At 40.9% G+C, this 144179-nt stretch overlaps 12 protein-coding genes across 16 annotated transcripts in view; 5 read left to right on the top strand and 7 right to left on the bottom strand.

Annotated features, from left to right (window-relative positions):
- Positions 1-8644: 8644 nt before the first annotated feature.
- Positions 8645-23335, bottom strand: LOC145445094 (EH domain-containing protein 3-like). Of its 2 annotated transcripts, XM_080323222.1 has the most exons (12): positions 23181-23335; positions 17923-18217; positions 17330-17517; positions 17065-17271; positions 15876-16064; positions 15220-15355; positions 14340-14431; positions 13767-13872; positions 12822-13000; positions 12095-12281; positions 11041-11103; positions 8645-9641 (listed from the first exon to the last, which is right to left on the bottom strand). In XM_080323222.1, the coding sequence occupies exons 1-11, from the start codon at positions 23232-23234 to the stop codon at positions 11084-11086; spliced, it is 1653 nt and encodes a 550-aa protein (XP_080179348.1). In that variant the 5' UTR covers positions 23235-23335; the 3' UTR covers positions 8645-9641; positions 11041-11083. The 2 variants fall into 2 exon arrangements, with proteins under 2 accessions (XP_080179348.1, XP_080179350.1); XM_080323224.1 differs by lacking the exon at positions 11041-11103.
- A 19958-nt stretch (positions 23336-43293) lies between these two features.
- LOC145444978 (dynein regulatory complex subunit 5-like) lies at positions 43294-49298 on the top strand. The gene is made up of 6 exons (XM_080323057.1): positions 43294-43574; positions 43639-43774; positions 44622-45215; positions 47159-47281; positions 47339-47516; positions 49026-49298. The coding sequence occupies exons 1-6, from the start codon at positions 43388-43390 to the stop codon at positions 49218-49220; spliced, it is 1413 nt and encodes a 470-aa protein (XP_080179183.1). The 5' UTR covers positions 43294-43387; the 3' UTR covers positions 49221-49298.
- On the bottom strand, positions 48987-50981 carry LOC145444980 (methionyl-tRNA formyltransferase, mitochondrial-like). The gene is made up of 2 exons (XM_080323060.1): positions 50675-50981; positions 48987-50503 (listed from the first exon to the last, which is right to left on the bottom strand). The coding sequence occupies exon 2, from the start codon at positions 50368-50370 to the stop codon at positions 49342-49344; it is 1029 nt and encodes a 342-aa protein (XP_080179186.1). The 5' UTR covers positions 50371-50503; positions 50675-50981; the 3' UTR covers positions 48987-49341.
- Positions 50982-51086: 105 nt separating this feature from the next.
- LOC145444976 (HEAT repeat-containing protein 4-like) lies at positions 51087-54354 on the top strand. The gene has a single exon (XM_080323055.1). The coding sequence runs from the start codon at positions 51297-51299 to the stop codon at positions 54240-54242; it is 2946 nt and encodes a 981-aa protein (XP_080179181.1). The 5' UTR covers positions 51087-51296; the 3' UTR covers positions 54243-54354.
- Positions 54355-59165: 4811 nt separating this feature from the next.
- LOC145444977 (RNA-binding protein 25-like) lies at positions 59166-71816 on the bottom strand. The gene is made up of 2 exons (XM_080323056.1): positions 70312-71816; positions 59166-62110 (listed from the first exon to the last, which is right to left on the bottom strand). Exon 2 carries the CDS (start codon positions 62052-62054, stop codon positions 59499-59501), a length of 2556 nt encoding a protein of 851 aa, XP_080179182.1. The 5' UTR covers positions 62055-62110; positions 70312-71816; the 3' UTR covers positions 59166-59498.
- Positions 71817-71961: 145 nt separating this feature from the next.
- Positions 71962-92600, bottom strand: LOC145444974 (uncharacterized). 4 transcript variants are annotated; one of them, XM_080323053.1, is made up of 29 exons: positions 92429-92600; positions 92225-92368; positions 89907-90045; positions 89659-89848; positions 89499-89599; positions 89320-89439; positions 87362-87713; positions 87111-87295; positions 87017-87045; positions 84156-84375; positions 83979-84095; positions 83768-83920; positions 82654-82774; positions 82310-82395; positions 82100-82250; positions 81860-82043; positions 79936-80074; positions 79713-79878; positions 78653-78821; positions 78398-78585; positions 78229-78335; positions 77069-77252; positions 76811-76902; positions 76398-76493; positions 76226-76337; positions 74022-74161; positions 73884-73962; positions 73556-73675; positions 71962-72458 (listed from the first exon to the last, which is right to left on the bottom strand). In XM_080323053.1, exons 1-29 carry the CDS (start codon positions 92467-92469, stop codon positions 72292-72294), a joined length of 4092 nt encoding a protein of 1363 aa, XP_080179179.1. In that variant the 5' UTR covers positions 92470-92600; the 3' UTR covers positions 71962-72291. The 4 variants fall into 4 exon arrangements, 3 of the variants coding, with proteins under 3 accessions (XP_080179179.1, XP_080179176.1, XP_080179178.1); XM_080323050.1 differs by having other exon boundaries at positions 71962-72500; positions 92429-92599; XM_080323052.1 differs by having other exon boundaries at positions 71962-72500; positions 82310-82392; positions 92429-92599.
- A 310-nt stretch (positions 92601-92910) lies between these two features.
- Positions 92911-95799, top strand: LOC145444979 (ataxin-10-like). The gene has a single exon (XM_080323058.1). The coding sequence runs from the start codon at positions 93914-93916 to the stop codon at positions 95180-95182; it is 1269 nt and encodes a 422-aa protein (XP_080179184.1). The 5' UTR covers positions 92911-93913; the 3' UTR covers positions 95183-95799.
- Positions 95800-95854: 55 nt separating this feature from the next.
- Positions 95855-98016, top strand: LOC145444982 (5'-AMP-activated protein kinase subunit beta-2-like). Its single transcript, XM_080323062.1, has one exon. It carries the CDS (start codon positions 95860-95862, stop codon positions 96619-96621), a length of 762 nt encoding a protein of 253 aa, XP_080179188.1. The 5' UTR covers positions 95855-95859; the 3' UTR covers positions 96622-98016.
- On the top strand, positions 97859-104806 carry LOC145444975 (conserved oligomeric Golgi complex subunit 1-like). The gene is made up of 4 exons (XM_080323054.1): positions 97859-98334; positions 98447-98555; positions 100344-102694; positions 103883-104806. Exons 1-4 carry the CDS (start codon positions 97859-97861, stop codon positions 104091-104093), a joined length of 3147 nt encoding a protein of 1048 aa, XP_080179180.1. The 3' UTR covers positions 104094-104806.
- A 6945-nt stretch (positions 104807-111751) lies between these two features.
- LOC145444785 (uncharacterized) lies at positions 111752-122807 on the bottom strand. Its single transcript, XM_080322797.1, has 5 exons — positions 122367-122807; positions 119856-120055; positions 118241-118366; positions 113797-114023; positions 111752-112211 (listed from the first exon to the last, which is right to left on the bottom strand). Exons 1-5 carry the CDS (start codon positions 122402-122404, stop codon positions 112026-112028), a joined length of 777 nt encoding a protein of 258 aa, XP_080178923.1. The 5' UTR covers positions 122405-122807; the 3' UTR covers positions 111752-112025.
- A 3206-nt stretch (positions 122808-126013) lies between these two features.
- On the bottom strand, positions 126014-128948 carry LOC145445499 (beta-1,4-glucuronyltransferase 1-like). The gene is made up of 3 exons (XM_080323688.1): positions 127775-128948; positions 126630-126824; positions 126014-126569 (listed from the first exon to the last, which is right to left on the bottom strand). Exons 1-3 carry the CDS (start codon positions 128630-128632, stop codon positions 126369-126371), a joined length of 1254 nt encoding a protein of 417 aa, XP_080179814.1. The 5' UTR covers positions 128633-128948; the 3' UTR covers positions 126014-126368.
- Positions 128949-137769: 8821 nt separating this feature from the next.
- Positions 137770-144179, bottom strand: part of LOC145444649 (uncharacterized) — a 6739-nt gene continuing 329 nt past the window's right edge. The window contains exons 2-9 of the mRNA XM_080322666.1: positions 143951-144051; positions 143331-143478; positions 143075-143265; positions 142741-142860; positions 142405-142663; positions 142207-142334; positions 140414-140519; positions 137770-140023 (exon numbers count right to left, since the gene is read on the bottom strand). Coding sequence (XP_080178792.1) covers positions 138609-140023; positions 140414-140519; positions 142207-142334; positions 142405-142663; positions 142741-142860; positions 143075-143265; positions 143331-143478; positions 143951-144051 — 2468 coding nt within the window. The 3' untranslated portion in view covers positions 137770-138608. The remainder of the gene's footprint in view (positions 140024-140413; positions 140520-142206; positions 142335-142404; positions 142664-142740; positions 142861-143074; positions 143266-143330; positions 143479-143950; positions 144052-144179) is intronic.

The following is a 144179-nucleotide window of genomic DNA, read 5'->3' as shown; positions in this document are numbered from 1 at the left end:
TTTACATTTACAAACACTCCTGCAAAACGCTTTAAAATAGAATTTTTCAATGTTTCCACTAATGCGCGCATGTAATTGACAGTGATAGTGTGCCTAATTGCATGGTTGTAGAGTGAGAGGGAGAGCAGGGTTGGTAGTTGGTACTACCCTGATTGGCATTGGGACGCAACAATGCTGTCTGACGAAACGAGAAAGTAGCTCAAGAGCAAAAGAGCAAGATAGCATCATTGCATCCCAATGCCGATCTCCATAACAATGAAAAATTCGAGGCTGATTGTGGGGGTTCCAGGGCTACTAGCGGAATAACATTTATATTTTCGTAATCAGTGCAGAGTCAGCTTTCGATTGATACCCGTTTTACCAAATTTAATGCTCGCCAAGCCGGTCAAAAATGACCTTCAAATTGCCTGTAGCCAAATCGAAATTGTGACGTGAATCAATTTCTGAGGCGTGAGATTTGGTTGTGTTGACATCATATAGGACACTATATGGTACCATCGTCTGTTGTGTTTGCGGCGGCATATCTGATATCAGACGAGTACAACAAAAGCAGTGGTGACAAATAGCGATGTCGGCAGAATTCGTCAGATGTTTTGAACTAGCCATTACGATTCGCAAATTTATTCATCTTCAAGTCATATAAAATAAGCCGAGTCATTGACTTGGGTCGAGTCATGCGTAATGACTCGAGTACAAGTCGAGTCAATCCAAATATTGACTCGAGTCGAGTCGAGTCATTTTCCCATTTCAAGAAAATGACTCGAGTCAAGTCGAGTCACAAAAAAAACGTGACTCGAGTCTGACTCGAGTCGAGTCATGACTCGAGTCATTACAACCCTGGTTTCTTGATACGCTCGAGTTGAGATTCGTACTGTTTTAATATCGGTATTCGTCAGATGGACCCTGGTTTAAGAGAATTCCGCTGGGTAGTACACTTATATCGAGTGTTAAACTCATCGCGACAAGTAAAGGGAAATGAAACCACGAAAACTGAATTTTCAACTAAGTGTGAAACAATAAATTATTTATCTTGCAGAGATATACATGGAAACACGATGTGTCTTATTTGTCGTAGAACAGTTGTCGCAACGAAACGAGGAAGTTTAAAACGATATCGCTGACAGTTTCACCCGGAGTTCAAAGTACGTATGCACCTCATCTTAAGACAAAACGTTTCTACTTACGTGTCAAATCGAGCAATCCATATTTCAAGGCATTGTTAATATTGCCGACAATGTTGTAGAGGCATAGTTGCTGGGAATATTACTAAAGCCAAGAAGTCAGCTTGAGAAATGGGATTTGAGAAAACTTTACCAGCCTGTGCGAATTCCCTGTTTCCGGAATTTGGCAACAATGACAACATTACCTGACAAATCTTGAAGCTACGTTGTCTGATTCAACCGTGTCCAAATGAGTAACGCTAATGTCAGTCAATCTTTCATCCAGGGTTGCAATGACTCGAATCATGACTTTACTCTAGAGTCACGCGGGGCCTACGATAACTTAAGTTATCGTAGGCCCCGAGTCACGATTTTTTGGTGACTCGACTTGACTCGAGTCATTTTTTCAAATGCGTAAAATGACTCGACTCGAGTCAATTTTTGTATTGACTCGACTTGTGCTCGAATCATTGTGCATGACTCGAACCAAGTAATATGACTCGACACTAGGACGGCCAAGACAGAAATTTCATTGTATAACTTCGAATAATAGTAAAGTCACCGCATTATTGGTATTTCCTCTAGCAGTCCTGATATTAGAAAATAGGCCCAAAAACTGTAAAAACTGAGGAAAATTTCTACATTTTGAATGGGAACCATTCTATATCACTCGAGCTGCGAGTTGAAAAAGTGGTTTGAACCGGATTGAACTGAAAACTGAACTGTGAACATAATGACTTGGACTCGGACTCGAGTCAAAACAATATGACTCGGACTCAGTCCTCTACTAGCTGACTTGGACTCGGACTTGACTCGGTGGTGAATTGAAAATGACTCGACTTGACTCGAGTCAAAACTATGAAAGTTAGAATGACTTGTGACTCGGAACCCTGCCTTATTCGCAGTTCTGAAACAAGCTGCTGCGCAGGCTCCTTTAGCCTAGCATCGGACGAATCCACCGACTCCACGGACATTGCATATAGCTCGTATTATGGATGCATTTTCTTAGAGTGGACATTTTCACAGAGTAAATGCTGGCAGGGCAAACGTCTGGAGGGGACAGTTGTTCAGCAATGACGAGCTTCTATCGAGGATCACCCAAAAATATCAATAGTAGCCTACAATCGCATGGTATAGTAGTGCTCTGCGGCACGCAGCACTTTTTCATGTTAAAATGCGGCCCGTTATACATGGGAAGTTGAGAACCCCTGTTGTGCAATATACAATTGTACAATGTACATGCACAAATTGTTCATGTTCGCCTATGTGACATGCCAGAGCATTCAGTCATACGACTAGGGTTGCATTTAAACAAATGGTGTGGCCCGACAAAGGACCACTCCAAGGAAGGGAATGAAAAGGGTTAGAGAACATAAAAATAAAAATGAAGATCGAAAACTGGCATTAAGCCAGTGGTTCCCAACCTTTTTGTCTTCATTCTCCACTCCAGATTTATTCCTATAGTCTTCATTCCCCACTACCCAAAACTATCGTCGTATTTCCATTTAACTTTTTTCATTACGGAGCAGCTATTTGCTTGTTTAAGTACACAAGACACACACCCACATCAGTACGCAGGACAATCGCCTATAAGGCTATAACTGCAACATAAAACGTATTGTGAACCGATACCGGTAACCTTCAAAAGTTAGCGAAAGCGTTATTTCAAGTCATTCTGGTCGTGTTGGATGCGTTTGTGCGCCATCATTGGTTATCCATAGTTAAAATGAGTTTTGTGAACAACACGCAATACAATTTTCGATACATACATTCCAGAGCAGTTAACTGTTAACGGTAATCGCGCATGTGTCTCCGTAAATATGTAGACCAGGTGTGTCAAACATACGGCCCGCGAAGCAATTTTGAGTAAATTGAAACATGCTGATATCATACAGCACACTTGTTACAAATGTTGAGATTTTTGTAGGAAGTGCTTTCTTACTAATCCCTGAAGACAGCACCACCCGACTGCAGGGTTGTGGCTTCACCGTAATTAGCAAGCCCGTGACATTATGACACTCAATTGCGAGAGCAAAAAAAGTACACACTCATTTTAGAGTTTCTGAACAAATGCATCAAAACAAAGTTATTCACAGAAGCGAAAACGCCACTGCGGAACCATTATATGAGGTTTACTAATACCATATATTAGTCATACACAGAGGTGGTCAGTAACGAAGTACTTCTACTTTTTTGAAATACTTAAATAGTTCTCCTCTACTTCTGGTGCTTACTCAAGTAGAACTTTTTTCACTACTTCTACTTCGTAATATTTTCTGAACTACTTACTTACTTTTCGCTATTTTCATTTTGTCAAGTAGAAGTAGTTTAATCCCCTAATAAGAGAGATAGCCTAAGGAAATTCGGGGCTGGTTTCACGTAGTACCTAGGGCTGGGCCCAATGATTCGAGTACTCGAATCTGAATCGAGTATTAATTTTAATGATTCGAGTCGAGTAGTAAAGGGCGATTTTTTCGAGTACTGAAATTGTACGATTCTCGACACTGAATGTTAATTTATCAACGAGAATTATAGTTTCAATACTCATTTTCACTGTTGAAGCCCTGGAACCTTGATTGGCTGTATCGTAGCATACGAAACACGTGGTACAAAGCTACGAAGGTTACTGGACGTAGCACATTTGCGAAGTCATGATTATCCAACAACATCATCACCAAGTGAAATGAAATCGGTATGGTCGAAAAAAATACCAAAGTCTCATTTATGAGACGGATAACAGGCATTAAATTATTTGTGGTGGCATAAGATTTAGATATTTGAATTTTGACGTATTATATCACGCTATGACGTCATAATGGGTGATACTCGATTACTCCACTCGACTCGAAGCATATTACGTGATTCACAATCGAATCACTCTGGTACTCGATTTTGCCCAGCCCTAGTAGTACCATCATTTTATTCTCATAAAAGTCATGTAATACCCAGAATTTTCGTTGTGTTTCGCGCACAGCAGATATGGAGTGACAAATATGTTTTAACGGAAGTATCACTGAATATAATTTAGACAACGTTGTGTGGTTCCGCTCACATCGCATTGTCGCTTATATCAAATATTTCATCACATTAAGTATGCCCCTCCCCCCTAACGTTTGAAACTACCATATCGCTATCTAGAAATTACCTATTATACCTAGCAGCCCATGACCTATCCATATCTGAAAAAGTGGAATTTGACTTTTTTAACGTTAGACCTGTTTTAGCAGACTGCCGTTGAAACTTTGCGAACAAAAGACAAGAAATATATTTTCCGCTTTTTAGAAGTAGTATTTGTATTTTTCCTTCAATTATACGTTGAGTTCTAATTATAGTTTCAGTTCTTTTGTCTGGAGAACACACATGTTGAAGTATAAAAGCAAGTGTAGTAATGCCATTATTTTTGTAACAAGAATACCGGACGCTCTTTAGCGCCCACTAGCGGATTTCAAAATGAGGTATGGGCACGTTGTCGATCAATATGACGTCACGCCAGCAAAGCTTCGTCTATCGAATAGAGGTGGTCAGTGGTCACGACACGATCCGGTTCAGGAGTATGTGGTTGTGTGTTGAAAGTTGTAATTGTAACCAGGGCCGAAGTCACATTTTTTCAACCCCCTCCCGGCCAAACATCTGGTCGTTAATTGACATGAATGAATTATGTTAATATTATTAGTTCATGCATATGTTACTATGTAATTTGATCCTCTCTCCGCTCACATGATCAGAGTTAGCGGTAGAGCCGGTGGATGATGATGACTTCGAAAATGCAAGGAGCGTAATTGTTTGTTTTTGTTTGTTTGTTTTGTGGTATTCATGGTGTTTGTCGACTACTATGGTCGACTACTATGGCCGATATTGTTCATTATTTTTTCGTAACTGCCGACTTATAGCAAGGCCCACCTCTAGGCTTTTTGTAAGACACCGCTTACGCGGATGAGGTGGCGAGGAGGAACCTAGGTAAACCTCCAAGTCGACCTCGGTCGGACTCGAACCCGCAGCCGCGGATTATACCACTGCGCCATCTCGCCACATTACAAGGAGCGTATTTGTACATCGTTAAGCCATGTTTATGTCACACCGATAAGATTATTCATCAGTCTAATGCCGGTGTGCACTACACCACTGAGCTATATAAAAACCGCATATCCGGTTGTCTCCAAGCTTTTATGGTGGCGACTTCTTTTCCAACTTAAAAATGTTCCGTGGCCCAGCCCAAAATTTGGTAAGCTGATTACTAATTAAAGGGCGGAACATTCTCCAGACTCACCGCCTACTTTGGAAGCTGATTACGTTCAACATCTTCACGAACCCCAGAATAAAGGCAAACTACCCCCAGGTTTAGTACCACTATCTTTGAATAAAGCATCCAAACAGCCTAAACCGACTCAATGAATTTACTGTTATTTTGCGATTACAATTATAATAAGACTAATTTCTGTAAATGAATGTTGTTTTCATTTATTTTTGATCGCAGTTTTTGCGAGGGTGCTAGTCCCCATATTAAAACTAATATATTTGACACTAAATCGCGATCAGCGTGAAGAAAAATTTCATGTAAGATAAACCTGCCCAAAAATAATATTGGTTATGTTGATTTAGGACAGGGGTGTCAAACATACGGCCCGCGGGAAACATCCGGACCGCCAAACGATTTCATCCGGCCCGCGACGCCATTCTGGACAATTTCTGTATCATGTCCAGCACATTTCTGACAGATATTAAGATTACTTTTACTAAATAATTCCTCAAGACTAGGGTTACCATACGTCCTCTTTTAAGAGAATTTGTCTTCTTTTTTGACTTTTTTAAAAGTGTCCTCGGAGGACGCCCAAACGTCCTCTTTTTTGAGATTTTGTACTCTTTTTGAGATTCCTGGTTAAATATAGGGCCAAATTCGACTGAGATACAGTAAATCAGCAGTGAAGCAACGCTCCGGCGGGTATTTCGAGAGCTGAGCTGAAAAGTTGACCTTATTATTAGTCAACCGATCACGAGATGGGTAAAATTTACTATTTTCTCAGGATTTTCCTCCAGTTTTGCAAGTCTAAAAATTTTGAAAAAGTGTCCTCTTTTCAGATTTCCAAAATATGGTAACCCTAAAGACAGAAAATGTTGAGTATGCTGATAGGCTACATTTTAATCATCCGACAGTGGTCGTACGGTTTCAATGTAGCCTAATGACCATCAGCAACAAAGTCGCTGCTATTGATATTCAATTCCGAGAAGTGATAGTGCACACTGAGCCCAGAGTTTTGTGGGAAATGGACCTAAACGTAGGTATTCACAGAAATGAAATCCCCAGTTAGAAATCGGTACATGCAGGCTACATGGAGAAAGTAGGCTTAATCGTTACACAAAAGTATATTTAACACATCTGTGGTTCCACTTCATTTTCGCTATTGACTGAAGAGCTACGCTCGGATTCCACAATAAGACGAATCGCGATATAATAAACCAAATTTCCACGTTTACAGTTAAATCTCTGGTATTCCTCTCAGCGCATACACTGGACTATTTACCAGATTACGACTAAACAAAGCCACCATAGCAATATGCCAGCGTATATAATCGTTTAAGTCACGGTTTTAGCAAATTACATAGCTGTATTCAATCGACCAATCATCATCATTTTGCCAATTCATTTGTTTACGAATAAAGGTGTTGATAGATTAGAACCCGTTGATCATGGATTTATAGAACTTCTAGCGCTAGTACTTGAAATCCCTGCCTTTGAAGCATAGGCTGTATAATTTATTTTGAGTATTCAAGTGAACAACGCAGGCATGGATTTTGAGGTAACATTTTGGAATAATGTGGCTGGTCCAACCAGCGAGCGATTTGGAGGTCTGAATCCGCCCTACGACGCTACTTGAGTTTGACAGAATCGAGGTATCGACTCTAAAAATACCTGGCGGACCGGCAGGATAGTCGCCGCGAACTGGCACCGGTTCGGGGACCGGCGGTTGATAACCACTGCACGAAATGGTATCCGTAACTACGGCCACGAAAATATGGTTACCCGAAATTGCTGGCAATATTATAGGGTTACCATATTTTTGAAATATGAAAAGAAAAGTGAAATATGAAAAGTGGTAAATTTCTCTCGACTTTGTGGTTGGTTGACTAAAAAAGGTCAATTTTTCCGACTCGGCTCCATAAATACACACTTTTGTTGAATTCTTCGTTGAAAAAAATATGTCCAACTTTCTGGCTCGTCTCCCGAAATATAGCCGCCGGAGCGTAACTTCAGTGCTTATTTTATGTATCTCAGTCGAAGTTTACCCTATATTTAACCAATATTCTAAAAAAAGAGGACAAAATATCAAAGAAGAGGACACTTGGGCGTGCTCCGAGGACACTTTAAAAAAAGACGACGTATGGTAACCCTATATTAGCTTTATGGTCGCGAAAAAGGTCCACATTTCATCGGCTCTGACCAAATCTTCTATGCGTATTAAGTCATAAGGAGTGGTCGATAACTCGACTCTGATTCCTCAACTTGGGATCGAATCACGCTGGTAAAACCTACTTGATTTTGCCCACCCTTACACACAAATACGTGGAATATGTCTGAATTCATCAAGACATTGCGTGATTCGCGTTTTGCGCGTAAGCAGAACTGTTAAATTAATAATAGCTAAGATAAAACTTTCATCACCTTGCAGTTACTACTTTTCTAAACTCAATATCATCTCTTTGCCCCGAATATTTCAATGACTTCTTTACCTCGGAATCAAAAGCGCACAAGTAGGCTACAACACACGCGCGTCCACGTCGCCCAAATATCATATGATCGACCGAAAAGATCACCGCTCTATCAAATATTCCGGACGTGATGTGTGGAACAGTATCCCGCCGGCCACATTCAAGTCGAAATACAAGCAATTACTACTAAATGAATACTAGTCCACCTTCAAGATTACCAGACCACGACCTGACCTATCGATCTCGCCTGCCATGAAATATCACTCCATTTCATGTCGCTTGCTTTTTTCTATACTATCTTATTCACTTTTCATTCAGTGTGCAGTGCATGCCTTCTCTTTACATCGCCCAGGCCAAGGTGGGTGCCTGATTCCATAGACTACTCCAAGTCGCTTCGACATCTTCCTATCTTTTAATTGTATCGCATTTTTGTGGTGTATCGAACTGATAAAAATTGCTAATAAACCAATGATGATGATTTTACCGAGAGATATATATTTTTCGCCTGCACCATCGAGATGCTTGAACGACCGTCAGCTCACCTAGCCTGCATCCCCGTTTTTTTTTCTCGATGCTATACGTGGATGCTGAGCGCCTAGCAGCGGATACTAGTTTGAGTCTCTGGTCCGACTCGGCTGGGGATCGAACCCACGAACTACTGCTCAAGAAGTCAGACGCATCACCCTTACACTATCACTAACACGCTAATCATCAGAGGAATCACAGATACTATTCGCAACTTGGTGGAGTACAAATGACCAACAATTCAGCACACCCCGTCTTCAGAACTGTCATGTTAGTTTTCGAAAAATGTTCGCACAAAATAAACCAACAAGGAGGTTTCTCGATGCAAAACCACAGATGCCCATATCACCAAACAGTACAATTCGTCTCAAAACGATGAGTAGTAAGTTTGATATTGCTGATATGTTAAAGGGATTGCAAAAGATTCAAGTACAATACATGTAGGAGCCCAGACTCGCGTAGTTGCTTAGGAATCGAATACATTCCTTCTAAACTGATACAGGACACAAAACAATCATCAAATCTCATAGATCTGTTTCATAGAAACGTCTACTAAGCAGCAAGTGGACTAACTCTAATTCCCTACGTACAGCACACTCTACAACAAAGGCCCACATTACATGCAAGGTGCAGATCTGACTCGGGCATATTAACCTGTTGCTAATAAAGTTAGCAACTGTTATTTGTATAGGTGTACAAATGTGTGATGTTACTGAAAACCGTAGCTAGGAGACATAATGGATACGTAAAATTGCTAAAGCCTTCAACACTAAACAGGTGCTAGCACAGAACGAACCATGGTCAACTCACAATATGGCAACATGCCGTCGACATCATCAAGTTATTAATTCACAACATTTGTCCATCATATATCTTTTAGGGCCACAAATGTTGAGCACATCTCTTGAACTGAGGTTTCAGCGTCAACAGTAATGCGACTGCATGCGACATTAATTTTGCACATAGCAAGATTAACGAATACACTTCCAAAACTGAATCTACTTTACAATGTACGAGCAAAGCTCCTGCATCCAAATTGTTAAAAGACATATAGATATATTACACTTGAAGTTAATGAAATGAAAAATATGCGACGAATAATAATTTAAATCTTCACGTCCGTTTAGCCGCTCCATAGAGTCCGGTTTAGAATTTAGAAAACGACGATGATGAAGACGCAATATTTTTTACATCTTTCACACCAGACGTCGTCTCTTGTCTTGATTGACAATCAGTCAGTTCCGTTTGGCTCTGAAATACATTAAAATACGCATGAATGAGAAATTGCGTACTATAAAGGGTTCGAATTTTGTGGAGAGGACAACGCAGGCAAGCAAGTTACGGATTTTGGACGAAGGGAAACATAAAATGAGCTATAAAAAATATTATAATAATAATAGCACAGGCGTGGATGGGTAGTGACAAAGTTTCCCATCGGTACTCTAGTAGATTTTTCTATACTTCTTCAGTGATTGCCAATCCCGACCACAGACAAATAACGAATGTTCCACGACGTGTCATCCCTAACTTGTTAGTGAAGCACCTTAGGACAGTAAGTTGAAACTGTCCTATTTGATGTAGAATTGGATATCAATATTTTGCCGCGTGTTCAAGTAAAAATTCACAGCGTTACTTCTATTCAAAAGTATACTTGACTACTTTTACGAGCTGCATGTGCCATAAACATATAGGAAGCAGGCAGAATTGTGTGCAGTGCCAGACATTGGCAATGCATATGGGACTGAGAAATCCCAAACTTTCAAATTCGAACATTCCAACTACAGGATGGGTACGTGACATGTCCAGACACGTAATTAACCAGCAAAAAATGAGGGATTATCGAATAAAAATGGAATTTTTGTGACGTTATAATGAAAACACACATTGGGATTTACTAAAGGACAAGATGCACCAAGTGTGAGGCAGAGAAGTTTCATATTAAGTAGACTAAAAAAAAAGCAAAAAAGCAACAGAGTTTTGCTACGGAATAACAAACCAAATATTGATGACAAAATTGCAGAAAAACAAGTGCCCCCATTTCATCAAATGTATACCACATTTAATAGTTTTTGTCTGTTGTTTCATCGGTGTGGGTTTTGTATTTATCCTATTTCATCGGTGTGGGTTTTGTATTTATCCTATATCATTCTTTGCTTTTTTCCGGCCGCCAACTACAACTGAACAGCACTAAACACCTCTTTCAAGGTAATTCACAAGATATTGATTGTAATAATTGGTGGTTGAGGTCCAAAATCGAAACCCCGTTCTTCTAAAATGCCAATTCTATCTCCTATTTTTATAAGCTCATTTGTAATTTAACGCAAATTAACACGATGACACTTCCCAAAGTGAAGCCATGCATTTCTGAACTGGTATGTGAAAGGGAACGCGACTCCTTGACACAGAAAATAAAATAATCGCGTTTGAAAAGGGGGCACCTCACCCCCTGGTTACGAGCTTGGACACATCGTTACCACAATTTTTCTGGCTCGCTCGATACCAGTCACTTTATTCCAGCTAAAAAAATGACTGCAATCGCATCTTCACATCAAAACACACACATCGAAACAGAAGGGTAGAGCAAAAAGAAATAGGCTTCTCAACGAAGCGATTAGTGATTACATTTTCATGCAAGGTACGAGAGACTTACCTCAAGGCAAAATTTCAATGTTCTATCTTTGATACGTAGATGCTCAAAATGGATTTCGAGGCTCTATTAGACAAAGCATGCAATCAGTATGCAGCAGTCCCGCAAGCGATGCACGTTTTCACATGCAGTAATGTGATCAAATGCGCACTGCTAATGAGACGCTGTCTTCCTTAATGAACGGGACCATCATATATCGAGCCTAAGTCACTTAATCACATACTAACGTTGGAGAAGATAATCCAACTATAACTGTTAGTAAGTGACACCAATGAGTTCGAAATGCACCGGTTTACATAAGTAGTAGAAAATTATGCCAAACAGGTGTCGTCAAGAGCATCCTATAGTTGGCAACTGATGGCGCAATATGTCTTTCCAAGTTTCATTTTTGTGTTCAGCGGAAATAATTTCAGGACTGTACTAAACAGTCTTAAATTACATCACAAATTAGTAGAACATGGAAAAAGCATTAGAGCCTATGGCGTTGATACAAAGATAAATCTAAAGACAAAATATACAACGCAATAGTACGTGTTTATATAATGTCTTCAGTAAGATGAAGTGGAAAATTGACATTGTTCGCACAGCGCAAGGCATGTACTGAACATGCATCAACTCTAGCACCAAATTTTGACTTCGTAACATAATGTTATGTTGAGTTCAAGCATTGGTTAGTTGAGTGGGAATGTGCGATATCTGCATCCTGTATCCTAGCCTGTATTTATTAGTTATATGTGAATGCACCGATTAGAATGTTACTGCAGATGGAATAATAACTGCACACTTTCAAAGTTTGAAGTTCTGGTTAGAGATACATGACACGTTAACATGATAGTATACAAATGAAGATAGCGTTACAAGATAGACAAAGAAATTTGAGATTCAATTTTCTGAGATGAGAGATTTCAATTTCAGAATTAATCATATTCGATTCCAACATCATATTGCGACAAGGTCAATCAGGGTGACGGTCATCAAAAATTCAAATCGATTTTGCAACTCAATTACCAAAACAACTCGTATATCGGCGCAGTGACGAAACGTAGGTCACACTCACTTCTCTGGCTCGGCGGTATTAGATGCTCTGGTAGTTTGTCGGGGAGGTCGTGTCCATCACATTTTAATTGTATCAAATGCATGCTCAATGCGAATTCCTCGTCGGTGAGGGCGCCGTCTTTATCCCAATCGGCAAGCTTCCAAATTTTGCTCAGGATGGTGTTGTTCAGCTTTGACTTTTCCATTATCTTGGAAACAAACACGAGCAGGAATAATAACTCTCAGTATTTTCAACAAAATCACCGACTACTTTAAAAATCAATAAACTTGCACTCTGGTATACAGACAACATGTAAAATTTGCAACTCTGGTATTCCAAATAGATTGCATATGTTGACAATAAAAAAACTAAAGATCATTGTCAGGTCTGGATAATATGGGTTGTTTGTAAAGTAAAAGGCAGACTCATCAGAAAGTTGGTTTCAACCTAAAACAAATTTAGTTCTAATCGGAACCGACCAATAATCAAATGACTTTTTAGCAATGTACAAATTTCATTTCAACACTGTGAGCCAGCACATACATACTAATATAGGGTGCTTTAGAAATATCAGCAAGTTATTTCCGAAACAAATCCTAGAACTTTGCAGACGACTGTTCTGAAAATGTAGAGGTGCAAAGTCGAAAAGTGATGGCCATTGCTAGAGATTGCAAAAATGTGGGCTATCCGAAATGGCTTAAAATTTCACTAGCTAGACGAGCTAACATTGCTCAAACATCAATCTTACCGGCTTGGCAGCACTGCCCTTAATCTTCCCGTTGATCGGTTTCAGTGACTGGAATATCTCGTCGTATTTTGGCTTATCTTGTTCCACGACCCAGTCATCCCCACCGTCGACACCCATGTTGATGCCTTCGCCCCACTTTTCGCTGAACGGATTGTCTTTGCTACTGGTGAACGCCCCGCCTGCAACAATGGGTACAAAAATGTTATCTACCTGGATGGACTTCACAACATAATGCAACCATAGTAGGAATAGTCAATCACTCAGTAACACAAATAATAAGACATGAATTTTCTGTTGGCAATAAAGTAAAATAATCCTACACGGCCATCGTACAATCTGCGCACCATAACTTCTCAGCCCCAAAGCGCCCCCAGCTGTGAGACGGAATTGGCTGTTGATAAATATTGAATACAATAAGTTTTACACAAAGGAAAAACCGCTTGTCTATAGAAGGGCAATTATGTACACGCTACAAGAGATTACCAAACAGTGATTCATCCAGAACAAAGACCATTAATTGCAAAGGTTAAAAACCACCATGTTCCAAAAGCATGGGACAACACAACACATCACCTCGACTACGTCTTGAAAATAAAGTGAAGTAAAAATTTATATCCCTCACAGTGAGCCACGATTATGAATCACATGGATGGACAGCACATCGCATCTTGCAAGTATTTGCACACCCCGCAATCTAAAAGGCCTGCATGATTCATACTCTACAATGTCTGCATACATCGGAGAGTCATAGAAAAACACAGCATGGTTCGCTGTGACGCCGACCAAGAAACTAATCAAGGACGCACATCACCGATTGATGTGCGAAAGCATAACGTTACAAGCAATAACGCAATCGACCGAAACTCGCCAAAGTGCGGTTAAAGTATCTAGAAACCGTGTCGTTAACGAACGTGTATTTCCTGGTTTTGAATTTCGTAACCGTACCTTTCACCTGAGGCCCGTCTTCCCTCACTTTCTGAGCGGCGACGGCTTCCTCCCGCTGGATCAGCTTCATCAGTTCCGCGATATCCTTGGCGAGCATTTCATCGACCTGCACAGTAAGGAAAATGTCAGATCCTCCTCACAGAAATACAATCGAGTGCAGAAAAGTGTAAACCACAATGAATCCAATGGAAGGACAGTATTACCAGCAGGATTACATAATCTTGAAGATGCACTTTGTTATAGGCCCTAAGTTATAACTGGAAATATGCGAAGAATGTCTAATATGCAGCAGGCCCACACTTACCATTTATCTTACCAGGGGCCAACAAAAGGCTTATGGAGTTTAAAATACCCTATTTGCATAAATATTATCATCATCTTACATGCTCATACGTAAACATGACATTCACAGGAAGTTTATTAATGTATCTCGGCGAACCCTCCAAGCCTATTATATTCACATATGCGGTATATTTGGTGATGTAAATAATAAAATATTGTAGACAAGCACCTCAAGATCAAGAGGTGCTGCACTAGATGTCCATATAAAGGCATGAAATGCTATAAAAATACCTTTTTAATCATTGATTCATTCAGCGATCTGAACTTTGAGAAATCAGCTTTCTTAAGATTATTACGCATCTCGGTGACATTCGGGAAATCGCCTGAAACACATAGATCACAACAACTCTGGCATATGATAATATAAATGTACAGAATATGCGATGTCACAGATAGTAACATGATACACAATAGAACAACGACGTTTTTCGAAGCAACACCAGCAGACAAAATATATTTCACTAACTGGTAGTTTCTAAATGCTCCATCAAAATGCAACATGCCACAGACACCAAAACATACATCCCATTTAACTCTATAATATTGCTACTAAGACACTAATATAAGAGATATTAACATATGTCTTAACTATATTATAAAATATGCCCGGCAGTAAGACGAAAATAATGGTGGTATATTACATAACACACAGCACAGCCTTTTACTGGCACCCTGACACTAAACCTAATCCCATTCTACCACCACTGAACACCAAAAATTCTCCCAAACGGAAAATATGTTTTCATACATCTGTACTATCCTAAATCGGACAACCAAGATTTATGTTATTCACACTGAACTATTGATAGGAAGAAATCATCTCAGTGCTGCCATGAAGACAAAACAGCTTGTAGGAAAAATATGCATTCGCTAGATAGCTACAGAATGTATCTATCGACGAGAAATGACAAGACAAGATGGAATCCTCCATGTAAAATACATGAGTTGCCCTACTGCCACACCATGCTTTGCAACATGATATCAAAGAATAATGCTTACCACGTCCTGAAATAGAAAGAAAGGAAGAAGTTGAAAAGAAAAGTACATAGAGCAAGACAGATTTTTCTTTTCGCACACCGGTAAACCGCGTCGCACAACAAGACCGTCTCACCAAGAGGAATCTTGTATTTGTCGGCGAGGAGTTGAAATATCTTGTCGAGATCGGCGATCAATTTATTCTTTGCTTTTTCTTTTCCAAACATGCTCGGCATGTTTTCGTGAATGTGACTGATGATATATGCATTCACCTACGATGGAAACACAAATCCCCAAATTTGCATGTATGATAATTTAGTTCCAGCAAAAAATCCAGTAGCCATTGAATCAAGCCCACTGCTACAGCACAGACTTGGACAACTAGATAATTCTAGTTATCTAATTTCACTAAATTAGAGCGAAATGCCATTAATCTAATTCTTACCTAATTTGGAAAAGCTGAAAATTTTCTAGTTGTCTAATTTCACTAAATTTGAGCAAAATGCCAGTGATCTAATTCTAATCTAATTTGGAAAAGATGAAAATTTTCTAGTTGTCCAAGTCTGCTACAGCATTAGTAGTAGTGCTACAATATCTGTCATCTTAGGATCTACAAATCCACCCATCAGCACTAATGACTTTTTGAGACTTATTTAGAAATCTATATAAACCTAACTAGGCAGTGAGAAAAGTGTACGAACACAAATACAAACGATTAATAATGGCACTAATAGGCAATTCAATGTGCGGAATTTTACATGCATTAGTCGGCATTGAGACCAGTGGACTCACTTTGGCAAGTCTCGCCCTTTTAATTAGATCATTCAACTTTCGAAGTGCCGCGTTCCTCGGCAGACTTTGTATGTCCTCGAATAAATCATACTTTTCCTTCTCGAACAGCGCCCGGTTTTCCGCATAGTTCAGAGGCTCGTCCCAAAAGGAACCGATGTAGACTCTCACTACTTCTGGGGTTGTGATCACCTAAAACGAACAAACGAATAACTACAGATTCCCAAAAGAACGTGGGCGATCAAGGAAAATTATATCAAAACAGTTCTAAGATCAACCCTACTGCATTCTAAACATCCATTTCTCCCAGTGAGGCAAGGGCAAAGATCATTATCTTTTTAAAATATGCACTAGTGGAAAACTGCTGCAAAGTCAGCCTGAATGGCCAATGTTGAGCTAGAAAAAACACGCAAGGTAGATCGTCCAGATGGGCGATGACCAGCGACCACAAACATCAAATGTATACTGCTATTTGTATTCTTAACACAGTTAACAAATCCTTTTATATGAGACAATAAAAAAGGCCACCAGTTGAGTGTAGCAATATTGGATTGTGTAGTTCCACGCTCTCCAGTACATAGGTATCTAATTTAATTTATAAGCAATAAGATGGCATAACATATTCAACAGTCAGAAGACAAATAGAAAATTGCGTAATGAGTGCAACACTGATCTGGGTGTCATAATAAAGCACTACGAAAGCGCACTAAACAAAGACAATATACGCTTTGGAGAGGCTATATATATATAGAACCATTACTTACCCGATCACATGATCACATTATGAAAGTTCTGGTATTAGCTACGCCTCACATCAGTTCAGCGTGACTCATACGGCATTCATATTACAAGGATACTTTACCCAATGTTTTCGAAATATGTGGCACTTGTATAATAGATTAGGCTATAAAATGACCAATAAGTTGTCACAGAAGCATCATTGTATGGAAATATGTATCAAATGAGCACCACGAGATGGTCTATGTAGGCCAAACATTATCTGGTGAACATTATCACCAGATTGTGTAAAAGACTTCACACCATAGCGCCAATACAATGGAGTGAAAATCATACTAAAACAACCCAAGCCCTCTTGCTGAAACTACCGCAGAGTGTGATTGTAAGAGCCCGTGGAAAGTAGCCTTGTAATATAGTAAATGCCTAGAGAAATAGGAATAGCCTTAAACCTTACCTTCCCGAGGGACCACATAAGAGCACCATACACCCTCATCAGCTGCTGTGTGTTGACCTGATCAGATTTGTTGAGCACGACTCGGATTTTTGAGTCGTAAGCTTTAACGGCGTTGATCGCTTGGTGAAATTCGTCAGAAATATCCAATTTGTGGGCGTCGAAAAGCAAAATTATCCGGTCAACCCGTTCCGCAAACCATGCTAATACCTAAAAAATCACGACATTAAAAGTGATTATAGCGGCGAGTAGTCTGAAATCTCCATACTTTATCAAATTCGTAGCCTCGATTAACCCGCTGCTTCTCTCCGGAAAGAATACCAGGCGTGTCCACGATGGTAATGCTGTTCAGTACTTCGTTGTTCATTTGCGAGCACTGGAGTCTTGACAGAAACGCATTTCCGAACGAAGATAACGCTCTGAATGGCTTGCTTTTATCGATGACCAAAGCATTCCCTGAAGATAGCACACTTATGTGAGCATGCAAATAAACAGACTAATCACTAGGCAGCTTCACCAACTACGATCAGGCTCGCCTCCTAAACTTATACAGCTATTTTGTAGACATATTGCATTGCTTGCCTTGATAAATATAGCATAATAAGCAAGGGGTGCGTGCTAAGTGTCTTTGTCAGTACTGTTACAGAGCAAAAAAGCTTCACTACAATGAAAATTCAATATAATGGCACCGTGATGCTAGGTGGAACAAATCAAATAAAGGAATTCGGTTAAATCTTGAGAAACGTGGCAGCCTCCTCACAAATTATTACAACAATATAAACCCAATGACAACGATCAGAAGAAGTTTGAAATAATGTTCGGTTACAATAGCTCAACTCAATAACAGTCCCAGACACGTACCTGGAATAACCCCCTCGTTCATGGTGCCGTCTTTATCCGTATCACCTTTCATAATAGCAATGAAACAATCTGTCGTGGGTTCGGGCCCGATCCTCATCCCCGGGAATTCCTGATCCAAGAGATATCTGATGAAAGTAGTTTTTCCCGTCGAGTACTGCCCAACCAGTAACACCATAGGCTTCGAATCAAAGTCCGCATCGTCTAGCGGTGGCGAATGGAAGTCGTGGAACTTGTAGGCCTCTTCCAACTGACGCAGTCTTGTTTTGTACAATTTTTTCAGTCCTAGCGACACATCCTAAAATGACAATGTAGCATTGGCGTTAGGAGAATAAAAGCGTGTTGGATATGAACGAGACATCAAACATAAACACTAGATTCAAGAATTTTCAAGATAATAGAGCTGATAAGGCGATCCTGACCTCCGATCAAAATCAGGATAAAATGATTACCTCAAACACAACAGAATGCCTGACCCTTCACATCAGTCAAGTCACGTATCATTGTATCATCTAAGATGAATTGATTTGATCACAAGCACAGTGAGTGAAAAAAAGAAAAATTTGAATTTCAAAAAGTGCTATTGATATTTCATCCCAAATCTCAAATGAATTACTTCTATCATGATTTCAGGTTTTTGCACCCGCTAGTAGCCATGCAATTTCACCAAACGAGCCAAAATTAGCTAATTTTGTCATACCTAGATAACCGCTTATGCTAGAAAGCCAGTTTTGGGCATAAAATCCGCGGAAGGCATATGTTTTCATCTCAATTCCATAGAACTTCGTCTTGAAAATGTACAGAAAAAAAGTTACAAGCAAATTATTGATTTTTCAAGTAAAATTGAGCCTTGACACAGTGTAATGATCGATCTTGTGATTGTGAATCACACTCATCAGTTACAACTGCTTTTAAAAACTTACTCGACAAAATTAAGTCCCCTTTTTAGTATGAATACAGCTCAGTTTGCAAATACTCAATGTTATAACTGCATGTGAAGGCGATCTCTCGATATCGATTCAACCATCAATAGACTTCTTGCCAGCATGTTGTAGGGTTTGTATTCACACAATATCATACTGAAAACACAAACCTACAATTCCACATTGAAAACATAACCTGCTTTCAGTAATAAACAGACATTGAAATTATGTTTGGTATTGAACGATTTCATCTGCTTTCGTGAGTCAAGTTTTTGTCTGACGAGACCATCTCAGCATTCACATCCAGCCACACAATATCGTAGAAATGGTTAGCAACATCAATAATGGAATTGTGCATTTTTATTTCAAACAACAACAGAAAATATACCTCCTTGCAGAATTGTGAGAGAATTCAGGTTTGTTGATGGATCAGTGATCCATTGGATCACTCTGTCACACATGCAACATTAGTATTCTACATGCGAGAGTTGACCATTATACAGTAGGCTATAGTCTTATAGACAATTTCTGCACATTTGAATAGAGATGCTATTCCTCCGCTCTGAATTTCAAAGCCCTAATAAAACAACCAGGTTCCATAAAACTCTTAGACATGTTCATGTTGTTTAAAAAGTAAATACCAATGCAAATTTTTAAAGATGTGTAAGTAGAAATAGGCCTACCGGTACTCATTTTTTTAGATCTATTTATCGGTCTGGCAAGTGAAATTGCATGGTGCAATGCCGGCCCGCACCCATTACAGCAGATCCTTATTGAAAGTAGTTGGGAAGCCGCTGCAGTAAAATTATTCTAGACCGTTAGTGTATAATATTGTAAATAACATTTTACCGTACCTATTTACGCTATGTCTTGCATTGGCAAATATCAATAAACTTGCAATCAGGCAGGGCAATAAACGGAATGGGCTACAGTTGACTACATCACTTGACAAAGTTACACTCATTATGCCAGTCACACCTGTCATATATATTTCATCAATTGTCAAATCAGGTGTCAGTCATTCAGTTGGTATCGATACACAGCGCCTGTTCACACGCCATCACCTTCACAAAATGAGGGAAGTTTTAAAAAAGTACAAACGCGTAATCTAGCTGACGGGCTTGATCAAATCAAAAGTGAAATTTTCACAAAATTCCTATAATTTCGTAAGAATATGAGGATCAGTCATGCATGAAATATTGCAAGCTCTCTAGCCAAGTGTGTTCCGCACATTATAAAAATATGATTCATCAGCAGCTTTGTTTTTTGTGCTTTGATGACTCAGCAGTATTGACTTGATCAGGCCACTGCTACTTGAAGGATGGACAAATTGGCAAACCAATTGCACTTTATCAATAATAGAGATTCCATTCAAGTATGAAACATGAGAATATCCTAATAGTCTAATACCTAAATATCAATATACTAACTAATGACTTGACTGGAGTATATTCTCTCCGGCTGGTACCTATGTTATGCATATATTAGAGAGTTGATTGAGACTCAACACTTTTTTCTGAATAATATTTTGACACAATACCAGCATGAATCAATAGTAATTTTGTGACCTAATAAAATGTCAAAGCGTAATACTGACAGTTTGGCACTGATTTTCAAAAAACCAATTCAAGATAGATAGTGATCAATTCTTTACCACTGTACGAACAGCAATACCTTACTGTAACATCGCGTGAAATAGGGTACACGGAGTCAGATATCACTAGTTTAACTTTTACTATGTGATATTTCATTGATTGTAAATCATGCACTTTTAGATGATAGCCTACAATAGGTATTTATCACAAATATACTCTTTTCTTTAATATAACAAATGTTTGGGGGCAGAAATAACCCAATTTTAACAAATCACAATACCTTTCCATACCAGTATAGAAATTTATCAAGGATGATGAAATTCCGAGTGTTCAAAAGATTCTGATTTACCGCATTATTTTATAACGATGCCCCTGAACCGTATTATTTCGTTCAAATTTAACCTGTTTAGTTTTTCCAGGGTGGTGGAAGTATTCAATAGTATTCGTGTCAATGATAGGGTGCCACAGGTGAGAAAGGTTAGGAGCCACTCGCCTAGTGTAGCATGGTTGGTAATATTGTGCCGAGAATTATTATTATTATTATTATTATTATTATTATTATTATTATGCCAAATCCTATTAATGAAGGTTTTCTATTCGTTTTTGATGCTTCTATTTCAGGAGTCAACCAGCTTGTAAGAAAAGTATTAAAAAGAAATGGTGAAACTAAGCTGGATATGCTGTAAAACCAAGAGCTAAGGTTTACCAAAAATAGGCCTACTTTGGTCAAATAAGAGTGGTAGCCTGCAAGGGAACAGTAATGTAACAATGACTAACACTGTGTGTTTACTCAGCAAAGTATGTTGTCAGGGTGTGGACTATATGGAATTTCTGTAACTGTGAACCTCCTTATAGATTCTCAATTCGCCCAGACCCAGACAGTTCCAATGGCTATCCACTTTTAAGTCTAAATTATCTTATAATGAAATTTAAAAATTCTCAGGTTTGATTTGAGATAGATTTAGGATATTGGTAATTTCCTCGTCCTTGGGTTATTCTCAACACTTATGCATTCCGGTTTGTGATTTCTCGAAGTTGAAATCCTTCAGCTCAAATCCAAGAATTTCAGTGGATCTGGCCGAATCTTCACACAATATTTGAATGCCTGCGTTGACAGGAAATCAGTCAAGTGACTAATAAATTTTTATCAAGTAGAGGTAAAAGTTGAAATACATGGCTTCAATGTACGTTGCAGGTACAGCCTGTATTCTGCGACCTAGTTGTCATATTTCCACCCTCCATTTCAATCAATCGATACGATGTAGGAATGCCTCCAAAAACCCAAGGGTTACACCTTCACCGATAGTAATATGATTCCATATTTTCTGCTTATCTTGCCTATAATGAAAAACACAATTTCTGAAATTGTAAACTAAATGATGCAATCATTCTATACAAAGGCTAAATGAATATCTCACTGCCATACTTCGAAATACCAAACAATATGCGAAACGAGACTATGAATCCAAGGATGTAATAGACGATGTAACGTATGAACGGAAATGATATAATAGTGATAAATGATCCCTAACTCGGAAATATATATACTGCTTCTAATATTACAGTTTGCAATACAGGAATCACATTTACACTGTCATCTGTACAAACTTGAGCTCTTAATCATGTCTCGGGTCTAACCAAGGAAGGAATTAAACATAGTAAACTTGGTAGAGAGCACATGAACAGGGCGCAACAGGTGTTTTTATTCAACTCAACACACATCTGACAATTGAATTTTCGTAGGAATTAGCTATAAATTTAAACACCAGCTTAAAAACAGTAATCTGTCATACAGTAGGCTAGTGTCATTACTTTCAGAAAGTGTTAACGATCTCCAACATGTGGTTAAGCATTCAAGTCTATTGGCTCATAGCTTCAAAATTCATATTGTTATGCCTGGTGACAAGATGATCCCTCAATCTCCCTCATTACAGCTCAGCTACACCCTATTCCAATTCTTATTTTGGCATATAAACTGGAATCCCAGTATGCTGCATGTGATGACTCAAATTAAACCACATAATAATCTCTGACAAGTTTCAACAATGCACCTTGATGTCGTAGGCTAATTAAGCATCCATCAAACAGCGAACAGTCAGCTTTAAGACATTTTACACACAATGTGCACGAGATATAAATAATATACTTATTAAGGCCTATATCATCAGGTCAATTCTATGCTGTTTTCATAAACTTCAAATTCTGCTGCATCACATCACTCTGAAATTAAACCGAGCAATATAGGTTATAATAATACCAATACATATTACGGTATCCTTCTCTAATACACTTTACATAAGACTATCACTATGTCATGACCCACTGGAATCTCGGTACATTTTCTGCAATCACTCGTGTATGTGATGGTGGCCTCGTCGGCCTGCATTATATGCCTATATAGGCCTGCATATCATATCAGAATAATGGGCAAGATTTTTTCAAGATCTGGCAACTAAACCTTATATATACACAAAATTGGAGATAACACAGCAATTATAGTCGCTAGTGATCCCGAACACATTTTTCAGTCAGCTAGATAAGACCTCTCTTGGCGCGACTCGTGAGCATGACACTGATGCATATGCAATCGGCAGAAATGCAAATTTTATGCTGGATAGCATGCACATTATATGTTCAATAATAATCAGCACTCACAAGTCACAATCATAAATTTGCAAGCAATAAAGTCAATGACATCAATTATTTACAATTTTACAAGAAAAAGCAAAATTCAATGACATACCTGAAAAATTTCCGGCTCTCTTTCCTTACTCTCCTTTCTCAGCCAACTCAGCATTTCGGTCAAATTGAAATCAATCCAGTTGTACCACAACTATAATCAAGGACAATTATTTTGAGAAATTTAACAGATTTACTGAACGTAGTATAAGAAGTCTGTAGATTAGACGAATAGATACAGGCCTACCCTTACCCTACCTATATACCCCAAGTCGTAGGACTATCAATGCAATGCTATCATCACCATCGTCATCGTCAGTTCAAAACAACACAAAATTGCGATACAATGAAAAGATACCCGGTAGGAAAGAGCATACGTTGGTTCAAGTAAGTTGTAACACTAGAAACATAAAGAATACCATCTCGCACGCACAATAAGTATGATAACTGAGAGGAGGAAATGCGAAAGAGGGATTTCCTACGAAGATGCTTCTGCCACTGCGGCAAAACCAAAACACTAAGCAGCCTCGCCCGGTATCTGCCAACGACTGTGGCGAGCTCTCATGACATGACGTAAGATGAAGTTAACTTTTCTGCGGACACGGACCAGAATAACAGTTCAGCTCAGCTCAGCTCAGCTCAGCTCAGTGTTCATTTATCATTTTCAGCATTTCAGTTGGTTATATTTTTAATTTTTGTCAGTTCAGAACACTACAAGGACGCGATATATTGAAAAGACGTTGTAGTTATTTTGTTGTTCGTAATTCTCTGACTGCTATGATTACACTGGTCAACACAACTTTTTGTTGACTTCGATCCGACAATTGATTCTGACTAACTTTTGGGCGCTGAGTACAAAAATGACTTCCGTTTTTCTCTATCACGTCAAATTTTTGGGTTAGGCACCCCCACATTGTCTCATAACCCACATAATACCAATACTTTTAATATTTCGTGTTTATTGTATAAAACGTTTCAAAGACCACAAGCAGTCGAAAGTAAATCAATAGACTTCAAATAAACATTTGCACTGCTTTATTTGGCTGATTTAATCTGATATTGCTTCTACAGGTCGAATAAAGTGCGAGTTTCAGGGTCCAAATTTACGCTAACAATAGGCTTACCATATTTTAGAAATGTAAAAAGAGGACACTTTTTCAGAAATTTCAGAGAGAGAGAGAGAGAGAGTCTTTATTTTCATCAAACCAAAATACATAACAAACGGCAGTGATGGTGGTACAGAAAATATGCGTGCACAGTATTCGGTATTAGATAGGAATGATCGATAAGACCGTGAAGGTCATCTAGTCTGATCACACCAGCATCAAACAGGTACACTTGACTCTGAACAGTCTGGCTGTAAAAAATTGTTTAGTTAAGAAAGGAAAATAGAAAAAAAAATCAAACTATAGTAGCAAATGATCAATGAAGCAATGTCTGGGCGAGGTAGGGCAACAGTGTTAGTGTAACGACAAGAGGTGATCAAGTAGGGCTTTTTTGAATCTATTATAAGGCAATTCACGGATATGTGGTGGTAATGCATTCCAGGTGATATGCAAAACAGACATGCAAAACTGGAGAAGAATTCTCAAAAACCGGTAAATTTTTCCCACTTCGTGATCGGTTGACTAAAAAAAAAGGTCATCACTTCCGCTCAGAGCTCAAAATAACGTTTTTCTCTCCACATTTCCAGGTGGATGACTAAAAAAAAAGGTCTTCTTTTCGCTCAGAGCTAAAATAACCGCTTTTCCCTCCGAAATACCCGCCGGAGCTTCACTTCTGCGCTAATTTGCGGAATTTCACTCGCAATTTCCTCTAAATCTGACCTAAATTTTCAAAAAAGAGGACAAAATCTCAAAAAAGAGGACAAAAGGGCGTCCTCCGAGGACACTTTCAAAAAAGTCAAAAAAGAGGACAAATCCTCTTAAAAGAGGACGTATGGTAAGCGTAGCTAACAACCATGCAATAATTTTGCGGGTTGTCTAGCTTGATACTCGAGCAATAGTCAGCTCACACTCTGGTATCTTGCCCCATCATCTTCAGATGTTGGGGGACATTTTCTCCTTGCCCATATCTGACTATGTCAAGGTTTTCAGGGAAATAATTAAGATATTTTAGTTTTTTTGAATGTCTGCTGTCCGACATAAACATATGGCAGTGGCACTTGTGTATGCAGGGTTACATGTGCTGCATTGTCTGACCACTAAGAAAACACAATATTTCAAAGCTGAAACATATGATCAAATCGTGTTCGTGATATTGCAACAATTCAATTTTCTGCATTATTCTCAATGTTTCTGTATTATTCACGTAGACTGGTTGAGTGTGCAATTGTTACTGCACCTAAGACGTTGCCATTTTGGAGAATGACACACTTTGAGATACTTTTTGAGCTACCTATATAGTCATTTGCCATTCACTTGAGTTGCAAATAGGGATTCCTAACTCCTCAAGTAATCCATGGTAACAGTATCATGCCAATGCCAGTATCACGGCAATACACAAAGCTACCGTTAGTAGGCCTACGAAGAAAAGGCCAATTCTCCATATCGGAAGTGAGATACCTTCTCTACCTTGCCAAGTAATCTTTTCGCACTTCGTAAGGATGTTAAAAGTTCCGAAGATTTCTATTCCAAGTCCCAAAGTTTATGTCAGATCAATAACTTGTGTTGATAGACTACTCTACGTTCTGAATCATCTTCGATTTCAAAATCTTCATCATCTGAATCATCTTCGATTTCAAAATCTTCATCATTAGGCCTTCTATCCCTAAGATCTTCATCGTGATCCAAATTATCGACTGTATAGCAGTTTCAAGTTGCACTGGATAAGCTGAATGGGACATTGGACCTATAGCTGATAGTAAATGTAACGTTTATTTTTCTTGCCATATCCTGCAGGCTGCATCAAGTATGTGTGTGAAATATCCTCGGATGATTGCATCCTCTAACCAAAAATAAGTGAAAGCATCGTCCTAGATCGATACCAGTACCCTTTTTCTCAATAATTCAATAGAGCCTTTGGCTTTATACCTCATTATATGGTAAAAGTGTGAATTTTTAGATAGTATGTAAAAGTAATATGGCTAAATTCGTGAAAATTTGCATATTTTGGGTATATGTCGTAGAGCAAAACTTGACGTGATGGAAGAAAACCGGCGGCATTTTTGTAATCAGCACGCCCAAATTAACCCAAATCAAGCGCAAAATCAAAGTCAACAGATTTTTCGTTCAAATTTGTTGCCCAGTGTTATTGGCCATTTACATCAGGTCGATACTTCTTTTCATTATTCCTGATCTGCATGATCCCTATGATAGCATGGTTCACTTTCGTTCACGGGCTCTAGGTCTAGGCTTTTTGTAAGAAACCGCTTACGCGGATCAAATCATTCACATGGCTAGGATCGAACTAGTATAGTAGCCTCTCTAGCACAGCATTTCTTTCTTTGTCTAAAAAAACACGTTTTACTGCGTACGTATAGATCATATAGTATTGTCCTCACGACAAGCGACGGGTTCCGAGGTCCACAACTAGAGCTCATCAATCGATAATCGATAATCGTCAGATTATATTATAAGGCAACAAATGCTTCCAATTTCCAACACCCTGTCCTCTCCGACCTCGTGATATGTGGTGTTCCGACAGTTTCTGTTTTCTAGCCGGACTTTTCATGTTACAACCTCAATGACATCTTTGAAACCTCGTCTTTGAAACCGCATTTTTTCGCGTGTCGCATTGTACACAGGGTCGTAACTGCCGCACATTAAACCCTCCAATTAGGAGGGGGCGAGCTCGAAGGGGTCCCAATAATATTTCGCAAATCAACATAAATTATAAATAATAAATATATATTCATGTGGGAGATTTCCTGCAGCTTCAAAATTTTGTCATTTTGATATCATTATATTAATTTTTTTATCAAATTAGTACACCACAAGATTACGCTATAATGAAAAGATAGACAGGCATGCACACATGAATTAAGAAAGGTTAACATAAGAGGAGGAGACGAAAATGAATTCGTGATGTGTCGATAAGCGAGGTCGATAACTCGACATGTCAGATTAGATAACTAACCTACGGATAGATGCGCATCACGTGATTCACGGTCGACTGATGCCACAGTCGCAGATTTGTTGTCGCTCCATAGCATGAAACGGCAACGTAATTGCAAATCCCATAGATGACGACCAGAGCGCTCAAATTTATTAACGTTTATATTATTCGAAAGCTACAGTCGTTCTGATTCTGATAATATACATTAAATTTTCATCAAGGCAATGGAACCACCCCGAAATAGCCTTTAAAGTCTGAAAATCGGCATTGTTCTAAACCAGGGGCGGGCAACATATACGGCCCGCGAAAGGATTTTGTCCGGCCCGCGGACAGTTTTCCGTCTTACATGATAATGTGGCCAGCGGCCCCAGTCTGTTGAGATTCCCCAATACCTGCTTACTGCGTCAAATTTTAGTGACTGTATGTTATTATATACGTGTATGCGCATGCGCAGCTTGCGAGAGTGGAGCTTACGCTTAAGTTCGACGAAGCGAGAAGACTTGCATTATCGGCATTTACCGGATATACTCAGCAGAGATGAGCATGGATTAGGATTAGGATTTGAAAAAACAGGATTTGTGAAATTTAGTCGGATTTGGATTGGATTAGGATTACAGATTTTTTTCTGAACGGATTAGGATTTGGATTGGATTTACCTATTTTCTGGGAGATTGTTGTTGTTTTATTAACGCATATAATTGGCGCTTGCAACATCGTGGTTATTTGCGCCCACACAGTAAATTTCATAATGGCATAATGGCATGTCTTCTTGAACTTGAGTCTTTTTTCGGCTCATTTGCTGCCTCCTTTCACGAGTTCGGCTCTCTCTTCGTCTGGGCTTTTCAATGCGCTGTATTACAGCGGGATCGGCGATGAGGAGCCCAGATAAACCTCCGACACATAGAAACATGGCAGAGCCGAGACTCGAACCATCAACCATCGATGTCGTGACTACAGTGTTTGACCAACTGCGCCACCCGCTTCCCGTCTGGGAGATTGATATGTCGTGTGGCGAATGGCGACAAACTTTACTCAGATCAGTTATAAATGTACTTATGGTTACTAGGCTATCTTGAATCAAGGCAATCGTTGGTTGTGAAAGAAAATTGTCCAATCCCTCCCTTGCATAATTTAGCATATTTTCTGAATTTCCGGTTGGAATCGGATTAGGATTGGACATGGACTTGAATATGAAAAAGTTATGGATTAGGATTTGGATTTGAAGATTCGGATTTGGATTGGATTAGGACATGGAAATTCCAAATCTGCTCATCTCTGATACTCAGCCCTAATGTCGTTTGTGGTAATCATGGTGTTTATTGTCGATTAAAATGGTTATTTGCACCAGGCCGCTATTTCATATTTTTGATTCCGTAACCGCCGACTTGTAGCAAGGCACACTTCTAGGCTTAGGATACCGCTTATGTCAGGGGTCGCTAACTCAAAAACGGGTCGCGGCCACTTTTCAAATTTCGTAGAGGCCGCGGGCCGCATGAATTCAATATCGAGATAAAATAGGCCACACAGTTGCTACTAGCCAGTCTCCAGGATTACCGGACCACGACCTAACATCGACCTCGCCCCCCGCCACATGCCACCTCATTTTGTCGCTTATTGCGTCTTGTATTCTCTGCATTACTTTTCATTCAGTGTGCATGCCTCTTATTTACTTCGCCTAGGCTAAGGTGGGTGTCTGATCTTAATGGCTACTCCAAGTTGTTTCGACACCTTCCTATCTTTTCATTGTATCGCAGTCTTGTGATGTTTTGAAACGATGAAAGTATTAATAAACCTGATTGATTGATTGATTGATTGATTGAACAACGACGTTATCTCGTCACCTACTCAACCCGAATGAATTGTGTAGCCGTTCCGTCGTAGTCCTCGCTATCTAACTGAATGCGGCTATATTACTTCAGGTTCGACTGGATCCAGAGACACATTGCAGATTCGACGGATATATTACAACGAAGGCAGGCACAATAAACACATCAATACTTCCAATCCAATCCAAGACTTAACACAGTAACAACTCCACACAAAGATACTCCAAGACCAACTCCATATCCAACCCAACTCCAATCCAACTACATACAAAAGACTAACTCAAATCACTTCCTCTTTTCAATACCGCATGTTACCCTACGCATGACTGGTCTTACAACCAGATAGTCCGGAGTCATTATGGCTCCGGAGCCGAGCGGTTACACATCCCCGTTCCCAAGTTGAGTGATCTAGTAGTAAAGATCACTCACAAGCGACAAGACGGAGCACAAAAAAAACAGAGTATAAAAATTGCAAGAATATGAACAAAGAAGAAATATGATCAAGCAAGATTAGATATTACAACATCTCACAACCGCCAATATTACAATAGTTCATTCAATTGACGACAATACACGATATCATAGGCACAATCCACCAACAACGTACATCAGTAGTCATTTTCCACAACATAACGCCATGTGCTAATACCAAGGCTACAACATAACACCATGTGCTAAAACCAAGGCAATTACAGAAACATAACAAGAGGTATCAATACCCGTAAACGATAGCCGTTCATTATCAAATCAAGATCACAGTTCCAACATCTCAACATCAGGGGCGAAGTCCAAGTCCGCTGTCAAATCCCAATGTACCACCATCTCATTCGAACATCTCTCGAAGTAAAAGCTTTACGGTGTGACGGCTCCTTTATATTCACATTGAAACGTTCAATGGCCAGCTCACAGTATACCAACGACTCGAAAGTTCCAGGTACATCCCAGACGTTTACTTCTCTACCAACCAAGCCCTTGTTTCCAATTGACGAAGCCACTGCAGCACTTTCACCTCCACAATCCTCAGTCAATTGTTCCTCCATCACACCTCCTTCTTCACCTTGACAATCATCATCATCATCATCATCATTATTACACGACTTCAATGGTACCATGACTACCATCTCAGATCCATTATCATCAACAGGTGCAGTAAATATCTCTTCAGAAACCACCACTTTGCTCTCACATGCCAACACATCAACGATTTCCTCTACATGCGGTTTTTCGAAATCCTCCTCTTCCAGGGTCACATCAATAACAGAGTTTCCAACCGACGAACATACCGACACATGTTCCAAGCCACCACGTGCCACATTATCCATTTTCCGAACCGCACGAGTGTCCAATAACTTCACAATTTGTCGCGCTTCCTTCCCAAGCATCCCTTTTGCTAACTTGTTAAAAAACCGTGCAAGTGCAACTTCTTCTTTCCTCTTTAATAACTGCCTTGCTTCAAGTCCACCGCATCTGTCTCCTACTGCAAGCGGCATCTCTCTACCGGATCCAGCATCAGGCTGCGTGCTCGCCATTTGTAGCCGTTCGGTCGTAGTCCTCGCTATCTAACTGAATGCGGCTATATTACTTCAGGTTCGACTGGATCCAGAGACACATTGCAGATTCGACGGATATATTACAACGAAGGCAGGCACAATAAACACATCAATACTTCCAATCCAATCCAAGACTTAACACAGTAACAACTCCACACAAAGATACTCCAAGACCAACTCCATATCCAACCCAACTCCAATCCAACTACATACAAAAGACTAACTCAAATCACTTCCTCTTTTCAATACCGCATGTTACCCTACGCATGACTGGTCTTACAACCAGATAGTCCGGAGTCATTATGGCTCCGGAGCCGAGCGGTTACAATTGATATCTTGGTAAATTTGGGGTACCGGGCCTATCAGACGCCTTGAAATCTTAAATAAGGATTCCACAATGTGTTGATTGATCATAGAGAAGCAGAAATGGCGGCTTCATATTCATGACAATGCTGTTCTCAAATCCACATTGTCTTCGTCATTATCGGCGAAATGACTTTGACGTGACATTGCTCTCGGTAAAATACATTCATTAAATACGTTTTTTTTCTTTGTATAACTGTGTAAATGTGCGAATAATGTATCGATTCAGCTATCCGGCCCGCCAAGTAGGCTACTTAATTTTCCTATATCCGGCCCGCCGACTGAAGAAGTTGCCCGCCCCTGTTCTAAACAATCGCAACGACGCAGCACAATGACCATAACGATGGTCCTTGCGTGCGAGATTGCGATTGTTCAGAACAATGCCGATTTTCATACTTTGAGGGGTATTTCGAAGGGGGTTCCATTGTCCTGATCAGATTTTGATGTATATTATCAGAATCAGAGCGACTGTAGCTTTCAAATAAGATCAACTTTATTAAATTTGAGCGCTCGGGTCGTCATCTATGGGATTAGCGATTACGTAGCCGTTTCATGCCATGAAGCGACGACAAATCTGCGACTGTCGAGTCATGACTCGAGTTATTACAACCCTGGCTGACTCTCCATCGATGGAATGCTGTTGCCATCACCGAAGCCGTTTCAGCTAGTGTGGAATAGTGTTGTTGAGCACAGGCGAATAGCTTATTTTAAAGCAACAACAATAATAATAATTTGAAACTGAAATCAATTTTAGCATTTCAAAATAATTTATTTCACGCATTTCCAAAATCTCAAATCCGATCGCCGGCCGCGATTGCGGTGACCCCTGGTATAGTAAAAAAACGAGCCAAACTTGGTGTGTGGACGTTAACCTGATTTCATTGCTTGCCACTTTATATTATCTTTTTTTACTTTCATTCAGTGTGCGGTGGATGCCTCCTCTTTACATCACCTAGGCCAAGGTGGGTGACTGATCTTAAGACTACTCCTTGTCGCTTCGGCATCTTCCTATCATTCATTGTATTGCAGTCTTGTGATGTTTGGAAGTGATGAAGTTTTATGAATAAACTTGAACTTAAACTTGAACCATTCTCATGGTTATGGGAATGCACTGTGAATCGATAGGCCTACGATAACTGATTTTTGCTGTATTCATTTCCCATTCACAAGTTCATTCAATTTCCAAGTTTTTGCGAATTCAGTAATTATCCAATTGTAATCTAATTTGAAAAAAAAAATAATTTGGAAAAAGCTGTGAAGCTCTAATTTTAATTCTAATCTAATTTGGAAAAAGCTGTGTAGCTCTAATTCTAATTCTAATCTAATTTGGAAGAAGCTGTGTAGCTTTAATTCTAATTCTAATCTAATCCAGAAAAGCAGAAAATTTTCTAGTTGCTGTCCAAGTCTGAATATATATATTGCCAATTGTCCGTCGGCGCGGTCCCATGCTTGCTGTTATTTGAAGTCACCACCGCACTCGGCTCCACCAGTATAGCAGAGATGAGCGGATTTGAAATTTCTATGTCCTAATCCAATCCAAAGCTTCAAATCCGAATCCGAATCCAGAAATTTTGTATATTCTAATCCTAATCCTAGCCTTAATCCTAATCCGATTCAAACTTGGAATTCCACTAAGCCTACATGCTTGATTATATTTCTGTAAAAATAAATAACACGATTATTGACTGCCAAAATACATGAATGCTTTATTACGCCGATAGCAATTGATATAAACGTAAGAACTTGGTAGCTTTCACACCCTATTTAACGTCCACTTGCGAATGAATATCATCATCATCATCACCATCATTGGTTTACTAGCAATTTTATCAGTTCAATACACCACAAAAAAATGCGATACAATGAAAAAAAAGGAATATGTCGAAGCGACTAGGAGTTGTCTATGGAATCAGACACCCACCTTGGCCTAGGCGATGTAAAGAGGAGGCATGCACACTGAAGGAAAGTAAAGAAGATAGTATAGAAAAAGGAAACGACAAGAAATAGTTACATAATAAAGTTATATTCATTCGCGAGGGGACCGTAAATAGGGTGTGAAATCTACCAAGGTCTTACGTTTAAAATACATGAAGTAACATTGATAGGCCGAAAAGCTTTGTCACCATTCGCCACAGGCAGACATGGGGTGATTACTTTATGAATGTAATCGATTGCGATTACGATTACTTCGGAATCACGCGATTACGATTACGATTACGATTACAGCAAAATCAGGAAGTAGTCGATTACGATTACGATTACATTGAAAAAGTAATCACGATTACTCACGATTACATTTGTTTTGCTTAGGACTATAATCTTAAATGATATATGGAAAGACATATCGATGGGATCTCCCTTGGGACCTACTTTGGCTAACATTTTCGTAGGATTTTATGAGGTCGAGCTTCTCACCCAGCGTGTGTCCGTCAAACCGGTGTTTTACCGACGTTATGTAGACGATACTTTTGTCATTTTCAGAAATGAGATAGACTGTGATCAATTTCTCATTCACTTAAACTCGCTTCACCCGGCTCTGTTATTCACAATTGAAAAAGAACGAAATAACTCATTGTCATTTTTGGACGTTTTAGTCGAAAAACATGATACCAATAAATTTGAAACATCAATCTTCCGGAAACCGACATTCACTGGCCAATACCTTCGTTGGAACTCATTTAGTCCTAGCCGCAGAAAAATCAACCTCATAGGCACCCTCGTGCATAGAGCGTTGATGATATGTTCGGGTAATAAACTGAACTCAGAACTTGACAATATCCGGAAAATCTTACTTGATAACGGTTACCCTGAACATGTCATCAACCGTGGCATAGAGAGGAAAGTAACGCATTTCAATGCAGAAAAGTCAACAGAGCCTACCGAACGAACAACCAAAGATGTTTACATCCATCTACCTTGGATAGGGCCTATTTCCACCCGCTTTGAAAGCAACTGATTTCTGCGGTCAATAAGTGTTACGACACAGTGAAGACCAACGTGATTTTCACGACAACGCAACTGCTCCCCGCAACACGTAAAGACTAGGGCTGGGCAAAATCGAGTACCTGAGTGATTCGATTCTGAATCACGAAATATGCTTCGAGTCGAGTCGAGTAATCGAGTATCACCCATTATGACGTCAGAACAGAATTTTATACGTCAACGTTTAAATATGTACCGTTTATGCCACCACAAAGAATATAATGCCTGTTTTCCATCTCATAAATAATACTTTGGTATTTTTTCGACCATACCACTTTCATCCACTTGGTGACAATGTTGTGAGATAATCATGACTTCAAAAATGTGCTACATCCAGTAACCTTCGTAGCTTTGTACTATATGTTTCGTAGGCTACGATACCGCCAATCAAGGTTTCAAGGCTTCAACAGTGAAAATTAGTATCGAAACTTAATTCTCGTTGATAAATTAACTTTCAGTGGCGAGAAGCGTATAATTTCAGTACTCGAAAAAATTGTCTTTTACTACTCGACTCGAATCATTAAAATTAATACTCGATTCTGATTCGAGTACTCGAATCATTGTGCCCAGCCCTAGTAAAGACGTGCTACCCGCACTTCAGCAAAGCAATGTAGTTTACGAATTTAAGTGCCACTGTGATTGTGGCTACGTGGGAAGAACGTCAAAGCGCTTGCAGGAACGCATAAATCAGCATGTCCCTAGATTCATTAGAACACGCTCGATGAAAAGCTCACCCTTAACTCACCCGCTCAAGATTGATGCGGACCAATCAAAGGCCATAAATTCTGCAATTGGCAAACACTTGTTGAATAATCCCGCCTGTGCGAAAAATTATCGAGACGACAGATTTCGCATACTCGGAAAGGGTCGCTCACACTTTCATTTGTGCGCCTTGGAGTCGACTTTTATCAAAATACACCAGCCAAGGCTGTGTCAACAAAAAGAGTTCGTGTATCATCTAAAAATAGTACATTGAACGCTCTCGTATTCGACATTTCGTGCTGGTGACGTCATATTTTGTGTTACGATTGTTGATATACGCTGTTCTTTCGAATTCTCTACTAGTTGCTAACGATTACCCCTGACGAGTGTCAGCCGAAAATATTCGGGTTCATTTTAATATGAATATACTATTCAATTGTATAAGGAAAGACAATACAAGGATTGCGATGAAAAGGCTTAATGAGATATCAACTTTCTTCATCATGCGTCATTTGCTTATTACGTCATAATATATCAATTGCCCAACTTTATAGTGGATGATTTATCGCATCCAACGATTTGCATTATTACCAGGTCTTTACCTGCCGCGCCCCAAATTCCTTAATAGAGTGGGGAGCGTGCTCGAAGGGGACTCAAAAGTATTTCGTAAACCAACATATATTATAGAGCATTTTCGAGAATTTAATTAATTCTTGTAAATGTTTTTCGAGCTTTGCGATTCAAATATCTCTAGTACAGGGGTCACCAACGCGGACCAAATGAGTTGCCCGCGGTCGCTGTAGTAGTGGTGGCTTTTGGGGTGGGCGAGGTGGGCGGTCCCCAGGGGGGCTGGGCGAAGGGCTCCCCTATTTGGATTATGCACTTTTTTCAAGGATAATAACGAATAAACATGGAAATCCGTGTAAGGCAAGAATAGGATTCCGTACAGATGTGTCAATCATCATCAAATCTCTGCATTTGTTAGAAAAGTACCATATCCCGATAATCATCACGTCTCTGCATGCGGTAGAAATACTTAGTTTTAATGTCGTGTATCTTTGCACACATGAAAAAATAGACATGGCCGAATCCAGCACCTGGCCAAACCTTGATAGATAGATAATAATAAGAGATGCGAAAGAGGGGTCTGGGGTCTAGTTAATATTCCCGAGTCTAGACGCGGAGATCGGCGCTTCTGCGCAACTGAGCTTGGAGGAGCTGGTGTGAGTCCCTGCGAGTGAGCGTTTTTTTTTCTTGGTAAGGGGCGGAAACCCGGCCCAGTGCTCTGATTGTCTTACTCTAAGTGAAGAAATCCAACTGAACATCCAACTGAACATGGATAAACGACGGGAGTACGAGGTAACCCGTCGGTCGTCGCAATAATCAGTAGCCTACACACTAAGCTACACAAGAAGTAGCTTTTTGTTTCAAAACAGTTGGTGACCCCTGCTCCAGTAGATAGCTGGGTTGAAATGCATACCTCTTCCCCTCAAGAAAAAACATACATAGGCTATATTTTATGGGAACAGGCATTTCGTAGCCGGTCATTACCGCGCCACGATCCCACAACACACCAAAACACATATGCTGTTTCGGCCAACACGCAACTCCACGGGATGTGATACCAAAGAAATACCTTGGCCGAAACTTAAGGTATTCGTCCATTGTCAATAGCCGCGCTGAGTGGGCGGGACTAATAACTCCTGTCCTTCCAATCTGGGCCCACAATGCAAATATCACCCGGAGCATCCACAAAAGAATAAAGCCATGACAATTTGTGTGTGCGTCTCACAAAGGATATTCTTTTAGTCTGCTACGTTTGGGCGAGTACAATATCTTGTGATTATACAACGGGCTGGAGGTCGCGAATTAACAACATGCAGTAATTATGACAACATACCAGATGCTATGAATATGAATTACGTGCCCCAGCTTTACAGGTAAATCTGACACTCGGGGCTCAGAGAGGTTATAAATGAATAGTAATATAATGCAATTACCAATATTATTGACGAAATTCACTTTTGAAGAGCTTCTTGGAGGTACAGAACTTCAATATACAATTAAATAGTATATTCATATTGAAATGAACCCGAATATTTTCGGCTGAATTCACTTTTGAAAATTGACCAACGGTTGGACAGGGGAATTGCTGTTTTGGCTGAATTGCTGATTATAGCTACAACCCACGCTGACATGTCAGGCTATATAAGCGGATGGTTATGGCGGCAGGTCCAAATGCTAAGTAACGAACTGTGAAATAACGATTGACGCCCTTTTCAAGTAGTTATATGAGAATAAGATATGGTTAACACAAAAATTCTGCCTTCAACTTAATACATATACAGCGAGCTGCTGTTACGAGAAACGGCTAAGCACGGCTCGGTTATGATATATATCAGCAGCTGTTTATTTGTAATGCTTCGTTGTGGAAACTGCAATGTCTTATTCGACGAGTACAAAATTCCGAATCTTCGTCAGGTGCACGTGCGTACGTAGGCCTCCTGCTCGCCAAGCAGCAATGGTAAACTGCGTTTAACTAAGCACAACCAAACATTAATACATAAGTTACTATTTGAAACTATAGGCAGAGTGGTGATCAATATCCTGCTGCGAGGTAGCGGCTTCTGTAGTGTATTGATAACCTGATATACACCACGGGAGGTGTTCTTACAATCACACTACAATGTCCATCGCATGTCTGTTTACCATGTGTGGATACTTGTTACGCAATGACGACCGGAGCTAATACTTCTGACGTAATAATGAGTCAGTGCCGTTTGAAAACAGACGTTTGTGCTAACGCTAACGTGGTATATTATCTCATTCTTGTTCACGAATATTCAGTTTATGTCATAGTCCTTGTACAAACAAAAAGTAATCGTTCTTTCACAAACAAATCGATTAGATATGGGAAGTAGTCGATTACGATTACGATTACTTCGGATTTTTTTTGAATGTAATCGATTGCGATTACGATTACTTCAAAATCCTGTAATCATCGTAATCGATTACGATTACTAATCGCGATTACCCCATGTCTGCACAGGACATCAATCTTCTGAAAATCGCTAAATCCAATCATAATCCGCCAAAATTCCCCAAATCTGGTTTTCCCAAATCCTAATCCATGCTCATCTCTGCACTCAGGTCTGCAGCATAGACTAAATTTGATCACGTGGACTGAGAGAGGTCCATGGTCGTCCTCTGAGGACATTTCCCATTTCTTGAAAAATGAGGACAAATTCTCTTAGAAGAGGACATATGGTATCCCTATTTTACCGCTATTCGTTTAATTTCATCGCTACCATTTATACATCCGATCATAACAAACGGAATTACGCGATTCGCGAACGAACCGGAATATAGCTAACGGCAAGCGCCAAGTCCTAAAAATTTGTTTACATCGGCTTAGTATGAATTACCAACCACTGTTATCAAAATCAATAGACCGTGGCACAGTTATTTAGTTATTGTCGCGAAGCGCGAATAATTTTAGAGTTAAACTTGAGGAATTAATTTTTTCAATAATAACAATTGCTTTGTTGAAACATGTGGTTATTTCGTGAACCAAAGTAACGATTGTCGCTATACTTGAAAGGTTTTGGAAATGGAACAGGTCACACGTAGGGTACCAGACTAAACCAAACGAAAAAGTCCTTATCAATTCGCATTTCAACACAGGGGATAATCATTATCCTATGTGGGTCGCATTTGTACCGCGCGGGGCTTAGATTAGGATTGTTCGACGCCTCAACATATCAATATTGAAGATTCTGGTGAACATGCGGTGATGACAGTGGCGGCTCGTCCTATAGGGCAACTGGGGCATTGCCCCACCTAAAATTCTCTTCAATAACAATTCTTTACCATTTATAGACGCACACCAATCTAAATATACCGAAACCACAGCGAAAATCGTATTCTTCTTGTCCTTTCGCTTGTAAATGCCCATATATAGCGAAGTCTCTACGAAAATCGAATTCTCTTCTGTGTTTTTGCTTTGCGAATGCCTAGACGGGGCATGCCCCGGTAGCGCTCATAACAAGCTTTCACTGTCTATTCTCTCAAAGCCGCGCACAATAAAGAAACGGTAATTTACTCTCTCCTATTCATAAAATGACCGAGCAACCGGGGCAAATTAGCTCTGTGCCCTTAAGGTGTGATGTAACAATCGTATCTATAGCTGAACTCGGTTACCGTCATATGCGTTTAGTCGACCTTTGGTGGTATAGGTCGATTTTTATGGTGTTTCACACCATGAAAACTCTTGAAACTTGGTATGTCATGTCGTGATGGTGGTATTTAACACTGCCCCAAGTTTCAGGGTTTTTACTTAAAGTTTAGGGTAGTAATTCCGTTTCCGAAGTTGAGTGTGTGCTGATCCTTCATGTATCGCAAACAGATGTTACTCAAAAGCTGGTATTGGTATCCAATCCATTGATTTTGACGATGTTCAATACTGAGATCGGTTATGACATTTGGCACAATAAGTCTTAACGTTAGTATCGAACGCTGTACCAAGTGTAAAGTTTGTCACTGAACTGTGTTAGTGGTAATTTCGTTTCCTAATTCGAGTGAGAGCTGACTCTCATTTATCGCTAACAGATTATACACAAAGCCGGTATTGGTCTCTATTGATTTTAACGATGCTCCTTACCTAGATCCGTCATAAGCTTTTGAACAGTATGTCTTGATTTTTATATCGAACGCTATGCCAAGTCTCAAGGTTGACACTCAATGATTAGGGCAGTAGTTTCGTTATCAAGGTCGAGCATGGTAGAGATGCGCTCCGATCTGACACTTTAGCCTTCAACGCATTGCGGATATCACGCAAAAGCCGTTGTATCTGCGGTAACGTTAACTGAGATGATGATATCATTCTCAGATTCCATTCAAATATTTACTTTGATATTATATCCTCCAATGTCAATCTCACCGTGAAATTGTGGCCGTCAAGCCATTTGCTTACAACCCCCTCAAGCGCGATAGCGATTTAGTTTTCGATGGCGGCTAACAGCTGATCACTTGATCAGCCTATTCCTCAGTAAATTTTACGCAAAATTCGGTGTTGGTCTGTTCGCATTAATTTTGACAGTGTGCCATACCGAAAAGGGCCATGAGGACACTTCTCGATGATGTCATGTAACAGTGTACTAAGTTTAAGGCTTTCATCCACGTATTTATTCGGTAATATATATATTCCAAAGGCGATTTCGCAGCAGACCTATAGACAGTAATAAAGCCGTATGTGTCGTGTTACAGTCTCCAGTTTCAAGGCCAAAATCTTCTATGCTGTACCGAGACCGAATTTCCGAGGCTGCTATTCTTAGTTCTTCAGAATGATGTTTTGGATTCAATATGACAGGCCCAATCTATGAGATAACAATTGCGTATCTGTCCGAACTCGTTGACCTTTCCAATTAGGCTTACGCTATCTCTCGAGTTATAGTCATTTCCATTTCTGCAGATAATTAGTCAGGCCTAGTGCGAACATGAACCGTGTTGAATCTTTTTTCCGTACGCCGTTTACGCAGTTACCATACTTCAAGTCACAGCTCACCGGCGGACCTCTCGAGTCTCGTGGCACATACGTTAAAATCACTGTTGCCGGGAATTCATGTTACCGTACCATCATTAAGTTACTTGTTTACGTTGGAAAACGCGATTGTGACGTCATCTTGATAAAAAGTCGCTTGCAGCCCTTGCCCCACCACCCGATATTGTCACGAGCCGCCACTGGGTGATGACCTAACCGTTAATATCGCTGGTCAGCCCATTTCCAACACAGATAATGCCAAATATCTCGGGGTTTTACTGGACTCGAACATGTCCTGGAAGAGTCATATTCAGTCCCTAGAAACTAAATTATCACCGAAGTGCGGCCTGTTCTACAGCCTTGGGCGCTTCATGCCAGCATGGGTTCTTCTGATACCCTTTAAATCCTTAATCCAATCGAAGTTACATTATGGCATCCTCTGTTGGGGGGCTGCCAGTAAAACTGCACTCAAGCCACTGCAGAAACTACAGCATAAAGTACTCCGAATTATAGCTAGGGCCCCATAAGGGCCTGGCTGCCCATACAATAAGTCGCTGCTGAAGAGATTCGGCGTCCTAAACATAGAAGATAGGCCTATGCGGAAACTATAGAAATCGCCAAGTTTATGTATCAGTTTCATTGCGGTCGTTGCCCCGAATATTTCAATGACTTCTTTACCTCTGAATCAAAAGCGCACAAGTACAACACACGCGCGTCCACGTCGTCCAAATATCATATGATCGACCGAAAAGATCATCGCTCTATCAAATATGCCGGACCTGATGTGTGGAACAGTATCCCGCCGGCCATCCGGCAGTCGACGAGCATGTCCACATTCAAGTCGAAATACAAGCAATTACTACTAAATAAATACAGTCCATCCTCAAGATTACCGGACCACGACTGACCTATCGATCTCGCTTCCCATGACATGCCGCCCTATTTCTTGTCGCTTCCTTTTTCTATACTGTCTTCTTTACTTTCATTCAGTGTGCATGCCTCCTCTTTACATCGCCTAGGCCAGGGGTTCTCAGCCCTTTCTTGGCCGTGGCCCATTTTCCAGTTTGAAAATGTTCTGTGGCCCACCTCTTATCTTAGAGTCATAGTTTCGTTCAATGCGTGGTAGTCGACGGCGCCGATATGCCTATTTATCTAAAATATGCGCGTTTTTCTCTTAATTTACGGATGATATTTAAATCTAGACCTCTAGGGACATGAAATCACGCGAAGCGCGACGAAAATATTCGACTTGAATAAATATCCTTCAACAAACGACTAACGAAATAATCTTGGGCCCCTTCGATCTCTCGCAATCGGGGGCTTGGGTGCGACAGTTACGGCCCTCGTAGACCATAGGCTAAAACTCCTGTGTATATTTTGATCATCCGCTGCTCCATTCGCGTCGCGAAACACAATGATCAAATCCCCGCATCCACTGTGTTTTAGTTTCACGATTGTGGGGAATAATATAATCATTCTGGGCCAGCTTCAAACAATTCATTAATGAAATGGAGAAAGAGTTTTATAATATGCATGCTGTACAATGTATATTGTATGTCTTGTACCAAACCAACTGAAGTTGCAATGTCAGAATATTCAATCCAATCATACAATCAATTCATGTAACTGTTACATTATGTTCAATGATTTCCAGGCCGGACATTTTAAACCGACTCCAAAGATCAACGCGCTCCGCTAAATCCTCAAACCATTACGATTCGTTGCGGTGGTGCAGTATACCTTCACCAGAAGTTGCTGATAATTTTCAATTATGGCTATTTTTGTCTTAAAATAATACGACCTGCCGAATTACAGTAAATCTATACGTCAATTACACTTCATTCCGAGTTTATTGCACCCCCTTTCAACGGCATACGACATATGACTCTGCCGGAATACTTCGTTACTTCAGCCTTACCTTCCAGCTATCATATAATCGAAATTACTTTAGTTGCTGTTAGCCGTGGGTTGTCATAGCCAGTGGAAAAAGCCGCCGTTTGTCCCTCCCGTTTTCGATTTGTACATGCTGACTTCATACGTGCCACTACCGTCTAATCAAAGTCGGATGAAAAGTTCATGAATATATTTCTAGCGTTTAACATAACAAATAAAACTTGCATTAATTCTAAAATTTTCTAAATAGCCTTGTGGCCCACCTCAAAATGCTCTGTGGCCCACCAGTGGGCCATGGCCCACCCTTTGAGAGCCCCTGGCCTAGGCCAAGGTGGGTGTCTGATTCCATAGACAATTAACTCCTAGTCGCTTCGACATCTTCCTTTCTTTTCATTGTATCGCATTTTTTGTGGTGTATTGAACTGATAAAATTGCTGATAAACCAATGATGATGATGATGATGATTTTGGCCGCGGATTTATCGCCAGTGATCTTTTTGACAGCGCACATCTCGTGAAGTCGCATGTTGGCCAAACGTTCCAATGCATTGATGTGTCCTGGCGCGGCAATGCACAGCGCTGAAATGCCGATGATGCTCCCTCAGACTGAAGTATTTCAACGGCCTCAAGTGATGCTCTCATAATTGAGAATACAGAGGTAGACTAATATCTGTAGAACAGGGGCGAGCAACTTCTTCAGTCGGTGGGCCGGATATAGGAAAATTAAGTACTTGGCGGGCCGGATTGCTGAATCGATACATTATTCGCACATTTACCCAGTTATACAAAGAAAAAAAATCGTCTTTAATGAATGTATTTTACCGAGAGCAATGTCACGTCAAAGTCACTTCTCGCCGATAATGACGAAGACATTGTGGATTTGAGAACAGCATGTATGTTGCCCGCCCCTGCTGTAGAACTTGCGTGTTTTATTCGGGAGTGGGTATGCGCACAATAAAATCATGAAATGCAGTGACACTGAAGCGGGCGAAGCGCGACTGAAATTTTAAAGTGAACGATTCTGCACCAAAATACTCAGTGTACAATATCGAGTAACCATAGAGTTTGGTTTAATAAAATATGTTGCCTGAAATTTTATATATTCTCGGTCGTAAAAAATGTCTCGCGGACATTAAAACGACCGAGGACCCCAGTTTTAAAACCACTGGTATATGATACAACCACTGATCTTTCGATTTTACGTAGCTCAGTGGTCACGATACGGCCTGGTGATTTATGGAATATCAGGAGCGACTTGTTACCATAACTACGCATATGTCGACCAAGAATTCTTACGACAGCGCACCGTACTGCAACATCGGCATCGGATGATATTGTGAATGAGTCGGATTGGTTAAAATATGGTTGTTCAAGATATAAGATCGAATGTGGTCAAGTTGGCTCCACAACCGGGACAGGCGCCTGCACCTGTGGCGTCTGAAGTCAAGGCCCTGAGAAGAATAATTGCAGAAGACCCAGATTGGTCACTTGCAACCGTTCCTTTATTGAAGGACATCGTTATCAACCATATCGTTGATAATTTCGAAAGTAAAACTAACGCATACGGAATTTTTTTCCTATCAAAACTGACCTTCATTTCAATTTCTTTCAGAAAATCCAATCTTGGAAAAGTTGTACCCAAAGGACAAGCGGAAAGTTCTAGATAAGATTGCGGCCAAAATCGATGTTCATGTAACAGCAGATTTAATTAGCGATGAATTATATTGGAAGCGATGTTGTAAATCAAAGTATGTACCAATCAGGTTTCTACGTCATTTCCATGCCGTATCTATGCACCCTCGGTTCAAAAGGGGAAGTACCGGTAGTCATTGTGTAAGCACTTCACACTGTAAGCAGCTAGAAATCTTCACTTCAAAATTCGATTTGTTTTTGAAAATTTCTGGTTTTACTCCACATGAATTGAATAGTAGGCCTATATTCGTATTGAAAGGAACCTGTATATTTTCGGCTGACACTCGTCAGGGTTAATCGTCAGCAACTAGTAAAGAATTCAAAAGAGCATCGTATATCAACAATCGTATCACAAAATATGACGTCACCAGCATGAAATGTTGAATAGTACATTGAACGCTCCCGTATTTGACATTTCATGCTGGTTACGTCATATTTTGTGATACGATTGTTGATAAACGATGTTCTTTTGAATTCTCTACTAGTTGCTGACGATTACCCCTGACGACTGTCAGCCGAAAATATTCGGGTTCAATTCAATATGAATATACTATTCAATAGTATATTGAAGTTCTGTACCTCAAAGAAGTTGTCCCAATGAATTGTGCGGTAATGACACTTCACATTAAATTTCTCCAATGTCTATGTAAGGAAAAAGTTACAATTGAGAAACGTGCAATTTTCTTTTAATGCACTGGAAAAATATTTGTAAATTATCAAACTTAGCATCTAAGTCAACTAGCCTATAGCCTTTATATTCTTTCAGTACTTTGAGGTAAGCAAGTTCCTCATTTCAAAATGGATGCGGCACATCTCAACTAGAAATTGAATGCTCGAATTCCTGTGTAACAATAGTTATTTGGTCCCACCCTTAACACCGGTTTGTTATGAATTTGCTTTTAGATACCCCATTTGCGATGTGACGAACCATGGAGGAAGTTGGAAGAGACTGTATTTCGAAAAATATTTGGAAAACCTCATCGAAAACTTTGTGCCCGATAAAACCAGCGATGATGTCATAACCAGCGCAATACCCTTATGTTCAAACTATGTAAAAAGGTTAAAAATATGCCAACTCCTTCCTCCTGTAAAGGAAACACCCAAACCGGGGGCTAATGAAGAGGAAGTATCCGACGCCGGCAGTGAGGCCGGATCTGAATCTCCTGACATGGATCATTTCGAGTTTGGGATACTACTAGACAAACTACCCCACCTCGAAGAATTTCAAGTCACGTACGGTGTGAGAGACTGCGGGATGAACTTTGAATGGAACTTATTCCAATTTACCCAACGCGACTGCCTTCTTTTCGCCAAGGCCGTGAAATCGTGCACTTGGCTCAAGAAGCTCTGCCTTCACAGGAGTAAAGTTGATGATTCACGGGCCCGGGTAATTGTCAGTAACCTGCTGGACCATCCCACGCTCGCTGAAGTAGATTTCTCGCAAAACTGCATCGGGGACAAAGGAGCCCGTGGCATAGCTAAGCTCATAAACAACAGGTAGATTATTTTATTCTACATCTTATTTTCTACCATTGTGCATCCAATAACGCGTTGGTGCATTCTTAGTTTCTTTTAAAATGATGGCTTCAATTCAGAAATACGATGCCTTTCATTCGTTGATAAATAACCAATGTTCCAAGTAGGTCTAAATCGACCCGATTGATTACCTCTACTTGCAGTAGTTTTGATTTTAGATGAGTTCCACATTTAATTCAAGTGAAGAATTTCAAACTCATTACGACTAGTTTTTACATTTAGTGAAGTAGAAAGTAGGTTATTGGACATGGACATATTTGCATCACTTTTATTATTGGAGTTGTCTTAAAAATAGGCCAATGAAGCACTTTCAGCCTGTATCATATGTAACAAAATGTTATTCTAAATTGAACCAATTTTTAGTGTCCGAATCCTCAAACTCCTTGAGTAAATTTCATATCTTTTCTTTTCTACTTCATCATTGGTTTATTAGCAATTTTATCAGTTCAATACACCACAAATTTGCGATACAATGAAAAGACAGGAAGATGTCGAAGCGACAAGGAGTAGTCTATGGAATCTGACACCCACCTTGGCCTAGGCGATGTAAAGAGGAGGCATGCACACTGAATGAAAGTAAAGAAGATAGTATAGAAGAAGAATGCGACAAGAAATAGGGCGGCATGTCATGGGAAGCGAGATCGATAGGTCAGTCGTGGTCCGGTAATCTTGAGGATGGACTGTATTTATTTAGTAGTAATTGCTTGTATTTCGACTTGAATGTGGACATGCTTCTACTTGAAGTAGGCCTATCATATCTTGAAAATGCCTAATTTGGCGTAGTTGGAAGTTGGGTATGATCAATGACCACCACTGGTTATATTTTTTGGTCAAGAAATAATGTAATCAGCCTCAATATCAAATCTCAAATGATTTGGTGTTCTAAACATAAAAGACAAGTTTATCTATCAGTTCCACTGCGGTCACTTCCCCGAAAATTTCAATGACTTCTTTACCTCGGTATCAATAGTGCATAATAGGGCTGTTCGAAAAAACTTTTTTTCCTGAATCTTGCTGGCTACGTGAATAAATCGTTAGGTTGCCTTAAAAAACGACGCAAACCAAATTTTAATTCATTCCAACCAATAATCTGGGATTATCCTTGATCGGTGGATAATCCAAGAATTATCATCGAAAAACTCAAATAACTCCACTTCTACGGGTTGGAATTGAGTCAAATTTGTTTTGCATCGTTTTTGAAGACAGTGCAACAATTTCATGGGGTTGACAGAAAAATCTGAAAAAATTTTTTTGGCATCTTTGGGTACATTCAAAATTTTCAAACTGTACGAAATCAGCGATTATTGATTGGAATGAATTAAAATTTGGTGTTCGTCGTTTTTTAGGGCAACCTAACGATTTATTCACGTAGCCAGCAAGATTCAGGAAAAAAAGCTTTTTTTGAACAGCCCTAGTGCATGAGCATGTCGTCAAACAACCATATGGTTGATAGATAATCACTCTATCAAATATGCCGGACCTGCAATATATCTCGCTGGCTATCCGACAGTCGTCGAGCAATTCGAGCATGTCCACATTCAAGTCGAAATACAAACAATTTCTACTGAATCAACACTGGTCACCCCACGATTACCGGAACACGACCTGACTTATCGACCTCACCTACCAAAACATGCAGCATTCATTTTGTCGCTTACTTTTATGCTATCCTTTCTTTTATCCAGTGTGCATGCCTCCTTTATACATCGTCTAGACCAGGTGGGTGTCTGATTTTGGAGAATACTCCAAGTCGTCTCGACACCTTTCTATCTTTCATTGTATCGCAGTCTTGTGGTGTATTGAAATGATGAAATTGTTAACAATAAACTGAATTGAGTAAATAACTATATAATGAAGTTCAGCAATTATTGACCGCATTGTAACCATCACATTATCAAATGCAGATGTCCAAACCTGGTGTCTATGAATCTTTGCGACAATATCATACGGCATGAGGGGGCGAAGGCATTGGCGTATGCGCTCACAAAGAGTTCAACACTAAAATCACTGTCTTTAAGACTCAACAGGTAACACTATTCACTGCAGCTCTGATTGAGTTGGTGGTAAATACGAATGAATTACAGGATTGGCGATGTCGGAGGGCAGTCAATAGCAAAAGCCTTGCTAACGAACAAAGTACTTGAAAGCATCAATCTGTCTTGTAATGAACTCACCGAGCCCACGGCAGCAATATTCTCGCAAGTACTGATTGCTAACACATCTCTTACGACGATTGTCCTTGCAGGCAATAAAATTGGCCCGGTAAGTAATCTCACTTTGGATGGAAATGCTGCCTTCACCAATTCAATATTGCAATGGAAATTATGTGCCGTCAACCTTGTCTAGTGTACTCCAGTGGATGGCCACTTGGCCTGACATGCCAAGCAATAATATTCATATCAAGTTCTTTAGGCATTCAGTGAGGTTTTTTCTCCTTGCTCTACTTACTCAAGCAGTTTTGATTTAGGTTACTTCCACGCAACAGGTTTTGAAGCAAAGCTACATACTTTTAACTCGTTGAATTTTGTCAAGTAGAAAGTTAGGCTTTCGGGGAATTCGCATAATATTTCTTGACAAAATCGCAGCTATAAAGATCCCTGTAGCACAGTGGTAGAATAGTTTTGCGATTATACCTATTGGTAGCTTCATTAGTCATTCTGCATCAACCATCGGGATGCATATTGCAATTTTGGAAATTTTATCACAGGCAATTGTCTATGAAATTCCGTCACGTTACTCCTGATCTTACATAAGTCCTTTGCAAACATCCTCGAGCTCTACATGAGTAATTCTTGCATTAAAATTTCCTAGGTGAACTTGTAATTAAGAATAATAACATTACTTATACTTGAGTAGCCCTAGTAACTATTTTTATCACCTCTGGTGTGTTGGTTCCAGTATGAACTCTCATCAGCATGGAGTTACTATGAAATTAAGTCGACTTTGGTACGAGCAGAGTTTAAAAATAGTTATGGCTTGTGGGATAGCGTTTGCTACTTTTATAAATCATCACATTCAATCCAAATTCAGAATTCAATTTTCAACAATAATTAGTTGAGAATGGTCATGACACATTTAATTCAAATTATTGATTTGCATGATACTCTTACAGCTTCATATGCCAGAGGCAGAGCACATTTACATTTCTTTTATCATCGCTACTAGCCTGTGTTGTGGGAGGTGTGAAATATTATTTTACAGCAACAGACATGTCTTTAAAGTTCATATTTGGTTAATATAATTAGACCAAACGGACATCTATTGAGTCAGAAGTTATACAATGCAGTGCTACCACAGATATCTCCATTATATTACAACAGGTTATTTTTCCTTGAAAACTCTCAACTGAGAGTGCACTTTTCTGCTGTCCCAGAATGTGGTATCAATATTAGGGACTTGTTGCTAATGGCTACTAGAGTGAAAACGCAACATTTGTAATACGGCATCTCAACATGTTCGACACATTGCTGTCTCAAGGAATTATTTACTTGCAAGTGTTTCCTATTAAATATCTAAATTATACAAGCATTCTGCATGGACCGTGGGCCAGATGAATTCAGGGGCCGTTGGTCACACGTTTGACATCCCTGCTCTATACGCAGTTGATGAGTTCGCGATGACTCCAAAAACAACTCCATATTTAGTTTTTTGTCCAACTTTTCCCCATCTGTCTGCAACAACCATTTTAGTGTCTATGTGTCCGGTCCAACTTCAGTAAAATATATAGCTGCATCACCACCTCCACAATTTATTATTCTTTTGTCAACACAGGACGGAGGTAAACAAATTCAAGAAGGCATGGACGCCAACAGTACTGTGACTAGACTGGATCTACGCCTGGCTGATGCTGGACAGGAAAGTGAATTCTGCATTGAGCAGATTCTCAAAGACAACCAGGAAAAATCACGTTTGAAAGAATTAGAAAGGTTGAAATCTGCAGCCAGTACCTACTCAAAACGGCCATGATTGTACATAAGACTGTTTTGTAATGAGTGAGATTATGAACTTGTTTACAACATAATATATAGATAGTGTAACACCAGATTTCAAAGTTTTCGCACTTTATTAACAGCAGCTTCAGGTCTAGTCATTCAAATTTCACAATTTGTCCATTTTTCAATAAGGGTTGGATGGATCCGTTATAAAAATCATTAGCGGTGATTGGTTTTCCAAATATCAATCGCTTTACACCAATATATCCTGATTTACACCGAACACAAATTGTCTTCGATTTTTTCATAAAGATAATTCTACCCGGCACATCTTCCTCTCCGGATTTGACAGAGGATTCGATATCAGCAATGTCTTTGTCTCCTAGACGACACATTTTTTGCAACCTAATCAATTTTCCATTGAAAGATGTACGTAGAATCATGTCTTTTCGAAAACCAAATGCGCGATATCGTCTATACACATCTTCAGAGCTCATTAAATCCCATACTATTATCGAATCTTCAGAATTCATCTTTGGGGCATGAGTAGCCAAGGAGTGGTCTTGTTCTGTGCTATTTTGAAGATAATGATCAATATTCCCCAAGCATTTTAAAAGACAGGAAGATGCATCGTCTTCCAAAGCCATTCCAAGATCCTCAGATGTCCAGTCTTTAAGTATCTTGACCTTTTCACCACACATAAGGATACGACCACGGTCAAAATGACCCGGTTCAATTTGCATTATGGATATCCCCGTTTCATCATCATCAGCCAGTATAGCCTGCATAAATGGTGAAGCACCGCGCCAACGTGGCAATATACTTCCATGCACATTTATCAATCCGTATTTATATCGTTTGATCACACTGTTTGGTAACAGTTTCCCAAACGACACGACAACCCCGATATCGAAATTCTTGTCTGGGAGATCAGGCCAAGTGTAAATTGGGATATTTTGATTCAAGGCATATTGTTTTACTGGGAGCTTGTTGCGTTTATCTCGCAGGCAAACCACTTCCAGTTTATCGACAATGCTCACATTATTATTGGTTTGGTTGGCATGCAACGCTTTGAGACAGGACTTAGAGAACAGGTCACTTCCAAAAAACAGTACAGATATGGGTCGCACCGATTTAACAAATATTGATCTATTCTGATGTATTTTCACCAGAAACATCTGCATTTTCCTTTTTTCGTTTTTCCAAGAAATAATCTGTTAATTTTTGCTGTTCTTCAAGTTCCAGACGGTTAGCTTCACGTCTTTCGACACTTTCTTGAAGTCTTCGACGGTCGTCAAGTAGGCCCTCTTTTAGTCGCTAAAAATATTTTTATGAGTTCCAGGTCTGCTGCGCAGAAGTGCTATCAAGTTATAGGAATGGCAAAAGTTAACACACATCGTAAGGCGGGCAGACAGATTTTAGATTTACAAGCAGTGAGATATATAGTTGTGATAGATCGACAAAATCATAAACACAGGCAATTCGAACCTCTTTATTTCTTTGCTGGTCGTAATGAACGAATCCAATCATCGATCCTGTAAAAATCAGCGACGCCACTAGACTCGATTTTGCTTTGAATGACATGAGAAGATTAAAACGATATCAAACGGTTGCGAGATATGCATCCGACTCAAATGATGAACCGCCGAACAGATGACTTCGTGTGATATATCAAGGTGACACTACCACATGTATCAATCGTTTACGTTTATCAGTCGAAATACCGGCTTGGTCCTACCAAGGGATGTAGCAAGGGATGAATTAGGTATCATAATTCGCTAAAATATCTAGTTCACCATCAACTTCGCTATATTATCAAAAACTTTCCCTCGCATTCATTCTAACCATTGAGTAAGAAACCAGTAACGCGTATCAGTTACCATAGCGATGGCATCCCATTGTTTCTGTGAGGTAGGGTCACATAAGCGAAGCGTTCATGTATGGCGGAAGCAGTAAAATGAAAGCTTCCAGTACTGTTCGTTTGAAGAATTCGTGAGTAACAGTCAGCTTCGACTCCGTACAATATTCGAAACTGTTTTTCTATGTTGCAATCCATGGCAGACTGAACATTTGATGATGTGGAATCTCTGATATTTAATCCAAGCTCAATATGAAAGTGGGATTGTCACGTCGCTTGGAGGCACCCGTCTTTTTCACTAGTGCTGCAAAAGTGAAGATACCTTTCGTGGGCGATGATACAAGGGGAGTAGAACTTGTCGATACTAGATATTACCCAATTTCAAATCCCCTTGAAAAGCATCATCATGAAGTGTCAAAGCACTTTGTTCGTATGGTTAGCCACGACGTTAGATTCGATGATAACGTTGTTCATGAAAGGTGTGCACACTCGATGCCATATAAATCTCAGGACTTTTCCAATCTATACCAACCAAGCTTCACAACAGGAGACAAGCCCAAAAGAGGAGAGTCATTTCCAGGACGATTTGACACAGTTGGATATAATCGTAAAGTACCGGGTCAGTTCAAAAAGCTGAAATATCCTAAAGTTTTCAAGGACCGAAAAGAAGAAAAACCAACACATCCGGCCTTGACTTGTGAAGATTCAAAGACAGATTCGTCAGAAATGGCACTGAAAACAACGAAGAAAACTGAAAACAAAAAGGCTATGACATACATGTCCGATGCTCCAACCGGCACTGTGAAGGACTGGGACCAAGCTATGTTGGAAAAACTTAGCAAAGACACCGCACACTGGATAGTACACGAGGGAGATTTGGCGGGTAATCAGAAATTGAAACTAGACCAATTTCTACGCGAAAAATATGGAGATAATGTCAGTAACACGCACATAGTACGGCCGGACATCAGTGAATCGGATTTGAACAAGAAGAATGAACTAATGGAAGAAAAGCGGCTCAAAATCGCGGAAAGATTGCAGCAACAGGAACGCAAGAAAAATGCAATGAGGAATCACAAAACATACAAAAAATCACTCGCCGAGTACTACAAGTTACCACGGTATTTGTCACGTCAGCAGACGTATGTTTTGTCGTCTAAAAGCGAAGTCAACCAATCTGCTCAGAGTATTGTTGTTAAGCATTTAGAACCGTCGCCACCGCCGAAAATGGAAGACTTCCTTGTAGGAGTGGCGGGACAATTCATTAAGTCCACGGATAATGAATTTGAACAAAGGTTGTATACAGAACAAGCCAAACCAGTTCATCAAGTCGCTAACAATAAATCGAGAGTCGTAATGGACGATTTGACTGAATACAAAGTTGATATGAGACCCCAGTATCCTCTGCACGCTAAATCCTGGACGGGTCAGGACAAGGAAAATAAATCACGGGATACAGCACGAAATCCTCGAACATTCACGAAAGGCATACAGAGATGGGCATCGTTGCCGAAGCCGGCCGATTTCATGTCGGAAAGAGGCCTAAATCCTCCAAGATCTGCAGAAGTGAATATTGAGAGAATTTCTTACGATAAAGTTGAATCTGTTGTCGATAATAGACCGCTCGTGACACTAGTTGAAGAATGGCGTAGTAAATGGAAGTTGGTCGGACAATGGCAGGACATTCCAATTTCAGAGATTCTCATCGACATGGATAGTCTTCACGACAATATCCGTCTTGGTGCCGTTGCAGCATGTGCAATGGCATCGTTACATAAGAAGCCAATCAATGAACTTGCAGCGATAACTGTAGTCTCTTCACATCAATTTACCGGCAAAGAGAAGCAGAAGACCAACACCAAAGGTCACTTGCCAGACGTGCTTTTAAACAAAGTACGTGAAAAACTGGACGACACCAATGACCGAGTAAAATTAGCCGCTGCGATTTGTTTATATTCACTCAATATGACCGATGATAAGATTTTTCAAATCTTGAAGCTTCACATGAACAGCGGTTACAGCTGTGACAGGTTGGCAGCTGCTCAATGCTTGGCCTTGAGCAATGACATTAGCGCTGATGTTATCAGGGTTATCGTGCAATTATTACTGGAAGATAGTGACTCGGCTCCGACAAAATTATACGCAAGCCAGAAAGAGCAAGCAACCATGCTTTTAGTACACCTGAGTAAAAGCACAAATTTGGTACATTCCCTACTTGCTGAGCAATTGAACAGTAGTCGCTGGAGAGATCGCATCACCGCGTGTCAAGTAATCGCAAAACTTGCCGGGAATATCAATAAGGACATGGTGCATAAGTTGACAAATCTAATGTGGGACGATTGGAGTTCGGAAGTTCGAAAAGTCGCCGCGGAAACGTTGGGTCACACTGGTCACGGTAGAGACATCCATTATGAACTGAAAACAAAGCTATCTAATGGTAATGAAGCCGTGAGGATCAATGTGTTGAAGAAGCTGTCACACCTTGGAATCATGACAGCGTCACTACTGCCTACTTTCATGAAATGTTTTACAGATGAATACGTTTCGGTACGAATTCAGGCATGCAAAACTACAGGCACTTTGCAACTTTCCGGAGACCAAATCGGCAAAGAGCTCCTGAATTTGATGGAGTTTGATCCCTCGTGGAAGGTGAAAGCCCATGCAATAATTGCGATGAAAGAAATAGAGTTTTTTATCCAGAAGTCAGTCAAAGCCCTGGTGTGGGCACTTCGGTTCGAAGACGAGCCGGAGGTTCGGACCCAGGCTTGCCTGGCGTTGAGAGTTCATTTTGAGAGAGAGGAACCAGACTATGCCACTTTGGATATCCTTCAGGACAGAGCGCTAGTGGAGCCAGATCCATCAGTTCGGGAAGAGGTCCAAAACACTTTGAAATCATTAGACGCGGCGAGTCAAGGTGACAATATCGAAATGATACGACAAATCAAAAGCGAAGTGAGACGACTTTGTCACAAAGGCGTGATCGCGGCCAAGATCGCCACGTACGAAAAAGAGCTGGATCGCTATCAAAATAAAGTGCACTATATGGGCGCTAACCTTAGCGAGGATACACAATCGCCCAATTCCTCGTATCCTGGTTCTCCGGTTGATATGCTTCGTTTAATGAGTCCACGGTTGGGAACACCCAGACCATTTGTTTCAAAAACACGTCAGCGAGCGACCAGTGGAATGAATAAGTAATTACGAAGCAGCCAAAACAGTTTGGAGTGAAGTGTTTGCCTATCTAATCGATTAGCATTTTGCCTCATTTCAAATGGTCAACACTGTGCTCTAAATACAAATTTATTTTATATGCTTTTGTTCATCGTTCATTACTTAGTAGGAATATAACGCAAGCGACTTCGTTATTGAAGTAGCTTCAACTAGTGTAAAAAAAAACCATTAGGAACTAGGAACTTCTTACCGGTAGTTGTCTTTGTGACCAAGTTCTTATAAGGAGATAGAGAACTTCCATGACTCAAAATGACATTACACACTACACAGCACCGGGGTGTAATGTCCAAGTGGATAGATAAGATGTTCTTGTCATGTTATATGATTACCGATTTGCCCTCTCAAATTCTTAACCAGACTACACCCACGGTGTCCGCAACACAGATTACCCAGAATATCATAACAGCCGATTGAACGTGATTTTCATATTTAGGGACAGGTCTGGCCAATGTCCGTTTGAGCTAGGTATTAATGTTGCAATATCACAGACATCAAAAACCTGTGTTTCATCTGCAGTTTACGTTGTGAAAATGGATTGCATACATGGTATTTTTTACCCAAAGTGCTTGCTTCCAACACAATTATCATAATGCAGATTTGAGTTATGCCTTTTAACCAGAGGTGGTCAGTAACGAAGTACTTCTACTTTTTCGAAGTACTCAAGTAGTTTTCTCCTACTTCTAGTACTTACTCAAGTAAATCTTATCAGACGGAACTTCTCCGTTTTGCTCTTCGACTGAACCAGGGGCATTATGATATGGGGGAGGGCGCGTCATGCCATGGTATTCTCTAAAACGTGGTGTTCGAGTAAACAAGGATTATTATCGCATTTTCATATCAATGCTATCATTCACATCCCATGATGCAGACGACTGCTTATTCTGTCAAAATTGACACCTTTTGGGATGCATCAATATCATTCAAGCTCTCTACACCTTCCGCATAGCTCCATTTGCAGCTTTTGACAGTCCATGCGAACGAATTACGATCGTTTTCACAGCTACTTACTTACTTGAGTAGATTCTTTCGTCGCTACTTCTACTCGGTGTTGGGATCAAGTCACTACCTTCGAGTCACGAGTCATTGCACATTTTGACTCGAGTCAAGTCACTCGATTTTTGGAGGTGACTCGAGTCAAGTCGAGTCAAGTCAAGTCACGAGTCAAGTCACATTTCAAGTCAAGTTGCCTTTTCGAAGCATGTATGAGGCATGATTACGTCATTACAATTTGCTAGCTGTCTGAAATACAGTTTTAGTGGTCATTGATTCCGAACCGATGAACGAATATAAAGTTAAATATACACACAAGCATGCGCTGTATCGCTCACATATGGCCTACGTAATTGCGTAGCCTCAGTTTATAGTTACCAGCCAAAATATAGAATATAGAAACGAATTGATAAGATGCAATACATTACCCATTTACAAATAGATATGACAGGCTACCATTCGAGCCTGCGCCAATGGACTATATAAACTATATTCGACTTCAATTTCAATAAAACAAGAGGTTTGGTTAACAGAGAACAGAAATAGACGTTTTGATATTCTATTACTTCACTACTAGAGTTACGACAACTTAAGCTGTAAGCTTCGATAACCTCGTTGGCCGTCAATTTATTTGTGAGAGAACAATCGAGGCTCGGTGAAACGCACGGTCATTGAATGATTGGTCGATCTCACGGGTTACACAAGCGTTTCGCAAACAATCCGAACATATCCAAGATAGGCTACAGTGATTCTTATCGACACCGATTACTTGATGACTTGAAATTGACTCGTGAATTTTGCTCCGGGTCACGAGTCAATCCTCATTTCTGATACGCCAAGTCAAGTCAAGTCATGCAAAAAAGGTGACTCGAGTCAAGTCATGACTCGAGTCATCCCAACACTGCTTCTACTTGAGTAGCTTTCTTGACTACTTCGACCACCTTTGCTTTCAACTATGTCCTCGACCATTCCGTGAAGTAATATTCGCCGATCTCTGTTCCAAATGTAGCAACTGGTAAACTTTGGAATCGCAAAATGGATCGATTGAAATGTAATTCTGAGTACATATTCACTCGAAATCCATGCTGCAGCGTTGTGAATCAGACCACACATTATTGTATGTATACCAGACATGGGGTGATTACTTCATGAATGTAATCGATTGCAATTACGATTACTTCCGAATGACGCGATTACGATTACGAGCAATTACTACTAAATAAATACAGTCCATCCTCAAGATTACCGGACCACGACTGACCTATCGATCTCGCTTCCCATGACATGCCGCCCTATTTCTTGTCGCTTCCTTTTTCTATACTATCTTCTTTACTTTCATTCAGTGTGCATGCCTCCTCTTTACATCGCCTAGGCCAAGGTGGGTGTCCGATTCCATAGACAACTCCTAGTCGCTTCGACATCTTCCTTTCTTTTCATTGTATCGCATTTTTTGTGGTGTATTGAACTGATAAAATTGCTAATAAACCAATGATGATGATGATGATGATAATTACAGCAAAATCAGGAAGTAGTCGATTACGATTACATTGGAAAAGTAATCACGATTACTCACGATTACATTTATTTTGCATTTCAGAAGTTATATTGGAAGACAATATATGGATTGCGCTGAAAAGGCCTAATGAGATAACAAACTTCCTTTAAAAAAGATGCGTCATTTGCTTGTTACGTCATAATGTACCCATTGCCCATATTTATAGAGGACGATTTATCGCACCCAACCAATTGCATTCTTGCCAGGTCGATGACTGCCGCACCACAAATTTCCCAATAGGGTGGGGAGCGAGCTCGGAGGGGACTCAAGAGTATTTCCGTAAACCAACATAAATTATAGAGTATTCTCGAAAGATTTAATTAAATTGAAAATGCTCTCCAGATAAGCTGGATTTTGGAATGCATACGTCTCCCCCTCAACGAAAAAGCATACATAATTTATAGTAGGCATGCATTTAAAACAAATGGTTGTTTAAAACACATTCTTTTAAAAAAAGACTTTAAAAAAAACTAAATTGTGTTTTTTTTAAGTTGTAAAATTATGCCATAATTGTGTAAATGCTTTCCACCCGATTTGGCCGACGTACATCGATATGAGATGGTTGGAAATCCTCAAAATAGTCGGTTCAACAGTTATAGTAGCCTACAGATATTTCGTCAAAGGAGCTATATTTATCCTATATTTCCAATTGTCAATGTCAATCCACATCGGTGACGTCAAGGCTTGAAAAAAAATAAAAAACATGTTTTAAACAAGGGCATGTTGTAAACATGTTCGCTTTAAATTAATTTTTGTTTTAAATGCAACCCTAATTTATAGCAACAGGCATTTAGGTTCAGTCAATACCGTGCCACGACACACCAAAAGACAAATGCAATTTCGACCAACACGCGTCTTCACGGAGTGTGCTACTAAAAACAGACCTTGGCCGAAACTTAGGGTATGTGTCCATTGTCAATAACCGCGCTACGTGGGCGTGACTAATAGTCCAGTCCTTCCAATCCGAGCCCACAATGCAAATGCCACCCGGGCACCCACAGAGCAATAAAGACATGACAATTTGTGTGTGCGTTTCACGAGAGTTTTTCTTTTAGTCTGCTACGTTAGGGATACAACAATATATTTTGATTATATAACATACCGGAAATCACGAATTAACAACATACACTAAAGTAATTATAACAAGATAACAGACGTTATAATTATGAATCACGTGCCCCCAGCTCTACACGTAAATCTGACCATCGAGGGCAGAGAGAGAGAGATGAATAAAAATTAATAATAATGTAATGCGATTACCAATGTTACTGACGAATTCATTCTTCAACTTGAAATTATCATCCTGTGGGGGACAAAGACTAACGTTTGGACTGGGGGACGAATAGCTGTTTTGGTCCTGATTCTAGCTACAACCCACGCTAACATGATATATAAGCCCATGGCTATGGCGGCAGGTCCCAATGTTGAGTAAAGAATTATGACATAACGATTAGCGCATGTTTCAAGTAGAGTCATATGAGAATAAGATACATAAGAATATAAAATTCTGCCTTCAACTTAATACAGATAATGTACTGCAAGCTGCCGCTACGAGAAACGGCAAAAACGGCTCGGTTGTGATATATATCAGCAACTGTTGATTTTGATTGCTTCGTTTTGGAAACCGCAATGTTATATTTGACGAATACGAAATTTCAAATCTCTGTCCGGTGTACGTACGTACTACATAGGCCTACTGCTCGCCAAGCAGCAACGGTCAAACTGCGTTTGCATAACCAAACATCAATACACAAGTTACTTGGTAGAGTGGTGATTAAATATCCTGCTCCGGGGTACTGGCGTGTGGAACGGGTTGATAACCTGATATACAGCACGGCGGGTGTTCTTACAATCACACGAATGTACATGACGTACATCGGATATCTATTTACTGTGGATACTTCTTACGCAATGACTAACAAGGCTAATAGGCTACTTCTGACGTAATTATGAACAATGGCGTTTAAAAATCAGACGTTTGTGTTATCATGAAAAAGGTATAATACATCTTCCTTGTTCATGAATGTTCAGTTTATGTCATCAACTATAGTCCTTGTACAAATAAAAAGTAATCGTTCTTTCACAAAGAAATCGATTAAATATGGGAAGTAGTCGATTACGATTACTTCGGAGTTTTTTCGAATGTAATCGATTGCGATTACGATTACTTAAAAATGCTGTAATCGTCGTAATCGATTACGATTACTAATCGCGATTACCCCATGTCTGATGTATACCCAACTTCACAGATGTACTGCCTGATAGATCTCTCGCCTCCCGATCTAACCCACACTCCTCAACTTCACATCGCAAAAAAGCGACTGACCTTTAACCAAGCATGAGCACTAGGTCAATTTTCATTTATTACAAAGAGTAAAGGAAAGCAGTTACTTTGGACATAACTCACGACATCTGGCAATACAAGCAGCCAATAAGCCATCGCGGCTGTGGGTTTCACAATCACCATGCAACCCCATGTAGTGTGTCATTCGGCCCAGTTTCACTAAACCATTCAAGTCAGAAATCGTTCCACGCAGCAAGAACAGGATGATCAATATTTCGCCGTCTGAACCGGAATCTCTCGTTCAAGACCGGGATTTCAGCTCAAGCACGGTTTTATGGCAGAAACTCGAACGGCGGATGCCGAGGAACGATATCGTTTTGGTCACGTTACGCTATTATTTCGACAAACCCTCTTTTTTCGCCTCTGTTTCATATATTAGCAGTCTCCACATTTTAACAACAAACACCTCCGCCTCATCGTCCAACACCATGGACACATCCTCGTATATCCTCTCCGGCGGGCTCTTGGACATGATCTTGCTGCAGATAAATTCCACCAGCGTTGGCTCCTCCTCGCCGATATACTCTGAAATCTTTTTGGTGATCCACGGCTTGATGCGTTTGTCCATGAGCCCGGGGTCGATCATGCCCCAGTCGAGGTTGTAATCGAACAGGTCCTCCTTCTTTGTCGGAATCTTCTCGATAAGGGCTCGCACCATCTTGCGTTTGTCCTCCTGCGAACGCATGGCGTTCCTCTCCTCGTGACTGTACTCGATCGGCACCAGCTTTCTCTTCTTGGGCACTTCCTCCTCGTCGTCGTCCTGGTTGAAAACATCGGACACTTTCAGCCGCTTTCGCTGGCCGGCGCTCTGCAGCTGCATGACGGGCTCCGTCCTGCCGGAGAAAGGCTGCGACACGCCGTCCATCGTGAATTGATTTTCGAAACTGCCCGGAGAGTCCTCCTGCTCGACGATCTCGGTTCTGATGACACCGTCCGATTCCTCCTCGGATTCGTTTCCGTTTCTCTCGACTGGTTCGAAGGAGTTCAACATTTCCTTTTTCACTTCGTCTTTCACGGGAGCTGCCGTAACCACAGAGTTTTCCGGATCGTCCTCGACAGGCACAAGATTCGCCGTCACGAGACGCGGCCGTGGCGATTTACCACTGTCGGATTCATCCCCGCTTTCGCTAGACCCCGATGCAGACTTCTCTTCTTCGTGATCCGATTCCGAATCGGAACCCGACGAAGACGAAGAGCTCGAAGAATTCTCTTTTTTCACCGGCGACGGTTCTTTGACCGGCGGCGGCGTGTCAGGCTTCAACAACGGTTGCCATACATTCTCAGTCTCTTTCACGGCTTTCGCGATAGCGCTGTCTGGGTCAGGATGGTTTTCTTCCACGAGTTTCTGACGAAGTGCTTCGATTTCCTCTTGCTCTTTTTTCCTGTCTTTTGTGTCCGCTTCCTGCTCTCTGCTCCATTCGCGTCTACGCTTGCTCATCGCGCCCCCCGTGTAATACTTGGGGTCCATTTTCAAATCGTCATAATCGGCCAGGAATTCCTGCAACCTCTTCGCTTCGCGCATCATCTCCTTCCGCATCATCGCCTCGCGTTCGTCGCGCTTGTCGTATTCTCTCTTTTTACGACGCTCGCGCAGCTCCCACACCCGCAGCCTCTCCTGGTACGCCTGCTCCTTCTCTCGGATTTTCCGTTCCATCCTCCTGCGTTCGTGAGCTTCGTCGTCTTCCGTGTCGTCGTCTCTACGCCTAGGCGACCGCGATCGTGTGCGTCTGATGCGAGACGTTCGATGCAGCGACCTGCTACGAGACCTTCTACGGGGTGGTGTTCTAGTTCGGCTTAAACGCACCGGACTGCGACTCCTCCGTAAGGTACTGCGCGTCGGGGGCGATCTGTGTCTTGATGTAGATCTGTGCTTTTGAGGTGTACGGTTACGTTCCTCTTTCCGTTGCTTTTCGCGGTCCCGCTCTTCTCTCTCCTTTTGACGGGCCTTCTCGCGCTGCCTGTCTTCTTCCTTGCGCTCTCTCTCGATTTTTTTCTTAATCTCTTCCTCCCGCTTTTTTTCCTCTTCGCGCTGCTTCTGGGTGGAACGGAAAGATCGGATTTCTTCGCTGATATAGTCTTTCTTGCTTTCATCCAAATCTAATTCTTTAAGGTTTTCTTCGACGTTGTGACTCTCTCTAACCACAGGCTCCTCGATTTTCGGGACACTAGGCTTGGATCGCTGTGCTAGTTCACCGGGAGCGGCCGAATTCAACTCAACTGCATATTCTTTTAATAAAACGTCTAACGCGTGTTTTACTGCGACGATGTCAGGGGGCGGCAAGTCAGGTTTACCCTCCTTTCTCATACCGTTGTCTTCCTTCCATTTATTCAAAATATCTTGCGTCTTAGCGTCAACTTTGACCCTAAGTTTTTTATCACCGAGTTCAAAATCGTGTAGCAGATGCATAGCGCGCAACGCCGCGTCCGGTTCCTTATATTCGCAAAAGCCGAACGCCTGCAGCTTTCCAGAGGCACCCTGCACACGTTTCCAGGCAAACACGTTCCCGCATTTCATGAGCATTTGCCGCACAAGCGTATCAGAAGCGCGCTCAGTAATATTGCTCACAAACACAGTTATAGGCGGATTCTGCGCAGCTTCGCTGGCCGCCTCCTCCGCTTTTTGAGTTAGTTGAGCTGCGGCATGTTGCTGTACCGCGTGTACAGCGGATCGCTGTTGCAAGGCACTGAACGTTTGTACGACTTGAGGCCTGGGCGGTGCGGCGATTGTATGGATCGGATTGGCTGCAATCGGTCGCATCATGATGCTGCTGGCGGGTATGACAGTCACGTGCCTGACAGGAGCGACCTGGACCATCATCGGCTGCTGTTGAACCGGATGTACGACAGAGGTAGCGTACAGCCCTCCAGGCAAGACTGGTCGAAACGACATTCCAGACGGTAGCAGTGTTACTTACTTCATGTAAACACTGTAGTCAATTTGAAAATCTAAAGTGATAATATCCCGGTGTCATTATTGTCAATACGTACAGCACAGGTATAAAAAAGACGCACGGTGGATGAATTTTATTATTATATGAACAAATATATGTAATTAATTTCAATCGCAAGATGCATACCAGAGAGAGAAATGGATATATAAATTCAATTTCTATCGTACGACGTGTAACAAAGAATGTAAAAAGATTCATTGCAGATCTTGCGACTAGAACTGCATTACAGATTTGCTCAACCAACACAGCTCTTTCACTAAGAGAATTATAGGAATAAAACTTGCTAGTCATGACTTTTAATCAGGATTCAATATATTGGTGATGAATTTGCCCTAGAAGTCCAATTTATTTCATTCTCACATTCCTTCTTGGAAATATAACACAAATAGGCAACGAAACCAAGACCTCTGGCATTATTATAACCTATTAGTTATTGTAATATTGCACATATGCTGCACTACAATCAAGCAACACGTCGATAAATGCAGATATCAAATGCTGACACCAAATGCCTATCACACTACAATTTGCATGACAAGACAGTCCGTCCTCAAGACTACCGGACCACAACCTGACCTATCGATCTCGCCCTCCATGACAAGCCACCCCATTTTTGTCGCTTGCTTTTTTTCTATACTATCTTGTTTTACTTTTCAGTGTGCATGCCAGAGATGCCACTCCTGGTTTTTTCCACCCAGATTTGGGTTTTTCGAGCATCACCTGGGTTTCAGGGTTTTTGTGCTTGAAATCTGGGTTTTTTCAACATCATGTTTGTCAGGTCAATTTGACGGCGCAAAATTGATTATTAGATTAGTAAGATATTCTAATGTTGACGGATTCCACTGTGATTGAAACGGTAGAGTCCAAAGAGACCCATTTACTATTAAAATGAGAGGTCTTGGCGTGACGCAATAGAGCTTCATTGAATACTGACACTAGGTCGCAGAAAGTCATGCTCACAGGGCAACTCTGACTTAGGACTTGAATGCTACCGGTAGCGCTGCAACAAATTCGTTTTGTGTCAGTAAATAGTATTTAACTGCTGTAAAGTATGCAATTTATTCAAAGGGAAAAACCAATTGTTGATCTAACTAATTTACCATGTTGACATCAGACTATATTCACTTACAACAGGGACACTCAAAGAGAGACAGTTCGGGAAACCGGGCAAGTTATTCAGAGTGAGAGGGGTTTGTTAAATGCTAACGTACTCTTAATTTCATGATTTGGCAGTTTCTTTTTTGACTAATCATCCCAGATAAAAGTGTTTGTCCCAGGTTTAATGAATCGACAGCTATTTTCGATCCATCTGGTCAGCTCGCAGTCACTAGAACTACCGGTACCCTACAATCATCCTCACGATAGATGGGGATTAGCATTGTTACTAACATTACGAATATATAATACACTACGTATTGACCCCCCATACCGAATGCCTGGTAGCAATGTGTCGAGAGGAAAATCTCATATTTCGATGGATTTGCTCATTTAACTGAGCATCATGCATATTATAGTATGAAAATGAACCGTTGGGATTTCAATATCAAGGGCTAAAACTTCCTCTATGTCCGTATAACTGTCATTGATGACTCTCAGTCACTGTTTTACAGCTATATCATAGAAATTTGAGTGAAATAGAGGATCTGGGTTTTTTTAACGTCCAAATCTGGGTTTTTCCAAAATATCTCAGTGGCGTCTCTGGTGCATGCCTCCTCTACATCGCCTAGGCCAAGGTGGGTGTCTGATTCCTAAGACTACTCCAAGTCGCTTCGACACCTTCATCTTTTTCATTGTATCGCATTTTCGTGGTGTATTGAACTGATTAAAATTGCTAATAAACCAAACTGACTGAACAGTGATCACAGTCGGTGCCTGACTTGGTATAGGAACTGGACTTGCATTGGGAAGAAAATGACACCAAATACGATAGCAACCTAGCCACAGATTACATTGCAAAATGGAACGGAGCTGACTTGAATGTAAGATAACTTGAATTGATAGTCAGCCAGCATAAAAATTTTGAGTTGATAGTCTGCTTTATCCTCAGTCTTGGAATAATGATATATTGTCGCTGTGCAATCAATCAGTTTTATGAATATTTTCATCGTTTCAAAACACCACGAAACTGCGATACAATTAAAACATAGAAAGGTGTTGAAACAATTCAGTGGAGTAGTCTTCAAGAGTAGCTGATGTATATTTTATACATTTTGAGAGAATTAAGGTTTTCATTTTCTTTCGGTCATATCTTTGCCATGGATAACTTTGAAACAAGCATAGCCATGGCCGAAACAAACTTTACAAAAACTTCATTTTTTTCAAAATTCGAAAATGGACAGGAGCTGCTTCGATTCCCGCAGCGACAATTATCACTATGTGCTTCATCACAGCTTATTTTGTCAAATGATTCCTGTAATATCAATATACATAGAAGGCAGTTACTGTGATGTCATGACTGTACTTGTATTGTTTCCACAAGGTGGGTTGGTGGGCCATTCAACAACTATATAATGCCAATACTGAGATTCTAAAATGGAAGTACACTTTGTAGAACTATAGAACTATTTTACAGTAGGCCTACAGTCCTATCAGAATAAGGTCTGGTAGTAAGTTCATGTTACCAACATGGCCACCAGAGTGACAGAGTCTAGGATGTCCTTCTAGCAGCACTGTAAGTACATGAAAGATGCGCCTCTAAAAACTATATCATCCACCCTATCTATATATTCGACTATAGGGCTAGGCTATACCCTTACTTTAAGGCTGTAACAATTTCGATACTATCCCGTCTGTAGACAAAATCGTAACTATTATGTCTTGCATAAATAGTTCACAAGGCGCGACAATCAACATTCAAGTATAGTGAAAACTTGAAACTAAAATTATAAGAACGGGAGCTCAAATTTCCGTCAGTTTGCTACCATTTATACGGTACGTATTGGAAATCAATCGCTTTCATTGATGAAAGCGCAATAAAAGATCGCATTTAGTTATGAGATTCCTGTGACTGTGAGCAGCGGCGCCATTGCCAGACCACTTCACCACAGCTTTCAAAATTATAACACAAACTAAAATCACGAAGCCAGAACGGAAAAACCAGCCCGACACTGCTGCCGGATTCGCGAAATTTACACTTCGCTGCCGCTGGTGCGAGCGTGGATATCAGTGACGTCACACGAACATTCACAGATTGAGACGTGACGTTCGCAACGCAAACGAATTTTTGTCACCATCTACATTATATAGTAATAATCCAGAAGTTATTTTCAGAGTTACCAAACGTAACTTGTCCGGTGCAAGCTCGAAACTACCTCAGATGAGCAGCTTCAATACAAAAATCCAGTTCTGGATTTGAGATTAAAATCCAAGTACCAAGTCGAAATCCAAGGTATACTTCGTATCGTGGCTATATCTAAGTCTAAGTAGTGTAATGACTGAAAATCGCTTAAAGGTCGATTGAAAATGTAAAGTTCCGTGAAATTTCATGCCCATATGAAAATGTAAGACATTCTTAAACCGGTATCTGATCCCAAATTCGACCAAAGTTATTTCATCATTTGTCAAATCCAAATCCGTGCCTATCTCCGTAAACAACCAGCGTTATATGGCTCACCCGTGTAATATAATAATTTATACCAACCTACATAATTATATGCTATGAAACGGTAAATGGCTACTAAATTGACATAGTAAACAAGTCGCTCTCGATGATATCCCTTGATTCCTAACACACCAGTAGTACAAGAACAACACGACGGTGCGAATCCCTAGGCGACAAAGGGCACTGGCGAGGTAGAATACGGCTTCGGACTAATATGTGCAATTGTGCATTGTGCATGTGCACTTGGTGCAATGCATCTACCGTGAGGAGGCTGTACATTTTTACAGCTCTCACACAACACAGAACAAGATATTCGGCCGATTTTAGTCTTAGACTCAAGACCGAGGTCATTTTCTCAGTGATAGGAGTGTTCTAGAAGCAATATGCGTTAACTGCTTGGACGCGTAGCCAACTTCAAGGAGGCATTTAAATATGAAACACCAGATATTGCGTGACATTTGTAAAGGGGGCTGTGGAGTGGGATAATCGTTAAACTTTCACCAACGGAGAAACATGTACTGGCCGAAGTCATAGTTTGGTAACATGCTAAATGAACCAAATGTTGCCAAAACTACCATCGCAGTCGCAGAAGTTTCGAAGTTCACTAACTTGATTTCTTTCAGTGAGCACAATAGGTTGATTCAGGTGTTAATAATAATAATATTAGCAACTAAAAACGAAATAAACGGACAAAAATAAATATAAATTAACAGGAATGTTGGAATCGGGAGATCTGTGAAGAAAGTATTAGTCGGAGCTGCAGTCGGTATAATGAAGATGTTGAGTCGGAGGTAAAGTAAGCCGACGACTCCGCAGTTCTGGTTTTGAATAAGATACGTTGTTGGGAAAGCATTTACAAAGCCATTGCGACTTTTATGCAGACGGTTGGGTGGGGCGTTACGACGGGTCAAGTCCAGCAACACTTGCCAATGTTATAAGTGCTTATTTTTGTGTTATGGGGACTATTTTGAAGATCTTTTAGCTGCAGTGAGAATACAGGCTTTCGGAAGAAAATGGCTGCTGCCAAGAATTATTTCTAAATATTATCTTTAATTTGAGATCACATCATATTTAGAGCTCAGTGCCTCTTCAACGTTGCTTCGGCGAGACGCTGAATGGGCGCCACGATCAGCGTATTCGAACCATTATAATGCAATACCACAGCGACATTTTCAAGTCTCCAAGCCCTATCGCCGCTTCGTGCCGTTTTTCTTGGGGCATAGGCGCCAACTTACGAGGTGACCAAGCCATAATCGTTACATTAAATAAGAATAGGACGCAGTGGCGGCTCGTGACAATATCGGGTGGTGGGGCAAGGGCTGCAAGCGACTTTTTATTAAGATGACGTCACAATGGCGTTTTCCAACGTAAACAAGTAACTTAATGATGGTACGGTAACATGAATTTGCCGGCAACAGTGATTTTAACGTATGTGCCACGAGAGGTCCGCCGGTGAGCTGTGACTTAAAGTGTGGTAACTGCGTAAACGGCGTACGGAACAAAGACTCAACACGGTTCATGTTCGCACTAGACCTGGAAATGACTATAACTCGAGAGATAGCGTAAGCCTAACTGGAAAGGTCAACGAGTTCGGACAGATACGCAATTGTTATCTCATAGATTGGGCCTGTCATATTGAATCCAAAACATCATTCTGAAGAACTAAAAATAGCAGCCTCGGAAATTCGGTCTCGGTACAGCATAGGAGATTTTGGCCTTGAAACTGGAGACTGTAACACGACACATACGGCTTTATTACTGTCTATAGGTCTGCTGCGAAATCGCCTTTGGAAAATATATTACCGAATAAATACGTGGATGAAAGCTTTAAACTTAGTACACTGTTACATGACATCATCGAGAAGTGGTCTCATGGCCCTTTTCGGTATGGTACACTGTCAAAATTATTGCGAACAGACCAACACCGAATTTTGCGCAAAATTTACTGAGGAATAGGCTGATCAAGTGATCAGCTGTTAGCCGCCATCGAAAACGAAATAGCTATCGCGCTTGACAGCAGGGGTTGTGAGCAAATGGCTTGAAGGCCACAATTTCACGGTGAAATTGACATTGGAGAATATAATATCAAAGTAAATATTTGAATGCAAACTGAGAATGATATCATCATCTCAGTTAACGTTACCGCAGATACACCGGCTTTTGCGTGAAATCCGCAATGCGTTGTATGCTAAAGTGTCAGATCGGAGCACATCTCTACCATACTCGACCTTGATAACGAAATTACTGCCCTAATCACTGAGTGTCAACCTTGAGACTTTGCACAGCGTTCGATACTAAAACCAAGACATACCGTGCAAAAGCTTATGACGGATCTAGGTAAGGAGCATCGTTAAAATCAATACATACCAATACCGGCTTTGCGTATAATCTGTTAGCGATAAATGACGAGTCAGCTCTCACTCGAATTAGGAAACGAAATTACCACTAAAACAGTTCAGTGACAAACTTAAAACTTGGTACAGCATTCGATACTAACATTAAGACTTACCGTGCCAAATTTCATAACCGATCTCAGTATTGAACATCGTCAAAATCAATGGATACCAATACCGGCTTTTGAGTAAAATCTGTTTGCGATACATGACGGATCAGCACACACTCAACTTCGGAAACGGAATTACTACCCTAAACTTTAAGTAGAAACCCTGAAACTTGGGGCAGTGTTAAATACCACCATCACGACATGACATACCAAGTTTCAAGAGTTTTCATGGTGTGAAACACCATCAAAATCGACCTATACCAGCAAAGGTCGACTAAACGCATATTACGGTAATCGAGTTCAGATATAGATACGATTGTTACATCACACCTTAGGGGCGACCAGGCATATTTGCCCCGCTTGCTCGGCCATTTTACGAATAGGAGAGAGTAAATCACCATTTCTTTAGTGTGCGCGGCTTTGAGAGAATAGACAGTGAAAGCTTGTTATGAGCGCTACCGGGGCATGCCCCGGCTAGGCATTCGCAAAGCGAAAACACGGAAGAGAATTCGATTTTCGCAGAGACTTCGCTATATATGGGCATTTACAAGCGAAAGGACAAGAAGAATACGATTTTCGCTGTGATTTCGGTAGATATAGATTGGTGTGCGTCTATAAATGGTAAAGAATTGTTATTGAACAGAATATTAGGGGGGGGCAATGCCCCAGTTGCCCTATAGGACGAGCCGCCACTGATAGGACGTTATTTTTGTCCTTGATCTTTTTGTGGCACATGCACCGATATACTCCAAAAATGCTCTGCGGACGTAAATCGGGAAATCCATCGGTGCTGCCAAAATCGTTATTTTAATCTGCAAAGAATTGCCGCGATGCTACTCGACGTTAATTACATCGATGCAACACAAAATTATCAGAGACATAAATTCTACTTTTGAACGGGATCCTTCTATATTCCAATGAATTTATCGCCGTCGGACGGACTGGTAACTATTTTGAATGATCGTACCGTTTCAAGATTCCATTCAATAACCCGACTGTATTGTTTGATATTAGTGAGTGCATGATCTGTATTAAAACGTCACATGAGTTGTTACGCCGTACTAGCGTTACATTTAAAACAAACGGTGTTTTAAAACAATTCGTTTGGATCATGTTTTGAACAGTGTTTTAAACAAAGGCCTTAAAAACGCGAAATTGTTTTTTTTTTTCAAGTTGAAGAGCTTCTTGTAGGTACAGAACTTCAATATACAATTTAATAGTATATTCATATTGAAATGAACCCGAATTCAATTTTTTCAAGTTGTAAAATTATGCCATAATTGTGTAAATACTTTCCAAAAACCATGTTGTATGATCCTACAATTACCACCCGATTTAGCCGACGCATATAGATATGGGGTGGTTGGAACCCTCAAAATAGTCGGTTCAACAGTTATAGTACATATATTTCGTCAACAGTTATAGTACATATATTTCGTCAAAGGACCTATATTTACTCTATAATTTTAATTGTCAATATATGATGACGTCACAATTGAATATTCCTGACGGCGTGGCTTAAATAAAACATGTTTCAAATTAGGGCCTTGTTTTGAAAAACAACCCTACGCTGCGGACATCTGCGGCTTAGTGAAGTGCGTTCTAATGCGACCACGACGTCACCGCTAATGAGCGATTGTGACGTCACAAGACTCAACCACCTCGTTTTAAAATAAAAATAGGCGCCAACGTAGCCTACATAATACAGGGGTTTTATGAGCAATGTTCCCTCTAAGCTGCGCGCGCGCGCAGTTGCGCAGTGCTGAAACGGTCTCTGTACACAGAAAGAAAATCTAAGCTGCGCACAAGAAAGCAGAAGTGATGACCTTTTTTCATAGTCGTTACGCACTGTTATCCAAGGGACAACGCAGTGAGTTGGTGAGTGCGCGCAGACTCGTGAAAAATTAGAGGGAACATTGGTTATGAGCAACGAGCATGAGCCTTTGACCAGGCAAGAGTAGACCTGGAGTTAATATAACCATTTTCATTTTAAGGCGAATTGGCATAATCGCATATCATTTTAAATAAGACAGCAAGCAAACAAGCAAATATCGAGAGCAGTAATAAGCAACTTTCTAGTTCGTTCAATTACCTTGAAGTATCCGCACGGGGCAAATAATATCACCTTTTTGCAAATTCATCCTACGTTAATTGCGTAGACGAGGACTGGTTTCATTTCTATGAAAAGAAATTTACTGAGAGTTTTTGCGTGTCAGTCGCCATCTCGTGCAAAATCGCTGGCACCAGCAGCTCCGGTCAAAACGAAAAGCGCCACACCGTATATCTACGCGAAAAGGTGGTAATGGCTATGACGTCGAACACTATTTATAACTGTCGAAGATGATACGACAAAGCACAGGCAATAGCGAGAATAGGCTGATCTGATGACTGAGTAGTGACTGTTTCGACGACGAAACACATGAAGTGTGACTTCATTATTACCGAAAATGTTCATTCGTCCGCCGCCCTGCTCTTTAGAGTTGAGAAAAGATTAGGCTATACATACCGCAGTAAGTTGATTTCTAGTTCGACCCTGCAACGCCTACAAACATTTACTGGAGAATGGCAAAAGCATTAATCTATCAAGCCCCTAGCCTGAATCGTCATCCTCGTTAAGTCTACGGTCGTGCGCGATACGTTTCGTTCGCTGAAAGCCGGGCGAGCTACCAGCACACAAACAAGTCAAAATCGTATCTAGATGTGGGTTTCCCGTTTCTGGAGATTGGTCGAATAAAATATATAATACAACAGGGACTGGGCGAAATCAGGTAGCCTATCTGCGTGGCTCGATTCCGAATCGAGTACATCACTAGCCATGTCTTTTATGCGACCACAAAACATTTGCCAGCTATACATCGCATTATAGGGTATGGTATATTTTCGACCATACCAAGTTCATAGCTCTTTGAGGAAATGCTGCGAGTTCATCACTCAATCATATAAATTAGGGCTGCCATATTTTGAAATCCGCGAAAGAGGACAGTAACACACTATGAAACGCGAGTATTTTATGGAAAACGGTGATCCGTCAAAACGGGTATTTTTTTCGAGTCGTCTTTTTCGCGTCAATTGCATGGAATTGCTGCCGATATCACAATTTCTACTTGTCTCTCATGTCAAAACACTCACGGTAATAGAAGAGGACATTTGGGCGTCCTCCGAGCACATATGGTATCCATACAGAAATGTCATCCGTCCTACCGCGCGTAGTTTGTTTTGTTCATGTCCTTTGATATGACCGATCGAGGCTTCAAGGTCACCACGATGGGCAAGATGTATCGAAACTATGCTCTCTGCACTATGCAGTACTCAAGTAACGGGTCCACCAAGACCCAAAACGGTTTTACCCTATCCAGAATGAAAAGGAGTCGAGCCCTCGCATCCTTTGTTGGCAAAATCTGAAATCTTGACTCGCCTCGTTGTCACAATAAATGACCCCCGAAAGAGGTTCTCTAATTACGCAATTGCCGAGAATCTGATTCCAACTCCTATCACTATCGAGCTCCCCCACAATTACACTCACAAGTTCGGGCAGACAAAAATTCTACAATCAGAGTCGGGGGATTAAGTATTTGGCATGTGGCTCCAATGCGATTTACCAAGAGCAGTTCAGCTACACCCAAAATCATACTCACCTAACAGTAACACACCGTCACGTGTTCTGTCGCAGACGCTCCAGACACAGCGCGGTCCCGGCAGTATCATGACAGAGGTTTTTTCCCCACGGAAGCAAAGTCAAAAATCCAATTGTGACTCGTCTTTAATCAAAAACGCAGAATTTGTACAAAACCAACAAATCTGACATCGCACGACGGAACAATGGCCGTCATGACAAAATGAGGTTGCCATCATCACGCCGCGGATCGATTCCGAGTCGCAAAAAACAAACCCAATTGGAATTGAAGTTTCTTACACTGCATAATTATCCCAATCACATGGCAAGGACAAAACAAGGAAGGGTTCACCCAAAAGTCACGATTCACGGTTTCTGACCAAGAGGGCGAAATAAGCCGCGACAAGCGATCGGCCCGGCTCAACCACAGAAGTATATACAAATTTCGCTATCTACACTTCACGTGTCCATTTTATCGTCTTCTTCCAAAAGGGCGTCCTCCTCTTCTTTCGTCAACTCGGGGCCCAAGTCCGAGACGTCCATGGCCGCTTCGGGTTCTTTCCCCGGGGACTTCCCGCTCTCCTCAGCGTCCTCGTCCAGGGCTAATTTCCCTTCCGAGTTTTCATCTGATATAGAAAGTTCGGCCAAATTTTGTTGCGTGTCTGTGTCTAAAATTTAAGAAATACTCAATGTTCCAAGAGCGCCAAGTCGGAGCGGGCCGTCGGGACCGGATATCTAAAGGCCTTCTGTCGGCAAAGCATTCAAAATACACAAATATTCATACAGTATGTTGTTAGATATCCATCAACTATTTCGACTTAATGGCTTAGAAACGGTAGCAGCCCTAGGGTTACCATACGTCCTCCTTCATGATTTGTCCTCCGAGGACGCCTAAACGTATTTCTTTTTGGCAATTCGTCCTCCTTTACAGCTTTTATAGCTAACACAGTGGGCAGATTCGAGTGAAAATGGGCATAAAAGACGCAAAACAGGAAATTCGTGGTTCGAACGAAAGTGACGACCTGTTATTTTTTTAGTCAATCAACGTAAAGTATAAAAGAAAAACTGTATTTCAGGAGGTAAGCCAGAAAGTTGACCTTCTTTAGTCAACCGACCACGAAATGGCAAAAATTTCCATTTTTTCGGGATTTTACTTTCGAAAGTGTCCTCCTTTCCCCGATTCCAAAATATGGTAACCCTAAACAACCCGGCATCATGCTTTCCAGTGAATTCGGCACTTGGTGAATGTGGTACAAATTTTGTTATGGAAGCTGTGCAACAGCAGTGCTTTAAAAAATTAGAAAATGAATGTTTCGCTGAATACGAGCTTGGATCGTGACACACGGCACTTGGTGAATTCAAGATTATGTTGGCTATGTAACATTGCATTCGCATTAGGTGCCACCATGCGGTGAATTTACTGGTAACCATCACAATGTTACAAGGCAAAGATTTGCTTGAAGTAGAAAGGGCAACTGTGACGAACGTTAAAGACAGTGGTGCAAACACATCCCACCACCATCAAACAACACCACGGGCTAGACAAGGCATTCACTCAATTTCTGATCATTCGACCTAGTGCAATCTCATTGTAAAATTATGACATGTGAACGCTTCCGTCAGTAAAAAGCACTTTATTGCTGAATGTCAATGAAACATACGAGAAACACTCAGTTCGATTGCGTCGCCAATTTTTTTCGCTTAAAATCACACCACTCTATACCTTCTTCATCGGTTAGCGATCGTTTCGGACTTTCAGCAACGCTGTCGCTGCTGTTCGCTTCGAACCTGCGTTTTCGCTGGTTGTTTGGCTCTGCGACTTTCTCCTCTGTAGCCTTTTTCTCTATGCACAAAAAGAAGCAGTGAACCTGGTGTTGACAACGAGTACGGATCATAGATTAAAAAACGGAAAATAAAGCGCGATAGAGACGGGTTAGGAGAGACATCTACAAAATAATACGATGCAGTCCAGTGAAACATTTTTAGCCCCCCCAACAACGTGTACGATGTTTTGGTCGTTCACGACAACTTCCACATCCATTAACCCTTACTTTCTTCCTGGGTCTTCTGACGAGCTCTCTGAAACGGATGATGGTTTTCCCTGGACGGTAACTTATCTATCCCGAGTATCTGCGAAACAAGAGCAGTTTCACGCTGACCGGCGGCGCACCAAGAAACGACGCACGCACCAGGTGTATTTCGCGAAACGCCAACTTTCTCAAATATCTCTGCGATATTCTCGTCAGGTCCTCGCGCTGCTGTATCGTCATGCAGTCGAGGATGTCTTGTTGCGGACTCCGCTCACAAGGGTCGTTGATTCCGGGCAGGTCTGCGGAAAAACGATCCATTGTCTACTCCCGTAGGACAACTACCGGCTACAATGGGCAATGACCCAATTTACGATGAATATAGGCGCTAGAGATTTAAACCTTCCCATCTCGATGACGACGTCACCCTGGCAACTGGCTTGCTTCGTCAGCAGAGGGGTCAGTAACCAGGTCGTCTTACTTTTTTGAAGTACTCAGTAGAATTTTTTCAACCTACATCACTTGGTTGTCTTAATTAGATTCTTGGAAATTGCTACTTCGACTTGAATAGAAATTTACGATGCTACTCCTACCTCTACTTGGGTAACAATGACTACATTGGCAACCTCTTCGAGTACTCGAATCTGAATCGAGTAATTAATCTAATGATTCGAGTCGAGCAGTAAAAGACGATTTTTCGAGTACTGAAAATAGACGCTCCTAACCACCGAAAGTTAATCTATTGACGAAAATTTTAGTTTAGATAGTATTTTCCAGTGCGGATGCCTTCAAACCTTCATTGTCAGTGACACAGCATACGAAACAGATAATACAAAGATACGAAGGTTACTGGAAATATCATATTTCTGAAGTCACGATTAATACACAGCATTGTCACAAAGTGCAATGAAATCGGTATGGTCGAAAAAATACCAAAGTATCTTCAATGTGATGGATAGCAGTCATTATATTCTTTGTGGCCGCATAAAAGGGTCATATTCGAACTTTGACATCATGCATACTGCTATTACGTCATAATGAGTAATACTCGAAAACTCGACTCGAAGCAGAATACGTGATTCAGAATCGATTTTGCCCAGCCCTAGTCATCACTAGGGCGATTTTTTTTTGACATGTCAAAAAAGTCAAAATTAGGTTAGAATTGTAGCGTTAGGTGAAACAATGTAAAAATTGTTTATGAAGTTAAAACTTTTTTGCAACCTGCATATCGCAGATTTTGCACTGTGGGTGACATTTTACAGCTTATAGCCTACTTTATAGGCCTACCGTTGTAGACGGCCGGCCCATTGTCTTCTCATCGTGAATCATCAACAGGACGACAGTTTTTAACAGAGAATGTAGGAAAGTATCTTTCGTTGTACTACAAATTTTTTCAATTACTTACAATTGTAATGCGTGATGTAACTACTGGAATTCATCATAGGGCCAGATTTTGTTAAAATAAAGTTTTTTCATGTAAAATTTTGTCAGTTTTTGAGGCAGTAGTTTGTTTTAGACTAAACTACTTCTTAAAGGGGCACTGCACTCTAAAAATGATGTGGTCTCAAATTGAAGGGCAAAACGAAAGAAAAATTTGGGCCGCAGCCGTTTTCTTCAGAACGCCACCGTAATGTAATGGAGCTGTAATGTATTGAAATTTCCAGAGTTGCAGCACGCTCCGGCAGTCACGCAGAGATCGAACTTTATATAGTTGTCAGCCGATGTTATGAAGGTAATAGAATACACTAGGCCCGATTCTGACATAAATCTCCTGACTGGACAATGTGGACATCTTCCATTGAACGCGGTATCTAAACCACCTTGGCGTGTACGACATATTTCCTTTATAACATCGGCTGACAACGATATAAAGTTCGATCTCTGCGTGACTGCCGGAGCGTGCTGCAACTCTGGAAATTTCACTTCATTACAGCTCCATTACGGTGGCGTTCTGAAGAAAACGGCTGCGGCCAAAATTTTTCTTTCGTTTTGCCCTTCAATTTGAGACCACATCATTTTTTGAGTGCAGTGCCCCTTCAAGGACAGACAGTTCCAACCAGAAATGAAGATAGGTAGGCCCCAGTACAATTCTAACATTATGTGGGAAAACACCTAATTTGCACACGTTAGGTCAGATTTGGATTTGGTCAAAATTAAGATTGTAAGGTCAAAAAATTTGATTTTCAGGTCAAAATTCTTCATTTTTAGGTAAAAAAATCGTCCCAGTCATCACTTTAACTCGACTCCCGTTTCACCAGGATTTTGATCGCCTTTTAATGCTCTTTCTAGAAAAAGAGGACGAATCTTCATGGTAAACCTACATAATCTAAACAAAGCCGGCCCATTTTCCTCCCGACTCGACCCACCTGGCAATAAAATACCGCCGGCGACAACTTCGAAAAATCTCCTGCACGCGTCCCCGGGACCCATCTGCTCGTCCGAACTCGTGAGGCAGTTGTATATCAACACCTCCAGCGCCTGTCAAGAAATTACACAGGAAATTTCGGCGAGTCCTATCCGACGCGATGGCGACTTTACCCATTCGGAAATAACCGTCCATTCCGGGTCGCGCTTTTGCAGGTCTCGCAAAATTCTCGTCAGCACAACGCAAGACTGAAGCGTGCACGCTTTGGCCTACACACGGAGAAGCAAATGTCAGTCTTGCAACAAGGAAACGTAATCGTAAATATCGCGGCGCCCGAGCTCACAGACGTGTGCCACAAATGGGACACCACGTGAGGTCGGGGCGCCAAAACGTCATCCGGAGAGCTGATACCATGTGCAGACCGTGAAAATTATCGTCTCCGCGACACGCAAGAAATAACACACGACAGAAGATGTGGACAAGGTATCAGGCCTGCGTGTTAATAGGTGGCCGGGGCGACTAGCGAATACACAGTAACCTAGCAACAAAGGGGCAAAAAGCCCGTCAAAAATCGTAGTTTATGAACCTGGAACCAATGGGTGTGTCGCAGACAAGCGAGGGCTTCCAACATTTTAGACTTGTTTAGCATTCCGACCGGATCGGGCTCTGCAGCGGGTTCTGGATGGAACCGTAACGAAAAAGAAAACACCAAGTTAATTCGAATATATAGCAGGAAAAGGACACAGTCGGGTGATGACGGCAAAAATGCACGTTCCCAGTTGTCTTTCATCGAGAAATGTAACGGGTATCTCCCGCGGGATCGCATTGCCACTATTCCTACCACCTTTCGCGATGCTCTCTTCCTTGATGTCGCCGTCTTCCTTCGTGCTTTCCTCCTCATCCTCCTTCATCTTTTCATCCTCAGTCGCCTCTAGCACCTCTGTTTCCGACGCTTTCTCATCGGCCTTCTTCGGGACTTTCTGCTCGGGCGGACTTCTCAACGAAGTAGCGGTAAGCACGATCGAGACCTTGAAATCACGGAATGCACTCCCATAAAATGGTTACCAACATGGTGTATAATGGCCATACGCATAGGACGCAAGTACGCTGAATATGCCGTCCATACCTAATAAATATTTGGGTATGAGGAAGAGGCATATCCAAAATTCCTTAGGGATGTATCGGCCTAAACTAGCTGGTGAACTCTCCGATTTAAAAATAATTCACTAGGTATTTCTGTACATGCTCCTTATTTGAGCAAATTAGTAACACACTGTTAGAATGGAGCAATTAGAAGCAGCTGGAGATTAAAACACTGTGTCCTCGATTGATTTGGCTGAAAAAGTGATTTCAATTTGCGACAACTAAAGCGTACTACACAGCAGGAGATCGCGTCACGATCTGTTACCGAAAATCCCGAGATGCCTTTCCATTTGTAAGGCAAATGGACATGACACCTGCTGGTTTGTAATTTGATGTGCGCGAAGGTACTGTTGACATCTCATCGCGATGGTAATATGATGTGCAAACGAAATTGCATTTTGTTCCTTGCCGAGTTGTTGTAGACTTGTAGTATGCAGGTAAGGTGAGTTTACACCAGCTTATATACATGTTAAGTTTATCAACACAAGAAATCTAATCAGATTCCCTAATAAATGGATGCTTCTGGCAACTAGTACACAGCCAATAGATTTGAAGCTACTCGACCGTTTTTTAGCAACGACTTACATTCCCACGCTACTACTACTACTACTACTACTACTTTTGCCATTCTTAACAAGTTGCGGTTATATATTTGCTCAGTTAATGAAGGTCACAGTAGCTTCAGAATTTAAACAGCGTCGATAAATATCATCTTTACCGGGATTTTTTTTCTGCAATTTAAAATGCAACCCTCACCAACTTTATCGTCTCCAGCATTACAGGCATCCACAGTTACTTATGTTTTAGACTCAACAAATCACTAGCAAATTCAATACATGTTTCTGCACTATATTTAATTACTTCGACTGCGGAATCAGCATCGTCACGCGTCTTGATACAAAATCCGGCATCTTCTTCTCTCCTCTCCACGAGGACCTTCAACTCCGGATCTACTTCTTCCAATTTTTCTGTGATACGAGACAAGCTTTGTAGAATACGCCAGACGCCAAAAAATCAGCCGAGCCATCACCTTCGAGGTGTTGCATAATTCTGTCCAGCAGCTTCACAGTGGGAATCTCCCCGCACAGTAGGACTAGCTTCACGTGCCGATCTTTGGCGATGAGGAGACCTTTAGCCAGGGGGCCAACCCTGTTCACCCCGCAAAGTACGCGTGGTCTGGTGTCGACCTGCTTCGGGGTCTTCTTGGGTCGCTTCAATCTTTAGCGACACATAAAAAATAAAATAGAAACGAAAAACCGCATTACGGAAGGAAATAATATACTACATTTTGATTTTCGCTCTCTTCTCTTCTTTAGCGGGTTCCGTTTCTTTTTTATCTCCTTCCTCGCTCGCACCGTCCTTCTCTTCAGCCTTCTCTTTATCGTTCTCCTTCTCTTTATCATCTTTATTCTCCTCTTCAGTTTTACTTTCTTCATCGTCATTGGCTTTTTTAACTGAAGAAACATCGGATTACGTTACACACTGTAGATGCATAGAATCCAAAACCAGACAAGTAAGAGGCACACAATTCAGCAGAGAAAAATTTGATCAGTATCACTAGGAAACTTAATCGTGTGTGAATGCGATTAGCACCCGATCGACTGTCTTGGATCCTGACACAATGAAGACGGGATTTGAAAAATTCCAGCGTCATAAAATGGTGAGTGGCCGAGCATTTTAGGGTTGTTCAAAACTACTTTTTTTCTGGATCCCGGGGATTCACTCATTAACTTTGGCTCAATTCCCACCAGTACCTATACGCCAATTCAGAGCCAATTGAAACTGTTGAATTTATCGTAAAAACAAATTTTACGGTCAACCCAATAAAATTGTTCATCAGCGAAGTTATTTGGGGTTTTTCATTCATAATTCTGGGATTTTCCACCGTCTATGCTATTTTTCCAAATCCGAAACTTTCGGCTGCCATAACTTCGCTCCTACTGCTTGGATTTGCGTCAAATTTGTTTTACATCATTTTAGTAGACAGACCAACAATTTCATGGGGATGAAAGTAAAATTGAAATATTTTTCATAGTAAATTCGAATATTTCAATTGGCCTCTGCGTCGGCGTATACTGGTTGGAATTGAGCAGCATTTTCGGAGACAAATTATCAATTTAATCAGTGAATCTCCGGGACGTATGTGGCCTACACTACCTTCCGTCGTCTCACATCTTGAAAGGAAAATTCCCTAACCTTTATCGCAGTGACAAACTAGCATGATGCAAAATGAAAATGCATGATCATAAAACAAGTATTGCAAAAATATCATCGGCATATGGGAAATCTTATATAAAACAACATCCCTGAAATCTCAAAAGAGCTCATCACGAAGGAAGACAAACCTTCTTTGGGATGGTCCTCATCGACAAATTTATCCGACAGCAGCTTCAACGCCTGTTCAACGGTGTTCACGACTCGGTGTAAATGCTTCAATTCCCCTTCTTGCGGATAGATCTCGGAATGCTTCGCCATCACGTGCCTGTCGTCCGACGTGACAATTGGCCGGGCCTTCATATTAAATCGGCATAGAACAAACGTCATCGGCAAACGCAATCCAGAGCAAACCTGTGGCGGCACACCATCCCAATTGCCAGGACCACCGGGGAGTTCCAAGAGAGGGGCGCCACGCTGGCCCCTCTGTCGTCTCTCGCCCTCCTGCTGGTTTCTTATCATCTGGCTGATGAACATATCTTCCGGATGCGCCCTGCAATGGGGCACATACAAACGCGTAAGAGAAGCTTGCGAGAGAAACCGCTAGGTTGTCAAAACGTGACACAAGCAGTAAGCTCTACATTAGTATTCTTTCAAATAGCGTGGCCCATAAATCGCTGTATTCGAAATACGCATATTTCACAATTAGCTATTTGCAAGACTCAACCCGACAAGGTAATAAAGCAAAGACATATCGCTCCCCGAAAATGCGACTCAAACCATTTTGTGACCGATTACTTTGAGGACTCGTGTTTAGTGTCGACGTGACAAGACACCAAACCGAATAAAATTGAAAAAAAGATTTGCTTCACAAAATATTCACAATTACTGTCAGTCACTCAAGGTAATAGGGGTTGCAAATCTTCACAGCCCAAAAACATCTATCGACTAGTACATCAATAGGAGTAGAGTAATGATTGTGGAAGTCGATTCTTTTTATGAAGAGACACAAATTCAACTCAGATTAAGAATTAGTGTGTGTCATAGTTATGGTAAACAAAGAAAACGTTCAGTTTGCAAAGGGTATCTGCAATTTGAACTACAGTCTTTGCGATAGTAACTTTGCAATTCAAATTGGGTAATCAAATACTCAAGTCGAAGCTAAATACTAGACTCAAAAACGAATCAGTCCAGTGCACGATTCTTTCCGATCTCTACTATCTACACCAGGGGTCACCAACCCGGTGCCCGCGGGCACCAGGTAGCCCGCGAGGACTAAATGAGTAGCCCACAAGCCCATTCTAAAAATAGGTGGAATAACAGCAATTACCAACATTCGTCAGATTATTACCAATGAGCTTTTAAATATATAAATCGATCGATTCAGCTATTCTTGTTTAAAACACACTAACATGTAACTTACATATATAAACACTTATCTTCTATTACAATTAGTAATATATAGATATGTGATAGAATCACCATAAATTCAAGATACAGCGCATTGCCTATACAGGTGACATGACGGAATGCCCCACGGTCTTCTTGAAATGGCGGCGGTTCCGTTATGATAGCTCGACGACCAGGACAATGCCACAGTAGTAAACAATATTACTATTCGGACTCAGATAGCCGTGAAGTACTAGCAGATTTTCAATATCTGTATACCCATTACGCATTGCATCTTTTGACACAGCTTGTTTCTGTTACAATCGATGCAGTTTAATATACCATGTTTCTAACTTTCCGTAATCGTTGCTGCTGTCCGGTATTGTCATTTCTGGATGCTGAACCGTAGGAGATTGAAATTGTTTCACTGCAAAATGACCCCCACCTCACTGTGCAGCAAAGTTTGGTGCATTGTTGATACGGAAAAGTACAGTGGTGTATGCGCAGCAGCTATGAAGGTTGCAAGCGTGTATGGTTCAACTTATCGTTGTGAATCAGCCTTTTCGGACATGAACTTCATCAAAAACAAACACAAAACACGCTTAATTATTGCACATCTGGAACACTCACTCAGAATTGCAGTGTCAAGTTAAATACCAGAGTACAGCGCACTAGTTGATATCATACAATGCCAGGCTTCCCACTGACTGCTATAGAAACAGATAACATGATGTCCAGTCCTGCCCAGTGCTATGAATATCAAAGCGGAAATTCAGTGTGGCACGGGTAAACGGCGGGAGTAAATAGTAGCCCGCCGCTTCAATCATTACGCAAAAGTAGCCCTCGGTTGCAAAAAGGTTGGTGACCCCTAATCTACACCGATAGCGAAAAGTAGTTCCACACTCTCACGATCATGCCACTAGTTACGTCAAGCACTGCCAGCACATACCAATCAGCACCCGGCCCTCGGCTGATATCCATCATTCTCTCTTCAATATCCCTTCTCCGCCAAAAATCGTTTTGATTCCTCCGCATAAACGGGGGCGGCGGTCTCATTGGCATGGGCGGACCCATCGGCATAGGTCCCATTCCCATCGGCGGCCGCACCCAACCTTCATCCCAAAACGGCGGTCCTAAATCAATGTCGCCGCGTTAACGGGCTGCACAAAATCTCAAGGCCACCTCATACCGTAATCCATCAACGGTGGTGGATGCGGCCCGCCCATCATTCGTGGCGGTGGCGGACCCATTGGTGGACCCATCGGGCCACCGGGACCGCCCCAAGGCGCGACTGGGACTGACATCAACGGCTGTATCTCACTCGGCATGTCGGGAGATGGCTAAGGCAACAAAAAGGTGTAACGGTTTGCAAATAGAACTGGATCATAAAAATACATACCAGCAGAGCTCCACCCCAATTTGGCCCTGGGTTGCCACGGCGTCCTCCCCTGCCTCGATTATTCGGACCCATTCCTCCGCGACCTGCTAAAAAGAATCCCCGTGTAATGTCTGAATGTATCCGTAGGTTATTGAGCAGACAGAAAACCACTGGTTTAAAGAAATGAGAATTTTCAAGTCCCCACCAGGACATTTTACAAGATCATCTAACCATACATCGGAAATTTACGTCAATTATTCATTCGATTGGGAGAATTTTCAGCATTAATCCTCTTGATCGCACCGCATTACACCAGTAAATTGCTAACTGTTCAATCACAGCCTTCAGGGCCGAGAGTCACAAACCTTTACGATTCCTGTTCCGAAAATCATCGCCGTCTTTTCGAGCTCTGCGCGGTGGCACGTTGACAGGCGGCACGTTCTGTTCGTTCACGTCTCCTATGTCGGCCTCCAGGTCGTCGGGCATCTGACAAGACATTCAAAAATCAAACCAAATAATAGGTTGCGCAGTTGGGTTGCAGGGAACCTGGGCACAGACAAAGTTAACAATCACAAAGGTAGAGATTGATCAAACCAACAAGCTGTTACAAAAGACATGATGATACGTGAAATATGATGCTTCAACTGCTGTCGTGTGAATATAGTTGTAAATACCAATCAGGCGACAGGAAAGTTTTGATCCGCAACGAATTTCATAAGACCAGTGAGCACAGCAAAAATTAAACATCTCCACAACAACGCCAGTGAAAGATTTCCGAAGGTTTCCAGGACAACGTGTTTCAGGTCAAGGATGCCATATTGGTTACTTGGACATTTCCGCTTTTTCACGGGCCACCTCATTCAGTCATATCCAGTCTAGAATGGGTAACAATACATGGAAGATCAAGCCACCACTACCAGCCGGGGTAAAGTTCAAATGATAGCAGGGAGAATATATACGAAGCAAAGTCATTGTGTTGACTGCTCAGTTTCCAGGTAAAGTCTTGTTAAACGCTTAAACCCACTTTTTATAACTTGGTGACATCGAATGGTACGCATCTATATCACACTAATTTTCCTCACTCTTAGCAGTTTCTGGTCGCATTTTAAAGTACCAGAAGCAATAGGCGAAATCCCAATGGTGCGGTTACTTTACCATTCTTCGAAATTACAAGATGAAACATCGGTCTTGGCCGTCTGTGTCTCAAATCATATGACTTGGTTCGAGTCATGCGCAATGATTCGAGTCCAAATGGAGTCAACACACAGATTGATTCGAGTCGAATCATTTCCGTATTTTGAGAAAATGACTCGAGTCAAGTCGAGTAACTAGAAAATCCTGATTCAAAGGGATTTTGCGATGTAATAAACACGTCGTGAAACCCAATATTGCAGAAAGAAAAAATTCATCCTCATGCTACACCCACACCGCAATAAAAATAAAAGACAATCGCGACTGTCGGTCATGGATGAAACGTACCGTCCCAGACTGCTGCTTGCTCGGGAGTTCCGAGTTTTGAATCTCCCCGATCCTGACGAGATACTCGGCAAACCTCCTGGCCGCCTGGGTCTGAGCTTCCTTCTTGCTCGTCGCTTTACCAACCCCCACGAAATTGTATTTCTCCACACGCAGCTGCAACGAACCATATTTTGACTTCGTCATACATTACCCCGGGCACGAAAGCACTCACATCACAACGGAAAATTATGTCCGGCCGCTCTCCGATTTGGCGAATATCGTACGTCGGTCTGCTATGCCGAGCGCCGAGCCACGCGTACAGGAACGATTTGATTTCCGGAATCTTATCCTGCAAATATGAACGCAACCGTTGCGCTACTGAGTTCGACACAGCGCAAAAAATGCAGACCTTATCGATTTTTTCGCCCTCCTCCTTTTTGATGGTGGGTGATTTGATTTCCATGCTGAGCAACGGCTTGGGCCCGGACTTCTGCGCCGGGCTCCACAGCTCCCTGTTAGAACCTTTTGGATTTCTGGAATTGTTGTTGTACATTTGGCGGTTCTGCTGTTGCTGCTGCTGCTGGTTGTGATTGAATCCGCTGGGACCGCGAGGGCCGGGTCCTCCCCATCTGAGTGAACATAAGTAAATTTAGGCACTCAACACAAAATTGTTCATTGTGTTCCGGGTTGCATCAATTTAGGCACTCAACACAAAATTGTTCATTGTGTTCCGGGGCTGCGTTCATTTGGTACGAACCAATCCACGACTCGATAGAGCTTCAGCATTGAAATCAAATACAGGTTGAAGCTTTGCTAACATAACCCACAAATCTAGCACCAAAATTTTAGAAAAGGATGTGATAAATTCACACACTGATATTATTTGCTAATTTTGGCCAATATGTTAAAAGTAACGTTAGAGAACGATTCAGATAATTCACTTGCGCACCACCATTTTTCAAAACATAATACTTAGTGCAGCTAGGTCTTTATCACGAGTTCGCAGACCCTTACATTAGTAATATTTTGAAAAATAAGTCTTAATTTCACATAGTCATTGCTTTGTCTATCACACAATATAATGAGAATAGCAAGATTTCATACTGATATCCCAGAAAATATTGAATAAACTTGCAATGAGCAATACTAAATTCATATTAATCCCTTCAAGCTCCATTAAATATCAGAATACAACATCGGCGAAGACGTTGAAAAGGATGTGGAGTAATTCCCTGTCAACATGCAAATATTTTTTAAATCCGTCTCCACACCCTCTCAGATTTTTCTCTAAATCTACATACAACTAAAGTATCTAGTTCTGAGTACAACGAAATTTATTTCGGACAATTTCGTTGAACGGCTCTCGAGTTATTGCAGTTTGAAAAATGATGATTTTGTTGTTACTCAACCATGAAATTTGGTAACACAAAACCTGTGTATGATTGTAACTGATATAGCTCAGAGGTTACGTAGGGTAAAGGTTTGAATGTTATTTAGCAATAATTGCTGGTACATGTTCTTCACTTACCACGAATATCCCCGCTCCACAGTATTGGGTCAAGGTTCAAAACGCGATTTCAAAATTGGCATATGTTAAAATCGGTGATGCATAACGATATTTTTCAACTCATCTGGTGCAATTCTATTTAAACCAAAATTCACAAGCAAGGTGTCATTTGAAAGCTGTTTCCAACTAAAATGCACGAAACATAGTTTTATTATTGATATTTGACAGCAACATGGTTAAAAATATAATATGGTGCATAATGCAACATAGGTCATTTTTTAATTAATTTTAATTATATTAATTCAGTGATTATCTGATTTTGCCATTATTCTACTCGTTATATGATAATGTGTTTCAGTAGATAATTATTGCCATGCTCAGAGAGTACCTTTATTTATTGCCTGTGCATTATGCTTGCAAGGGTGCTTCTGGGTTTACCGACTAGGCGACTATCAGTAATTCGAGTCAACATCCAAATAATATTTCAATTCGTCTTCACACCCTCTCAGATTTCTCTGCAATATCATGTACAACTAAAGTACTCAATTCTGAGTAGAATAGAATATAATTAATATAACTTTATTGATCGGTTCTTGAGCAATTGCAGCAGTATGAAGAATGAGGATTTCGTGCTTACTCAACCATGAAATTTGCGTATAATTATAACTGCTAAAATCATACTTATACAGGCTGCAGGTAGTAATGCTCCTGTTTGGAATCGGTGTCCTGTGCTCACACTATATTTATTTTTTTATTTATTTTTTATTAAATTACTTTAACTTAAAATCATCACTGCTCCCCTGATATATCAGGCAAAAAGGCCAGCGATTCCAATCAGGCTAATGCTGGTAAGCAATGATTGGTAATACATGTTCTTCACTCACTAGGAATTCCCCTCCGCATTACAGGATCAAGGTTCAAATCTTGATTTGAAAATTGCCATACCAGTATGTTAAAATCAGTGATGCGTGACGATATTTCCGAACTCTCTGGCACGACTCTATCTAACTCAAAATTCATAAGTAAGGTGTCATATGAAAGCTGTTACCAATTAGAATCCATCAGACTTGGTTATAAATTGAATATAAGATTGGACCACGGTTAAAAATATACTTTGACACTTTATGCAGAACACGTCGTGCACTATTAAGAGCGCATCTTTTCAATTAAGTTTTAGACAAGTGGCAGTCAAATATCACATGCAATACCAAATCAGCAATGTTCTACTCTTTCCAAGCTTCCATTTGACACCTTCCTCGAAAAAATCGGTTTAAATAGAATTACGCTAGGCGGAGTTGCATATTTGTTACGCATGGCTGATTTTGAAAACATGATGACTTTGAATTGACATTTGACCCCTAACCCCCATTAGTAAAGTTAAAAATTTAGGTCTATCACAATAAGCATATACCAAAATATCTTACTACAGAAATTTAAGTCTGCCCGGGAGCAATTTGATTACTATAATGATAATTACAATTACACACAGGTTCCAAGCGGTATAGCGTCACGGCCGAGTGAGCACAAAATGTCATTTTTCAAATTGCAATAACTCTGTAACGAATTGTCCGATTTTCTTGAAACAAAGTTTGTTATGCACCAAATTTAATGCCTGATCGATGTGAAAATTTTCAATTTGATCTGAAATGGGTGTGGAGACGGGCGTTTGCATGTTGAGAGGGAATTACTCTGATGGTGATAACGATTAGATTAAACAATGCTCTCAACACTAGATAACCAATTTAGCATAGCCGACTACTCACCGTTCCTTCTGATCTTTATTGAACCCTCTCTGAAAGAAATTAGGAATTTCATGTTAAAAAGCTGCAACAAACCCAATCCATACAAGCTAATCACCGGGCCACTTTGGTCTTGACCGTGCCAAGCTCTCGGAAAAGGTGGGATCGAAGCTCCGTCTCTAGGAGGGCCCATATTGCTGAAATTTCCAGCGTTACTACCACCGCCCATCGGACTTCGTTGGGTCATCAAAGGTCGAATAGCTGCCTGCTGCTGTCCGCGAATATTCATATTCCCAGGAGATGCTGCCGATTGAAAAAAGTGAAACTGCAATCACGTATGTACGCTTGATGAAAAATATATATAATTACCGTTATATCCGCCCCTGTTGTTTTGCATGTTGAAATTCCCACCAACGTTCTGAGCCGGCTGGTTTTGCTGGAATCCCTGATTATGCCCGAAACCGGACATAGTATTCTGATTGCGTTGCCCGTACTGCTGGCTCTGTTGCTGTGGCGGGGCTTGCCTCTGTTGCATATTGTTTCCTCCCATCGACTGATTGTTTCCATAGGACTGATTTGCTCCTCCGAAACCTTGGTTATAATTGGTCGGCGCGGAGGAGTACTGCGACTGACCCGCGTTCGCCAGTCCCGGTGACTTGTATGATTGATTCGAGTTGTAATTTTGCATCATGTTGGACCCGGAGTATTGCTGAGTGTCCGTCTGTATAGCAAACATCACCGATCATAATCAATCACGTTTTGTACTAATTGTAAATGCAACTGGGTAAATGCCATGTTGAACCCGAACACGAATCCGAGAGAGGCATCGATGTTACCTCAACTCTAAGCGAAATCCATTAAAAAATAATCACAAATGCCTGGCAATGGAATAGTATATTCATATTGAAATGAACCCAAATATTTACGGCCGACACTCGTTAGGGGTCGACGATTACCCCTGAAGAGTGTCAGCCGAAAATATTCCGGTTTATTTCAATATGAATATACTATTCAATTGTGTATTGAAGTTCTGTACCTCCAAGAATCTCTTCAAATGCCTGGCAGTTGAAATTTGACCATATACAAGGGTAATATTACCACAAGGAAGGCATTTGGGTAGGCATCATTGAAAATATGCTTAAATCATTTCTATCCCTGCTATCAAGCAACTAATAGCAAATAGAACAAGGAGACCATAGAAAATAAAATATAATTATCCTAACCAGGGCATCTCTTCAAGACATAGATCCTCCAAAAACCAGTCCGAATAAATTCGTGATATCACATAACAAAATCAAGAGCTGCCGTTTCGTGATATGTAGGGCGATAATTTTATGCGAAGTCAAATAGAGTCAAACTTTTGTCAAAATTGCTTACAAAGTCTAAATTTTTTCGCACACTGCATTTTGCTGGTGAAAAAGCTGCAATGTCGATGAACTTATTGTTTGACATTTTACACCATGTAGCCTACTTGGTATGCCTACTGTTGTAGATGGCCCATTATCTACTAATGTCTCATTCTGAATCTAAAACCATCGAATGAAGCCAGTAAGTTGACATGTCGTGATGATCAACACACTGAAAAACGAGTGAAATTTGTAGTAGGACCTACGTTTTTACAAGCTCATGCCGATACCTTAAATATGAATCCAAAACTTTACTGCCTGGTGCATGAACATTCGTTCTTACAGCACAATGGTTTTGTTCAACGTATGGGTGGATCGCGAGATGTTAGCAAAACTCAGATTTAGGTTGCAGACAACATTGTTTGTATGAAGCAACAGGTGTGTTTACCAGCACTATTCACTAAACTGCAATGATGCCAAGCTACTTCGGAAGGACAGAGAGTTACAACGAGAAATGTAGAGAAGTACTAGAATTCTAACATCATGTGCAACAATGCCTAATTTGAATACCCGAGAGCCAAATTTTGTCAAAATAGTCATTTTTTAGTGCAAATTATCTGTTTTGTGGTTAAAAATTATCGCCTTAGTGATTAGTACGGACTTGATATCAGCATGTTTTAATGCCAAAAAGCATTCAAATACAGCAAACCGGGCTAATACCCGACACCATAATTCAGTTCTCTGACATGAATGAAGTAGACCACATAATGGGTCGAATGCACATTCCGTCTTCCCTACATTAAATAGACACAGCAACAGCGTGTTACCTCTAACCGGCTAAGCACTATCGCAGACACGACTGACAGCGAACTACTTCCTGGAAAAATTAAATGCTATGCGCGAATACAATGAACGACAGCGTGCCTCCATGAACAGCGTGTATTCTTACTGATCCTATTAAAAGCAATTTCAACAACTTACTGTATATTTCATTGGAGTCCTATAAACAATCCCAGTGGATTTTTGTTGATTGGCCGCGGGTTGCTGAGCTCCCAGTTTCGGTTGCTGATAACTACCCCATCCGGTTTTCGTCGGGTCGTTCTGAATCACGAAACGTTGACACTCCCCAACCGAAAATATGAAAGTAAGAGTTATAATACCGTATTCGTGGCCGGAGCGGTCTGTTGCGGTCTTTGCTGCTGCATTTGATTGTACACCGGCCAAGCGGGTTTTTGCTGCTGTTGGGTGTCCGTTTTTCCCACTGCAAAAATTTAAGGTGCCATCAAACTCATCATAACTTGCTTTGTGATTATTATATACTTGTCGTGGAATTGGCGGTAACATTGCCGGCGCTTGCATACTGCTGGTAAGCGTTCATCTGCTGCTGTTGTTGGTATTGTTGTAAATACTGTCCATATGCTTGCTGTTGCACTGTTGCTGTTTGGGTCGTCGCGCCAGATTGCTGGGTAGTTGGCGTGGACGCGGGAGTTGAATTTGAATACCAAGATTGCTGTATGATTCAAACGATATGAGAACGGTCAAAATCTCAAAATCACACTGTGACACACCTGAAACGGCTGCAAGTTGTTAGTCGACTGCTGCGCTGCTGCCGTGTTGTAAGTTGAATTCCCGGCATTGTAATTATAATTGTAGGCATAGTTGTATGTGCCCGCCGCAGTGGTTGTTGAAGACGCGGTGGACCCATACCTGAAAATTTGCAGAATAATCACCACATCAGGATGGTTCTGGTTCATGCGACTATCAACAGCGATAAAAAGTTTGCTGTTAACACGAGCATATTACATCACAGTGATAGTTCAAATACAAATAATTTTTTTGCCTTTCTGTCTGCGCCTCGGTCTGTATAAGATAGTGGTCATTAATCAGAGTACACTTGGAGTAATAATTTGCATAATAGCGAGACGTTCAAATGAAAACCTGACCCCCAACCTAATCCTCAACCCCAAGCTAAACTAACCCAAATACTGGCCAATTTGAATAACCCATTACTTTAATGGCCACATTACTTCAGTCTCAGCAAAATTGCTAGGGGTAGCCTAGATAAGATCATTGACTCGAAGCCCCTATATCTTGTTACATGCTAATAGAGTGGCCAAGTCAAAATAAATTGCGGTAGGCAGGTGCATTTAAATCGCCGCTCGGCAATATACGACGGACGACATATTGAAACATGGTTAAGTGAATGCATTTCGAACCGGATTCACTTGCTATCTTTCCCCTTGTGCCACTTCTAGTTCCAACTACAATAACAGCTTCCTTAAACCAATCAAATAGGATCGCAGCCTTACAATGGAGACTGCACATACAGAAGCATTCTGATGATTCTTGTGTCATAGAAGTAAGAGAATACCATTGTGATCCCATTATGTGTATATTTTTATTGACTTAGAGGAAAATGCCGTGCTTTACATCATCCTATTTTGTATGGCAGTGGTTGGCAACCTCGGGTTCGCCGACCTGTGCGAGTAAAAGACTGGTTCGTTATTGTGCAGGCCGACTTATGCAAGTTGAGGCTCATAATTTTAAAAATATAATAATGAATCCCTTCAATCGAAATATTTTTCAGTGACCTGTGGTGTAATGGCTGCAACGAAATTGCAATGCTGAATATTTGTCTTTTCTTAGACCAGTCCCCATAAGAAAAAAAATTCAAACTGGTCAACAGAGCAAAATAGTTGCTAACTCCTGTTGAGGTACATTTTTTCAGTGACTGCCACAATGTTTTAAAACTGTGGCAGACGTCTAACATAACTGAGCCAAAGCATCATAATTCATGATGTGTTAGCTCATGATGAATGGTTCATCAATCAGATTCAATATATAGGCTATAATAGCCTTGGCACTCCTTCGTTATTCCCCACACATCTAGAAGTGATCACCTTGAAACCAATAAATGATTCCCATGAACATGTGAAAATTTATAAACGTCCAACTCCAAATATATTGTTTTTCGCACCGGGATTAAGGCTGGGGGAATATTAGGGTCAGGTTGGAGATATTAGGGTTGGGGAAAGGGGTATTAGGGTGGGTTAGGGTCAGGTCAAGGTCATATCCTAAGATTAGGGTTGAGGAAGGGGTTATTAGGGTGGGTTAGGATATCCTAAGATTAGGGTTGCGGGTGAGGGTGCTAGGGTAGGTTAGGGTCAAGGTTGAGGTAGGATATCCCGAGATTAGGGCTAAATTTGGGGTCAGGGTATCCCAAGGTTAGGGTTTGGAATATTGTAATCTTCACCCCCAACCCTAATCTTAGGATATCCTAACCCCAACCTTGACCCTAACATCCCCAACCCTAACCCATCCTAATATCCCCCTCCCGACCCTAATATCCCAACCCTAATCTTGGGATATCCCAACCTAACCTAACCCACCCTAATATCTCCCTCCCCATCCCTAATATCTCCCTACCCTAATCTCCCCATCCTAATATCCCCCTCCCGACCCTAATATCTCCAACCCTAATCTTAGGATATCCTAACCCTAACCCATTCTAATATCCCCCTCCCCCATCCCTAATATCCGTCTATCCCACGACCCACGCCAACGCGAAAAACAATTCATTTTGACGTTTATAAATTTTTCTGTTCATGTTCATGGGGAAACATTTATTGGTGTCATAGGGATCATTTTTCCGATGTGTGGGGAATAACGAAGAAGTGCCATAGCCTTTGCCTAATCCCAGCAAACAGACATTCGTGGGGTGCAGTGGACAACTCTACATTAGACTTCATATGACACTGACAGTTGGACGGATGTGAAAAAGGTACATTAAAACAATTGTAGAAACAGGAATTTAAATTATAGGTCAAGAGACATAAAAGTTGAGTTTGTATTCTATTAAGTTTTCGAATCAAACAGAGCTACTTACCCTTGTGTAGCAGCACTTTGCGTGGATGTTGTTGACGCAGAAGCAGCGGCACCATATGCAGCAGCTGCAGTTTGTCCATACGGATAAGCGGTGGCTGTCGTTTGCTGCTGCACATTCAAAGTCGCATTCTGGGCGGCGTATTGGCTGAAAGATAACCCGAATGTATCTCGATTTGAAACGATTTTCATATGCATAAAAACTAACCCGTAAGACGCTCCGTACGCTGCAGCGTAATTATAAGCCATACCACTGATCAGTTATGCAGAATTATGTGCTTGGTTTTCTAAATATGAGTACGAAAATCGACAATCACAATCACACCTTCCGCGCGGTACTCATAATCCGCACAACGAGCAAGAAAGCAGTCGTCACATGTCAGTGGTTTCATGGGTCAGCCATCTTATCCTTGACACATATAACTGGCATTACAAAATAATGAAACGCATTCTGCTGAACCTATTATACTCTTTAAATTCAAATCCCATGCACACTTTGATGTACTAGAAATCTTATTAGGCAATTAACGATTGAATACAAACCAATTCAAACTTGTTTATTCACACGTGATTTGACGCAGAGGGCACGCACGTTCAATGTAGCGACGCATTCCAATGCCGAACGTAACATATTGACAACGTCACGACGTGGCCCTCTCGGGAGAAAATATATATAATATTGAAAATATGGACTCCAGAGATGATTGGTTTAATATTAAATTTGATACCCTATTCTCTGAAGCATAAGACTTAAGCAAACCTTTTAATTGTGCGTTTTCGTCCCGAACTCTTCTGTGCAACGACTGCTAGTTGAGTGACGCTTGTTTATAGTGTTTACATACGATAAGTAGCCCATAGCATAGCGGTTGAATATTTGGAAGTCTAGTTCAGTTTCAGATGTATGGGCGGGAGCAGTGTTGTAGACGATGCGGGAAGGCATTATGTTGCGAAGTTTAATTTATATTATCTTTTGATGAAATGTATTGTCATGATTGCTGTACCAGTGTATGGTGGCCGTTCGTGTCGTTCGTGACTTATGGTATGGAATCGGTGTCCTGTGCTCACACAATTCCTTATTTATTTTTTATTAAATTAATTCAACTTGGAGAATCTTCGCTTCTCACCTGTTATATTAAGCAAAACGTACCAAGATTCCAGTAGGGATTAAGAAGGTACGTTTTTTGGTTAAACTATTACATCCATAAGAATATTCTTCTAGTCTCCGTGGTTCGTGTTTGTTGTTGAGTAAAATGGTGAAAATCATTCTTAACCGATGCATATTCATAATCGGGTCTAGCGTAGTTTCTCATCTCGTGGATGACTTCAGTAGCTATGTATATGTGATAGTTTCTGCCTTGACACTGCCGTATGGCCCGTATCAGGCCACCCATTAGGCCATTACTGCAATTCAGTCTGATTATTCCACTGTTTCCAATTAAAATGTTAGGTCTATTGCCATCCATGCACTGATGGGTTGAAGTTTTTATTGCCGTAAATATATAACTTGCATCCTGCTAGTGTAGAAAATTATCTAAAAAGTGAATTGATCTATCGCACAGATATACTATAATAAGAGCTATTTTTTCAATCTGTTGCACTCTTCAAATAACTGGTTACATAGCCCAAAATAACTCTTTGGTCGAACTCGAAAGTTTGTCTCTGGATATACAGGGTAACCCCTGAGGCCTTGTACATGGAGCCAAGGAATTATTCTGACATACAAGAAAGTCTGAAAGATGAGACGAACAGAAATAATAATCAAAGTGTACTCTTAGAAGGTGTCCATGAAGATTTAACAAGTGCTGTATATCTGAAAAAAAGTAATAAAATTGATTTGCTCAATCTATTTCGTGCTTTGCGAAACCTATGCATCGCCAATGAAACAAACCAAATCCAAGTGTTTCAGACCAAAATCCCGAACCTTGTTGTGACGATCTTGTTGGACAGTGACTACGAACTGACGTCTGAAATAAAAACAGTGGGATTGCAATTTATTGGAAACCTTATCACTGGCAATAAAGAGACATGTGAACGTGCCTGGCCCATGCTTTATCCTTCTCTTTTTGAATGCTATATGCTGGCATCGCCTTTTTGTGATAAACATTACACAATTTGTTCGATGATATTGTACAATTGTAGCTTAGAAACGAGATTTGTGTACCAATTATTTGATAGTGATGTCGGGGAAAAACTGATTTTGTCGTTATGCGAATCTGTTGCCAAAATATCGGATGCAGACTGGGTATTATTGCTGATAAAAATGCACCTTTTCAAGAAAAATGATTTTATGCCATTGATTATCATGAATTGTTCACCGACTACAACGGTTTCAATACTAGAGTTGTACTGTGATGAAATGCAAGAGGGAGAAGCTATTTGTAATGATTCCGTGGCTATTTATTTAGCTGAGGTATTTTCGGAACGTTTCATCATTTGTACTGAACACCCTTCAAAAGATAAAGCAACTGTATTAGCATCAATTATCCGCACACTTTGCTGGGCAACGGCCTCACCAGGTCATTGGCATCAGGACAACGCGATAAGTAGTGCTGCAGATAACGCTGTTAAATTGTTGCAGCTTATTAATTTATATAAGGAATTTGAAGAAGGTGATGATAATTTCAAACTTGCAGTGCATCTCCATAAGCTACAAATTAAAAGGGACATTGTGCGCCTGATTGGAAATTTGTGTTTTGATAATCGCAAAATTCAAGACTTGACGCGTTCAAATGGCGGTATACCGCTACTGTTAGGAGCTTGCACTATTGATGACAATAATCCATTTTTGCAACAATGGGCTATTTTTGCAATTAGAAATTTGTGTCAAAACAATTATGAAAACCAAGTCGAAGTGGCTAAGTTCGAGAAGCTCGCGGTTGCTGATAGCCCGGTATTGGACAGTATGGGTTTAACTGCTGTGGAAGATGAGAATGGAAAGATAATTATTAGGGAGAAAAATTGAATTCTTGTAGCTGCTCAGGCACATTGTGGTTAAAAGGTTAACCGTCGTCGTCGAGGCTTATTTAAGCCTGTTCCAGTACTAATGTGGGTAAACCCAAAATCTGAACTGGAATCTGTTCCAAAGTTGTCACTCACACTGCATACTCATAAGAGGCCTATCATAATGAAGTGGGATCAATTTGATTTCATACGACACAAAAATTGATCATTTGTGTGATTATTTGGAATCGTATCACCGGTATCTTTTCACAAAAACGCTATTGCTTTTTTGTGTGGTTCGACTCAACTATTCGTCTACGTAGGCCAGGGTAAATTTGCAGTTTTGTTGCATTCTTTTTCTGTTCATTTATTCATTAATTCTACTTCATATAGCCAATCGTATAGCCAACCAACCTAGTCATTTATTGGTAGGTTACATTTCTATGTTTACCAGTGTGATATTTTGATGCTTTCATTCATGTCCACGATGATAGTAAGAGTTGTTCAATCAACGGTTTCATCTGGTAATGCTGCTCGTAGATATGAAAGAGCGCAGCAAATTAGATTGTACGCCATGATGGAAATAATTGTGTGTTATAAAATAACTGATTTTAATGACATGTTGTTATTTTGCGCAGACTTTGAATTCCACAATATTGCCTGAATTTTATAGTAGACCGTGCGATATACATCCGCAATATGGGGAATAATGCATCTGTTAACAAAAGAGAGTCAGGGGCATCGGACCAGTCCGTTGTGGTTGGCTCGCCCATGGAGGAATCAGGATTTTTTTTTTCGGGGCCCCAAGAATTTTCGCCGGGTGAAATCTCAACCCTATCTGATAGTGAGAAATTGGCTCCCATCGAACCGAAGGTTCCGGCCGTGTTTCGCTGGAAAGGTGGTGGCAAAGAAGTGTTCTTATCTGGCTCGTATGATGGTTGGAAGGCAAGAATCCCATTGTCCAAGAGCCGAGAGGATTTTTATGGTATCGTTGACCTGCCCGCTGGTGAACATGAGTACAAATTTTTAGTTGATGGTCAGTGGAAGGTAAACCATGATGAACCAACAAAAGAGGCTGAAGCCGGTGTAACAAACAATGTTCTGTCAGTAAAAGAATCTGATTTTGAAGTATTCGAGGCGCTGGCGCGTGACTCCAGCTCTCTGGAGAACGTGAAGGAAATCAGTCATTCACCGGCAGGGAGTTACACGCAAGAGATCCCGCGCGAAATGTTGGAAGATTCCACTGTACATCCTCCTACCCTTCCTCCGCACTTGCTGAACAAAGTCCTCCTGAACCAAGATGTGGATCTGACGTGTGAGCCTTCTTTGCTGCCAGAGCCTCAACACGTTATGTTGAATCATATGTACGCTCTCTCTATCAAAGAGGGCGTTATGGCTCTAAGTGCTACGCATAGATACAAGAAGAAGTTTGTTACTACTCTGCTGTATAAACCAATCTGAAATATTATGTTTTTAAATTGCCGGCTATATTCAATTTCTCTCAAAAAAATAGTAGTGTGCAACCTTTGTCACTGGAATGATGTCGGTGCATTTGTTCGAGATAATTTGAAGTAGGTATTCTCTTGCTAGGCGGTCAAGTCCATATGCCTAGAGCTTTCTAAATACTCGAAACGGCATTGATAAACGCAGACTGTTATACTTGATGTTCAGGCAACTGTCTGTATTAAAGATATAGTAACATAGTCTCGAATAAATCTCTGACGTCTACTAAAAGGAAAATTACTTCCATCAACTCTGCAGGAAAGTGCAGTATGTTATTTCAATTGCAATTTTCAGTGTGATTTGGGGGACATTTATATAAGTATGCCACTGAGTCTTGATAATTGAGACAAGCCAGCTAGTAAGGCATCTATGTCTCATTGTCTGGTAGGGTGGTCTGGTAATGTCAGATGTTGCAGAACGATTTTGTGGTCGGTAAGATTGTTATCCCCTAATTTTCCAATATTGGGCAATCGACTGTTTTAATGGATGCAGATTCTTTGTGTAGCTTCACCATGGCTTGAATGCTTTCACGTGAACATTAATAATGATGCAAAATGATTCGAAAAGAAACAGATTTGACTAGAATTGTTCTATAATTTTATATATATCATGGGTATACTCCGCTTTATCCAACTTATCAAACATTGTAATGAAGTGAGTATTTTCCGAAACAAACTGATTTTGTGAGTTTGGATCCTATCAGTAATTCTTAAATCATCTGCATAAGCCTGGATATTACTTCCAGTTGTTTATTAGATATTTCTATCTGTGTTCTCTCATTTTCATCAACTTATATTTTGACGCCTTGTTTGATATGAATATGAATGCAAAATATGTGTAGTGTGTCGATGAATTTTGGAATACCGTGCTTGTATCCTAGCATACACACCTGTGTGTGTGCATCAGTCTACAATTGCATTGACCCATGCTAGGTATAGTACTTCATGACAACTGTGATCCGGTGTTGGGTTGAGTAGATTCAGGTCCCAAATATATAACTTATCTCATATTTATGAATCATAACAAGTCGTTGTGCCCAATAATATTTGGTGATATTTTATGTTTAGATTTGCTCATGGCACTGCAATTTCATACTTTTCTTTTTGCTGTTTCAAATGTCAGCACTCTTACGGTGAAAGTAATAACTTGGTCCCACTCTGGTGTGCTCTACAAGTTACTGGTATGTACTCCTTGAATGACTGTGTATTTCACAGAACAGCGTATACGCTGCATTGTCATATTGAAGTTCCTTATTACGCTTTGGGATGAAAAATGCGAGGGTTCAACTGGGATTCTGAAGTCATCATTGTTTTGTGAATTTGCATTTGTAAATGTTATTTTATTTTATACTAGTGATAGAATTACAACTAGAACCGCCAACATGTCGTCTGAAACTGTGGCCGTTTTGTTCTCGAAACATTCCATCGATGAGATACGAGAGGTTGAGAAGAAAACGCGTCAAGAAATAGAAACGAAGAAAGAGGACCTTCGTCAGATGGTGGGGGAACGATACAGGGATCTTATCGAGGCCGCCGATACAATTGCCGATATGAAACTGTGCGCTCATAATCTGAACGATTCCGTCAAAAGCTTACAGAAGTTTGCAAGGCTGAGGTTTGACCAAACTGTCTCTTCGAAAAAAGACAAGCAACGTGCGCTTTCGATGGAAAGGTATGCAGCGATACTGCAAAACGAGTCTATGATTATGATAAATAATGTCAGAAGATACTTTATCTTGTACAATGTGCCTGTTTCAGTGTGATAGATTACTGTTGTTTTTCAGGTACATGGAAATTTCGGCCCAAGTCAAATTAATCATGGATGTTTCCGAAACCATCTGGTCTCAAATAGAAAATGGTAATATGATAGAAGCGACACATTTATACCTTCAGGTGAGTATTTTACGTTGTGAAACTGAAGTGTCTGGACTGGGGTGAGCTGTCTGCTCCTTGAGCTATATATATATATTCCACTTCACCAGCCTAATCATTCTACTTCAAAACCAGACTTCATTGCGTGTTATCAAAAAAGCCCAGTCGCATGACCATCTGACAAAAATGGAGGGTACCGACTAGAATTGGAATTCTTTGTGGTGTCACAATTACCATATACCATTGGTCGTTAGTTGAGTCGGTCTAGCTCTAGATCAGTGGTTCCCAACCTTTTTCTACTCATCGCCCCCTTTTCAAACTCCAGACCGATCATCGCCCCCCAAATATTGGGAACCGAAAAATGGGCATACAGACTAAAATCACAGGCGAGTTGACTAAGAAAAAAGGTCAACTTTTCGGCTCGACCTCGAAATTACACTTTTCCAGCTAAATTTTGGTGATTTGACTAACAAAAAAGGTAATTTCTCAGACTTGATTCCAAAAGGACCGTAACAGCACTTCGTCAGCCCCCCTCAATACGTTGGCCTTGACCCTCCTCCATAGGGCGATAAAGCAAACTTCTGCACCCCTCAGACCCAACTCCCCCCATACCTCTTTACCGCAACTTCTCAGCACAAATTTTTGGACTCTTTAGTTAGTCGGCTTACTTCGCGCGAAGCGCGAAAAATCTCTATCATTCATGATTGAATCGGTCAATATGATCGGGAATTGCATATATATTGCTGTCAATTTTTTATCCACATTTACCAGTAAAGCTGAGTGAGGTGTCTTGGAAAATGTAGGGCCCGTAAATAATAATTGAACATATTCGGACGGACCCGAGGGTATAATGACTTCGTTACGTAATGACATTTCGTGGCCTGTCTGTTATGTCAAAAGATATTCAAATCGCCCGTACGTACTAAACTAAAAGACGCACACGATTTCAAATTGGTATTTCTGCACTGGCAATTAATTTTTCCCTGCGAGATGGCTTTTTTTGTGGTGTTTTGATTGCCAGGACAGAAACGTTTGGCGCCTGCCGTTTAGGCGCCCAGGGACAATTAAATATATTTATGTATATAGTATATATATCGAAGTCAGTCAGCATAAAGGCAGTCCTTTTCCGCCGTGGTTTTCTCATTCTGGCACACTTCTTGGAGTCGCATGTTACATGGCCTGAAACTTTATATGTCTTGGTGCGATAATGGCTGACGCCGAGATGCCCATTTCTATAACTCATGCGTATTATTTCTTGGAGGAAGGGTAACCAATAAGCAATAAATATGTGACCACGAAATGGCGCGCAGCGTGAAATTTATTGGAAAAACATGCCTTAATTTCCAAAATAATACTTCATAATTCATTTAATGTTAATTCACGAATAAACTGTGGGCCCCCCATCCCAATTGAGGGTTTGGGTGTGACAGTTATGTTCATGAACGCCAATATAACCATTTCAACGCGCAATCGCCCCCCTATCGCCCCCTTCGTCCATTTTCGCCGCCCTGGACCGACAAATCGCCCCCCGGGGGGCGATATCGCCCACGTTGGGAACCACTGCTCTAGATGCGTCGTTATGACATTCTCTTTTGTGTGATGTAGGCCTATATACTCCATTGTTTTGCTGGTCACTGTACCGAGCGATTGTTCTGAACAATTCCAATTTCATATTCGATGGCAGTTCTAGTACCTGACCAAATGGAGTTGAATAATAGTGTTTCAGGAACAAGAAGGATTGCGATTGGCTGTAACATATGTGAATGCGTCCTCAGTCACCGCATTTATTTGATATCTGTCATGTTTCAGAGTCGACAAGTTCTGAAAAATTTGAATCTCGACGGGTCAACCACGTATTGTCCCATCCTCAGTTGGTTTCCAATACTAGGGCAGCAAGCGCAAGCCCTGGATAATTTACGAACCACAATTCTCACCGAGTGCCGAAAAATAATGTCCGACGATGCCCTGGACTGTATGGGACTGGCAGAAGCAATTTGTTCCACCATCTTACTAGAAGGTGGAACGATAGCTAAAGCTTTTGAGGAATTCCTCGAAATTCGGCTAGCGGCAGTGGCGTCCAAATTCAAGTCTTCGCAAGATATGGGCACTGTGAAATTATCAAACGCAATCGCTTTGGTAACATCGACTGTGAAGCAAATTAATACTTTATTTGTTTCGAATCACGTGGCCCGTGCGAATGGCTATAAAGCTACCGACCAGTCAACCGTCAGGTCCAGTGAAAACGATATGGCAGACAAAGAAGCTGTGCGACAAGTTCTCGAGAAATCCATCAAACTATTTCACGAAAGCACCGACCCAGCTCTGACTTTCAACTTTTCGGAAGATAAGTTGTGGGCGAAGCATTTACCCGACTCTGTATCGAGACTCGTGTCGATGGCAGACTCCAATAGCGGGCCTGTCTTGGATTTGTCGAGTTTGCAAGCGAAATGCCAGCAGTGGATGGCGGATTGTGAGAAAATAGTGCAAAGCGGTACAACGGATATTCTATTGTACGTAGCAAATTTCAAAGGGCTGAATGCACTCCGTGACACGCTATTGGAAACGTTACAGGAAGAATCTGGGGACATAACGTCAAGCAACATAGCGCAGGATGATACTTTGATCAGCACTGAAAAGGAAATAAGTGAATGGCAGCAGGCTTGCGTCAGCGTTTTAGGAAAGCCGTTTTCAATCTGGCAAACTTTTATGAAAGACCTCTTTCTTTGCAAAGTCAAGTTGCTCTGCGACAAATTGTTTTCCGATCTGCTCACAGAAGCAAAACTAAGTGTGCAAGACACTCTCGGAACCATCAACTCTGACAAAGATAACACTACATGTATTTCCGAGTTTATTTGGTCGGAATGCGCCGGCGATATACTTCCGGACACGGCTTGGAGACAAGTGTCTATCAAAAAATCTAGGGAGCCGAAGGGCGGGCTGGGCTTGAAGGGGCTTGCGGTAACTCCGACGTTACATCAAGTGTGCCAACACCTTAACAGCGCTGTGAGACAGGCGATATTAGATCTATCATCTTATGTGCCCGATATAGCAATGACCGGTAAAGAACCTGGAAGGAAATCTGAGGTAATTGGAAAGGAAACTGTGGCAATCCGGAGATACTTTCAAGAATCTTGTACCAAATGTGTGCAAGATATTTTAGTAATATTCAGAGAATATAGAGACAATTTATCGAGCGGTGAATCCTTAAAAAGCGGTAATTTGATGGAAATCCTCTTTTTGGGTAGTTTTTGCCGAAATTTTTGTCTCCTATGCGGCGAATTCCGGAACGGATGCACTCTCGGCGATTATACAGACGAGTCACATCTAAAGCGTCAAATGAGCTTGTCCATGACGTCAAGCACGCTGTCGGATAATAACGTGGGTGTGTCCGCCGTATGGGAAGATGTTACCAAAAAATTTTCTGAGGAAAGCGGCAGGTTTTTTGAAATTTGGTCGGCGGTGATAGTCGAAGGCGAGGCTTCAAAATTTCGACGCTGGCTGTTAGACTTTGACTCTTCGTCTGAGTTCTTCAACGTGATTGCCGGCTGGGAGAATATTAAAATCGAGGAAGAGAGCGAAAGCGGTTCCAAGGTCGAATCCGAGATAAAGGTACCGTTCTGTCCGTCGTGTCCAGTTCAAGATCTTTTATTTTCTATAAGCAAAGGCCTGAGTCGCGTTGGCGGGCATTCGTTCAGCGGCAACGCGCTTCAAAATATGACTAAGCGCATGTGGAGCGCGGTACTATCCGCTTACGTTGATTTGAGGAATCTCGTGTCGAACGATTTGACAGAAAACGATACAAAAGAAACGTTCCAAGCCACGCAATCTTGGGCGCTTCAAAAACTTTTTGATCTCCGAGTTTGTCACGGTGTTTTATATTCGAATTCAGCCTCGAAAAATGCCGATTCAGATCGTCTTAGCGATAAAGACGACACGTTCGCTACGCTCGTCGACTGGCTGGAAGGGTACATTGACCCTTTCGACCTCGACGTCTTCACCCCGTATTTAACGAAAAATGTTCAGCGTGCTGTCAACAGCACACGGTCGCTGTTTGGATTTATATCTGCAGAGAAAGCTGATTATTATCAGTCAACAAATCAGTCATCCAAAGCGGGCGGTAATTCACATAATATCATGCCGCTCGTTCCTGATTGTCCGAGGTAAGTCTTGTTTTTTCAGTGACGCGTCACTTAAATGGAGACACTCCCAATCTTCATTCTACTATAGTATATTCTAATATGCTTATTAATAGGGCAATTATTTTTGACACGTCAAAATTTAGTCAGAATTGTAGCGTTGGGTCAAAAAATTGTCAAAATTGTGTACAAAGTCAAAATCTTTTTTGCAACCTGCATTTCGTTTTATTGCAGATGTTTGCAATGTCGGTGAACTTACCATTTTACATTTTACAGCTTGTGGCCTACTTTTTGGACTTACAGTTGTATGCGGCCCATTTTCTGCTCATTGTGAATCATAAACGGTCAAATGAAACAATTGGGTTGACATGGTGTTATACTCGTCGCAATATCCTAACTGAAGCAAGCCTGCGTGGGCATTGATTCTTATTTCAAAAATCGCATGATGAAAAATTGTGATGTAGACAACATTATCATTCGAAACAAAACGGTGTGTCACCAGCACCATACGAACAACTTCAGTGTTGCCAGCCACCAACTGCTGCTGTTGAGCGTTCTTTCTATATTCTTGGCAAGTTATTTAACAAGGACAGACACTTTCTACCCGAGAATGTCGGACAGTTTCTTTCGTTGCACTTCAACAAATATTCAATATTTCTACCATAAGGTGTGATGTAACTACTGGAATTCTTCATAGGTCCAGATTTCGTTAAAATGAATTTTTTTCTTGTAAAAATTTGTCAGTTTTCAAGTCAAAAATTTTTTTTCAGGCCAAACTACTTTGTAAAAACAGACAGTTCTAACCAGAAATGAAGATAAGTAGTAACATTCTAACGTTATGTCCGAAAACACCTAATTTGCATTCAGGAGATCAAAAAATGTCAAAATTTTGATTTTTTAGGTCAAAATCTTCTGTTTTCTAGGTCAAAAGAATCGCTCAACCTATTACAAGTAATTGATGTATTCTAACTATTAAGATAACCGTAATTCAATTTTGACGTTGAAGTGCTTGCATCTGGAAGCATGTTTGCTTTCATGATGCAATCTGCAATTGATATCCACGTAAAATATTGGGTTCATTGTCGATGTCGTTATTGGCTAAAAACTCTGATAGTGGTTGGGCCCGCATTGTATCCATCTCTGTATGTACTCCATGAGGCGTGTAAGAATTTCGGTCTGCCGTTTCGACAAAATCGTATTTTGCAATTCTAGATTTTCGTATCTTCCGATCAGTACGAAATCATACAGACGCGACAAAGTGACACTGCCCGCGTCTGTAAAGAACAGTCTGCCACTGTCGTCGGCGCTACAGCAATTGACCGAAGTCGACAAGAAGATGGAGAGTGGACGAAAGCAATCGCTGTACTCCAAGTTCGGTGCTCTCGGATCATCATGGCTCTCGTCGATAACTTCGGAAAATTAATAACGATGCATACTCGAACCAGATCAGAGAGAAAGCGTACTACTCAATTCACAACGCATTTATTGTTGTGGTCATGAGTCATGACTCCTCACTTTCCATTCAGCTCCTACTGGATTAGGGACATCCCATCTCGTGCTTATATACCTATGCACAATTGCACATCAATTGTGGTCTTATGGGGAATTAATGCTGCTAGATATCATTTCTCAATAGGTAAAATTCTTGAATTTGTGACTTTCTTAATTTATCTCTGGATAGTTTCACGTATGTTTGTCGTTCCATGTCAAAAGTATCTTGAAATCAGTAGCGAACACGCAAAATTGTGATCTTCTGGCAATGCCTGCCTTCATTAATCTACCGGCTTTATGCAAGGTACAGACGATGCTTGGAAGCCAAGAAGCAGCCCACTTAATTTTGACGTCTCATTCGTGCAGCGCTAAAGATAGTTTCATATCATCTCATCCCATGCGACTCCCATCCTTGGTACTTGGAACAATATTTTCCACAATATATCTCTCTATGATCTATTCCTGCTAGAAAGGCTGCTTAGCCATGGCGAATTGATGATGAACGATCAATATGCTGCAATATTAGCATACATTTGGTAGATATGTAAGATATATTTATACACAATCGTATGTTTGATTAGGCTGCTAGTGAATCTACGGTGCTCATCCATATATGCATAAGAAATATAATATTGAATTCATGTACTTGGTGGTTCCTTTTGCTTGGATACTAGAGTAATGTGGCAACTCCATGGAGGTCATCGTGACATCGCCAGCTAGAAATATAACGGGAGCGAATTTACCTGAGTTAAGTTTATAGTTAATAATTTTATTCGTACAAATACAATGAACGATTGCGATACAATGGAATGATAGGAAGTTGTCAAAGCGACTGGCAGGTCTTTGAAATCAAACACCTGCCTGGGCCGAGATGCGTAGAGACATGCACTGCGCTCTGATGAAAAAGTAATAGAAGGTCAGAGGTCAAAGTAGTCACCGTCGATATTCAAGTATAAGTATCTGTGTTTGTACTGTATATACTCCACTGGTTCTCAAATTGGAAGGGGGCGTGAAAACATCTGAACGGGGTGCGAAGCTGCGGGCAATTGTAAAAAAATTTCGCCCTCGCGATTTACCTACAGTTTAGTTATTTATTACTCTGTGTATAGTCCGAATTTCATATTAGAGAATTCTCTCATCAACAGTCATAACCTTACATGCCTCAAACTATCCCTTGGGATTGCTGTCATTCTGGTTGTATTTTGTTACATGACGATAAGAGGGGCGCGAAAGTTTTTACTATCCTAAAGGGGTCTAAAAAAGTTTGAGAACCGCTCGTACAGCCAATGCGCGAGACAAGCGGAAAAGTCGTTTTACAATATCGCTTGATCATGAAAATGTGAGATCTTTGCATGAGGCTACACAAATTAGTTCGAATTCATGATAAGATTTGTCCGAGATTAGTTTCTCTGGAAAACACCGTCATAGACCGTTGGGATCCCAGCGTAGGGGTGCAAAACGAGCCGGCGCTGCGTGCATATGATGTACAGGTAGACCTATTTCGAGGCCAACTCTTTTGGCGCCGGAACACATGATAAGACCTGAAGTGTTGGCCAGCATAAGGCTGCGCAAAGTGCGGTTCGAAAAATATCGGTGGCGATAGAACCTTGGATAAAATTGACCATCGCTGATTGTCCAAAACCTTTGATATTTATATGTCCGGTCGTCGAAATGGTCGGCATCGAATAGTCCCGTCCTTGCAACCTGAGTTGACGGACAGTATAGTACAAATGCGACACCGGAGAAAATAATATATGGGCCTACTCCAATTTGAAATTACGTGCGTCAGACCAGGGTTGTAATCAAGTCACAAGGCTCCGAGTTATAAGTCAATCTCACTTTTATAGTGTTGACTCAAGTCGAGTCACTGTCTATTCACCACCGAGTCAAGTCTGAGTCCAAGTCATAGAGCAGAGGGTCAAGTCCGAGTCATGGTATTATGACCCGAGTCCGAGTCATTGCGTTGACTGCTCAAGTGCTCAGTTTCCAGTTAAAGTCTTGTTTAATCCACTTTCTATAACTGTTTGGTGATATCGAACAGTTCGCATTGATAAAATATACTAATTTTTCTCACTTTTAACAGTTTCTGGTCACATTTTCAAGTACCGATACCAATAGATGAAATATCAATAGTGGGGTCTTTAGGCTACTATTCTTCGAAATTACAATGCAATGTCGGTGTTGGCCGCCTGCGAGTCTCGATGAGTCATTAGGCCATAACACAGATTGACTCGAGTCAAGTTATTTCCGTATTTTGAGAAAATGACTCGAGTCATCAGAAAATCGTGACTCGAGTCGAGTCATTACAACCAGAGGTGGTCAAAGTCATCGAGAAAGCTACTCAAGTAGAAGTAGAAGCAGCGACGAAAAAAATCTACTCAAGTACGAGTAGAAGTACTTCTTCCATAAGCCACTTAAAACTACTTGAAGTAGAAGTAGAATTGAGTGACTTTAAATCTACTCAAGTAAGTAAGTAGTTTTGAAAACAGTCTTAATTCGTTCGCATGGACTTTCAAAAGCTGCAAATTTAGCTATGCGGAAGGTGCAGAGAGCTTCATTCGTATTGATGCATCACAGGAGGTGTCAATCTTGTAGGGGAGATGTGGTACCGATGGATCAAAAATTGGAAAATGATCGCTGGCCCCAAAATGTTCAGCCGAAAACAGCAGGTCTTTTGCTGGCTCAGCACTTTGATACAAGCTCTACCTATCGCGCACATATACATGAATATCCGTCTTTTCAAAAAATATTCATGGACGTTCAAAATTCGTTGCTCGAACGTGTCATTGGTCCCCATCCGGTGGGTCCAATGGCACACGAACCGGGGACCTAAGACACATATACCCTAAATGCCTCAGATGTGACAACTGTTCTACCTCAGTATTATAATCTAAGCTACAGTAAGCCAAAGAAGAATGTTTGATCGCAACCGTCAAGAAATAGAATAAATATTACCTCAAATGTTGTCATAAAATCACGTTTCGATTTAGGCTCGGACTTATAAAGTTGAGGGTACATACATATTGCCCGAAAATCGACAGTGTGACTTCCAAACACCTCGTCATAGCGATAAAACATCATATGCAATTATTGCATAAAGATTTTCTGTACGTGGGCATGTTTCATTTGTTTTATGATTAGTATGCTTGATTATTTTGCTTGATTTGGCCATGGTATCATCGGTCCCCACCCTACGAATTTTATACATGAATCGAAAAAAATTCCACTCAAGGAAAGTACTAAAAAAATGATAGGTGCCATTATATAGCCTGATACAAGCCCTGCACTTCACAATAAAAATGATTGCTGGTTTGTTCGTGTTGAAGGTTACAAAGAAAAATGTATATGTCGATATAAATTTACTTTACACCCCCCAAAACAAAAAACATCTGTGAGAGACCCCATAGCTCGCGCACGTCGATTTTTTTTTGTATGTGAGGAAAGATTTTGCCAGCAAAAAATTGTAGACAAGTTCACGGAGTGTAATCATGGAATTATCATAGAGAATTTTCGAAGTATTTTCGGTCCCAGTGATCCATCGGTACCACATCTCCCCTACATAATAAGCATTATTCCGCATCATGGGATGCAAATCATAGTATCGGTATGAAAATGCGATACTAACCCTTTGTTTACTAGAAGACCCCGTTTTGGAGAATATCGTGACAAGGCACCTTACCCCATATTATAAGACCCCAAGTTTAGGCGAAGAGCAATACGGAAAAATTGTATCTTATGCGGTTTCAACACTGCGCGATTAGTATACGTTAATAGCAAATATTGTGGATCGTAAAATTTATATTTAGTGTAGCTTTATTTTCGGAAAATAGAGGCATTACTGCACTTGCTTTTATGCTTCAACATATATGTTTTGCAGACAAAAGAACTGAAAATAAATCGAACTCAACGTATATGATACTCGGAATTGAAAGTGAAATACAAATACCACTTCTAGAAAGCGGAAATATATTTCATGTCTTTAGTCCATAAAGCTTCAAAGGTGATCTTCTAAAACAGGTGTAACGTTAAAAAAGCCAGACTTTCCAGATTAGCAGGACACGTCATTGGCTGCTAAATTACAATATGAGAGGTATGCCTAATTGCTAGATTGCGAAACGGCATAGTTTGAAACGTTATGGTGAGCCATATATTTACTGTGATGAAATATTTGATATGGGCGACAGTGATGAGCAGATAGTGCTTTTCGAGACTCCGAATCCCTCCGACAACTTTAGTGTCTGAGGAAAAGTCCCTCCGACTCCGAAGAGATCAATCCCAAACTCCGAGATACTCCGATGAATCTCGTGAAGTATCCGAAACAGTGGCAAGCATGCAGTGCAGATGGCTGCTTTTATGCACTTGGCAATCATTTTTGCATGTTACCCGTCATATTACAACTTTACAAGGTGTCAACTGTCTGTGTTTTGGTTTGTAATCATAATCAATAGTGTATTCTGGTCAGAGCTATCCAAATAAATCGGAGACAAAAGACGAAATTATCCGAAAAAATATCTGTAGTAAGCTCCGACTCCGCTCCGACTGTCACAAAATCGGCAAAACTCCGCTCCGATGCTCATCGCTGATGGGCGACAATGCGATGTGAGCGGAACTAAGCAATCCGGTACCTAAATTATATTCTCGGATACTTTCGTGAAGACATATTTGCCACTCCATAACTACTGTGCGCGAAGCGCAACAAAATTTATGGGCTTTACTTGACTTTTATGAATAATAAATGTTGGTACTCTGTGAAAACAGCCCCGAAATCCGTCAGGCTATCTTTCGTATTGTGGGATTAAACTACTTCTACTTGACAAACTGAAAATAGCGAAAAGTAAGTAAGTAGGTCACAAAATATTACGAAGTAGAAGTAGAAGTAGAGAAAATCAGATCTACTTGAGTAAGTACCAGAAGTAGAGGAAAACTACTTGAGTACTTCCAAAAAGTAGAAGTACTTCGTTACTGACCACCTCTGATTACAACCCTGCGTCAGACATGTTTCATAGAGAAACGTTGCGTACAACTGTTGTCTGCGCGTTCTCTACGCCATATGCCCGCAACACGCAGCATACTAACATTTAAAATGTATTCTTTTTGATGTGTGAGGCTTGGGTCGCGAGATGCCATTTAAATACAGATTATTGGTTCGCGATCTAAAAAGTTTAAGAACCCCTGCACTACAAGAACCGATGGCGTACCTATCCAACGACGTGGCCTACGATGTTCCCAGGAAGCCCAGGGTTTCGCCGGAGGTCCAAACACAACTGTTTTACAGGGAACATTATCTCCTATCTTTTCGTTATGTCGCAATCTTGTGGTGTATAGACTTGATAAAAACCTTAACAAAAGGATGATGATGATGAGGCGCTGAACAATGTCATGTATTTTGCCATGATTTTTTTATGTAAAGTATCGTTAGCTTTATATTAGGGATAGTCCGTCCAATCACAAATACTTTCTCAGACACGTAGCTAGGATATTCACAATGGGTCGTCTTAATTTTGTCGTAAATGCTGACATCTGGCGGACTATATATCATTTAAATGACAAAGTTTGGAACATTGTCCGATTCAACGAATAATCATCTTATTATCGCTTTTGTTTTGTTTTGCGCGGTCTTATATCGTCTTTCCATTAGACAATATATTATTTGCGCTGGGCTAGGGGGCCATTGGGCCATGGCACCGATATTTCGATATAGATTTGGTAATTGCTATATATTACAATGGAAAAATAACATAATTATTCTGTGGATATTTTGGTGTTAGTTAACACAGTTCCAATAAGATATAGTCAAAGAAGTCACGTCGTGCACGGACGTTGAGGAAAGCCATTAAGCATAGTTGACAGTAGTTTGCCATTATGCCATCAAACGTTGTTTTGCTGCAGATCCTGCTGGGGAGTACGATTTTAGGTTGCGGCCGCGCCGCGCTACGAGGACTGCAGCGTACCGACTGTGACAGAGTTACCACTGTCAGCTTTCCAGCTGGCATCTGCAATGTGCAACAGTTACTTTTAGGTCTCAACAGGTAAATTACGTCGTCGAGCATGTCCGCATTCAAGTCGAAATACAAGCAATTTCTTCTAAATGAATAGGCCTACCAGTCGGCCTTCAGGATTACCGGACTACGACCTAACATAGGGTTACCATATTTTGGAATCGGGAAAGGAGGACACTTTTTCAAAATTTTCAGACTTAGGGTTGTGGAGTAAAATTCGGAAAATGGTTACAAGCTATGTAAAGGAGGACGTATGGTAACCCTACCCAACATCGATCTCGCCTTCCGCAACATGCCACCTCATTTTGTCGCTTGCCTTTTATATTCTCTGCATTACTTTTCATTCAGTGTGTATGCCTCTTCTTCACTTCGCCTAGGCCAAGGTGCGAGTCTGATCCCAAAGACTACTCTAAGTCGTTTCAACACCTTCCTATCATTTCATTGTATCGCAGTTTTTTGGTGTTTTGAAATTATGAAAATATTAATAAAACTGATCGATTGATATGAGACATCGCAGTATCATTATGTGCGGATCGCATACTTTTGGAGAAATTGTGCGTACCAAGTTATTTAAAATCCCGTTCGTGTTGTTTAGACCTACAGAAATTATTAGGGATTTGTTGTATTAAAAATGGATACCGCGATCACTCATTTACGTACACAGACCACATATCCTGCAGTAGGCCTACGAAATTATTTTCAAGTCGCTTATCCCAGCACTGTATCTCAAGAACGCGAATCGGGAAACACCGTCCTATGCATAATGATGAGTCTATAACCTATTTAGGCTGTGTCACCAACCATACGCCAACGATAAAAATGGTGCTAGTATTCCTGTTTTATTGATGCACAAACGAAATTATTTAATGGCAATGAAACGAAATACGGCAACGAAAAGAGCTGTGAGAGCTACAGTTTAAGAGTGATTTTGTGAATGTCGGTCTCAAATAAAGTAGGCGAATTCAAGAATGCGATACCGAACACCATACGTATCATATTTCAAATTGATCCTTTATCACCATTATAAGGAGAAACAAAATATTATCCGATGTAGGCGCAGGCCTACTACGAATCTAAAACAAATATTACCGAATACACGCAACCTCATCACTCAATCAGTAAGTATCGTGGTTTCACTCAAATCGTTCCATGATTGCGAGAGAGAAAAATTACACAAATAAATGTCGAAACGGGGTGAGGTAGTAAGAATAGATACATTACACGTTAGGAGTTGTTTGCGACAGTGTAAAATGCAGTCAGTTGGAAAAGAACTTGGTAGTTCTAAGAAGCGTTATTAATAAACATATGGCACATTTAGCAAGGAGAGGAGGAAGCGGGCCAAATGATTCAGATATATGAGTATGTAAATTACCTATTCTTAGAAAAGTTTCATAATTATAAACTACCTGACCCAAAGTACTGCTTGCGTGGAAAGAGTTATAATTCAAAAGCACTTACGCAAGTATGGGAAATAGCCAAACGATACATTTTCAATTGAAGTCTAGCCCGTTTCACAGTATCCCACCACAGAAGGTAGCAGCTTTCAACTTAAACTTACACGGATTTGGATTTGACAGAGAGGGTTTGAAACTTATAGCTGTATTCGAATTGCGAACGATTTTTCGGTGATTCGAGGAGTTTAGCGGAAGCGGGTGACAGGATTTGAATTTTGCATGGCATTTTAAACCCTGCATTTAAACGGATCTCTGTCACTTCCATAACATGAGAGAGAGAGTTATGATATTCTGACATTACTTGTGTCAGAGCCGTGGATGCAATTGAAACGAAAAAATAACAATTGCACACGAAATAACGATGCGTCAAAAGTCAACTTGTTGGACTGTCATGTTCTCTTTTCTTAGATGTTATTTTTCACAAATTGCGGCCCACAACTCGTGGGATGGATCTTGATTTAACATCCCATTAAGTCCTATATTCCGTCCAGCTGAGGCTCTAAGGCCGATGCAGCCGCCCAAGGTGTTGTTTGGGTAGTTCCAATTCCATTTTGTGTATCTGGCTTGACGTCCGGTCGATAGCATTGTGGAATTTGTCTATCAAATGTAAAAGCATGAATATTATACATGCAGCAAACTGCAGGGTCGAATTGTCAGCATTTGACATCTGTATAGTTGTTGTCAATTCATTACTGAGAATATTCTACCGAAAGAAAGTACAGTCGTCGTGCCCATGCTCAGGCTCAGCTCACAAGGACAACATAAGAGTCCTATTCCTATTCCTGCACGCAAACGTAAACGGAACTCATTTCGATGATTGTTTCAATCACCTCGGCGATGGTGCATATGGTCCCGTTTATATGGATTTTGGCTAAATGAGTGGTCCCCAACCATTAGCTCTTTGCAAACCGTTTCACATGTGATGATTATACCCTGCGCTAGCCTATCCAGCCCCCATGCGATGACTCGTGAATTCTTGACAACGTATTCTAGAAACGTAAGTTTTACAGACACCGGCAGACGACGTTGTGAGCTATTGTAAGTTTGTAACTCTTGGAAAATTCGAAATTGAAACGCGAATTCAAGCAAATGAAAATGTTATAAAACTCTTGCACTTTATTTCAACGATCACAGCGCGACAAGCCTACGATGGTTCTCGTGCGACAGCGAGTCTCTAAATAACCAAGGTTGATGTACCGAAGACCAGACCACGAACCCGCCATGTCTACCGAGGTAATGCCGCTCGAAGTAGATATATATATATTCGACCGTGAACATTAACAAGACAAAGAGCTCTTCGTTCCAATCTGACTGATGTTCACTTACACTCGTGCAGTCTTTACTAAGGGTTTCTACATACCAGATGAAGCCAGAGTTCAAATAACTTGTAGACAACTTTGACCAACCACAGATGTCTGATTGACTTCAACAGCTACTGTTTTTGGTCTCTATGGTTTATTCTTAAAGTTTACATTAAATACGATTTATTCCTTGTATAGGTGGATAACTATCGCGATTAGTGTGTATATTCTGTAATCCAGCCCGCCAAGTAGGCCTACTTCATTTTCCCATATCCGATCCGCCGACCGGAGAAGTAGCCCGCCCCTGGCATACACGGATAAGATGGCGAAGAGGAGCCTAGATAAACCTCAAACACTTCGGTAGGAATTCTGGAGTCGAACTCGAATCCACAACCCACTGGTGTTGCAGCTGTGAGTTAAACCACTACGATATCTCGCCACCTCGGCTGAAAAGGGTGGTGGTAAGCGAAAACAGTACATAACAACGATGCTACGTGCATATACCTTCCTACATGCACATGTCGTGCATGCATAATTTGAATTAAAATGCTGTACTCGATTTATACCGCGGTATACCGGTAAGTCTGAGGTAGGTTTATAGGTTTCGTGTGCCATGGGTGTATGTTCGCACTCGTATATAAACACACTCGCTTTTCGCTGAGACTGTAGTGCAGTGATTGTGCCGCCAGACAATCACTGGGTCGAGCGTCATCACGAAACGGGCCGTCATCACTGGCCTATATATGACTCGTATCAATTATGTACTACAAAGCACTTTTCATTTGATTTGCACCCCACGCTATAGTGGAAGCCTGGAGATGCACCTGATATGCACCATTTCCTTACAGTGGATTACGGGATTCAATGCCGCTGCTACTTACCTTTGAATCGTAAGTCATCCCCAGCCACGCATCGATCCATCCGTAGTTGAAAGCGAAAATTTTCAAAAATCCAAACAACATATAGTAGTGATTCCTGGAGTAGACGTTTGCCAAAGTCCCGCCTCTCGCCGAACAGATTCTAGGCGCGTCCGCACATGAAAGGTAACCGTATTCGGCGGGCTCAATCCAGTAACACTTGTATCGGTATCTCAGCTGACAGTAATATTCTGATCAAACAAAAGAAAATCATACTAAAAAATTTCTAAACGTAATAGCGAGACACTGGCGTATATGGTGAAGCCATCAGATTAAATCGCAATTCTTAATATGTACAGTATATACACTGCACACTTCAGCGTTCCATTTCCAAACCCTACAGATACCCAATACGGAGGACAATTAATTCAAAGTTACGCTTATGATTTGGTTCTCTTCTACAGTCAACACTAGGAAGAAACATCAGAATACCCAAGAACAGGAATAAAAATTTCAGATTACCGGATAATTTCGGAAATATGAAGAAAACGAACGGTATACGGAAAGCACTCAAGCAAGAAGTTTCGAAAAAAAAGTTAGGGTCAACGCCCCTCAAACTTTTGTTTCGGAATTACCCACGGTCAATTCAAAATTCCAAGGTGAAGATACGTGGGTCCAAGACGTAGAATCATTCCCAGACCTAATTCATTACTGATTACGATTGTGCGGATATTGATAATAATATTCCAAATCAAAATCGAAGGAAGAAAGGTCTGTGTTTGCATTGAGTAGTTCGGGACTACGTTAAAGTTATAACGGACGTTTTGGTCGTTGCCTAGCTCAGACGACAGTTCGTTATATTTACTTGATTAGAGTTTTGGCTGTAACAATTTTAGGCTTGTCGAGTAGCTTGCCAACTCGAATTGAGACTACCACCTCACTTTCTTTGCTTCCTACAATCCGAGCCTACCCCTGAGACCCGGTCAAATGTAACTCAAACAGTTACAGAATAGGATAGCAATTTACTACATAGAAAGATCACGTCAACGTCGAGGCAATAGTCACAATAGCGGTTAACAACAGTTAACTCTCTAGGCTCTAAACTTTCAATCTAAACAATAAAATACAATCACCTGAATGATGGCTTAAACTTATACAATACTTGAACATACAAATAATGCCCTATGGTACATTATATCCCTAAATTTAGCCTAACTTCAATCACTGATCCAATGATATTACAAGCAACAAAGCGACTAAACTTCAACAAGTGACTATCAAGACACGAGGGGAAAATCCAACCACAGAGGACACTACTGAGCTGCGTGGCTCACAATCACTTGACCATTTCTCGTGTTACATTCCCCCCCACAGATGTAGGAACTATGAGAATACATCGACTAAACCTAATAGCACGAGATATTATCAAACCAAAGAAAAGGAATTCAAATTACCAATCAACTCATGCCACAATGTCAGTATCAATAAATGTCAAATGTTCTTCAAAAGATTGGTGAGACTTCAGTAAATCTCTCAAATATATCAACAGTCTTCAAGTAACATTTTCGAACAACCATCTGTTTACTGGCTGTACAATCAACCAAGTACGAACGAAAAACTGGAACTCCATGAGGAAAGGTTCCACTCTTCTTCTTTGGGAGACATCGGAGTTCGATCCACATCGCACAATGGCATTCACCATACAATCGATCTTCTTCAAGGTCTCCAAAGCTGTTTCCGTTTGCACCTCCTTATAAAAGAAGGATAATGACAATATGTCAGTGCCAATCCAAATGGCAGCCAACTCCAACATTGATTTGTCCATGCTACCAAACCGAGCAAGCTCTTGAAGACAAGGCACATTATAAAGAGATGCTTCTTCATCAAACTCAGTGCTGTCAGGATACCCTTGTGGATCCTTCAACAATTGCGATGGAAAATTAGCACTCACATTGCGAATCCCATCGTCACCAGTTATGGAACGAGAGCATGCTTCAATCTTTGAATCCAATGCGCAATCCATTGACACCTGTGTCATCAACTTTTCAATATTGGCATCAAGAGAATATCGTTTCTCAAATGTGAATTGATCTCCTGTCACTTCTCTATGCACAAATTGCACAGGCATCTTTGCTACCTGACCATTACCAGTTGGATCAGGATGGCTTGACTTGTGAAGTATTGATACTTCATCATGCGCATTAGGTGATTCGGTTTCACCTTCAATCTCAGCATCACATGAACAACTTGAGTGTTCACACAACAATGTACGTTCCGGAATATAATTATCAACTCTGTTCACATGGAGAACGTCTTCCGGCTTACACTTCAGCGCCTTTCCAATATCAGGAAATTTACTAGACCTAGCACTGTCAAATTTAACCATTGTGGTTCGAGAACATTCTGTGTCCCAGTCCTCAACGTTTTCATAGTTTCTTTTCAAAATACCAAGGTCCTGAACACAAGTATTTGCATTGATGCAATCTTCAATTGGGTGTGGCGCATTGGCAGGATCGGCGATAACATCGACTTCAGTGGAATTGAATACTGCAGCTTCAGAATTACTTGGACATTCCACATCCTGAATTTTCGCATTACATTTGTCTTTGCTTGTCCCATTGACAAATACTTGTGCAGTGTTGCCAAGGCCTTTCACAGCAAGTCCAACGAAGGCAGGAGAAACTGGATTCTCTGTATTTACACTGCTTTGCTTCAGAGCAGTACTTTGACAAACAGCCATTTCTTCAGTATTCTTTTGCGGGTATGAATGTAGCTTGTGCACGTTAGCTGAGGATTTCCAAATACTTGCTTCAACGCAAGCAAGTTCAAAGTCTTGCTTCAATCGTAATCGTGACGTTTTACGTTCAATCATTAATTTCTCATCTTCCAAAACTTCGCGATTGAACTGATGAGCCAATTTCAAATGAGCCATTTTCTTTTGGATGATTGCTTCTTTTCTCTTCACATTTACACTATCATGTATGCTTGCAGAATATGCATTTCCCAATCGCCGAGACATATGACGACTGCTTCCAACATAATGCGAACGAGTATGTTTCCATCTTTCTTGCATGCATCTCTCCAACTTACTTTGGAATTCATGATAAAATCTCACTTGTTTATCATGATCTTTATGACATGCAATCTTTTCTAGATCATCTTCGACTCCGAGGAGATATAAACTCCAGAGTGTAGAATATTCTTGAAACATACACCGTAGATCACTTTGATGTCTCAGAAGATTGATATTTACGTCTCGGGTCAAGATTTCGTGTTCAATGCTTTCATATCTTCTATGCAGTCCGGCCAACTTCTGAATCAATTCTTCTTCAGACACACACTTAATTCTTGCCATGGTCATTGTTGTTTTTCATCAGTTACGAATTGGAGTGACGTTGGAAACCTCAGTTGCACATTACCGTTTTGACTGGCGTGAACTAACTATTTGCTTACCTAGGGCTGGGCCAATCAACAACTCCTGAACTTGCTTCTACTTTCAATTACAACGAGGACAATTTCATGTATGGAGGACACTAGCCTCATATGAGAACCTATATCTCATTCAAATGCAAAATACTTCTGCTGAGAACCCTTGGCTTAGCAGTCAAATTTTCTATTGGGAACACCAGCCTCAATAGTCTTACGAATTTGTATCAACTGCTACTAAAGCTGATTCTAACAATCAATTCAATGTCAGCTCTTCCAATACAATACTTCTACTAACAGTTGTCAAACGGTACAATACCGGTACTCCACTTGCAGCAATTGATATTCAACAATGGCCAAGTCTATACAATAGACCTGGATATATCAAACTGTGGACGACCGTTTCTACCAAAAGTTGCCGTTTTGATAGTCTTCAAATTACTTCCGAGATTGTTGTTAACTTAAATATAACGGACGTTTTGGTCGTTGCCTAGCTCAGACGACAGTTCGTTATATTTACTTGATTAGAGTTTTGGCTGTAACAATTTTAGGCTTGTCGAGTAGCTTGCCAACTCGAATTGAGACTACCACCTCACTTTCTTTGCTTCCTACAATCCGAGCCTACCCCTGAGACCCGGTCAAATGTAACTCAAACAGTTACAGAATAGGATAGCAATTTACTACATAGAAAGATCACGTCAACGTCGAGGCAATAGTCACAATAGCGGTTAACAACAGTTAACTCTCTAGGCTCTAAACTTTCAATCTAAACAATAAAATACAATCACCTGAATGATGGCTTAAACTTATACAATACTTGAACATACAAATAATGCCCTATGGTACATTATATCCCTAAATTTAGCCTAACTTCAATCACTGATCCAATGATATTACAAGCAACAAAGCGACTAAACTTCAACAAGTGACTATCAAGACACGAGGGGAAAATCCAACCACAGAGGACACTACTGAGCTGCGTGGCTCACAATCACTTGACCATTTCTCGTGTTACAAAAGTGTTTCTACGTAGCAAACTCACCGTCTTTCATTCTCTTTATGCGGTGAAAGGCCTTTTTCTGTGAGTCCTTTAGTTTTACAAATTGCTTCTTGTTGATCGCCACGTAGTTTTCTACTTCTCCGACTTTCCGAGATTGATTGTTTAGAGCTGCGTAACCACAAAGCATTTTTGCACAATTATGCCATGCTCTAATTCGGACATAGTTTTTTTTTATGGCAGGGTCCGCGATCTTTTGGCACGGCAGTCCGCGTGCACAAAAATGTTAAGATTGGTAGAATGCTAAAACAGTACGTTAGCAATAGGCCTATATAATATATGTATATTAGCTGGGCTCTTCAAAAATGACTTTTTTTCTCGAATCGTACTGGCTACTTGATAATGTTGTTAGGTTACCTAATTTAAGCCTGCACACAAAATTTGGTTCAATTCCAGCCAGTAACCGCTTTGCTACAGGAGAAGAAAGTTTCTATTTATTATATAAAAATAAATAATAAAAAATTTGAAAATTTTCTGTTCACCCCATGAAAGTGTTGGGCTGTCTATAGAAACCATGCTCCCCAAATTTGGCTCAATTCCAACCAGTGGAAGCGGAGTTATTGCCGTCGAAAAATTTGGATTTGAATAAAATAGTATTTACGGTGAGCACAACTATAATAAATAAACAAAGAATCAGTCACCGTAAATACTATTTTATTCAAATCCAAATTTTTCGATGGCAATAACTCCGCTTCCAATGGTTGGAATTGAACCAAATTTGGGGAGCATCGTTTCTATAGACAGCCCAACACTTTCATGGGGTGAAAAGAAAATTTTCAAATTTTTTATCATTCATTTTTATATAATAAATATAAACTTTCTTCTCCTGTAGCAAAGCGGTTACTAGCTGGAATCGAACCAAATTTTGTGTGTAGGCTTAAATTAGGTAACCTAACAATTTTATCAAGTAGCCAGTACGATTTGAGAAAAAAAGTCATTTTTGAAGAGCCCTAATGTATATGCTACCAAAATATGTCCAGCTAATGTGCATCGGTTTAGCCGCAGTCTGAGATTGGGAGGTTAAATAATTTACGAAATTGACGTCACGCATTTATGTTAACCGTGCTCACGTAAATAACAGAGATGTCGTCAAATTTTCTGAGTGAAAAATGAAGCATGGTTTCAGCATAGCAGTAATAATTACTAAAATGAGAATCCGCTATTCCAATTTAAAACGAATGAGCATTTACGCGGAAGTGACCAGATTGCAAACTGCACCTAATCCATGTAATATCAGTTTGCAAATCAAATATGGCAACAAAGTAACGAAAATTTACCGTTCGTTCTTCTCGAGACCTAAAAAAATCCTAGCGCAATGATTAAGATATGTTGCGTATGACGGAATCGCTGAATTATGCCAGCACCAATAAAGCACTGTCATATGAATCTGCGATTTACACAAACCTTAATCGAAAGTTAAATAATAATATCAAAACCAGCATATATTCGAAGAGATATATATTATATTCACAACGGAATCACTATACTTTTATTTATGATGTGCCAGAAAATCCAGACCCAAAGAATATGAAATACCGACCGATAAGCTGTGCTCTTAATATAGTATAGGCCTACGTTTGATGAAAACGTCGACACCCACCTCTCTTGATGTTACTCTGCTCCCGAAAATTCGCAGTGATAAGTACAAGTGATATCACAATGTATGCAAAGGCTGAGATACCGATAACACATATTGCTGCGGTGCAATTATTTCGTCTCTTGGTTTGCTTTTGACGTCTTTGCGCAGCAGCCTGTTGCCCGTCTACATCGGATGGTTCAAATTTGTAGCACATTTTGAATCTGAATAATGTAGAAATCGGTTACTCGCCAATATTACAAGGGTGATCAGATCTTTTTCGTGCTCGAGCCGCATATCGCAAAATTCGGTATTAAAAGAGCCGCAACACAATCGAAAATACGACTTTATTCACTCACAACTAAGGTTCGGCTCGGTTCGGTTTGGTTTATTAGCAATTTTTATCAGTTCAATACACCAAAAAAATTGCGATACAATGAAAAGTTAGGAAGAGGTGTCGAAACGACTTGGAGTAGTCTTTGGAATCAGACACTCACCTTGGCCGATGTAAAAAGGAGGAATGCACACTGAATGAAAAGTAAAGAAGATAGTATAGAAAAGCAAGCAACAAAATGGGTGACATGTCATGGAAGGCAAGATCGATTGGTCAGGTCGTGGTCCGGTAATCTTGAGGGCGGACTAGTATTCATTTAGTTCATTTTGGCAGTTGTCAGGTAGCCTTTTAGGCGTCAACTAGACCGGGTGGCAATGACCCCGTGGTCAGGACTGGACGAACATGAAGAAATTTTCTTAGTCATCAGCTCCCCCAATTTCGCGGTCAATTGGAGCATACAATCCCCAGAAAAAAAATAGTGGTCCGCGCAAAAAAAAAGGTCAAGGACCCCGCTTCACAAATTTCGTCGCGACATCAGATGCCCCACAACAGTATGTTATGCTGAAAATAGAAATCGGCCGGATAATTTTTTTCTTAAGGTTCGGGTATTTTGCTTCTGGGATTTCCAGAACTCATTATCATCATAATTTTATTAAATATTCATGATATCAAAACACCATACGTTTGCGATATAACACGATAGGAAGACGCCGAAACGACTTGGAATAGTCTTTTAATCAGCCATCTGTAGCCTATAATACAAATATAAGGTGGTATGCAGTATGGCCGCGGTTGAACGTGGCCTGCGCTACCGTAATTGTCGATCAGGAGTATGCTCTATTGTCGCGTATGAAATGTGAACCCGATTCGAGAGTTCAATCGCTCAATTATAACCTTGTATAGCCGCACTTCAGTAAATTGTCAAAACATGAAATAATGCGAACACAATACTAATAGTAATTCGAATGCGATACTAATATTGTTAATATGTGTTATGATTCATTCTTCCATAACCCGGTTAAACCTGTCAGCAAGATGGTGTCCTATGAAATGATTGTATATTCATGTTAATTGAATTAATAGGAATTCCTTCAAACTAATTTTCACTATAGGAGGAAAATCAATCCAAACCACGCCTCCAACCACAATGCTGAATTGTGTCTCACTGGGGTCTCCCCTCGCAGTCTTGCAGCTAGATTTATCATACCTATATGAGCAGTAACAGCAAGCAAAGAACATTTATACAGATAAAATCTAACAACGAAGGAACAGTCCCATTTCCGAGCCATTTCGCCAGAGCGATTTTCCGATGTGACTTGAATTTTCACGATGTTGAATACCTTGCCCTGGCAGTAGCTGTATCATATCTATTTGGTTGGTACACGATATTCTATCAGCACCCCGTGGGCTCTCGTCTCGTACTGTATAAAAACGCCAATGCCAGTCCTTGGCGACAAACGTGGCCTAGCGAGCCACACTTAAAATAATGGCTCGAAATTAACAATCTCGATCATAATAAATCGTGACACAGCCTATCCCGGTTTATATATTAGATAACTTATTAGAATCTCCCAAATTTGAAAAAGTACGACTTATTGGCTGAATGAATTCGTAATCGTGGGAGCGTGGGACCGACGGAGCTGACTTTAACCACCACCAATCACCATGTCTTGCTAACCGCAGTACATATGTTCTCACATAGAAATGCGGTTACCAACGCGGAGTCGATTTCAGTCTATTGACTATTAGACGCAGCAGATGAATGTAGATTGAGATTTTGAAAACTCTCTATACCTCACAAATTCATCTTAGTTGCACAGGCTAACTTTGTAATATAACCGAAGGGCATCGGCTTTGAGAATTACAAAGTTATGTTGCATTGCCATACAGACGAGCCCTAGCTACCTGAGAAACCACATCGTTTGTGAAAAAGGTGTTTAATCGAAAAAGTTCTACTGATCCCCTGTTACTTAAACCCATTCTGAAGCAGACCGGAAGTACTCAGGGTCATGGGCTGGAGATGTTATAACAATATTAGTCATTTATTTATTCCTACGCCTTTTGTCACGAGACTAAACTTATCCTACTAACTGCCAAGGGGTCGATAGACCTATAGATAATAGGTATATAAAGCTATATTACCATGATATGGCCTACCATAGAATACTATCATGCTGGAATTAACCAAGTATATCGCCTACCTGCTGTGCTTTCCTGTAATGAAACAACTGAGCAGCATTGGTCCTATTGACAATGGTTTTGATTAATCACTGTTACTTTACAATGTATACGCGAATGGTATAAAGCTGTCTCGTGTCTACTTAACAATGAACTCTTCCTCGGCCACTCTTCCTCGGAACTGTTCCTCGACTGTTAGATCAACCAAACTATTCCCTTAATTTACGTAGAGAATAAGGTTGAAGAAGTCAACTATTTAAACATCCTCAGCCTCACTTTACGACCAAAGAATCCGACACTACAGCCAAATAATTGGAACGGTACTGTACGGTACGACAATTGGTATGTAAGATTTTGGTGGAAAGCACGGTACGAAATTACGATAATTTTATAGTACCGTAATTTTTTCGTACTTCATGCTGTGGATTCGAAAACGTCGATTAATATTATAACACAGTTGTGTTGCGATAAGCGTCACATGTGTCAGTTTCGATGTTACCGATAACAATAATAAAACGATGCTTATCTATTACCATCGAATTTTACATCACACCAATTAGTTGTTACGGCATCACATCAATCGTGAAGGAGACGGCGTCACTGAGAACAACGAAATAGCACAGCATACTTTGCTGACGGCGGTGTCGTGGGGCAGTTTGTATGAGGTTCAATTTTCTATGTGAGTTTAAGTTGGACGTTCATTTGTTGGTTTAATTTTTAACAAACGAATAAAAAATGAGCCCAATGAATTTCCCTTGCTCAGTTACATCATAACCGCAATATATAGAATTTTGTAAATTAATTGCCCGTGCTTATGAAGAAGATATATAGTCTATCTAATTGGAGGAATATTTTTACTTGAAAAACTGAAATAGGAAAAGTAAGTAAATCACAAAATATTACGAAGTAGATGTAGTGAAAATTAGATTTACTTGAGTAAGTACTGGAAAGTACTTGCGTACTTCGAGAAGTAGAAGTACTTCTTTACTGACCACCTCTGATTGAGGGGCACGTAATTAATCATTATACATCTTCGTGCCGGCGCCGAAATGCCCATTTCTATACACAATGCGTATTTTTTCGTTAGGGGGGGGGGGGGGTGATCACACTAAAATCATATATTATGGCGCCATTAAATTGCGCAAAGCGCGAAGAAAAATTCAAGTTGAAAAAATCGACCAATAAAATACCTTACAACTTATGTTGATTTAAGAAGCATTTTGGGTCCCAATCGAGCCCTCAATTTAGGGTTTGGGATGGGGCAGTTACGGTCCTGGTTTCAGCATGTGGAACGTACCACAACTCTATCTCGGCAGTCACATTGGGAACGTAAATCCATTCGTAATGTCGCCATGTTACTACAACTTGACCAATGTGATCGGTCGGCTCGGTGTATTGCATGATACGATGAAGCTATAAAATTATGGCATGACAATTTCACCTTAACCGAACGGTTCGATATTTTCAACTGCTTATTAGTACGGTAAGAAAATTACGATAAATTTTATCGTGTCATAAACCAATTCCCTGCCTAAATCATGGTCAAAATGTCTATGTTGTTCTTGAAATTAAAGTCACAACTACCAATTGAGTCAAGAGTTTATGTTCGTTTATTTGTCTTATTGAACAAGTTACAAAAGATATAATAGGGACGAGAAAACGGGTTATTTGAAAATTTTACAGGAAATTTATAGGATTGACTAAATAAAGGGTGGCCTATTTTGGCTCGATATTTCATTCTTGCGCCCCACGGCCTCTACGAAATTTGAAAATTGGCCCGCGACCCGTTTTGAGTTGGTGACCCCTGCGTAAAAAAAAATCTCTTTGCCGCCGTTCCCTAATTTCAACTATAGGCCTGTGGGCCCTCTAGTGTTGAAAATCTCTTTTGTCCCAAATAAATTGTTAGGTTTTGTACAAGAATTTTTCGTGCTTGAGTGGCAGGTCTTTATGAGAACTCTTCAGCTCTCATATCCAAACTTTTCCGCTATTTGAAAAATTATTTCTGGTGGAAATCGCCTTTAAGAGTATGACGCAAAGCTACCGTAGGCTCCAGTTCATCGAATGGGTCCAAAACCTACATTTTTGTTTTAACGCTTCTGCCGGATGACTTGGAAAATAAGCTTCAAAACGACCAAGGAGAGTAGGTACATGAGAGCTCGCCACCTTAATATGCCCTCCTCCGACTTGTGATGCATTTTTAATATTAGTATTCCAAGTTTTTTCTGGCATGTATGAAATAGAGGACGCGAAGACGACTGTTGTACGCAACGCAGCTCTGTGAAACATGTTTGACGCACGCTATTTCGAATTCGGGTGCATTATTTTCGTTTGCGGGTTGCATTTTTACTGCTGTATACTCTGATTGCAAGGACGGGACTATTCGGTACCGATCATTTCGACGACCGGTCACATCAATATCGTAGGTTTTGGCCAAGGTTTTATGCCACCGAACTTTTTGACACCGCACTTTGCCCAACCGCATGTTGGTCAAATCTTCATGTCTTCTGGTCCCGGCGTGGAAGGCGTTGGCCTCCACATACCTGTGTCTCATAGTTCCGCCACGCTAATTGAACATCCCCTACACTAAAGACTCCCAACGGTCTCCGACGATTTTTGCGGGAAGCCAATGTCGAACAAATCTCATCATGAATTGAAACCAATATGAGTAATACATTGGCTGGCATATTTTCATGATCAAACTATATTGAAGTGAGGACTTTTCTACGTGTTTTTCTTGTTGGCTATTGTATCCAACACAAGGACCTCGGTCATGGACAAACTATCCACAATTTTTGTTGCAAAAATTTCCACAAACATATTACATACATCTTCAAAAATCCCTCTGGTGCCGCCTCGACACAAAATTTCACCCTTCGCGACCCATGTTTGGATCCTGCCTCCTGTCTTAAATCGATAAAAATTTGCATTACAGTAACTTGTTGTGTGTGAGTGTGTATTCTCTGATGATGGTATTTTGCTACTACTATCTACATGTCTCGTGCCTATCGAACCGTTATTGAGACATCATGATGATTGTTGAAATAAAGATGGCAGAAAGTCAATCTTGCGTCATTTTACCCGCGTGTCGTGCCCCCAGACATGCTGATTCAGAGTATGCTGCCACTATGTATAGAGACTGTAGTACAGTCTCTACACTACCGCTACGCACGCTTTGGAACCGGAGTTTTGATTACGTAATAATAATAATCGTGCGACAATATTTATTCACTACTCCTGGTGCGAGGCAAAGTTATTGTAAAATAGCTACGATTAGTGGTACGCCGTAAATCAAACGAGTTTTTACAATTGCGTCGCAACGACCATATATTTAGGACGCTATTATACTTAAAATTCCGATCAAGTTTATTTGAATATTCCAAGTCAGAAAAAGTAACAAATGTTCATGATTGTCAGCCGCATTGCATTTTTTCCATCCACACCAGTGCGTACCACCCCACAGATTGAAATGCAGTGTTCTAAGCTGTGACTGGTTGGCATGAAATAAATTAAATTATGCAGGGTATCGAATCATAATACCAGTGTCTTATACTCCGTACGGTGGGCGTATGCATGCATTCTCACATCGTCCAATTTGCGCTAGCCTGCGACACTGTCCTGTAATCATTTATAATGCGTCATTTATGAGGCGATGAAGTTTTCCAATTCGAAATTCGTCTTTGGTTTAATTTTATTAATGTTTGTGTGTCGGATAACTTAATCTACATTTTACATGAATGTTGCATTTCAATTTTCATTCATTTATTGAAGAAACTGGGAATGCAAAGAGGAATAAAACACCACAATGGGCAGCATTAGAAGAATTGTGACGTCAATAACGATGATATAATTTCCAGTATGTTGAATATGCAGATAACGAAAGGAATTATAGGCCTGCCACCACTGAAATCAGGTTGTGCAAGTGTTTTGCCGGTTTTGGGTAGCTACTTGTAGCCTACAATTTGTATTTAATTAATATATATTGAATACCATGCGCTCAGAGCAATACAAGCGATACACACAGCTTCTTAGCAGAAGGTTACAGCCGTTTCCGCTAGCTTTCCGCTTTGTCGCAACCTCTGTTGAAATAATTTATGAAACTTTGATATGTCATCACTCCTCAATTTTGCCTTCTTTGGAATATTCCTTGTCGTTGTGAATGACCTTCTGGCGAGATATGAACTTCGAAGCACCGAGAACGTGTATTTCCTTGCATTTAGCTCACAAATCTAAAAAGAACCTCATGCTAAATAATGCTAAATAACATAACATCGTGCGGTCATCTCCACCTGTGAAAGTCGGTCATAGCCATATCGCACCATGTTTTCATCATATCGAGGGATGTCACGGTGAGATATGAAGTAAGGCTCCCACCCTCTGGTAAATGCTACTTCATGACTTATTCCCAAGTTCACTTCACCATCTTCTGGTGTCGAGGACCAAGCTTCGTAGTTAGTTGACCGATGACATTGTACACACGTTTCCTATGATAAAATTACAGATTATCACAAGACATGACGTGCATATAAACACCTGCGGAGACACATGGTGGCGTAGTTGTGTACTAAATAATTTTAATTGCAATATAAGCCATAAATTGCGAATAAATGTGATGAGAGTCCAGCAACATAGGGACGCAATAATTTGGTTGCAATCCATAATCGCAGTGGTGCATTTTTATTAATAAAGCACCTTACTTCCCCCATCAGAAGAGCACCATCGTATATTATACCACGGGGCGGCAACCACCCGACCAGCACTGAGATTGCTACCCTAACGAATGTCCGCGGTGATTCAATCCGCTGAAGCCATAACAGTCTAACTGCATGATACATAGTTATTAACCACATATTTAGCCACGAATATACGGATTCAAGCGTGTTCGTATTGCAGGAAGTTGACAAAATCTCAGAAAACAAATAGATATAGCCTATTAATTAGATTTCCGAATGTAATACAGACATCCCTGCTCGACCTCAGTTATAAATGAGCTCTAAACATGTAAACATCAAGTAATTGGGAACGCAGCTTTGCCTTGTTCATGTTATTCACAGTACGAAATCCTCAGTTTGGCAACCTTGAAATCATTCATGTATAAACATTGCCAGTGCTTACATATTGAAATCTTTCATTGCCACTTTCTTATCACATTTTTAATTTATAGGCCATTCAAATATGTTAGCAAATGACACGATTTCACGATGTCCAGTACACGAAATTCGAGACAGGTGAAATCACCGTTCCCCGAGGGGGAAGGTCTGAACTTACATTTTCAACCGACTAAATTATTGGATTTTAAACCTTCTATAACATCGAGTCAGTAGAGTCACTCTATCTTCATTGTTGAAAACTCCATATCTCATATCCCGATATTTCTAAATACTATATCCCATTACACATAGGCATTTGGCCATTTGCTGTCTTTACAAATTACCTCGAGTAGGATTCTTGCCTCAGAAGTCTCAACCAATCGCAGAATATCCTTCTTGGTGATCAGCCTGGATCCACTCGATTCCTTCACTTCAAAAGCTGGCAATATGTAAACTGTTTTCCGGGAGCTGTCCGACGAATCCCCGTAAATTCTTTTTCTCTGGGTGCTGGTGTTTTTGACGAACGTTAAAAAGTTTATTCTTAAGTTTTTATTAGGGACCAAATCTATGTCGATTGACAGGGCAAACTTAGTCAATACGCCATCCATAGCAAGATTTCGTAAAATATTATGCGGATAGCGAGAAATATCGCTGAAATATCCTCGCGCTTCAGAATCCGCAGTCATTCTGCCGCTTCTCTGATAAATTTTTCGCGTTATATCTTTGCAGGAATAATAAGCAAACGATCCGACCCTCGTCATGTTAGCACTCATTGCAATATCATTCGGATACAATAAGTGAAACGTGGTTGTTCTTCTCAACTTTGGCCAGCACAACCGAAACCCGTCAATGGCGTCTTCGGCAAATGCGGCGTCATCTCCTGGCGCGTAAATCGAGATTGACATCGGTCCGTCCCACGCGTCAATTATATCAATCAAATGATGCAGTCTATCGACAGAGCAGTGCGTTGCTAAGGTTATGTCCTCCGGATTCATGCTGTTCATCGGAAACCCTTCCGATTTGAAGAAACGTTGGATTAAATAAGTCCCTGAGGAATGCACAGTATGACCGCCTAGGATTCGGCGATTTTTCAGTTTCTTTCGTGACACAGTTTGCAGCTTATTACTCTCTAACACTAGCACACAAAGTTGTATAATTGCTATCACGACTAGCATTAACCACCCAATCCGTATTCGTCTCATTTACCATTCTAACTTCAGCTTTGCTCGTGTTGTAGCTTTATACTTCGGCGAACATTCAGGCTGTATACTGTCGATGTCGAAGCATGCTTGACATCGCGATTGAATATAATTATAACGGTATAGAATCTGCGATTGAATGAACATACCTCCAGGCGAAACCATGCCGCTCACATTCGACACAGTGCTGCCAATATGCTATATTTATTTCTTACGCGATGGAAATCTGGAGTGAGATTGATATTTGCAGATCGACAATGGAAAAAGGATGAATATAATTTAGGAGTTTCCAGTAAAAGTCGAATTATTCTTCTAGGCGCCGTGAACACTTAAATGACTGAATACGCCTATCACGTTTCCCCATATGTCCTGTGTAGCCTATAGGCTATAACATTGGAAGTAAACTTACCCTAACCACCGTCCGTGGAAAAATCTATTATTTTGTGCCTCATCCGATTTCGGACATTTGAAGGATCTATGCTCATTGTCAGCTGGCACTCTAGAACAGTGGTTCTCAACCGACTATGCACAGAACGCTGTCGGTCTATCTCAACTATGTCAACTCATCAGTTGACATCTCAATCGTAAAATACACGAACATGGACTGTTGTCCATTATTTCGAGAAATGAAGCCTCGACAAGTTTGTTGCCGCACAGATCACACATAAGAAGACACCGCACATCACCACCACGGACGTTAGTTTCGCTTAGCAAAACACATAATAAATTATATGACGAGCAGCAGCAATGTAAAGTAGCCTACGTGCTATATGCACCAAAATAATACACCAAAACCCGTGTTTTTATTGTTTTAAACATTTAAAAACTCGGATTCCGGGTTGTAGAAAATGACCCTTAGGCCCTAGCTAGATAAATCGGTTCGCACCGGTTCTATAAAATCGTCTCACGAAATTTTATGATTTAATTTTCGTAACAGAACTGGCAGAAAAATATGACATTTTTCATAGAACTAGGGTTGCCATATTTTGGAATCGGGAAAGGGGGACACTTTTTCAAAATTTTCAAACTTAGAATAGCGGAGGAAAATCTCTGAAAAATGGTAGATTTTTTTCACTTCGTGGTCGGTTGACTAAAAAAAGGTCAACTTTCTCGCTCGGCTCCCGAAATACAGTTTTTCTTCCACATTATCGGTTGGTTGACTAAAAAAAAGGTCAACTTTCGGCTAAGCTCCCGAAATAGCCACAGGAGCGTTACATTTACTGCATCTCAGTCGAATTTTGCCCTATATTTATCCAAAATTCTCATAAACAGGACAAAATCTCAAAAAGGAGGACATTTAGGCGTCCTCGGAGGACATTTTCAAAAACCTGAAATAGGAGGACAAGAGTATCTGTACTATAACTGTTGAGCCGACTATTTTGAGGGTTTCAAACATCACATATCGATATACGTCGGCTAAATCGCGTGGCTCATACAACATGTTTTTTGGGAAGTATTTACACAATCATGGCATAATCTTACAACTTAAAAAACACATTTTTTTAAAGGCCTTCGTTCAAAATACCGTTTAAACATGTTTTAAACAAAGTGTTTTAAAACGCCGTTTGTTTTAAATGTAGCCCTAATGGTAACCCTACATAGAACCGACATCGGTGGGACGTGTACGTCTACGACGCGTACCCACGGTGGGACGTGTATGTCTACGCTCTCACTAGTCGCCACTCCATCAAAGGTGAGTGAGGTGAACGAGTCCTATGTCAGACAAACTCGGGGCGCTTTTATCCGGAAAAAAACATGACAAATTTAGAGTGTAAGTGATATGTCGTGAATATGACCTGCTGAACGGATTGGTGACTCGATTTAACGTGGGCAAATCTCAATACTACGGATGGTGTGAAAGTGAGGCTCACGTTCGCGTTCTGTGAGTGAACCTCGGAATTTTTTAGGCTCACGTTCACAAACGAACCTTGGTAGGTTCTGCACAGTGAACCTTTGTCATATACTACAATTTCCACTTCACTATATAAGATCTTTGGTTAAACGTTATTGCATTTCAACTATACGGGCCCTTATATGCATGACGCTGGCAGCATAAACATCAACACTAAACGAGCATGCACCTTGAAAATCGCAAAAATTTCACTTGCATTGTTACACATGTTTGATCGAATATTTAGTGACTCTCTGCGGTGAGCTTGACCCGCAATCACACAACATCAAGAGTGAAATATACTACATGTAGGTAGTCAGCGAATGATGCTTACTTAACCAATCAATCAATAAAGTTGATGCAGTTGTCTGATGTAAAAAATCCATCAGGCGTAGGGGGCCAATCATGATTTTATGTTTATTGTATCATAAAAACCAAATCCGTGCGATTGGGGTGTTGGCTACTGCTGTATAACTTGTTAAGTTGGTAATATCGGTTACAAATATGGAAACCCGTTTAACACTTCGCTCAATATCAACGTAGCAATACTCAGACGCCGAATACATTGTCCGGTCTGGCCAAGACCGTTAAGGCGTAATCTTATATTCCCTTGTAAGTCCCCGTCGAAACTGTTGGCAAAGCGACGGAAGATAATAACTTTATGGGATTATTAAATCATTTGATTTCCTCAGTTGATACATTTAGCGACCTTCAAAACGTCAATATGTACTTCAGCATTGTGGCATTATGTGGGCCGGGCCGTCGCTAGGTATCGTGCACATTAATATAGGCCAGTGGTTCTTAACCTTACCTCCAGCGCCACCCAAGGGGCGCTGGCGATTTTGAAGGGAGCGGAAACGTTCATGGGGCAATATGGGGGGCGCTGGGCTCAGGGGGCGGTATGGGGGCGCTGGAGAGAAATGGCTTCGCAGTAGAGGATGTGATGGTAGGACATATCCTTAATGAGTATTCAGAGCAAATTAACACCGAAAACTTCGTTATATATAGCCTACAAAAGACATATAGGTTTAATTGTCCATATGCGCCTAAATGACTGGCACCTAATGCTCCTGTCTTGGCAATCTGAACCCCAGAATACGAATTCCATCTGGCAGGGAAAAATTATATGCCGGTGAAGAAATACCAATTTTAAATCGTGTGCGTCTTTTAGTTTAGTACGATTGGGCGACAGGGATATCTAAAACTAGATATTCCAGTTGGGCGATATCCCTGTTGGGCGATTCTATATTTTTGATATAGCAGACAGGAGGTCACGAAATAATATCATGCAACGAAGTCATACCAACGGGTTCACCCGCCCGAATATGTTTAATTATTAGTTACGGGCCCTACAGTTTCCAAGACATCTCACAATGTTCGCTCTACGTTTTGACGAGTCTGCGCATACTCAACAACTCACTGCACAGACCCTTGGACAACAGTGCGTAACGACTAAAAAAAGGTCATAACTTCGGATTTGTTGTGCGCAACGTAGATTTTCTGTGCGTAGAGACCGCGTCAGCACTGCGCACGTGCGCAGATTAGAGGGAACACTGCACCTCACTCAGCTCTACCGGTACATCTGGTATCGTGAGCAGAGAGGACAAGAAATTGATAGCACTATATATGCAATTCCCGATCTTACTGACCGATTTGATCATGAATTATCGAAGGTTTTCGCGTTTCGCACTGGCTCGCTTAACAGTACAGCTGATTTCGTGGCAAAAGCGAACAACATGATGGGGGGCGGTCGGTTTATCACCCTATGGGAGCCCAAGACCCAAGTTTTTCGGGGGGCCTGACGAAGTGCCGTTTCGTTCCTGCCAACGGGTATACGCCCGAAGATGTATAATTATTATTGAGGGGTCCTACCTTTTCAATCATACATCACTCGGCTCTGCCGGTAAATCTGTTTACGTGAGCAGAGAGAGGATAAAAATTGATATCAATATGCATGCAATTCCCGATCATATTGACCAATTCAATCGATACTTATCGAAATTTTTCGCGCTTAGCGCGTCTAGGCGAGAATAGCTGGCTGAGTAAATGGACACCCAGTGTAGATGATTAGTATCAGCTAATAGCGGATATCTGAAGGGGGGTCTGGGGTCGAAGCCCCCCGGAAGTTTGCTTTATCACCCGATGGGGGGCCCAAGACCAACGTTTTATTTTTAATTATTTTTATTTGGGGGGGGGGGGGGGGGGGGGGGGTTACGAAGTGCTGTTACGGCCCTGGTAACGAATTATTTGTACCTACGGGCACGCCCGAATATGTTTAATTATTAATTACGTGCCCTTTATTTTCACATACAACAGCTCACTCAGCGCTACTGGTAAATCTGATTACGTGTGCTCAGAGGATAAAAAGTTTATAGCGACTTATATATTTAATTACCACCTATTCATTCATGCATTATAGAAAACTTTGGTACCTAGGGCGACCAGGCCACACAAACTTTACCGACCATCGAAATCACGCTATTACGGGGTTCTTGGGGGGCGAACCCGTCAGAAGTTTGGTTTATCACGCTTTGGGTGCGCAAGGCAATCGTTTTTAGGGGGTTGACGAAGTGCTGTTACAGCCCTCCCTCTTACTCATTGGCTATATTACATTCCTTACAATACGAGGTTGTGGAGGGGGGGGGGGGGCGCTGGGGCACGATAATTTTTGAACGGGGGCGCTGGAGGAAAAAAGGTTAAAAACCACTGATATAGGCTATCACCTCACTAAAATGTAGGGTTTGAATTACCAATATGACGTCATGTGACGTCATGAGGTTCGCGTTCACACAAAACCTTTGAAAAAGATTCGCGTTCACACGAACCTGAACCTTTCAGAGGTTCACACCATCCCTACGTTAATAGTTTGAGCTGACATCGCCTGGCCGCAACCCAGCCGTAAGACCCTTACCGACTTCAATCTTTCATACAAAGTCACACTTTGTTCTTCTATTTCTATAGCCACACCATTTGAGTATAGTTTGTGTACGTACCTTGTAAAGGTGAACATTGTACAGCAATTATTTTTTGTGCGCGGGCGGGCCAATTGAGAAGTAGAAAATACGTTGGCGAGCCGTGTCGAAACATTTAGCTGTATTATCCAGCGTAATAATTTTATTACTAAATTGAAAGAGGTGAATTACATTGTTGAAAAGGCTGCTCAGTGGACTGGATGTGTTGATATTATAGATAGGTCATGAGAAAGTGACAGTTAATTACCAAAAAATAATATTTACACGTAACAATTTGAAGCAAAGACCGCGCAATGCGCAATGTGCCATGGCAACAGAGAGGGTATGAAATAAATTATGTGGATACAGTACCTTCTTGTGACTTTAATTGTTACGGCATACTTTGCTACATTGACTGGATTTAGGATCTGGATTATACGCATGCGAGATACTTGAACTGAGCGATCGCGACATATTAATGAACACTGAAAAGGCTTCAAATCAAACGAATTTCCGGTGCACCTTACAGCCAATGTTCCCTTTAAGCTGCGCGCGTGCGCGGCCGCGCACTGCTGACGAAGTCTCCGCGCACAGAAAAACGTATCCCGCGCACAAGAAAGCTGAAGAGATGACCTTTTTTTCTGTCGTTACGCACTGTTTCCGAGGGACCGCGCCAGTGAGTTGTTGAGTGTGCGCAGACTCGTGAAAAATTAGAGGGGATATTGAGGGGCAGTATCTGATATTGAAAGCGTGTTGCCTTTGGGGATTATTTAACGCATTTTTTCAGGGAAATAGCCACAAAATGACGACTTTCAGGATTAAACGAACTTTTGCCTTGTCGGAGCACTACGATGCATATGGTAGTAGTGGATGGGAGATGATGAACTAATCTAAAGTCTTATTCACCTCTCCAAACCCAAGATACCCTATACCAGGCCTGAGCAAAGTGCGACCCGCGGGCCAAATTCGGCCAGCGGGGCTATTCTGTACGGCCCGCGAAAGGTTGCTTGAAATTGAAAATATACAACCTACTTTTTAATGTTGCTGTGTATGGACTAAAACCATAGGATGTATAAATTGAAGCTGAAATTCGTTTACTATCAAGCCCATTCGTTAACATGCCGCGATTACGCAGCCTATACGAACCTCACATGCCTAATCCGGATTCAAGGTAAAGTCAAAGTAGCAAATTATACCGTTACAATTAAAGTCACAAGAAGTAACCAAACCTTCTTTCAGAGATATCTAGACTGTGCGGCCCGCGAGAGTCTGAAGAAACTTACTAAAAATATTGATAAAATGCGTACTAAAAATCGAATTAATGCGGGGACTTAATTAAACTTATTCTTAGTAGGCTATATTTCACCATGATAATTCTAAGGCAGTGGGTCTCAACCTGGGGGACCCGTGCCCCTTGAGGTCATGAAAGCATCTGAAGGGGATCGCGGCGCTGAGCTCAACTGAAAAATTTTCTCGCGCTCTGCGCGATTTACTTCCAATTCATAATTATAGATCTGTATTTTAGTATGAATTTCATATTTAAAAATCTCTCATCAATAGTCGTAACCTCCCATGCCACCAAACTAGCCGTTAGGTTTGCTATAGCATGCTGGTTGCGTTTTGTGATATGACGATAAGGGGGCGCGAAATCTACACATATAGTAGAAGCGTGTGGTTATGATGCTTGTCAGCATTGTGTGTACTGGAACTGAGCCCAAAGCGGAATTAGTAAATCTATGAAGAGATCACTGCTCACAGATTTAAATTTCAATCCTGTTCTAAAAATCGGAACAACAGACTTTCATCTCTATAGTTTTGACAAATTGGTTATTGAGGTCGACCAGCCTATGAAATCTCGCCATTATTTCTGGCGTGTTTACGATATCATCATAGCAATGTTTGGTTTGTTTCAAATAAGCATATATATTATCTTCATGTCCTAACTATATAATCAAATACCAGCAATATTGCGTTTTGGTTTATGATAGCGCGGCCCGCGAATGGATTCAGATGTTGAATGCGGCCCGCGGGCTCAAAAGTTTGCCCACCCCTGTTATAGAGTATTTTTTGAAAATTTATGCAACTTCTTTCAAATTTTTCTCGCGTATGGCGCGGTTTATAGATCAGGGTGTATAGAATTCGGCATTTCGGCGTCAGCCATTACCGTGCCACGACGCCACAATATATATGAAGTTGAGGTCAACACGGAATTCCAAGAAGGCACTGCAATTGCAACTAATTATCAAATTAACTAAGTAAAGCGAAAAAAGCTCGACAGCGAGAAAACCTTGGCCCTTATGTTGACCAAAAACCAAGATGTTCCGTTGTCCATAGGCAATATTTGTCAGTAAAGAAATACCAATTGGGAATCGTGTGCGTCTTCTAGTTTAGTACGCGTTGGCGATTTCAACATCTTTCACATAGCAGACGGGACGTCACGAAATGACAACATGTAACGCAGTAATTATACCATCGGGCCCTCCGAATATTTCCAAGACAGCATCTCACTCAGTTCTAGCGGTAAAACTGACTACGTTGGCTGAGAGAGGTTAAAAAAATATTGCAATACATACGGAATTACCAACATTATTCACTGATTAAACCATGAATCATGAAAAAATTCCGCGCTTCGCGCGATTAGGTCGTAAAACGTTGTCAATTAGTGTTGGCTATACAAGAAATCTCGCTCAGAAGTAGTGCTAAAAACTTGGATCCAGGCAGGGGCCGCTCTGGGGGCGAAGCAATGAGAATTTGCAATCGTGTGAGACTCACGAAAGACATTTTTCTTTTACTATGGTATCGTACGCGTGAGCGATACTGATATCATATCAATAGCGCAATCCTTTGTTGGAATGGTGAAATAACATGGTTTAACAAAGTTATAAATAACAATTGGCTACCTCAAAGTTAACTCCGAGAAACTAACGAATAGTCTTCTCCGCGTGGCATGAATATTGTGTAAGATTTACTGTACAATTACATGCCGCGAATTTTCGAAGTCATCACTTCCATCAGGCGAATCTGATCACGTATGGTGAGGTGATATAGGATAATTATTATGCAGAATATGCAAGTAAAAGCACCAATATTGTTGAAAAAATCCATCCCTTTGCAAACGTTGATCGGGAAATGCAGCAAATATATGCATATGCACTGTAGGGCGTTGCATTAGATCAGCTTCTCAGCAGCACAAATTTGTGATTTTATTCGATATCTTTGAACGGGTATCTTCTGTCGATAAGGTCATACGCTGATCTTGTTCTTGCTTCAGTCAGACTTGAATATTCGTATCATTATATCTGACTGTATGTCTTGATAGTAATAAATGCAATGCCGGTATTAAGACGTCACATCAGTGTTTTAACGAGATAGGCCTACATCGATCGCATGTATTGATTTCAAGTGCGTTCTAGTGTGTGTATGTCTGTCTTGTAGTAATCCATAGTATGTCACCATATCGTCGCAGTGGAATCAAAGTGACTTATGTCCAGATTTCAAAATCTTTTAGCATAGCAGATAGGAGGTCACGAAATAGCATGATGTAAGGAAGTCATTATACCAACGGGTACGCCCGAAGATGTTTAATTATATTTAGGGGTCCTACCTTTTCCAACACATCTCACTCGATCAGCTTTACCTGTACATGTGATTACGTGGGCAGAGACAGGATTAAAATTGATAGCAATATATGCCATTCCCGATGATATTGACCCATTTGATCACGAATTATAGAAATTTGACGCGCTTCGCGCGTTTAGCCGTAACGCCCACTAAACGAAGACCAGACATAGATGATTAGTCGCGGTGAAAAGCGTGTGGCTTGAGGGGGGTCTGGGGGGCGAAGCCCCCCAGAAGTTTGGTTTATCACCCTGTGGGGGGCCTGGTTGCGCACTGTTGTCCAAGGGCCTGCGCAGTGAGTTGGATATTTGCGCAGACTCGTGAAAAATTAGAGGGAACATTGCTTACAGCCTATATGATTTTACTTTTAGTCCACCCAGCAACATTCAAAAGTAAGTTTAATGTTTTGATGTCCAAGGAACTTTAGGCGGGAAGCACTTTGCCCAGGTCTGCTATACAGGAACAGTTATTTATTAATGCATCTTGTAGAATCTGATGTGCGATGACAGCCATATTCTTTTAGCTGAATAAATCAATGCGACTAAATCTCTGCGTCATGTCAGATCACTTGTTATTCCGAATAACGCAGTAAACGTATTATTGATCTCAACGCACCAACACCCGTCTTTCTAACCTGTAGTGTAGCCCTCCAGCATCACTATAGCAACGCAACGCATCTGTATAGTCAAGATGGCGATTACTAATTACACATCATTGGAAGATATCCTTCTGACAATACATATATACGTTTAAAGACACCCCATGAATGCCCCAGTCAGTATAATCGTATGTACCGAAAAGCGAAAGATGTCGTATATTAATTAATATTTGTTAAATTAAAATGCATGCAGCACACAGCACAAAAATCATTGTCGTCTTTGTTTCGTCGGTGGCACCGCGAGTTAATATTTCTCAAGTGTATTAGTCAGGCACTCGATATCAATGGTGTGCCACGACCTCCGCTACACCCTATCATGACCGTAAAAAGGCGTCGACGGTAGATGAGATATTCAACGGCGTTATTTGCTTTGGAGTATGCCACATATTTTCCGGCTTCACCTCTCTCGGTTCAACCGGGGACATTAAATGTCGGATCCATAAAAGTCATCGTTCATCGACCGTTTCTGGGTACGTGAGTTGCCAAGCGCCGATGTGCTTCCTTTTGTTGTTATAGTCTTATATACATACAAGGTATATTTGCCGTGTCGTTTGTAGCGCGTTGAGTCATGGCCGAGGACGCTAAATGTCCAGAATACAAAAAAGCGCCAACGGTATCATGTAATTTATATAGCGAGTCTGAAAGGACGCAAAACAACGCTTTTCAAGTAGGAACAAACGCTCTTTAAATCATTTCACAGCGAGACGACTGTATACCGGGAATGATATTACCCCGAAAATTGAGTCACCTTATGGGCGTGAGTCACACCTTTTGATTCGGGCAAGTAAAAATAATCATAAAGCGTATGAAAAGAAACGTTACTACACCTTCCTGATGAAAACACCTGGAGTTTGCTAGGCATTAACAGGACTTGGGTCTATTACGAGGAAGTGTTCCGCAATGATTTTCATCAATGCGCACCGTCATACCCGAGTTGACTAACAGGCGAGTGCTTTTGTACAAGTCCGTCAACATATTTGTCAAATTCGAGTTTTTCACGCCCATGCGGATGTCGTTTATCACCGTTTGGGTCATGACTTTCGGGCCCATGCATTTGATTTTGTTGGAAGTCAGCAGCGGCGAATCGTGAGGTCGCTTTTTCGCCGCGTGCCTGCGCGCGCTCTCGTCAACCGCAATCTCGATGGAAGCAATATCCTTGATACCATTTGATGGCTTGCAACCGTTGCGATTACGTGTTGGAGACGCGATGGATTTTGGGATGCCGTTTTTGACGGGAGAACTCGCTTTAGACAATGTCGTCGCGATGGAAACTGCGCGCGATTCATTACCGTTATGTTGGCTGTTTCCGTTAGTAGGATGGGATGCTGCAAGTATTCCCTCCCCCACGCTGGGAAATCCGTGTACGCCGTTTAAGAGCAACGGCAACCCGTTTGGCGTACCGTTCGTCGTACCGTTCGTGACGTGAGTTCCGTTTTTCATCCCGTTGGATTGCTCCATAGCAAGAAAATCTATGGACCGTATTCTTTTCAATTCGTGGTGGGGTGCGATTGAATTACGCATTCCCGTGTTGGGCGACAGCGTCACAATGTGGGAGTTTGCGGTTTGCCTTGTCGCGATCGGCACGAAATTTCTCTCGGTAGGACAAAAGACTGGTCGGCTGCCTTCTCCGTTTTTGCATGGTGACGACGGCACGCTGTGACTGTGCGGACTGCTAAGATGGACCGGTGTGATGGAATGCGATCTCGAAATGCGATTGGTGTCATCAGATAAGCTACTCGAAGTCCTCAATGTTTTTGTCATTCTCTCAAATACTTTGTTGTGACTATTTTTGTAAGTTTCGTACTTAACATACTCTGGCGATTGCGGCATGTAAGTCACCCCATTTCCCGCTGATAATCCAACTCCGTTTCTGCTCTTCGAGTAGAACAAACCATCCTTGTTTGATTTGGAGTTGATTTCGGCGGTCAATCGGTGCGCTGCCGGTATCGCGGTACAACTGTGTTCGTTAGGATGTTGAAAATGGTTATTCTCAACGGCGATTAAACTCGGCGGTTTGTGACGTAGATAATCCTCAATATTCGTCTTTCCGTTTATGGGTACGAACGGGAAGACGTCTCCAGGATTTTGCATCGCATGCATCGGGCTGTGATTCATGTCGACGCCGTTCAAGTGGGGCGAGGAGAAAGATTTCATCACGGCATGGTGCAGTCCTTGGGAATTGCGATTTGGGGTGCTTTCGGAAAGCGTGCGGACTTGCAACCGCTGCGGATGGTTTATTGAAGGATGATGTAGCGGTAGACTTTTCAGCGCTGGCACTGAACAAAACAAGTGTCAACCGTTACTGGTGACAACGCAGCACTCGACCTAATTCGGTATCGCAATTGAGTATATCTTAAGCTTGCACGGCGTGATAAACATCACATCGATCGAGACCCTTGAATTCGATAACGGACAGTTCGATTCCTGATCAGAAACGCTACATTTACTGTCAAATACTGCCCTATAGATGGATACCCGGCCTATAGACTAGGTGGTGTTGGGACTCACAGTTATGAATTTAACGCAATATATCTCCGTTTACAAGCGTTCCACGACGACCAAGTTATTGGTACGATTAACGGAATGTATTGGCGTACAACATCGCTTAACTTTCCCGGCTCATATATACTGGGCCTAATAATTGAAGATACAAAATTATACTTTACCTGGTCCGACATGACAAAATAGTCGGCCGAGTTCTTGCGGGTCATCCATTCTCATGCTCATCAAGGTGTCGGCAAGGCAGGCACTGACAGTTCGGACGTCGGTTAGCTAGATTTGAAAGTCGATGACTTTAGTGCGTTTATATGCAGACGAGGTGGGACAAAATTCTGATGCAATCACCACGGCATATATTGATTGAAGAACATGGCGCATTCGGAAAATATAAAATCAGAGAATATAGATATCCAAACTGACATCCGGAACTGATACAATGGCATCGATATTGTTCATGTCAACTGGCTCTGGACTTGGTAAGGACGAGCTCCTTGTCAAAGGTAAAAGGTTCCTAGCATAGACAGAATATATATTTGACGAGGGGGATAATTTTTCCCACCATCGTGACGTCATGAAACGGTGTGATCACGATGATCAAACAGGCGTTCCCAATATGCATGGCTACGCGCACCAGCAAAGGCTAGAAAAAATCTAAAGACATCACCTTCAACTTATTGCAATTAAAGTTCCTAGTCTGCTCACAGTATAACTACACAGCCAAATCCACAAATCCATTGCTATTCTGCTTGTTATTTCCTTCATTGAAATTATTGACGTATTATCAGCATAGAAGTCCCCATTTACGTATCCTGTATATGCAACCTTGCTCACATATTTAACTGTAGATCTATAGGCGAACTGTTGATTACGTGCATAGAGAAATCGGAATCTTCATACACTCCTGCTTCAAAAAATGGACTATACTCTATAACCCCTATCGGTGGCCACACTGATTCGCGAGTATTAAGACTAATTGTAATGAATCGAGTCGAGTGGTGGGGACCATTTTTGCGAGTACGTTTCTATTCACTAACAGTTATATTATTTGTAGGGCAAGATTTTGCAACTTTTTTTACATTTTCCTGCAGCTTTCTGAATACTCACAAGTCATGATGTATGGTGTTTTAACCTATTTGGACGCATCTTATATTGCAACTTTTTACAGCATTTTTATTCATTCTTTCCTGCAACTTTTTTCAACTATTTCGATTTTTCGTGACTTATTGCAAGTCTTATCGTTTTTTTATGCAACTAACTTTTTACTGGATATATTTGACACTATGAAAGTAGATCGATTACTTCACCGTCGTTTAAGTTTGACGTCCTTTCTGATTTGACGTACATTCAGGCTATAAGACCGCCAAAAATTATAATTCCACTGGGTAAATTTCTTCAGACTATTGATTTTGTTAAAGTCACCAACATTGAGTTTTGCTACAAAGCCTTAGATACGGAACGATTCGAGCATCTCATACCCTAATAAATTCAAGGAAGTTGTCTACAAATGCAACTTTTTAGTGTAACTTTTGTTAAAATTAAATGCAACTTTCCACGGATTTGATTGCATCAAAAACTTGCCATAATTATTAGCGAGGATTATGGTTTCGAACTTCCTTCACGCCCGTATCGCGGCATGTACAATAGCTTAAAGCTACGGACGGAAATGGAAACAACATTCAATGCAATTGTAATCAACCGGCGAATTGTCACAAAGTGTATACTAAACATGGTTGAAAAATGCCCAAATATTCCTAATGAGATGTATAACTGGCATAATTTTATTTGTACTCCCATGTAAGCAACATATTTGAACTTTCTTAATCACCCATACTGCTATGATGTCGTAATGAGTGATAGATAGGCCTACTCGAATACTTGACTCGAAGCCTAATATATATAATCTATTCGGAATCGAGTGTCTTAGATACTCGATTTTGCCCAGCATACCAAATTGTATTACCTTCATGAGAAGACTGGGGCAATATTTTGGGTCATGCGGCCACACTTCGTTGAGGTGATGCTCAAATGCACGTAAAATCGTATCTTGCGCACGATCCAATCGTACGCGTTCACATATTCCCGGGCGGTCTAAGAAAATAATAGTTGCAGTTAGCAAAGGTTTTTCATGTTTTTTTTAATATATAAACCACATGATTACCTCCAGAAAATATCAACGTTGCTTGCAGTAAAGCTACTTCTACAGGCGTCAGTTCCATGCTGTGCAAGTGCTCTGCCAAGGCAAACAGAGACTCGCTGAACGGCTCCAGCCGAGTGAAGCGTAACTGCTCCCTGGTGACGTCGACAGTCGGAAAAAGAGTCACTTGCTTCGTTGAGCTTTTGTAGCTCGTTACACAGCGAAGAGTGATCACTTCCATGCAGCAAACCTTCAGTATCAGCACTTGATCTTCTGTTGAAACCTTCGAAGATAGATCAAACATATATCTGTATCTTTAATCCCAATCGCAAATACTGTTCATTCAGACAGTCATCTTACGTGATTCACAAAAAGCGGAATTCGTTTCGCAAAGTCCACAACGTTGGTAATCGCCGCTGTAAGTGCTCCGGAAAATCTCTCTGCGATAGCTGTGCCATTGGCGGTGCTCGCGATTGCAGTCTGCATTGGAATTTTCAAGACACAATGTAATTGGTGAATCCAGTGCGTACCGCGTAAACATGCAGGCCTATTTTGAGTGGCCTCCAACCTTCGTTCATATAAAAAATATCAAAATGTATACCTAGACACAATCGAGTATGGTCGCCAAAAGCTTACTGTTTTAGCTACAACGAATACCAGAATATCAAATCGTAATAGCTGATTGCTCACTCACATTCTGTATGTCATTCGCTTGGAAGAAAGCCTGTGTGACGTCATGAATGAGACGCCTTTCGTTGTCGGTAGGTCGTTCGATCCGCCATCCACATTGCGCCATCATTTGACTGAGTTCTTTGTGTCTTCTAAGCTCCCGGTTTTGCTCTATTAATTTTCTTTTGGCCAATCTCTTTTCTTCGTCCAATACCACTGGTAATCGATATTATATATTATTACAAATCGTCCATCCTGTGATGTAGGTTATGTATACTTACGATCTTTCGCCATCCCAACCAATATGCATTTGTTGTATCTACATAGTTGGCATTGATTCCTAGTCACTTTGTTGATATCGCAAGCTGATGAGTGCTTGCATTGATATGAACCTTCCAAATTTTTTTGCACAGTTCGGCGGAAGAAACCCTGAATGAATAAAGAAAACGCGATGGTTTAAATTACTGCGATGTTCCGACATTCGCATGATCTTTACGCTCTGTGACGTAAATACGTGTCAAGCAAATGCAGCCCAGTTTCCAAACCCCTTGAACTATCGCTTTCCGTTGAATGTTATCGCTTGAAAGAGTATGAATAGATAGAACTTATTTCAACTCTGCACAATGTAGCGATACGCGTTGACGAAGGGGTATAGTCTCGAAGTTGATTCACGAGGCCATGTTGCGAACGATTATCGTGAGAATAATGGCAGTGATGGACGCTGTTTGTTCACATACTATATTGAAATACTACACTGCTTCGCAACCGCTAGACTAGTCTCATTGTTTAAAAGAATCTCGTAAATGAATACGGGGCGCAGACCGTTACCTTGCAACTAAAACCTATATACAAGTCAAAGAACGGAAATGATAAATCGCAAATATTTCATACTAAGTTTTACCTTGCATCCTTCGCATGTAATGCATTTGTAATGGTAGCCAGTCGCTTTGTCTCCGCACACCACGCACTTCTCATCTCCCTCCAAGTAACTCGGCACATATCCTAAGAATGATTCATGCGGGTAAATTACCTGGTTCTCGTAGAAAAAAATGCTTTCGAAACTCAGTAAGCTTGATGCAAATTTTTTTCTGATTTCGCTTAAAAACTACTTGTTTCTAGTTTCATGAGAT

Source organism: Botryllus schlosseri, chromosome 8 (genome assembly GCF_051294905.1).
Source record: "Botryllus schlosseri isolate E-star chromosome 8, Bs_hap1, whole genome shotgun sequence".
Taxonomy (NCBI): domain Eukaryota; kingdom Metazoa; phylum Chordata; class Ascidiacea; order Stolidobranchia; family Styelidae; genus Botryllus; species Botryllus schlosseri.
The sequence above is the reverse complement of the archived record's forward strand: the minus strand, read 5'-3'. Positions and strand labels throughout refer to the sequence as shown.

Bases quoted from the DNA above. Each gene is read 5' to 3' on its own strand.
- LOC145444979 (XM_080323058.1), top strand. From the start codon at position 93,914: ATGGAGCCAAGGAATTATTCTGACATACAAGAAAGTCTGAAAGATGAG.
- LOC145444980 (XM_080323060.1), bottom strand. From the start codon at position 50,370: ATGCAGATGTTTCTGGTGAAAATACATCAGAATAGATCAATATTTGTT.
- LOC145444785 (XM_080322797.1), bottom strand. From the start codon at position 122,404: ATGCTGCTCAGTTGTTTCATTACAGGAAAGCACAGCAG. The intron at 120,056-122,366 runs GTAGGCGATATA...TACATTATTCAG, and splicing joins ATTACAGGAAAGCACAGCAG to ATTCAAAATGTGCTACAAAT. The intron at 114,024-118,240 runs GTGAGTTTGCTA...TTGTTTGATCAG, and splicing joins CATAAAGAGAATGAAAGACG to AATATTACTGTCAGCTGAGA.
- LOC145445094 (XM_080323222.1), bottom strand. From the start codon at position 23,234: ATGCTGAGTTGGCTGAGAAAGGAGAGTAAGGAAAGAGAGCCGGAAATT. The intron at 14,432-15,219 runs GTGAGACGGTCT...TATGTGTTTCAG, and splicing joins CAAATACAAGATTCCTCTTG to GCGATTTCCCGAATGTCACC. The intron at 13,001-13,766 runs GTACGGTTACGA...CCATTGTTGCAG, and splicing joins AGACGGGCCTCAGGTGAAAG to GCGGGGCGTTCACCAGTAGC.
- LOC145444975 (XM_080323054.1), top strand. From the start codon at position 97,859: ATGACTGTGTATTTCACAGAACAGCGTATACGCTGCATTGTCATATTG. The intron at 98,335-98,446 runs GTATGCAGCGAT...GTTGTTTTTCAG, and splicing joins CGTGCGCTTTCGATGGAAAG to GTACATGGAAATTTCGGCCC. The intron at 102,695-103,882 runs GTAAGTCTTGTT...TTGCAATTCTAG, and splicing joins CTCGTTCCTGATTGTCCGAG to ATTTTCGTATCTTCCGATCA.
- LOC145445499 (XM_080323688.1), bottom strand. From the start codon at position 128,632: ATGAGACGAATACGGATTGGGTGGTTAATGCTAGTCGTGATAGCAATT. The intron at 126,825-127,774 runs GTAATTTGTAAA...ATTTTATCATAG, and splicing joins AGGCAAGAATCCTACTCGAG to GAAACGTGTGTACAATGTCA. The intron at 126,570-126,629 runs GTGGAGATGACC...GGTTCTTTTTAG, and splicing joins GCTATGACCGACTTTCACAG to ATTTGTGAGCTAAATGCAAG.
- LOC145444974 (XM_080323050.1), bottom strand. From the start codon at position 92,469: ATGGCTTATAATTACGCTGCAGCGTACGGAGCGTCTTACGG. The intron at 89,440-89,498 runs GTATTATAACTC...TTCGTGATTCAG, and splicing joins CCGCTCCGGCCACGAATACG to AACGACCCGACGAAAACCGG. The intron at 87,296-87,361 runs GTAATTATATAT...TTCAATCGGCAG, and splicing joins CAACAGGGGCGGATATAACG to CATCTCCTGGGAATATGAAT.
- LOC145444976 (XM_080323055.1), top strand. From the start codon at position 51,297: ATGAAAGTGGGATTGTCACGTCGCTTGGAGGCACCCGTCTTTTTCACT.
- LOC145444982 (XM_080323062.1), top strand. From the start codon at position 95,860: ATGGGGAATAATGCATCTGTTAACAAAAGAGAGTCAGGGGCATCGGAC.
- LOC145444977 (XM_080323056.1), bottom strand. From the start codon at position 62,054: ATGTCGTTTCGACCAGTCTTGCCTGGAGGGCTGTACGCTACCTCTGTC.
- LOC145444978 (XM_080323057.1), top strand. From the start codon at position 43,388: ATGGTTGTTCAAGATATAAGATCGAATGTGGTCAAGTTGGCTCCACAA. The intron at 43,775-44,621 runs GTATGTACCAAT...ATTTGCTTTTAG, and splicing joins AAGCGATGTTGTAAATCAAA to ATACCCCATTTGCGATGTGA. The intron at 47,517-49,025 runs GTAAGTAATCTC...TTGTCAACACAG, and splicing joins CAGGCAATAAAATTGGCCCG to GACGGAGGTAAACAAATTCA.